At 40.2% G+C, this 107,306-nt stretch overlaps 3 protein-coding genes and 1 long non-coding RNA gene across 8 annotated transcripts; 2 read left to right on the top strand and 2 right to left on the bottom strand.

Moving 5' to 3' along the window:
* Positions 1 to 6,238: 6,238 nt before the first annotated feature.
* LOC108897122 (protein FAM124A) lies at positions 6,239 to 36,115 on the bottom strand. 3 transcript variants are annotated; one of them, XM_018696565.2, is made up of 4 exons: positions 35,835 to 36,115; positions 27,678 to 27,709; positions 15,263 to 16,029; positions 6,239 to 8,673 (listed from the first exon to the last, which is right to left on the bottom strand). In XM_018696565.2, exons 3-4 carry the CDS (start codon positions 16,016 to 16,018, stop codon positions 7,849 to 7,851), a joined length of 1,581 nt encoding a protein of 526 aa, XP_018552081.1. In that variant the 5' UTR covers positions 16,019 to 16,029; positions 27,678 to 27,709; positions 35,835 to 36,115; the 3' UTR covers positions 6,239 to 7,848. The 3 variants fall into 3 exon arrangements, with proteins under 3 accessions (XP_018552081.1, XP_050925786.1, XP_018552080.1); XM_051069829.1 differs by having other exon boundaries at positions 27,678 to 29,685; positions 35,861 to 36,115; XM_018696564.2 differs by having other exon boundaries at positions 35,861 to 36,115.
* A 1,047-nt stretch (positions 36,116 to 37,162) lies between these two features.
* On the top strand, positions 37,163 to 42,613 carry tsn (translin). The gene is made up of 6 exons (XM_018696553.2): positions 37,163 to 37,365; positions 38,339 to 38,432; positions 38,518 to 38,614; positions 39,053 to 39,168; positions 39,257 to 39,336; positions 41,122 to 42,613. Exons 1-6 carry the CDS (start codon positions 37,300 to 37,302, stop codon positions 41,350 to 41,352), a joined length of 684 nt encoding a protein of 227 aa, XP_018552069.1. The 5' UTR covers positions 37,163 to 37,299; the 3' UTR covers positions 41,353 to 42,613.
* On the bottom strand, positions 42,558 to 106,875 carry si:dkey-91i10.2 (uncharacterized protein LOC555224 homolog). 3 transcript variants are annotated; one of them, XM_018696548.2, is made up of 9 exons: positions 106,530 to 106,875; positions 66,668 to 66,714; positions 65,698 to 65,845; positions 58,545 to 60,265; positions 52,991 to 53,183; positions 51,454 to 51,652; positions 47,123 to 47,712; positions 45,889 to 46,034; positions 42,558 to 45,619 (listed from the first exon to the last, which is right to left on the bottom strand). In XM_018696548.2, the coding sequence occupies exons 4-9, from the start codon at positions 60,203 to 60,205 to the stop codon at positions 44,785 to 44,787; spliced, it is 3,624 nt and encodes a 1,207-aa protein (XP_018552064.1). In that variant the 5' UTR covers positions 60,206 to 60,265; positions 65,698 to 65,845; positions 66,668 to 66,714; positions 106,530 to 106,875; the 3' UTR covers positions 42,558 to 44,784. The 3 variants fall into 3 exon arrangements, with proteins under 3 accessions (XP_018552064.1, XP_018552063.1, XP_018552068.1); XM_018696547.2 differs by lacking the exon at positions 66,668 to 66,714; XM_018696552.2 differs by lacking the exons at positions 65,698 to 65,845; positions 66,668 to 66,714; positions 106,530 to 106,875 and having other exon boundaries at positions 58,545 to 60,047; positions 60,178 to 60,260.
* On the top strand, positions 73,380 to 74,754 carry LOC127142349 (uncharacterized). The gene is made up of 2 exons (XR_007812958.1): positions 73,380 to 73,629; positions 74,472 to 74,754. It is a non-coding gene; the product is annotated as an uncharacterized LOC127142349 (long non-coding RNA).
* Positions 106,876 to 107,306: the final 431 nt, after the last annotated feature.

Here is a 107,306-nt window from a genome sequence, read left to right as displayed (position 1 = left end):
CACTGTACAATAAGCAATAAAACAACAATGGATAAAATTAACAGACAATGACATAACAATGGATAAAATTAACATAAAATAAAATAAATGTAGGGTGGTGAAGTTGCAGTGAGAATGGCTAAAGTGAATAGGCAATCTTAAACAGATGAGTTTTGAGTCAGGATTTGAAAACAGGAAGAAAGTTGATGTTTCGAAGGGCTGGTGGCAGAGAGTTCCAGAGCTGAGCTAGCTGAGCAGAGCTAGTTGATTAATGTTGCATGTTGTTGATGAGGGATTGGAATGATAGTGTGCAATCGAGAATGACACCCAGATTCTTAACTTGGGGGGAAGGGGAAACTGGGGAACTGTCAATTGTGAGGGAGAAGCTGTCAACTTTGGATAGAGTGGATTTGGTGCTGATAAAAAGGATTTCACTTTATTTCAGTTTTAGTTTAATTTTAGAAAGTTGGAGGTGAACCAGGATTTTATCTCCGATAAACAGGAGGTGAGGGAGGAAGGTGGGAAAGTGGAGTTCGGGTTGCTGGAGAGGTAGAGCTGGGTGTCATCAGCAAAGCAGTGTAAATGGATATTGAATTTATAGAAGATATTGCCAATTAGGAGAAGGTAAGTGATAAAGAGAAGGGGCCCCAGGACAGAGCCCTAGGGCACACCTGTAATGACTTTGGAAGGGGTCAGATTTGAAGGATTTTAGCTGTATGAACTGTATGAATTTGTTGAATTTGAATGTTTACACCAAAATTCTTGGCAATCCATCCATTACAGTAATAATGACATTTCTCTCTAAATGACAAATGTCAACCTCATGGTGGCACTAATCAGGGGATCACCAAAGTAATTAGGATACATACATTGTCTAGGTACCCTGAATTTTATACCAATTCATCTGATAGATGTCAAGATATTTAACAGAAAAAGTGAAAACTCTGACCTGCTGATGGCACCAGAGGAAAAGTCAGAGAATCATCAAAGTCATCAGGATCAATTTTCTGGGGACCATGAATGTGTATATAAAATTTCATGACAAAGCATTCAGTAATTGTCTAATATATTTCAGTCTGCACCACACAGGTGAACCTGCCAACTGACAGACTGACATTACCTCTCCACTAGTGTGTCTAAAAATGTATAAGACAACAGCAGGTATCTTGTCTCATAAACGCAGCTTTGACAGGAAAATGTGGCATTTGCTTGACTTGACTTGGACCCACAGCTATTTCAGTCTATGATCAAAGTGGTGGACAGATGGACAGAGTTAAATTGCCTCCAGCACCATTACTGGACTTGACTAATTAGTGGGGCCATGGCTTGGCTGCATTAAATGTAATCGCCACATTTAAAACCCAACACCCCAACTCTGGACGGAGGAATTTGGAATTTTAAGGACTTTGATGGAGGAGATGAAATGTCACGGTTACTGACCAAAGACAATTGTTTGAAAAGATGCCACCATAAACTGCACCTTTTATCTTTGGTGCCTTTGGAGGAACATTATGTCATATGTGAAGTAGAAATAATAATTTGTGCTCTGTATTTCTGATCCCTGGACCAATTGCAAAGCAAGCTGCTGCTGCTCTGATGGGTCAGGAGTAGTGCTCAGGAAGCCTTAGGCTCTGCTGAAGCTGCACACTAAAGATAATAACACTTATCTGTGCAAGTAATTATGTGTATTTCATCACAGCATGCTAATATTAACAACAGCCACCTTCCCTGCTCTTTGAGCTACCAGTTTACCCCACAATTTGGTCTGCTGCCACTTGGTTACAGTCAGGCCAAGCTGAAGTAGTGACCTGGCATGCCAACCAGTTTGTACCAGTCTACAACCAATACTGCTCTACTACAGCACAGTGCTGTTCTGCACTAAAGGGGTCCAAACTGAGTAGGAATAAAGCTATTATAAGGAATATATAGGAATAAAGCTAATAAAATAAAGGCTAACATAAAATAAATAAACAAGTAGCTAAATGCAACAAATGCCACAAAGATTACAGTAACGTAGGTATATACAATATACAACAATACGAACTGTAATTTAGTAGCATAGTCATGGCAGATAACTTTGGTGTTTTTCTGACCTTCATGGTCCCCAGTCATTAAGAGGGGTTGGTGGTTCAGTGTCTGCTAAAGGACTCTTCGACATGTGGGACAAATTGAGGATCTAAACCTGCAATAAATGAACAAATTGCTATTTTCCTATATAGCCATTTTTGCTTGCTAATAATGTTCCCCAAATAATACCAGTAGATTATGTTAGTTAAAGTGGTCTAGACAACATCCTTAAGATAACATCTGCGGGATGTTCTTCTGGATGTACACCTCTGTTAAATATTTTAAATTGCAGGAGCATTTTTGAAATCATTACTATACTAAATTACTATTACAATTTTATAATGTTGTATGAACTCTACAAGTGTTTTACCCATAACAATTTCAGAACTTTCAGAGAACATTATGAGGTGTTACATGAATGCTTCCTGGTGGTGGGGGTGAATGGATCAGCAGCACTTGTAAATCTTTACCTGTGTCTGTCTTTGGTCACAAGATGTTACAATAATAGATTTAAAAACTTTCATTGGTACATTTACATTATTAATTTCAGGCACTCGTCATTATAGAAAGTGATTAATTAAGCATTAGTGGTTGGTTTTAGGTGTTAATCTAGTGATGCAAGAAATGTCCGGAACAATGATACTAATACCTTAAATGTGCACGTGCATATCAGTCTGTGTTTCCAGCAGCTTGTTATTATTGCTCCATGAGCATTTCTCCTTCCATTACCAAATATGTTCATTGATGAGTGTCTGTGTGACTCTGCGACGCCTCCGCTTTTCTCCACATGGCAGCAACTTAATCCTTAACTGGTGGAGACTGTCCCCAGTCTCTCCACTCAGGTTTCTCACCCCAGACCCCTCTCCAACCCGTGACCTTAAACCCTGCAGGGGAAAATGATAGTGAATGGAGAAGGAGGAGAAGCAGGAGTTCAAGGTGTAGAAAACTGCACCACAAACCCACGCATTGTGGTTTAATTTCTTGTGTTTTAAACACAAATGGAGAGTAACACAACAGAAGAACAACAGAGGAACAACAACAACAAAAGAATATGACAAAGACTAATCTGAGTAACCCTAAGATAAAGATCAAGCAATAAGTAAAAAGAAGGAGTAAAGAAAAGGAATACGACCAATAACAACAAAAGAACAAGAAAAGCAGACTTATGTCAAAGTCATATTGTAGTTGCAAAGCACAGACAGTTTTGCCGCCTGTATGAATGAAAGCTGTATAAATGGATAATGGTTAAGTAGTAGAGTCAAGTTTTGAGCAGAGATGCACTGAGCTCATTTCATTGTGACTGCCTGAATCTGCTTCACCTCCAGTGCCCTACTTCCCTTCAGGATCCTGGCCCTTGGGGCTGTTCAGGCAGGGATTAGGGGGTTGCTGGTGTGCGTGGCTGGGCCAGGTTGCAACAATACCGGTGTCGCCAGAGAGATCTGCCAGGTACGCCACGGCGGATTAGAGCCACTAGTCCTGGCACTGGGAGAGGGGCGACATGAGAGGGACATGTCCCATGTCGGCTTCACTCCACAGGAGCGTGAGCATGGCTCTGGAGAACCATGGGAAAAATTTTGGTGGTTGTTGTTTTGAGCACAAGCGTGTGAAAGGGTGACAACATAGCAGATGATGAAGGCATTTAAAAAACATGAGGCAAAATAAATATTTGAGAAATATTCTAAAGGTCCTGAAGCAAAGTAAAACAAAACAGCCAGAACAAGGTGTGTGAGCACCTTCTATGAACAGTAATTCAGCCAGACTGTGATGATTTTGAATGAAATGAAATGAATGAATGAAAAAAAAATACTGGAATGCAATTAATAAAATTATGGTTAATTTCCACTTATTCACTTCTAAAAAATTATCAGATAATCTACATGCAATGACAAAATCTACAATGAAATTTGGCATTTCATTTGTAAAATGTTGCTGATCACATCATGTGTGTTGTTATGTGATCTAGTGTTTTGCATCTATTGCATGGATAACCATATTAGCAAATGCATTAATCGGTAACTTGAGACATAGCTGTAGTTCAACTGAAAACAATTAAGTAAAAAATTTGGTATTTTGGCATTAGACCTACAGTAATTGGGGATTTTTGAAGCCTCATCAGATGTGCAATCAGTTATCAAACAGGACTCTATCCTTCTTTTTGAATGTAGGATTAAATGACTGGACATATGCTGTTATTATTTTTATGTGGGTTTCTCTGCAATATGCCCAGCCTATTTCTTATATCTATCAATATATGTCTATAGTTTTATGTTTTATTATTACCATTTTAAGATTATTTTGTTTGTTCATCTAACTGTATTTTTAACTCTTTAACTCTGATGACCCTGAGGAAGGCCACAAGCCAAAAAAAGGTGTCAGGTTAATGAACTGTTAAATAGTTGGAGTTGTAGTAACCTTTTCAACCTGTTTCTGTAGCTGCACTATAGCACCATCTACTGCCATTTGATAGTGAAGTGAAAGACTGCTGTGTTCAAGGTACAGTTTGGGTCAGTGATGACTGACAGACATCCAAGTCAAAGGGGTCGCAGGTCTCTCTGGAAACTTAATTACAGACATACAAGGAATAGCACAGAAGTATTAGTTGAATCAGGTTTTAAAGAATATTTTTATCATAAAAAAATGCTGGAATACAATTAATAAAATTACGGTTAATTTCCACTTATTCACTTCTAAAAATTTATCAGATAATCTACATGCAATGACAAAATCTACGATGAAATCTATCAATAAATGTCTATAGTTTTGTTTTATTACTACCATTTTAAGATTATTTTGTTTGTTCATCTAACTGTATTTTTAACTCTTTAACTCTGATGACCCTGACGAAGGCCACAAGCCAAAAAAAGGTGTGTGAACACCTTCTATGAACAGTAATTCAGCCAGATGATGGTGATGGTTTTGGTTTGTGAGACTGATGGCATCAGCACCAGACTGCTCAAGGATTGTTCAGATCAGCTCTGTGGGGTTTTTCTGCACATCTTTAACCTGAGTTGTCTGGAGAGAGTTCTGCTCCTGTGGAAAACATCCTGCATGGTCCCAGTTCCAAAGGTTGCGCATCCCAGCGAGCTGAAACACTTCAGGTCAGTAGTCCTAACCTCTCACCTGATGAGGACAATGGAGAGGATTGTCCTGAGTCACCTCTGACACCTGGTGTATGACGAGATGGACCCCCTGCAGTTCGCCTATAGACCTGGCATTGGTATGGAAGACGCTGTCATCTACCTGCTGCACAGATCCCATTCACATCTGGAGAACATTGGGAGCACTGTGAGTGTCACCTTTTTTGATTTCTCCAGTGTTTTCAATACTATTCAACCATCACTGCTCAGGGGGAAGCTGGAAGGAGCTGGAGTTGACTGTAACCTGGCTGCTTGGACCACCGACTACCTCACCAACATACAGTATGTGAAGCTTCGTGACTGTGTGTCTGATGTGATAGTCTGCAGCACAGGGCTCCGCAAGGTACAGTGCTGCCCCCCTTCCTCTTCACCCTGTACACATTGGACTTCAGACACAGCACTCACAGTTGTCATCTCCAGAAGTTCTCTGACGACACAGGCATTGTTGGGCGTGTTTTCTCAGGGTAACAATCTGGAGTACAGGGAGGTCATCACCAAGTTTGTCGACTGGTGTGTAATGAACCATCTGCACATCAACCCCAGCAAGATGAAGGAGGTGGTGATCGACTTTGGCCGGAAGTCACCTCACACTGCGCCGGTGAACATTGAGGGTTTGGACATTGAGATTGTGGAGGAGTACAAATACCTGGGTAATAAACTGGACTGGTCTCACAACACAAACGCCCTGTAAAAGAAGGGCCAGAGTCATCTCCACCTACTGAGAAGACGAGGTCCTTTGAGTGTGCAGGTCATTGCTAAGGACTTTTTATGACTCTGTGGTAGCTTCTGCCATCTTGTATGCAGTGGTCTGCTGGAGCAGTGGATGCTCAGAGAGGGACAGGAAGAGCCTGAATAAGGTGATCATATGTGCCGGCTCTGTCCTGGACTGCTCTCTGGACTCCACTGAGGAGGTGGGTGAGAGGAGGATGTTGGCCAAGCTGACATCTATCATGGACAACCCCTCCCACCCCCTGCATGAGACTGTGGGTGACCCAAGCAGCTCCTTCAGCAACAGACTGCTGCATCCACAGTGCAAGAAGGAATAGTAAAGAGAATAGTAGAATAGAATAGTCTTTATTGTCACTGTTCCAAAACAATGAAATACTATACAATGAGCGCTACCACAGGTCATTTATATCAACAGCCATCAAACTGTACAACACTAGTCTGATTCAACAATAAACCTGCACTCTGGACTCCACTTCATATATCTCACTGATTATCACCATTTTTCTGTAATCCAAATTGCACATTTATGTTTATTACAGAGTTTTTATGCTGCTTCTTGCATTTTATTTTTTATCCTCCTGTTTCTCTTTTTACATTATATTTTTTATCTTTTGTCTATTCTTCACTCTTGTTTTGTTCTCGCTGCTGTAACAAGTGAATTTCCCACAAGTGGGATAAATAAATGCACTTGGCCAGTAGTAGTTGATAGTTTATCAGTTACTGTGATGGTAAATAAAGAGCAGCCTCACCCCAATCTGTAATCATTCTGTGTTTGTGTGTTGATTTTCCTCCTCAACACAAATGTGGATATAAATTAGCTGAGCTAATCCCAAAATCCTCCCACATACTGTACCCCCTGGTGCTGTATAGCTGTAGAAGTACCCCTTAGTACTTAGTTAGGAATAACTGCTGTGACTACTAATTGCACTCTCCCTGGCTTCGTTGTGCCAAACATGTCCAACCACAAATATGTCTGTGTCAGATAATGCAGATATTGCAAACATGGCCCTACAGAGAACTTCATGTGCTCACAATGTGAGCATGTCATAAAAATGGTGGTTTGTGGGCATTACAATTGCTTAAACCTATTAAATGACATGAGGTGATTATTTTGAGTACTGGAGTTTCACTTCAATAATAGTAATTGCTAAAAACCATTAAGGCCCACAGTTGATCAGTTTGTGTTTATGCTTCTTGTAGATCTAGCATACTTTCATGTATAAGTTGTAGTGTAAATTTGCTGTATGAAATATGTAAGGATATTAACTTGCAGACTGATTTGTTTTCCAGACTTCTTCATGTGTAACCTCTGCACTGTGGAAGCAATATATTATACCACCTTTGTGGTGATTGGTTGATGATGACATCAACTCTGCAGGGCTGCTAGGAGACTTCATCATGATTTGCTATTACTGGATTTCCCTCTTCATCCTGTGTGGAATTCACATAGACATACTTACACCTGTTAAAGTGCTCAAACTGTCGAGAGAGGCAGGTTTCACAGTTTGAGCTGAAACAATATGTATAAACAACATATATGCTAAAACCATGCTAAATCAAATACTACTGTTTTGATTAAACACCTCAAAGTAAATAAAAGGAGAATCATTGTCAGTAAGTTCCCTTAAAGCACAAGTGTAGCACACTTGAAAAGGGAAAATAATTTATTGCATAGTGTAGCTGCACACAGTTATATGATTGGTCCTCAGAATGTGTAACTTCATGTACTTCTATATCTAGATATTTACAAAGCTTAAATCTACATGCAGAAAAAAGCAACCTTCACATATACTGGTAACATTAAATACAGTATGTGCTGTGCCCTAGTTTATTCGGTCACTGCCCTGTAGTTTTACTTTCAAACACTAGTGGGCAGAGAAGAGCTATTTTGACTATAGTTTGATGAGAGTGGGTTGTCTCAGCTTACAGCAGTCAATCAAATGTAGAATTCTTGGTCCTCCTCTTCTTCTGCCTTGTCTGCCTCTTCAACTGGTGCACTAATAATGCTGCAACTGTCAAACTGGTTTATGGAAACATCACTCAGGGATGGAGCAGCACTTGTGGTCACACTGGTGCTTTGAGGACGTGACCTCATATAGGTAGAGGGAGCGCTGTTGGTGGGGAAGCTGTTTGGACTCAGGCCCAGTGTGGCTGCTTTGTAGGTGTTCTCTGGGATGCCAGGAGAGAGGCAGGGTCCAATGTCTTCCGGTGGTGCAGATAATGGCCGAGAAGTCTGTGGCAGGCTGGATTTAATGTACGCAGACACCACTGTAAAGTCCACACTGCTGCCTGGATTTACTTTGTTCCCTGTATCCACGTCTGTCTCCTCTGCCCCAATCAGAGCATCCACGTTGAGCCGGAAGGGCGGGATGAGGGAGGAGCTCCTGTTAAGAGAGTGGCTTCTGTGATGGGGGCTAGAGGAGGGCCCAGGAGAGGAGCAGGTGGAGCGGGAGCTGGCTGAGCCAAGGTTGGGTAGAGAGAAGAGCGAGCCAGACCGGTGGCCCCTATACTGTGTCTTCCAGCTATCTGGGTGGTGCTGGTCAGGCCACTGCTCCTGTTCATCCTGCTGCTCATAGGCCAGAGGGAGGGAGCTGTTGGTGGTCTGGTGGACCCTGGGACGCGATGTCACTCTGTGATTATACCAGCTGTTCCAGTAAGAGGAGGTGCCATGGGTGAAGGTGGATGGAGGCAAAGCTGATTCAGTAACAATGGATGATAGGTGACAGAGATCTCGTCTGTGTTTGAGGTGTGCACCTTGGACCTGAGTGGAAAAGAAAAGGAAACTAGTGAGGATGTCTTGTGTAAGATGTGTATTTACTGATATGTGATCAATCTATTCAAGAATCAGACTAATCTTACATGCATGCAACTTCATGCATGAAACACACCAAAAACTGTACACACAGTACACCAAATCTGATTGAACATCTGTGGGATGCACCATAACAAGCCAGATGATGGAAGCCCCACCCTGCAACCCACAGGACCAAAAGGATCTGCTGCCAATATACCAAAGCCAGATACCACAGGAAACAGGTCAGAACAGTTTTAGCGAAAAAAGGGGGAGGGGGAGTAATTTTGTGGTTGATTGGTGTATACAAATAATCTGCCAAGTCATTTCAATCAGGGTGGAGCTCATCTATCCTTGCTCATGGCTCTTCAAAGACCCCCCCCCCCTGTTCCTAAAAGCAGAAATAAGAGCTTTGGGACACCCCTCAGGATGAGATACTGGAACAATTTCCAGGTCAAGCAATGAGTAATCAAATAAGGTAAATAAAATGTACCCAGGGTTTCCAGAGTCTCCCATTCAGAGTGGTTGTCAGTTGAGTTCAGAAATTCCTAAAAGCGTATGATGAGTCGTCTCACAATTTGCCAAAATCTTTTTTAGGCCATCCATCCTTCTACCCACCATAGCTCCACCAGCAGGTCTTTGGTTGCTACCATGACCAACAGCCTTCTGGCTACAGCTCTGGGCAGCTGCCTTTGCAATGGAGAAGTTTGTCCAGTTTCAAGAAACTTTGTTCAAGAAGTTTGATTACTTTTTGCTAGTTTTAAGTTCAGATGTCTGTATTTCCCCATCATTTTTTGAGAGTAGCACATTTACCAAGACAACACAATATTTTACTTGAGCTTGAGGGTTTGTTATATCGTTATAAAAGGGAGCTGTTGTAGTGTAAGAGAGCAGAACAACTCTCTTGTCTTGTTCTCTATTCTGTAGATGTAGTGAAATATGAGGTCGCAAGGGATACAAAGGAAAGAGGTGTATACTCAAGACCAATGACCTCCCTCTGTGGCCTCTCTTGCAACCAAGCGCTCCTCACATACAGCCAACAGAGCAATGGAGGAAGGAGTAAAAGGGAACCCCAGCATTTACAAAAGCCCCCCCACATGCCCCCTGTTCTCAGTCCAATCACTTTATGAATCACAGCAGCAGCTGGAGAAGTCATTATAGTCCAGAGGAGCCCCATGTGTATCACACTTTCATTTATGGACCTAAACAGAGAGGCAGTACACCACAGATCTACAGTGTGATTATTATTCACTGAGTAACAGGTCTGGAAATATATGAAACAACACCACTCTGTTATGACATAGACGTGGAAATGTTCTTGTTTTGAACATGTAAGGCAGCTGCAGCACTATTCATTTCATTGCTCTGTCAGTTCAGTTTCCTGTCTCTGTTTTCCTTCTCTGTAAGCAATGAAATGCACAAGCCCCTCCTCCTCTAGATGCTGATGGTTTCTCCATGTTTCTGTTCTAATGTCTGTCCGTCATCTGACTTTTCAACCAAATAATACAAGTAGAAGCACTAACTTTCCACATGGAAGCCTCAAGACAATTATTTCCAAGTGCACAGGGATAGAGGGGAGTTTTCAGATTTCCATATGTTCAAATTTGACAACAATAAATATCATGGAAGCAAAACTTTCAGTTTCCTGAGACTAAGAGTTGAATTGTGATTTACCATATCTTCTTGACAAACTAAAGTCAGTCTGTGTTTGCGATATGAAAATAAATATTCTTGATGATCATTGTGGCTTAAATACTTAAATAGTGCAAATAATTTCAATTGATTTATCCCAAATTCGTAATTTGAGGAATTAATAAATAAAATACTTTTCTGTGTCTAATATCAAATTTGGGTTGTAAGATGTCAACTGGGAAATTCTGATGGACATTTTCACTATTTTCTGATATTTTATAGTCCATACAATTAATTGACTACATGAGTCAGTTCCTAGTGATCCATCCAATTGTAGTAGAGATACTGACATCAATAATCAATAATTGATCTCATTGATTATTTTCCCCATAAATGGGAAAAGTCAGTAGGATAAATTATATTTCAGACTGGACCAAAGTGGTGGACAGACCACTGCCACCTCTAGAGCCAGCATGGTTAGAATACAGCATATTAACCAAACATTTTGGATAAAAGTCAACATTATTCTAAAAAAAGAAAGGAAAAAAAACATTTAAAAAAAAATGTGATACTGCTGTCTTTGTTTATAGGAGCAGTGTGCAGGTCATTGAGCAAATGGCTTTATAAGGAAACACTTGTTTGTGTGAGTGGATACTCTGTTGAGTGAGAGGCCAGCTCTCATTATCTGCTGCTTTTCTGGATAGAATCCTTTTATAACGTGTGTTTGTGAAGTTATGTATTGATATTGATGTGTTGTCCTGGAATGGGAAGAGTATGAATAATGGTAACATGGGAGCTTAAATGAGGGATTTACTTGTGTCAGTTTTTCCTGCCGAAAAACACATCTTTTGTCAGTTTTATTTAATTCCTTTTGCCTGTAGTTAGGCAGTTAGGGTTAGCTTGAGTTATTATTTTGGCCCGAGCATGACACGTGCAAAGGCCCTATTGGAATTGCTTGGATTATTAGGGCCTGCGTCAAGAGATGCCATGGCGTCAAACCATTTTGATTTTAATACACAAATTTGAACGAATTCCTTTCAGAGATTTTCTCATATTAAAAGTTATCAAAAGCTTTACCTGATGTCGATGGGCGTGGCAGCACCTCAAATTTTGATGTCTCGCCATGAAATAGAAAGTTGATTTAACTTGCTCAGCCATATTTAGTTCAATCTGCCCCAGATTTCACAGGTTTGACAAAAGACCTGTCCTGAGCACATCGACATTCCAGTATACAGGTATAGTCATCATGCCACCTATTGGCAACAGGAAATTATGTGTTTCTTCCAAGTGGGCTGATCTGATTCAACTCAAATGTTGTCAGACAAGCATTAAGATCATAATGGTGCTTTAATGTGACGACTGAGTCTTCATGGAACACCCATGTTTTGGCACCATGGTGAGTTTTGATGCTTCGCCATTGAAACAGGAAGTTATTGTAACTCTCATATGCACTGTCCAATCTGCCCTGCCTGATAAGTGTCATGGCCTGAACACATCTACATGCCAATATTCAGCTGCAGTCACAGCATAAAACAGGAAACTGGAAACAGGAAATGTCACATCAATGTACTCTTACCAGCAGCTATGTTCCATTGAAGGGCAAGTCTGTGGCGCCATGGCGAATTTCTATATTTCACCATTAACCAGGAAGTTGATGTAACTCATGCATACATTGCCTGATCTGCCAAATCTCACAGGTTTGACAAGAGACCTGCCCTGAACACATCTACATGCCAATATTCAGGTATAGTCATAGCGCCACCTATTGGCAACAGAAAATGATGTGTTTCATCCAAGTGGGTTGATCTGATTCACTTCAAATGTGGTCAGACAAGCATTAAGATCATAATGATGCTTTATTGTGACAACTGAGTGTTCATGGGACGCCCATGCTGTGGTGCCGTGGTGAGTTTCAGTGCTTCTCCATGAAACAGGAAGTTGTTGTAACTCTCAGTATGCACTGTTCAATCTGCCCCAAACTTCACGTGTGATGAGAATCCTGGGCTGAATTCCTCTCCAGTACATGCAAACATCATGCGATCTGCCTCAAACTTCACATATATTATGAGATGCCCAGCCCAGCCAATTTTTGGTCAAAGTGACACCTGACAACAGCAAATGAAATGTGTAATTCTCAGGATGTGATTTGTTATTTTTTAACAGGGAGTTGCATATGTTTGTATATGTAGGTGTGTGGGGTGGGGGGCATAATGAGAAAGTGAGCACTTGGCCGAAAGATGTTTATACGTAAGTGCAGCGTCCGATGATCGCAATGGTACACAGCCACAGTGATCTGAGTCCTGCCAGCATCCCAGACAGGTGCAGCTTTAATTTTACATTATTATTCTCAACATGAATCAGTCGCCTTTTTGAGGCCCTGAACATGCTCAAAAACTCACAAAAATTTGCACACGCATCAGGCCTGGCAAAAATGAACGCATTTTAGGGGTCTCGTGCACAGACCCTGCAAAATGGCTCCATAGCATTTTCAAAACCTCCTGGCATTGGGCTTAGTTTGTCATAGGTGGGCAAAATTCAGACCACATAACACGTCAAGATGTACAAAAAGGTCTCCTGACATCATGACCTAAAACCTACAGGAAGTCGGCCATTTTGATTTTATTTTGAAAATGTTGCTCATCAACACTGGTTTGCACCAATTGTCCATAAGTGTAGACATAACCTTGTTCTGAATTGAATTAACTACATCATTAACTGCTAAGACATTTCTTAAGTTGCAACTTGATTTAACAAATTGCCAGTTTGAAGGGAATACAAGGAATAAAAAATAAAAGTACGAGTGTGTGAGTATGTGTGTGTCTACGAACATGCGTACATGTGTATGTAACAAAGCCCCAGTGTTTTCCTCTTCCCCTCTTCAATGTCTATAGGTGGTTCTTTTCTAAATCACTTTTCCCCTCTGTTTCTGTTCTCACTCCTCTACAGTCCACTTCCTACACTGTCTTTATTCATCTGTCGCTTTCCTTTGCTCTGAGCCATGAAGCAGTTGCACGGCTGCATACTTGTCACTACCATACAGGAAAGAAGCAGGCAGTGAGTACGTCTGTCTGCTGTTAAGGCTGTGAGTTAAAACTTAATGACATTTGAGGGAGGCCAAAGCAGAAAGAGGTCACGTGTGTTGCTAACCCAGGGATGTTGCATGCACACTTCACATTTGTTATTTACTAAAACTATTTCTGTGCATCTTTGGGTGAAAACATGTGTGCTTCTGACTGCTAATACAACATGACAGGGTCTTTACAGTTTTCTGTGAGGACAACATGCTACAATGCTGGTGAGGAGGACCAGCAGAAGGTGCTGGGTCATGAGGTTTCTGGCATGGTGACGATCAGACCCTTACTCTTGTAAGCTCCAGTTATTTTGGAATAAGCCAGGTCAGCTTTGGTTCTGACCTCAGCAAGCCAGAAATAACACAACTGAACATTAATCCTCAGCTACACAATACTACAGAAGCATGAAAATGTGTGATTTAATTTAATTTAATAACAATAGTTGTTTGACATTTTTTCTCACAGTTATACAATTAAAATAGGTAATTCATTTTCTGTTGTCAAGCAACTGATTGACATATAACCATATGAATAATCAATTAATAGATCCAGTCATCTTTCAACAAAAATGGTAAACATTACCTTGTTCCAGTTACTAAAATGTGCTGTTTTTTTATGTTCTTTGTCATGTATGATAGCTAACTGAATATCTTATAGTTTTGGACTGTTGGTCAAACAAAACATGACATTTAAAGACATTTTTCACTTTGGGGTCTGGGAAATTACAATGGGCATTATTCACTATTTTCTGACATAAATCAGAGAAAATAATGGGCAGATAAATTGATACTGTAAATTGGTATTAGTTGCAGCCCTAGATTCTATAGTAGGCTACAACACATAGCAACAACAACACGCCACAAAGTAGCATGTTTTGTCCCCATTCCACAGGCCCTAAAGACAACAGGATAATTAAGTTGAAGGTGTTATTTCAGGAATGCAGCATTCTGGAAATAAATCAAATTTATTTTCTTACAGACAACATTAGGTGACCTGATAGTTGCAGCACAACTCTGGGAGGGAAAAAGTTAAGTATGGCAAAAACTATGGCACAATGTGGTTCACAGGTGCAATGAAAAAGTTTTCTGGTATAGCTTGGATTCATGCCACTGACTGGCTTCTTCTCCACTGCAGACTGAAACTCATTGGTACTGTAGTATTTAGAGCCTTAACCAGAACCCATGGCAACTCTACAGTATACACATAATAAAGGTGTTATAGACATTAAAGGCTGATCACATACTACTCTGCCTGCTGGCCATTTCAGTTATGAGAGGGTGTAATGCAAAGTATTATAATGTGTAGAGGACCACATGACTTCTGGCCAGGTGGTGGTTAAGCATCATGCATATGGTCCATTGTCATAATAGATCAGCTTATTGTTTGCCTCAGTGCTTTTCCAATCCCAGTAATGGACTACAGCTTAATCGGATTGAACTTTCAAAACTACTTATCCTACTACTTATCCCCCCACTGCCCTGGACACATATCCCCACTGAAACTGATACTCAAACAATGACCTTTTTGTGTGTGTGTGTCTTTATGTGAGCATGTATTCATTCACATGCATTTCTAGCAGTATACATTATTGTGCTATTGTAGCTACAGTAAACGCAGTGTGTTCACGCAAACTTTTATCAGTCTGGGTGATGAATGATTTTTGTCTGCTGTATGAGCTTGTTATTTTTAAGAGCTTCATTCATAAAAATTGTTATTCTAATAACAGAAAATGATACATACTGACAGATTAGTCTTGATCAAAAGAAACTAAGGAAAAAATAATTTGACCTCTACAATATATGTTTAGGGAGGTGAGCCAAAATTTAAAAACTGGCACCAAAAGAAAGCATTCTCACCTGCAAGAGGATTTTATTTCCATCGTAGTCCTCCGTCTGCCAGCGGACCTCACTGATTGGGCTGCAGGGATGTGGCAGCAGGGGCACCAGCACTCCAACATCCCGTACCCTCACCTCCATCACTGCTGACTCAAGCACCATTGGACTTTGACCCTGTGGGAGCCTCTTAAAAGACAGCTGGATTTCCATATCCAGGTTGGAGTACACTACAAAGAAGCAAAAGTCCTCCTTCTTCTGTGCTACCCTCCGCTGAAGCAGCAGCTTGTACAGCCGCACCATGTCGACATAATTTTCATGGCGGCAATAAACAGTAAATCGCACTATTTCTTTCCCATAGTGAACCTGTCGCACGGCCCAGAGTGGTGTTCCAGGAGACAGTGTGAAAAAGTCTTGACTGCATGGTTTCAGCGGTAGCATCTGCTGACCATTGCTGACTTTTTCAGTGTGGTGGTATCTCCATGGTGGCCTTTGCAGAGCTCGGTGCAGCATTAGTATCTGTTCCTCGCCACCATATCCCTCCTGGAGGAAGAGGATGACTGCTAGGGCTGGCTGGCAGGCTGCTGCCAGGCTGCCATTTTGATGGTGTTTGGGCCAGGGCCGCTGGGAGATGGAGGCCCGCTCTGAGACTCTGAAGAGCTGCAGCTCAGGGTGAACCCATGCCAGCACAGCATCGGCAGCATGCTGTAAGAACTTGCCCTGGCCGGGGTTGGCAATGAGATGGACACTAACAAGGAAGGGGTCCTGAAGCTCACCCATGGATAACTCACCTCCACATACAAGACAAGAAAAGAGACGGAGGAAAGAGCAAGAAGAGAAATCGAGTAAAGAAAACATGGGGAAGAAAAGGCAAAATTAATATATAATTAAAAATAAAAATAAATAAAATTAATTATCTTTTTTTACCTCTAGCTTAAGCTTTAGACACAACACACAGTGCTACCACACTGGGACTTAGTATAAAGTAGGGGTTGCGTTGTGTTGATGTTTACTGATGCTAGTCACACAGAAACGTCTGAGATCTTGTGTGCTCTTTTAAGTTTAGTAGTGTTTTCACTGTTAACTTAAAATAGTTATTTATTGGGTAATGGATAAAAACACTGCTATAAAATAATTAATTGTTTAATTGTTATTTCCTGGAGGGGGAGGAGCTGTGGACTATATAAAGGGGAGTCGGAGCTACTCCCAGGAGAGTTTTCCCTGTTCAGTCAAAAAGTGTGAGCAGGACACAGTGGCTGTCTACTGCTAGGGGCCCAAACTATAGATGGGGCATAGCCTGATGCAGAGTTGTTTTCTGATTGGGTTCCCCTAACCATTTTTCCAATTGTTAAGAGGCAAGTACCATTGTTTTTCTTTTTTTTTCTTTTTTCTTTAGTTTAGATTTTCTTCAGATGGACAAGCTGAATTGCACTGTATATACAGTGCACTAATTCACTGCTGTACAAAAGAAAAGGGAAAAATAGAGAACTTGGGCTGTTTAACAAATTTAAAGGCCCCTCCTTTTTGCCTTCACTGCTCGACCAACCTTACAACTTTCTTGTAGGAGCCAGTCATTTCCTTGTTCATGAGTGTTGTACACATTTGTGCAAGTAGGTGGCAGTACCTGTGCAGGCGATTGTTTTTTGAGCCTATATAGGTAGGTGGGTTAATCAGTGCAGGTGCGCACGCTGGGGAATCCATACGGTTTTTGACCGTGACATATCGTGCCATGGCGTGTATTGTGTTATTGTGACCGTAAACTTATTTATTGAGTCGGCTGTATATAGTTTAATAAATCCGCAAAAATAAGTAAAGCTTGCTGGGTTATGTATCCACACCTGCATGCGCCTACAACTACATGGGCACACGTACAAGCCCTTTAAACCACCAGCATGCGCGGATAGTGACAGGGCCACTATATTTCTTTTCCCCAAACATTTACAACTTTCTTGTTTCTTTTGTTTACCCCATTGTTCAGTTATTCTCATCCTTTCCATCCCTCCCTGCCTTTCCCCACAGATCTCTCACTCATATCCCTCTCCATTTTGTTCATCCACACTTAACTCTGTATTTCTTTCTATTTCTGTGAACTCCCCAAATACACACAGTTAATTAAATGCCTGACCAGAGAGGAGAACATTCTGGATCACTGTTACACCACGGTAAACAACACTTATCACGCCGTCCTCCGCGCTGCACTGGGTCACTCTGGCCACGTCATGGTCCACCTGATTCCTGCATACAGGCAGAAATTAAAAATCTCTAAACCTGTTGTGAGGACATCAAAGGACTGGACCAGTGGGGCTGTGGAGGATCTCCAGGCGTGCTTGGACTGTACAGACTGGGACCAACTGCAACCAACAGTCTGGATGAGTATACAGAGGCTGTGACCTCATACATCAGCTTCTGTGAGGACTGTTGTATACCAACACGCACCAAGGTGAGTTACAACAACGACAAACCCTGGTTCACAGCCAAACTCAGACAGCTGAGGCTGGAGAAGGAGGAGGCGTTCAGGAGAGGGCACAGAGACAGGTTGAGGGAGTCAAAGTATAGGTAGTGAAAGCAGGCAGTGAAAGAAGCCAAACGCCTGTACTCTGAGAAACTACAACACCAGTTCTCAGCAGGTGACTCTGCTTCTGTCTGGAGAGGGCTCAGGCAGATCATTAACTGTAAGCCCAAAGTCCCCCACTCCACAAATGACTCACGCCTGGCAAACAGCCTGAATGAGTTCTACTGCCGCTTTGAAAGACAGTGCGACAGTCCTGACACCATCCCCCATGACACCATCTCCCAGCCCCACCACACCAGCCTCTCACCCTCCCCCAGCACAGCAGGGGTCAGGGCCTCTCCAAACCTGCACACCTTAGAGGCCCCCTCCTCCCCCACCACTATCACTGTGGTAATGAAGTCATTTGAGCACCTTGTGCTGTCCCACCTCAAATCCATCACCGACCCACTCCTGGATCCCCTGCAGTTCGCCTACAGAGCCAACAGGTCTGTAGACGATGCAGTCAACATGGCCCTCCACTTCATCCTGCAGCACCTGGACCCAGGAACCTACGCCAGGATCCTGTTTGTGGATTTCAGCTCCACCTTTAACACCATGATTCCAGCACTGCCACAGGACAAGCTCTCCCAGCTGAGCTTGCCTGACGCCATCTGCAGGTGGATCACAGACTTCCTGTCGGACAGGAGGCAGCATGTGAGGCTGAGAAAACACATCTCCAACTCTCGGGCCATCAGCACCAGCTCCCCTCAAGCCTGTGTTCTCTCCCCTCTACTCTTCTCCCTGTATACCAACAGCTGCACCTCCAGCAACCAGTCTGTCAAACTCCTGAAGTTTGCTGACGACACCACCCTCGTTGGGCTCATCTCTGGTGGGGATGAGTCTGCCTACAGGAGGGAGATTGACCTGCTGGTTACGTGGTTCAGTGAAAACGTACATCTATGCGTTACATTAACGCACATCCGGACAATCACTGCCACCTTCTAACATTTTTGCACTCTACACTTTACACTTTATACTTTACACTTTACTTTTTAATTATGTATATTTATGTTCCTTGTAAATATAGTTCTTGCTCTTCGCTCTTTTCTTTTACTATAACTGTCCTTTATCACCAATACACCAAGACAAATTCCTTGTATGTGCAAACTTACTTGGCAATAAAGTCTGATTCTGATTCTAAACCCCCGACCTTGAAAAGTTTGGCACCCTCGCACAGATACTGCAAAATTACCACTGACATAGTCCCAAACCACAGTAATATGTAGCCAGTGTTTTCATTCTGGCATGTTACATGTGTGCACTCACACAGTATCTCTCCTTATCTCCATGCGCTCTCATTCTCTTTTGTGAGTACTTTTCATATCATCTGTCTTCATCTGACTTCTCAGGGGATTCGACCCATTTCATTTGTGCTTTGAGGCAGTTTGGGAAAGGACACAAAGTCTTCTTGTCCCTGGCACAGCAGACTGTTTGACTGTTGCCAGAATCCCTCCATGAAACAGAGAGGCCAAACAGGGACAGGTTCTGTCTCATGAGTCCTCCTGGCCTTTCCAAAAAGGACAGTTTCTACTTGACCATAGAGGTGACATTTTCTAAATGTTAAGATTAGGTTACAACTCAACATTGCTAAAAGGTGGCCATTAGAGGTGTAACAACAGTCAGCTCAGGGTGCAGAATGACACACAAAAAGAGTTTACAGATTGACACATTAAATTTAATGACAGCAAAGTGCAAGTATAAAATGTGCAAAGACCAAGCATTCAATTCTGACTGTTTCATTGCATAATAATGCTATATAAATATACACTTATAAACTTGGATGTAAATTGAAAACTGGATAACCTCTCAAAAGTTGTTCTACAGTAAATTGAGTTTCATTCTTCAACTTGGTTTAAACAAGGTTTAGGAATGAAAACATAGGATGTTCTCACAATGTCCTTGAATGTCTTAATAGATTGAACTGATGACAGATTTTGTATTTCTGTTCTATTTTTTTTTTTTTTTTAAAGAAAATCAACAATTGAGAGTGTACAGTGTTTATGTAATTTCATTGCCTTCTCTGGCTTTATTAACTACAACCTTATGGGAGTGGAACCTTTGAACTAAATAGAACCTTGATTGAGGTAAGTAAACTCCCCCTAAAAGCACTTTAACAGGGAAAATAAGAGGAAAGAAAGAAAGAAAGAAAGAAAGAAGAAACCTCATGAGGAGCAATAGAGGAGGATTTGCTTTTCTACAATATGGAAAATTGAGATGACAGAATGAGAATCATTCTGTTGGTCAGATAAACTGCTGATCTTATTCTGCTATAGAAAATGGGGAAGAGAGCTGACAGCTTTGATGGTACATGAATTCAGGCAGTAGCATGCCTAAAATCTGAAATTATAATTATTTCCACAGTCAGTTGAAATGACTTATTTGCGAAACCTTACTGATGATGGACAATATCCCTGTAAAAAGTTAAGTGTCAGTCATTGACTTTATTTACAACCTACAGTAAGCAGTTTTGGTAAGGTGATTTGAAAGGAATCAGATTCAATAAGCAGATTTAACATTGGATTCAGATTTGATCAAGTGCCATCAAATCTTAACCCTAACACAGTGTCCTCATGTGGCTCAGTTTGTCTGATGACATAAAGACAGCAGTATCAACAAAGATTTTTTGCAGGTTTAAGCTGTATGCCAGAGCACAGATGACCTGCCACACACACACACACACACACACACACACACACACACACACACACAAAAGCACCATGTTCATTAACGTCTTCTTGATCCCATTAGAATCAATGTCTGTCTCCCAGACCTGTAGCTGGCATCAAGACACCAAAGGGATGATAGGTATCTTAAGGGTATTTACAGTACAGCACATTGTACTGTCACACAGACAGCTTGATTTCTTGATACTAACTTTAAATACTCACAACTCTCACAGTCTTTCAGGAGTCAGAACCACAAATGAGCCAAAAAGGAACATAGACCTTTGTTTAAACTGTCCAGTTTCTGCCTCATTAGAGATGATGATTAATAATAAAGCAAACAGAGCAGCAAATTAGGGAGATATAATCAATTACTCTTGCACTAGGTTTCTTGCTCTTACATTTTCATTTACATTCCACTCTTTTTATTTGTGTATTTTTTTTCCATGTGTTTACCTGTTTTGTCTCTATGATAGCACAGACGTAACTGCAGTCATTTCAGCTCTATCACTTTTCTTTTCCCATCTCTCCCCAGCACCACTTCTCATCTCATGTCTCTGAACTAAAATGACACATGTATCAAATAAGAATCTAAGTTTGGATCTGGATCAAGACCACAAACAGACTTCCAAACACACTGAGGGCCACACACCTGTTTATTTTTGCCTGATCGCATTAGAATCAGTACGTAGATCTTCAGCACTTGACATCCAAACCCAAGCTACTGTTTGATACACGTGGATGACTGAGATCCAATTAGATATTTAAAATCCTAGACAGACAAAATAAATAAACTACATAAAATATTTTGTGTATTAGCTGACTAGTACACAGCCGCAGCACAAAATATCACAGTTGGTGGGCAATAAGATGATGTCCCAACATCCTACATCAACTGGTAATGCACAACACTGGCTGACCAAAATACATGTTAGCATCCATGGGAACATGTCTTGCCAAGTCAAAAAGATGAGTAATAATTAATATACTTTATGGGCTATTTGTTTTGTAATTACTGCACCATGAACTGACTGCTGTGTTTCTGCTGCATTTTTCCTTATCACTCCCTGTCACTCTGGGAACAACTGTAAAGAAGGAGGATCATCATTCTTATTGGTCAGCATGTCCTGGGTACCTATTACGTTTGCAAATATAGCTTAACATGTAAAAAACAAAAGCTAATAGTGCATGAGCATTTCTTTCAGAGGAGGTAGGGGAAATAAAAGGCCTAACACAAGTGTTATATAATCAATATAATATAATCAAATTTATTTTTGGTTTGAAGTCTTTAGCAGTTTTGGTGTTGTTTATGGATGCAACCTCCAGCCTCTTCTGAACTGTATGTTTCATATCACAGTAAATACATGCATAAAACAATAACAATACAATACATATGTCAAAATGTATTGTATTTCACTTTATTTCTTTGATTTGTTTTTATTTAGTCTTTTAAAATCATGCATACCATGATACTGATTCTATTAACTGGACTCTTCTTGATATATACACTCAGTTGTCACTTTATTAGGAGCACCTAACTAACACTAATGCAGTCTAATACAACAGTCCTGCAAGAACTCTGACCTTCATTGAGGTTATAATATTCAGTTTTTAAAACACCTGCCATGATAATTCACCTTTATTTTTAAATCTTTGCAAGAACCTTTTGGGAAAATTTTTTGGGTGGTTAACTTACTTCAGTGAATGAAGGTTAAAGTACTTAATAAATACATACATGGGTGAAAGGGTGAAGAAATCAACATGTTAACAGATGTCATGTAGTATTGAATAGCAGAAGCAGAGTGATTTACTGTAACTTATCTGTTGTTAGGATAAGTTAAAAAAAAAAAAATCTAAATTCAGATACATAAGCTACTAAGTTGTATTTTTGGGATACAAAAAGTACAGTCAGTACGTTGTATATTCAATCTGAGGCTTTCCTTTAGTAATGAGATTTAATGGGAAGCTGGCCGAGAAGAATAAATTAGAGATTAAGTCACCCCAGTCCTGTGAAGGGAATGAAGGGGGTTTGTGTGTAAAGCTCTGGAGGAGTGTGTCTCTAAGCTCTTAATCCACTCGAGTCTTCAAGCTGAGGCTGATGTTCTGACTTGACTGACTGCATGCTGTACACACTCATGTATGCGCACAACCATCCTCAACACGCAGAAAATCAATTAGCTCCTTTATAAACAGGCTTGTGTTTTCTAATTCTCAAAGAGTTTTACCTTCACTCTGTGTTTAAGTGTTAACTGGCAACACATGCTTTCAGCCATATGCTTAGACGATGACGTGAGATAAAACAACATGCCTTCCAGTGGCCCCTGCACATATGAGAGTGATTAGCAGCAAGAACTAAGGCCTTTGTGTGCATGTGTGTATGTGTGTGTGCACAAGCACAGCAGTCACAGTTTTAGCTAGCTTGGCCCTCAGTGTAAGTCAAAACAACTGGAAGATAAAATTTTGTCCTAAAAAGAAAGAAAAAGAAAAAAAGAAAGTCCTTTACTCATAAGTCAGTTTGACTGGTGCCAAAGAAATTAAATTGTAATGTTCTGACTACAATATAAAGTTCTGTAAGTTCACTAAAACCTTAACTACTTAATCATTTCAAAGCACCAAACACAAAAAACTTTTACTTTTACTAATTCAGACTGTCAGCCTTATCCCGCAAGCATTTCTCATATGATAGAGACTAAGACATTTCTGTGATGACTGTTATATTGCTTTCTTGTCAGATGAGAGCTAAAATTGAAAGCTTCTGCCAGGGTCTCTGCTTGCCTGCTGCATCTCACTTGATAGTCAAATACACATAAACAAAACTGCAAGTCTGCATTGTTGCACATATATAAAATCTGGTAAATTACACTGCGTATACTGACACAATGAAAATGAACAAGCTTTTTTACTCTATCTTCTTGAAGACACAAAAGGACATGGCTTGGTATGTTTTACTTGATATTACATATTACGATATTAAGTGCAGCATAAGCAGGACCTGAAAGTAAAGAGAATTGCTGACTTCCCTTCCAAGAGCAAAATGTACTCTGCAAAGGCCTCTGTATGTGAGCACCACCAAGTTTCCAAGTTTCTCAGATGATGAAAGCAATCAGACCACAATGTGGAGCCACTATCCTTAGCTTAAAACTGCAGTTAGTACTCAAGAATTAGATTAAATGAGTTACGACAGACTGTTGTTGGAAGAAGATTAAAAGGGGAGGCTTAGGAAGGAGCCAGTCAACAGAGCTAGTCCAAGTTCATGCCTTGTAACCTTCACCATCCAGACAGACCTGGGACTAGGAAGCTTGGATTAATAGACTGATGAAGTGATGAAGTGGTGATAATGCTGTGACCCTATCTAAATCTACCTCATGCGAATACAGACATACAGTACACAGAGAGTAAATATCTGAATACTGATATATTTGTTGTAGTGTTTTCTCCTCACTGCAGCATACTAGACTTGATTTTTTTTTTTTTTTTTTACCAGAGTTCTCTCTCCAGCTGTAATACAATGGAACCCTACTTATACCTCATTAGACTGAATATAGATTGAACCTAGCCCAACTACGGCCCTGGTCAGTCCCAGGTTGAGTCTTCATTACATGGAACCAAGAGGACCTGTGAATATTTCAAATGTCTGCCTCTTAGACATTGTTTCATTTCAAACCCAGTGGGCTGTGGTGCAGAGCCAAAACAATAAGACATGTTTCACTGTGCAACTATTCACAGACTGCTCTGAATATGCACTCAGTGAGCACACACTCATTAACTTATTATCATAAAAGGCACACAACAAGGCTTCTTCAATTAAAGCATTAACAAACAGCTGACTGCAGCATATTCAGCTGGGATCTTATCGCCTCGTGGTCCGAACCTCATTTTGGAGGACACACATTTGGTAACACTTAATCTAAGCTGCCTTATCGCAGAGCCTGGATTTATATGCCATATTCAACTAGGCAGAAAGCACTCAGAGTGTTTGTGTGTGCGTGTTGAGGTGTTGTGGGTGGTCCTTGATCCATCAGGTGCTATTTAAATTGACTGTGCCGAAAGCACCTTGGGTGGCATCACTGTAAGTGGTTTGGCATTTAAAAGGATACTCAGCACTGTCCTTCTGACACAGACTAGTGCATCATCACCCCCAGTGTCTGAGTGTGAATACAAGTATGCGCTGACGAGGGGCAAAGAGGTAGTGAAAGCTCAGATATCCCTTTAACCATTTAAGGAGTAATATACACCCCTTTCTTTGTTACACACAAAGAAATGCAGAAATAAAGTGAGAGGCAGAACGCATATGTGATGCAACATAGACCGACCAGCCATAACATTATGACCACCAGTGGATGAAATGAATAACATTGATCATCTCGTTATAACACAATGTTCTGCTGAGGAACCTTTGGTCCTGACATTCATTCACTTTGTCACGTTCCACCCACCTAAATATTGTCACAAACCAAGCACACACCTGTCTAATGGCAAAAACACTCCCCAGTGTCAGGGGCCTCCCCCAGCAGGATATTGTTCCCACCACACCATAAAAACTGCTCAGAAATGTCTCAAGGAACACAACAAAAAGCCAGAGCTGTTGACCTGGGCTCCAAACTCCCCAGATCTCAATATGATTCACTACCTGTGGGACCTGCCTAATATTGCATAGGTCCCCCTCATACTGGCAAAACAGCTCTGACCTGTTTGGGTTTGGACATGGGATCTCTGAAGATCTCCTGTAGTATCTAGCACTGGGACATTGGCAGCAGATCCTTTGGGTCCTGTGGGTTGCGGGATGGGGCCTCCATGGACCTGACTTGTTCTGGATCATCCCACAGATGCTGGGTCACACTGGGATCTGAGGTGTCTGGAGGCCAGGTCAACATCTTGGGGTCTTTGTTGTGTTCCTGGAGACATTTCTGAGCAGTTGTGGTGTGGTGGGAGCATTATCCTGCTGGGGGAGGCCCCTGTATTGGGATTGCTGTTGCCATTGGGGCTGTGTGCTTGGTCTGCAACAATGTTTAAGTGGGTGGTACCTGTCAAAGTATCATCCAGATTAATGAAGGACCCATGGTTCCTCTGCAGAACTTTGTATTGTAACAAGATGATGAATGTTATTTACTTCGGCTGTCAGTGGTTTTAATGTTATGGCTGATTGGTGTATAATACATCAGTGTCTTCATTGATGCTTTGTGGAGCTCATGGTGAAGACATTTTGTTGAAAGGACAACAGAAAAAAAAATCTTTTTGCATACATATCCTGGAGAGATGTATATTTAAGCTCATTTTCAGTAATGTCAGCAGCACAACGTTTAGCTCAGCAGGTAGCGCGGCTGCCTTCCAATCAGAGGATTGGCAGGTTGATCCCAGGCTCTACCAGTATGTGAATCTATGACTTTTCTGCTATTTATCTATTTAACTTTTTGTATCCTGGATACACACCAAGCAGCAGGCACATTCAAAATTTCAGTAGGATATTTTCTAGTTTGTTTATTTTGTCAAGGTCACTTATGCAAGACATGTTCCCTGACAGGTATTAAAGACTTGAGATACAGTAATTCACTCAGCATCTCAGTAATTTAGAGTCTCATATTTTTTTAGGGAAAAAAATTACAGATGCTGCAGCAGAAAGTCATTAATGTTAAATTCTGAAGGCATTACAGTTACAGATTCAGGCAGCTTTTGCAGCTACTCAGCATTGAGACACAGTCAGGATTTGGGTAAAGTCCTAAATCACATGAACTCCCCAAGTATAGTAGTTCTGTGTTTTCTGTGTCAGCGCACATTTTGTTCCAACCCTGACCTCCAGCAGTGACAGAGACAATAGTGGGCAGAAGCTCATCTGATACACCAATGACACAGGAAACATGAGGGGGAAGACTAAACCAGACATTGCTGAATATCTCAATGTGTGTGTATGTTGTCCCATACTTCCTGACTTCTGGGTGTGGTGCGGGTGGGATAATGCTGCAGATTAATGGGCTAATATTGGATATAATCCTCCCATTGTGAAAGGGCTAGAGACCTGGCAACCAGTCTGGGGGGAGGTCACAACTGCTGTAAACACAGATCTTCAAAATCACACACATTCACACAAAACTAAACAAACACTTAGACAGTCACAGCAATATGCCATAGCTGATCTGTAATTCTCCAACTTAATGTGTTTAGGAAGCTGATTTCCAATTGCTTAGTGGTAAATAGTAAATATTAGATAAACTTCAAACACATTTGAACAATAAAAATCATTGTTCACAGTAGCCTATGACATCAGTATCATAATGATATCCATATCAGCATCACAAAAGTGTCACAACAACTATTACAACTAGGCTAAAAGTCACGGCCACCACAGATAATTTTGTCCATATTTTTTAATTTTGATTATTACCCATCTCTTAAGGGATAATTCTACACTGTTTTATTTTTGTTGTTGTGACCATCAGTTCCATTTGATTGATTATATTTGTTTAATTTATCATCTAACTTATTAGATACAACGAGTAAGAAACAGGGGCAGTCAGATGATCAAATTGGTTTTACAGAAGTTCATCCACATTATTTTAATTATTTGGAGGGAAAACAGCAAGTGAGAGCTTCCTAAATGTCAGTAATAATTTTTCATTGCACAGGAAAATAGTGCGCATGCAAACAACTATGTGGGGTCAGTAAGTAGGAAGCTGCTCTATAAACATCTGATTAATGTTTACAATTAACAGTTTGGGTAATAATTCCACTGTTCGCCTTTCTTTTCTATCCAGATATCCAGTTTACGATGATGTATAACAGCGAAAAAGCAGAAAATGCATTGAGAGGCCAAAAACAATGCCTTTTTTGCATTTTTGCTTGAAACATACTTGATTGATTGATGGATTATAAATTGTCATTTTTTTCTTATGATTGGCTGTCAGAAAAATACAATTAATTGTGAAATGTAATCTCTAATCCCGCACTGTACTATTGTGGTAAATGTAAGTGCAAGCGGAAGAAGGAACAAAAAAATCAGTCAAGTAGCTTCTTATTGCCAAACAAAGAATACTCCCTAAAATCTGTTGTAAGCCTTAAGGACCACTAAACACACACACACACACACACACACACACACACACATACACACACACAAACACAAGCCTCTCCTGTTAGTGGATTTATTTTGTCAGTATGTATTAAGGAGATAAAGTCCTGGACCTGAGCTGTGTCTGTGTGTGTGTGTGTGTGTTGCCACGGGTTTACTTACTGCTCGTTGATGACAGGGGACTGTAATCAGACCTGCAGTAGACAACAGAAAAGAGAGAGAGAGAGAGAAAAAAGAGGCAATGTGGACACAGAGAGAGAAGGAGAGAGACAGAGAGGACAAGAAACAGAGAGGACACAGGAGTTTATATTACAGCATGAAGTGCAATCAACATGACTTACAGAATGACACATTCCTATTTAAAATAAAGTGCTGACATCGTAAACATTAGGAGAGGTCCAACTGGAAAGGTCAGCAATACGAAGGGATAAAACACAGGGACATTCATTCAAGCGCTGTTTGTAATGCTGCTGCTGCTACTACAGTTATTCTGTGTTCAAGTACAATTTTCAGGTGCTTGTATTATACTTTTCAGTTTTTTCTGTTTTGTACTTTTACTACATCCCACTACATTTCAGAGAGAGATCTGTCTGTTTATATCTTTTAACAGTTATTTGACAGCTATGATTATTGATCCATTTGCAGATTAAGTTTTTCCATACCTCTTATAAAATATGGCGCATCCTTACACAATAAACTCCCCAGTAGTATCTTAGAATTGGCCCTATCTTAACCAGCTGTGACATTACACTGCTGCTAAAACATTCAAACATCAGTAATAATGATCCAACAATGCAAAGATATGAACGCTGATGAGGGTCATTCTGTAATACTCAGCACTTTTCCTTTGTAGACACGAGTCCATAGGCATTATCAGAAAATATACAAAAATAAACATGGGAATGCAAAACATTTACTTGTAAATGATGAGAAGATTGGCATCAATCACATTTGGCAATACTGAATTTAAGTCATACAACTGCAACCCGATTACAGGCAACTGAGTTGGAAAAACTGTTCACTATCCTACTATCCTACTTCGTGATAAGAACTACAGAGGAGCTGACAAAGTGCTGGAAATATGGCTCCGAAGCCACCATCTCTGGAGGTTATAGCTAAATAAATCCAATATAACAAACAAGACACAGAGGGCCACAGTGGCCAGTCCGCATCTCTGCCTTGCTTTTAATCTTTATGTAAAATAAGGCTAATCATATCCTGGATTCAGCATATTTAACTTACAGACATGACAGAAATATTATTCTTTTTATCTAACTGGTAACTATTCCTTTAAGTAAAGGCTCTTACTTCTCAAACCACTAGCCATGCATACACATATGCATACATCAATTCTCATTTAGACAGGTCTAATCTAAAACTTCAATCTTTGACCAGGGAGAGAAGCAGAATTAATTTTCTGCTAATCTGTTCTCAATAGATTAAAGAAAAGTCAGACAATTTACACAAATATTTGTGCCTGAAACATACAAGAGGTATGATGCGCACATTCAATGAGACCGATTGAGGAGCTAGCCTCCATCATACATGTTATAATTCCCTGAGCTGTCTGTGAGACCTCAACTCACATATACACTACACAACCTGAGAATACAAACAGGAATCAGCTGACAACCAGAGAAGACTGCTACTCTGCACACACACCCTCCTTGTGACTCTGTCTTTAAACTAATAAGGCCTCTGGATCTGCAGGACAGCAGGAAACAGAGAGATGAGTCTGTTTCCTGCAGCGGGAGGTTATCAATCTAACTTAAGGGCATTAGCAGTGTAGAGAAAGGAATAGATGGGAATGTGGGAAGAAGCAAAGGTGAGCAGAGAAAGGTTTTTTTTTTTAAAGGGCTACAGTGGGGAAAATGTTGGCATAGGTAGCAAATCAAAAGACAAATACACAGAGCCAATTCTAAACAACTGGAAGGTTCCAGTAAAATGACACATTAGCTTGTCCCTTCATGCAAGAAAAATGACAAAATGTGGAAAGAGATCTTTAAAAGAAGATGACTCTTTGGAGTAGGATTGGAGGTAGTAGTGTGTGCAGTTGCAGGTCTGTTTTGATGGCTCCCTTGGGTGTCTGTGTTTGTCACGGCTCTCCTAGCAGTGCCGGTTAGTATCTCACTTGGCCTTCCCAGTCTGGTCACGCTGCCTTGCTTCATCTCTGCCCAAAAACAATAAAGGCAAAGTGAAGTAAGGACATCCAGCAGACCACTCATGCACACAAGGTTTGGCTGCAGAATGACCTGAAGTAAGACTAAAGTGCTTGTTTGGCATCTGAAGAGCTGAACAGATTCAGGCTGTCTCTTATTTGCTAACAGTAAGGATGCAGGAAGGGAGAGGTGGGATGGGTGAAGAAAACAGGAGGATGAAGAGCACAGATGAAGACAGACAGAAAGAAACTAAAAATAAAGCTACACGTGACTGTTCCAAAAAATAACTCATATGAGCATTTTATGGCTTGCCTCTACCTCTACATTAGCTCTGGTTATATACGGGAAAGATCACTGTCATAGTTTAAAGAAACCGCTGTTGATCAATGGTAGGAGATGGTGCATGAACCAAGTTTCCCATGTTGAAATCACAGTCTTTGTATTCTTCCACTCCTCCTCCTCCACTCTCCATAAGATTATTCACTGTCATGCTACCTCCACCAGGACAGTCATTACTCACAAGACTATAAGAGGTTTATTGTCAAGAAAACTTAATGCTGCTTTACTCCATTTTTTGGACAAATGGGGACAGGAATCTATGAACTCAACACTAACAGACACCTTCATTTGTTAAGGTGAACGTGTAACACAAACAATTGCCTGTGTACAGATCCAGGAGATACAGGGCACATAAGCCTTTATACTGTATATTCAGTCTTTTTAGCTCTGTTTTGGTCTCTACCAAGTCCTGAGAAAAATATCAGGCATTGTTGAGTGGGTTAATTAGAGTGTGTTTCCTGCTGCTGCTGGAAACAAGGTTGATGAGAGCAGTGTGACTGAATCCAGGGCTGGTTTTTGCTATGGGCAATGTGGGCGACCGCCCAGGGCGCAATCTATGTGAGGGTGCACAAGGCGCACCTCAAAAAACAAACAAACAAAACAAAATAAAACTAAACTCAAAACAAAACTTGCCAGTTTTCTAGACTACCACTCATTTCCATGTCAAGTTAGTGGAGTGGGCACTCGGGTGCCCTCATTGTCACGTCAACTTGCTGCTGAGAGTCATACAGGTTGTGTTGTGTGTCCGAAGAGACAAGGGGGAGGGGGGCGAGGGATAGACTGATAAATAAATTGTATTTCATAATTAACATAGACCCATATGCCTACACGTAATTGATTGGGTTATGTGAAAAATGTAAGTTACAAATTTCATCACGATACAATATTATATTGATTGAATGGATAATGAGACAATTTCATATGCTGATTTAACATAATCATTTCCATTCATATCAAATCACAAAAAGCAACTAAAATATCATTTGACATTTTTATTCCTGAACTCAACCAGACATTTAAATGAAAATCTTCTCTTTTAATAAAAACAAATGTCCTGTTCACTATAAAGTGCTACATTCTGATATATTGAGCTTTTTCAAAGAACGTGAAATTCCTTTTGTATACATTAGAGCAGAATATTGTGTAAATCTTACTCCTATTTAGAGTCTCAAACTAACTATTTTTTAGAACTTAGCAATGATAACCAAGGTCTACAGTCTTATAGCTACACACTACACCTTTGGTTATAGGCTACATTTTTCCTCATCAAATCATTACTTGCATTTGGTTTGGAGGTGTGCACGCTCAGGCTGAGGAAGATGTGCCAGGGGAATTTCAAAATAAAGGAGCATCTTACAAATGATTATATTATGATGGACTGTGATGTTATATGTTATGTTAGTGTTGGGTTAAGAAACGCTAGTCAGACTGTTTAAAGTTGAAATACTGTTATTCCAGGGTTAGTGAACATGTTGCCAACATAGCCTGTCTGTCGTGTCAGCTACCTGTAATTGGCTGGGAACCAGGTATGGAGACCGGCTTTGGTTCATTCCACAGAAAAAGGAGCTGAAAGTGAGTCAATGTAAGTATTGGCTAGCACAGAGAAAAAGTTTGGGGCTTTTGTTATTTTTGTCAGCTTTGACTATGGCTCACAGTAGCCTCTGTTATTGTGCTTAGTAAAAGTTGTGATGAAACCAGCTTGGCGAGGGATGTTACAATAGATTCTGATGTCTGATCAGTGTTTTCATTTTGAATTGATGCTATGGGATAGTTGATCATTGAATCGATGTATCGATGATCAGGGGTGTCAAATCAATTCATCCTGGCCACATCAGCATTGTGGCTCAAAGGCCAGTTGTAACTGTAGACTATATAATGTATCTACTCTCTCATATCACTGACATAACTGCTCTGCGATCATTATTATTTGATTTAATAATTATTAATTAAACTAGCTTTGAAGTAAGTTATCAGGGGTGTGGCTGTTGCTTTTATGCATTTCTCTTCACCAGTACAACCAAGCCAGTTCTCTCACCACACATGGCAGGCACGCCATCGGTAATAAGGCCCACCAACTTCTCCCAGGATAATTAGGGCCCAAGCATGAAAGCATGCGAAGGCCCTATTGGAATTGCTCTGATTATTTTTACTATTCTCGTAGCAAATAAATCGCTTTTTTGAGGACCTTAACATGCTAAAAAAGTCACAAAACTTTGCACCTGCGTCAGGCCTGGTGAAGATTTACGTATTTTAAGGGTCTCATGCACGGGCACTGCAAAATCGCTATATAGCTAGCTATTAGTTTGTCCTAGGTGGACGAAATTCTGATTGCATATGTAATATGCCAAGATGTACAAAAAAGTTTCTTGACATGGGGCTATTTCCTTTTTAGCCCAATCCCATCACTGACTAAAAAGGAAATGGCTGATATTGAGACACTGCCATGGCTAAATGCTTTCATTGCACAGGTAACAGAATCGAGATGTATACACTGTACTTCTGTAAAGGGGCATAGGATTGTATTTTATGATAATCATGGTCTTTGAAAGCTCTCGCCACATAAAATGAAGTGGCAAGTCAGATTTGGCCCATGGGCCTTGAGTTTGACATGTCAACGTAGATGGATGTAGTGCTATATCCTTAGTTTTAACTAGCCACAAATTAGGCTATATTGTCTCCATAAAGGCATTTAGGAAACGCCAATACTGACAACAGTTAAATATTGCAATATGTCTAACCATACTTCACAAATTCCTCTTCATGTTTGTCCAAATAGCAGTCCAAGATAAACAATTTATAATGATACGGAGCCAATAACCGATTTAACTGATTAACCAAAACTTGGTCACGTTTCAGTGTTATAGGAGCAACCTTTGTTGTTTTAAGATATTTATTTGCAATGACTTTTAAGTCACTAGTAAGGGTTAGGATTAAGGTGGACTTTATACCTGTATAATGCAGAGTACAATATTATCATTTAGGAACAGGCCACCATGAACTCAGTGATTTGTGATTGAAGGAGAGATGATTGTCTCAAATGGGGAGAATAACTAAAAACAGTGTATGTGGGAGCTGAGCAGGAAGTGAGGCAGAGGAGGTGGACAATATGACCTGATGGAGCTGCTGCTCCATCAGGTCTCAAATCAGCACTTGCTTTCTTTCTTTCTTTTCTTTTTTGGTTTTCATATGAAACATGCTCTCTCACACACATTATGTTGTTAAGTTCCAGTTCACAGCTTATGAAATGAAATAGCATGATCCTGGGTTACTCTGACAACAAGGGCACTGATGCACTAACCTCAGATCACTTGACTTGTATCATGAACAAAACTGATCTGAAAGCTGTGTTGACTTGTGTAGTCTGTTTTAGTAAAGTTATGATGAGTTTTTTTTTTTTTTTTTTTAAAAACCTCATTTCTATCTAACTTTAAAAAAAAACACAACTTTTAACTCTCTTTTCAGAAATACATACTGTATGTGCTCTGAATGTTGTTTATCTGCCTTTTTTCTTTCATCTGAAAATAGGTGACTTGGCTGAATATGGCTCATTACTGATGTCAATAGTGAGCATTGTCCTTGATAAATAAGTATATAAACAAGTATATCAATAAGTATAATAATTAGAGAGCCCTAAACCTACAATTAGAGAGCCTTAAATCTACACAGGTTTAAATAAGTTTAAACAGAATAAGATCCTATAATTAAAACAAACAAACAAACAAAAAAATTACATTATTCTCTTGTATTTAAGATTGCATGCTTGAACAGCTCTGGGTCAGTTAGACTTTTCTTTATTCCACAATGACCCCTTGAGGGGGTCTGTGAACAGGGATGCACCGATACTGATACCAGCATCAGGTGTCCGATACCCTGTTCCTATACTCGTACTCGTATTCATAAAAGTGTCCCGATACCATAGCACCCGATACCACTTTACTGCAGCGAGACGTTTAGCTCAGTGTCCCACATTCTAGGTGAAAATCGAAACAGGCTGATAATGCAGAGAAGCTGCTTTTCATTAAAAAAAAACAAAAAAAAACTGCCCCTCACTTTTTCAAAATAGACCTAGTTCTTACAGATAGACCTTGCTTATTACATGATAATGCCTTAGTTGCTCTGCCACTGTTTTATGTTGGTACAGTTATATTTCAGGGCTATATTTACGTGAAATATGTGGCAAGGCTGTTTGTTAACAAAAAAAAAGATGCAGATGAATGCTAAAATGTCAATAACAGTACTTCTATTTGAGTAAAATGTGTGGCAATGCCATATATAATGGAATGTTCAAATGTCAGTCAGCAATTTCTTACAGACAGAGAATGAAACAATATTTGATGAAAATAAAACACATTTTCAAGTAAATGTATGAAGTGTAATGGCATTAATAAGTACTCATATTGGTACTCGGTATCAGCAAGTACTCAAATGTAAGTACTTGTACTTGTAATTGGATTGAAATAAATGTGGTGACAAAACAAACATGCAAAAGAAAAGAGAGAGAAACTGGTGAAATTGTGCTCGTATACAACTATCTAAGAGTGACATCTAGGTATTTTAGCGCATTTGGAGACACTGATGATGATGTCTTTAAAGGGGTTATTTATGAGTAATGTATCTGTCACTAAAACACACACAAACACAAGCCCTACACTACAACAAGAAAACCACATCTAGCAGTGACATACCACAGGAGAAATTGAGGCACATCTTTCTAATGGCTGAAAACAGAGTGAAACAACACAACACACTGACTCATTTAACACTCTATTGTCAAAGCATAGTTAGATTAAGCTCCATCTACAGCAGCATTGTTGTACTCTCATTAACAGAATAGGTGGTGATTAAGGCTGAACTTTTCAGTAAAGAATTAGGATTTAACCTCCACCCCTCACCAAACAAGAATATGACTTTGGTCTAATATTTTATGATTTGGGTCTAAATATAGGTAATTTCTATGGTAATTCAGCAAAATGTTAAACAATAGATTTTTAATAAAGATTAGGTCATCCAACGATTGGCTACATGGCAAAACAGCCAGTGTTAAATTAGTGTCTAAGTGTCTATATGTGTCTATGTGTGTTAATTTAACACAAAGTGTTCCTTTTTTTACACTCACCCAGAGTTATTTCAACACTGTAAGAGTTAGCACTGGCAGTTTTGCTGTGTACGAGCAATTTAGAGACACCAATTAACCTAACGTGCATGTCTTTGTATTGTGGGAGGAAGCCGAAATTTACTCTAGATCAAGTGTTAACATAACACTGACTTGTTAATGTCAATTAATACTGAAAAATGAACACTTTACAGTTTTGCTGTGCGCCATAAATTACTGTCCAACGTAATTTTATCCAGTGATAAGACCGGCAGATGATAATGATAATGCATAGTGATAAGAATGCATAATGTTTGTTTACCTAAATTATAAGTCTATATTATAAATACGATCTCCCTGTTCTGTTTTATGCGCGTTCAGTTACAGTTATGTAATTTAAGACCAAACCTCATGTAGAAGTTGTCGGTTTAATACTGCCTTGCTTATCTTATAAGTTTGCACCTAAATCTAAAAACGAAATTCAGACTCACTTTAATTCGGTACACCTTTACATAAAAACACTTATTAAAGACATGTTTTAAGACATGTAAAAATACACTGCTTGAAATGATAATTTGTGCCTGATTTTGTTTCCAGAAAAAGTCAAATCTTACATCAAAGCCATATGAATATGCAAATACAGTTAATTCCAAAAGGTTTTCCATTTTGAGAAGCTATTAGACAGTCGAAGACAAAAACGTTTAGCGCGATATTCATGATCTGTCTCACCTCAGTATGATTTCTGCTTCACTCACCCTCCAGTTTCGGCTCCTGAATCCACGCAGTCATCTTCTGTTGAGATGGTTTTCTCCATCTCAGAGGATCGACCGAAACGCAGTTATCTGCATTCTTTTAAAGTCCCGATGTAATGAATAAAACAGGGCACTCAAACACACTGTAACGTTTGGATGAGAGAGTTATATGAGCAAACAAAGAGTCTGAACCGGCCGGTGTGTAAAACCTGACCTGCAATGGGCTGTTGCTGGTTGACTACTTCGAGCAAAAGGCGACCGACCACTGCACTCAGTGATGGTGCCTTCTAGAGCTGTCGGAAATCTTAAAATTACAAATGTAGTACACACGAGCCAAAGGGGTAAATTTAGAGTAATGCAAATGAGTTGACAGTACTGTAAAGTAAAAGGATATTTTTACTCGAGTAAATTCGTAAATACAATTTAGAGAAAGGTGCCACCTTATACTTCGGATGCATCATTTGTAAAGTGTTTATAAGCAAGGGATTTATTACATAATTTACTAATACTTTGTGGATCAGTCACGGGCCATTAATAGGCACAAGGAGTTTTGCTTATTACCTTCTAATTTTGGTTTGAGATAAGTATTTTAACTTGATATTTTAAAATTTCATCTAACATGAGCAAGAGTGCTGCTTTGGCTCCGTCAACAGGTGAGCGAGTAATGGCAAATGTCTGTCACCAAAATAAACCAGCGGTCCAATAAAGAGATATCACATTCCTGCCTGAAAACAATGATGTTCTGTTCGTGAATTAAACTATATACCTGCTAAAAGACTGTAAAAGAGCAGTTGTTCCAATCATTGGCCTATAGTGCATTAGATCTTATTATTGAGAGAATTCGTCTAAATGTATAATGTAGATACTATAATTACTTCAATTATCTGTGCTGTAGGTGTACACTGATCGAGGCTGAAAAAGTTTTTTCAAAAAAAAAAGAAAAAAAAAAAGAATCATGCATTAAATTATGTTGTTGGTATAGAGAAAATAGACTAAATATAGTATAGCATAAAGCCAATGTCTTTTAAACGGCCCTTTACTGAAGCGAGGGGACAAATACAGTATGAGCACACTTAAGTAGAAATGCATTGTTATCATCAGAATGTTCTTAAAAGTCGGCTTTGTGTAGAAAAGTAAACTCTTTGACCGACAGATGATAATATTACATTATTATTATATAGTGAGTTAGTTGTCTATTTTTAACAGTAATAGTCATACCGGTTTAAGATGAATACATATGTACTTCATTTTATTTTATTTCATTTATTTTTTGCAGAAGCGGAGCGTCAACGAGATGGCGCTAAAGTAGTGACATCATCTCCACGCGCCTGTCGAAGCGGCGGTCGCTCTCGTGCACGTTGATGTTTTTATAAATTAGCAGCAAACGGCTCATCTTTATTATCATCGTCATCTTCGTCTGGACAGTTTGACTCTGATCTGAAATGTCTGTCACCGAAATGTTCAGTTATATCCAGGGCTTCCTGAGCGCTGACCAGGACATCAGAGAGGTATGAATGGATTAGAACATTAGCTCTCAGTTAGCTAGCTGCTTAACAGAGTCGAAATCTTGTCAACACACAGTAAACGTTTTCACCCCATAAACTGTTTTTAAAAATGACAGAGGTCCCGTTTATTGGCAGAAACGCCTCCATTGATTGACTACAATAAATGTAGGCATGACGTCATTTTAGTTAAGTCGATAACGATGCATAATGGCATGTCTCTTTTACTATAAAATAAATAACCATGTACAGTCTATGGTTAACACCAAACTTTTAAGAATTGTAAATTTAACGCTGTCTTGCTTATTTGACAGGGAATAGGTTGTAGTTGTTGTTTACTGTGTACGTTCTTTAATTCGGCACATCTTTATACGAACACACTTACTTTGTGTTTGATATTGTTTTACATTTCAGTTAACCAATCTGTAACATATATTCAAACCGTAACATCCAGAATGTGTGAATATGCAAATATTGTTTTTACACAAGTTGAATTTCTAATAACCGAAGAGTCAGTTCCAAGTGGAGGTTTCAAGTTTTTGCATCACACTTGGGTAAATTACATACTGGACCACAACAGACTTCCAAATTAGTTGTGATGGTACACACGTCTTAAACTCAGATTTAAGGTGAGCACAGTGAAAATTTCCTCCTTTAGCAGATTAATGCGGAAACAGCTTTCAGATGTCAAGCTCTGCATATATATGATTCTACACAGTGAAGGTCAAATTATTTTTTTTTCCCCCATAAAAATACACCATGATATACTTTGCTTGTAAGTGTATCTGCAGGTTGAAGCATTTTAAAAGAATTGCATTGCCTTGACTTGATTTAGACTTTATGGGAAGGTGTCAGAAATCCATTGAATGAAGTGTACAGTATATACGTTATGTTTGACTGAACATATTAGGAGAGTTGGGTATATCTTTCTGTTAATAGAAAAAAATGCATAAACACTTATACTTTGTACTTTTTGTAGGATATCCGTAAGGTGGTTCAGATATTGGAGCAGACTGCCAGAGAAATATTAACAGTACTCCAAAGTGTCCACCAACCATCTGGATTCAAAGAAAGTGAGTATTTGAGTGTGAACTATTTTGACTTGTACTTCAAATTTGACCCTGCAGTTTTTAAAGTCTTCTTCCTTTCTCCCATTAGTTCCCACTAAATGTGCAAAGGCACGTGAGTTGTTCTGCACAGTCAGGACAGAAATTGCAGACCTCAAAACAAAATTTCCTGTGGAGCAGTATTACAGGTATGAGCCAGATAATGCTTTTGTGTGCTACGCTTACAAATCAAATTAACCTTTGTCTGGTTGTGCCTGTGTCATTATTTAATTCTTTTCATTTCTGTGGCTCTTATTGTGGTATGACCAAAGGTGGTATCTTAAGTCTTCAGCATATAACTAAAGGCTGAACACTAATATCCCCCGATTCCAAAATGTGTCTGTGTGAGACGTGATGTACTCTAAAATAATTGTGATTTTGTTCAAGAAAGTACTTAAGTAATTAGAACATCTTTGATAAGTCACTTGATCAGCAGTCTGGACGAACTGTTATAAATATCTTGTTAACTGTCTTGTTGTTTTATTGCTTTATGATTGATGTGTGTTTGCAGGACTCTCTGGAAAACAGAATTGATACTGGCTGGATTATGTTGGTGAAATAAAGTGTTGTGTTTGATCTTGCTTTAGATTTCATGAACACTGGAGGTTTGTCCTGCAACGCTTGGCTTTCTTAGCAGCTTTTGTAGTCTACCTGGAGAGTGAAACTCTTGTGACTCGGGAGGAGGTGGCTCAGATACTTGGCAGTAGGTATCAGTTCATGTGTTAGTGTGTAACTGTTGCTGAGGAACGTGGCCTTACACCATTTTTTCCTCTGCCCTCTTCACCCCTCAGTTGAGGTGGTGCGAGAGAAAGGCTTTCACCTGGATGTAGAGGACTACCTGGCAGGTGTGCTGATCATGGCTAGTGAACTGGTGAGTTAATTGCTCCTGAAATTTTGAGCGGTAGCAGATGAAAAATGACAATCATGAGAGATAAACAAATGGGGATTTGTTTTCACAGTCAGTACCACACTTTCAAAGTTCCACACTTTCTTCAGTTTGTTTAGGACTGCTGTGACAGAGGGCACAATACTATTACTAAAGCAAGCTCTTCTTCATTGTTAAGTCCTGTAGAGAGAGAGAGAAACGTGAAATATTTGGTTGCCTTTTGAAATCGTTGGTCCTAGATTGTACTGAGACACATACACTGGTGGCAGTTGACTGCTGTTGTCACGCAATGGACCAATGAGAACATGGTATGACTATACTGACCAACCTGAACCTGCCAAATACAAAATGGCACTATGTAATGAAATATACAGCTCTGTAGTCATGGCAAAATACTAGAAAATGGCAAATAGCCCAGTATGTCCTGATCACAATGCAGTATAAATTTACATGTATACTCAGTTGTCCAGTTTACGTGGTACACCAAGCTAAAACTAATGCAGTCAGCTAGCCTTATCTAGGTGTACCTCAGGCATGGGCAACTGGTGGCCCGCGGGCCGCATGTGGCCCCTTCTTCAATCCTTGTGGCCCGCAAGTTGATTTCCAAATATCAATAAACTGCGATTATTTTTACAACAGAGAGTCATTACACTTTTTTTTTAGCTCACAGTTCACACACAGAGCACTGCAAGAGCAACAGAGGGACAAGTTGTAAACTCTACAACCAGATCTTGTCTTAAAATGACCAAACCACAAAACTAACTGTGGCGTTAGATACTGTATGCTGAGAACGTGTTATAACAAGTTAAAACCATACAGTCTATATATTGCCACTGTTTGTTACTGTTCTGTGAGAATTGTTCTATGGATCATTATGTGTTTGTTTTGTTAGAATAAATACATTTTGGATTCATATATTTTCATTCTCATCCTTGGATTAGTACATAGAGCAGTTACTATTTCAATGATCTGTTAAATGGTAATGCTCCATCACGTTTTACATGTATATAGTGAATCCTGGACTGAAGCTTGACTAAAAATTATATTGCAAATTAAATCGCAATATTTATCAGAAAAATCACAATTAGATATTTTCTCAAAATTGTTCAGCCCTAGGTGAAACAACAGCTCATGTAGATTGGATGTACAAACCCCGACCCACAGGCATCTCAGTAAGGCAGAACTTCACACTGATCCACCTCTGGTCAATCAACTCACTGCTGATTTAAAACTATTATGGTGGGCAGAGAAGAAAAGCACTACAAACATGTATATTAGTTGTTTCACTTAATGTCAGTGTTAACTTTTTTATCATTACAGACATATTGTGTCTGTGTCAAGTTCATTACTCAATCACACACGGTGAGGCCCTCTGGCAGTGAGGATAAAATTTTTGCGTCCCTTTCTATCATCAACGTTGCCCATCCCTGGTTTACCTAAACTGGCAATTGAACAAAGTGTATGCTGTATAAGTATACATTTTGTTGTTGGAAATTAGTCTAACAGTTGGTCAGGTAGTCAATAAACACAGCTCAAGCTGAATTGGTAATGAAAAGACCCAGTGACAGATGTGTTATTTTCAACTTCCCATTTGAGCTCTGAAAGGTGTAAAATGCTTTTAAACAATCTAGAGAGCAAGTAAGTTTGAAAAATTTAAGTTACGGTGAATGATGAATGATGCTTTGACAAAATGATTTCTTGAAGAGCCAAAGAACCTTTTACATGTAAGCAAATAACATTGTGTTTGAGTCATGCTTTTTGTACCTCCAGTCACGGCTGGCGGTAAACAGTGTCACAGCAGGAGACTACAACCGGCCGCTACGCATCTCCAACTTCATCAACGAACTGGACTCAGGCTTCCGTTTGCTCAACCTGAAAAATGACCCACTGCGAAAGCGCTACGATGGTCTCAAGTATGATGTGAAGAAAATCGAGGAGGTGGTGTATGACCTGTCCATCCGCGGTCTGGCCAAGGAGTCCGAGTCTGCCGGGGACAAGTAGAGGTTGGAGGTGATGATTTGCTGTGGGAGATGGAGGAGGACGCAGAAGCTACCCCGGGCTGGGACCTCTGCACGGCTGCTGCAGATCAGAGACCTTACCCCACCTGGAAAGCAAGACCCAGGGATCTTCTTGAAGCCCCAGCAGCCCAGGACAGACTGTGTGTATGAGTGTGTGTTTGTGTGAATGCATGCCTGACAAATGGTTTAGATGGATGACAGTCTGTCAGAGGGGTGGTGGAGATGGTGATGTAGTTTGACACCCTTGTTCAGAGGCTTAAGATCGAAGGTTTGGTTTGTTGCTGGTTTTTGGAAATATGTGTTCTCAGCTTCATCTGATGCATCTGTTACTGTTTCCCTGAGTTGGTTTTGTTGGTTCTGTTCCATCTAGTTTGCAACAGTCAACTTATCAAATTATAGTAAATTGATGTTTAATACATTCAAGAAGATAGGCGGAGATCGCCTAGAATGCTCTTACCATGCAGAGCTTACTTTTTGTGGTTGTTTGTGTTTATTTGCAAAAAGAAAAAAGAAAACGTGACATGCATTTGTGTTGTTAACCAGATAAGTCGACGCCTGCTGGTATTTCTTAGGGCTCTGAATTATTGTCAAAAAAGGGTGCATCCAATCAGAAATCCAGGAGCCTCATTTATGAATGAAATATGTGATGCATTAAATCTAGAATCTAATAATCCAAAAAACAGTAACAACCACTGAATACATTTTACAGCATTCTTACCAGATTTTGATCATTTCTGATGTTCATTTCTGATGTCTTGGTTTGGATTTTGATCATTAGCACCCCACCTGGATACATTGAATTTTCATAAATGAGGCTCCAGGTGAGGTAGAGCCAAAGAAATGACAACAATGCACTTAACATGATATAAAGCTATTCTGCTATTTTTATTTTTCAATTTTTTTCAACAGCAAGGAACACTTGCAGTACAGTGCCAATACACTATGTCTGTTGAGCCATTTACTTAGATTGGTGGGTGATGGGACTCTGGAAATCCATGAGTATACAAATACATAAATGCAAAATGCAAATACAGTATGGTCAGAATGTCATGTACTGCATGTTATATGATTACAAGTTTTTTTTCCACTCAAGAAAATGTCTAGATGTTATGTTTTTATACTGTTAGCATACAAGCGTCCGTTTGCCTCTATATTGTAGTGGAATTGAATTGTATCTCATAGTTCACGTTCACACTCATTTTTGAGTGATTTTGTTACCTGGAATAATAAGTGCATTCCACTCATACTTTGTGTATTCCTGTCTTTGAATCACTCATCCTAAAGATGCTTAAAATGTCTTAAATATATTTCTGTATTCTACATTTCAAGCCTCATTGGATTTTGCAAATGAGCACTGACAAATAGGAGCAAGGTTGTTTAAATTCTTTTAATAGAATTCATTGGGGAAATAACACATCAGGCCTTAGAAATGCAAATGAGGAAAAGGAAAGTAATGGTATGCAACATAGCAGGCTTTTTTTTTTTTTTTTTTTAACATTTTGAAACGGTTAATTGGAAACAATGCAGCAGCCCTGCACTCCAAAGCACAGTGTTTTGCTACCTTTTCTAGTGCTACCTCATTGCAGATATAAAACAGCATCAGTCTTAAATAGTGGTTTTGGTTTGATGACTTGATCTTTACTATAGTATTGTCTCAATGTGCTGAAATCAGCTTCGGTTGACAAGGCTCCCTCTAATTTAAAAAATTGTGAATAAAAAAGACTGTGTAACATATACAGTATTTTACCAGAAGTTATACTGGAGAGTGTTCTATTACTGAATAAAGTGCATCAAACAAAATAAAGCCTTCATAAATAATGTAAAACCACACTAAAATAATAAAAGATAAGGTGATCGCATATTATCAGCTGCCAGGGACTGACTCAGAGGAGGAATTACATTGCTTGTGAATTGATCTCCATCAAGTACCAACAGAGGGCAGTCTAGTCCACATCTCAGAGATAAAAGCTACTGTTACAGGTTGGAAATATTTCAGTCAGATTTAGCTTAACAGTAATCCAGTACCAAGGCACAACAGCTCATTGCTAGGCCACATAATAACACAAAGTTAAAGCCATGTCATGATGGTTTGATGGTTGTTTTTTGTTTTACTTGAGAAGAGTTTGTCAAGATACCAGGGTTTTTCAACCTTTTCACCAGAAGTGTTGTGACACCACCAGAGATTTAATGTTATCATGGCAATTTAAAAATCCAATTTTTGTTTTCTACTTTCAAGGTCATGGGAACAGGATGGTTTTGGCTGTTGGTTAGACAGAGAAAACAAATTTAAGATTGTCCTTTGGATCTGGGAATTTAAGATGGCCATGTTACACTATCCTTGGATATAGTGTATATAACAAATATCAATATATCTGTCAAAAACCCAAGGTTGAAAAACTCTGCACTTAACACACAGTGAGGAAAACTGTTGTATTTGACTTTACCTTTTTTCTGTGATGTTAACACTAAGGAGATTGACTGAACGTCTGACAAACTGCTTTCATGGCACTAAGGTTACCTTAATTCCAATGAAACTTCCTTAGTGTTAGGATGATGGGGGCAAGCTTTAACAATGACAACAAACTTGAACAGATTTGAGACTTCAGTTGAATCTGCCACATGAAGTGCGAGAGAAGACACCGTGCATGGATAACCTGAGGACACCTGAGTGCCAAAGAAAATCTTAGGAAAACAAATGCATATACGGTGGCTACTTATTTTGAAACTGGCAGAGCTTATTGCTGTTATGTGAGTTCTCATTTAGACACAGTGATACAGGAAGTCCTCAGCCTGTTGGAGAGGCTCCACTCAACTGCATCTCTGGCAGTGAAAGTTGCTCTACCGCTGATGTACAGTAGAGGGCGGCACACAGAAGGAGAGGGCAGTGACAACAAACATAAACCACTGAGCAATGCTCATGACCACATCTCCACCTCCAAATACCAAAACAAACGTTTTCCCCCACTGTCTTATATAAAAAAATAATTGTTTTCTTTTAGCAGTCAGTCATGTTCAGTCATGCTATTCAACAGACACACCTTATTTACTGAAAACACAGCTCTCTGTGCAAGAGCAAACAGTCTTTACAATCAAGGCTGCCAAACACAACCCAAACTTTTTGGTTGTCCACAAATCAGATTTATTTATTTTTTTGTAACGGCTATGTAAATTGTTATGTAAATTAAATCTTCATACATAATGTCATGACAGTATGGTGCACTTATAGCTTAGTAAGAAAAAAGTGCTGTATCTGTCTCTCACCCTCATGAGACTTTGAGAAAGATTTTTTGTTTATGCTGAAATCTTACAAGTTATAACAGTGGTGTCACTCAAAAATGTTCCTTGTTGTCAGCTGATTTAGTAGTATAAGGATTCAGGTTATTTACAGTGTAACAAGGATGGGGGGTGGTCAGTCTCAAGAGCGGGTCTGGTTTGTGTTGATCATGATGTTGGGCAAAGCATTGCGTCTTTTCCTCCAGGTGCCCAAGTCTCTAGCATATCTCTTAATCTGATGAAACCACTGCTGGGTGCGAGATTTGTCCGAGGCGCGGAAGACAAAAGACTCCCGTCGAATATCGAGCACCTCGAATGTGTCCTCACAATCTGGATCTGTCGATACCACACAGTTCCCTAGACGGATGGGCTCTCTCAGCACTGCGAACTTCCCGCTGCTTTTGTCCTTGATTAGAACCAACACTCCATCTCGAATGCTCTCTCCACCACCTTCCCCCTGATCTCCCTGTGCCCCCAGGTCGGTGACCTGTCCTGGGGCTTCACCCACCTGCTGTGTCCTCACCATCAGCAGACTCTGAACATTTTGGAACTTGAGGGCCTTACTACCCTTCTTCACCCAATGACCGTCTGCTGGCTGGGACAACTGCAGTGGTCCCTCCATGACAAAGCGTGTGTTTTCTCTTGCCCAGCCGACTGTTTTCATTGACACCTCTCGCATCTCAATGTTGATCACCTCCCGGTTCTTGCGGCTGTCGCGGCGGAATGAGCGAAGGGACCAGGTGACACCATTGCCCTCTTGCTTGGTCTTCATGTTGATGTGCTCCAAGTGGGATTCCACCCGACTCTTGGCCTCACGGAGACGTGCATGGTCGGGGTGACACTCGGGAGTGACTTTAATGATGCGGCTTAACAGTAGCGGGTACTTGGTCACACGCTGTAGGGGTGCCATGAGGAAGGAGCGCAAGTTCATACGACGCAGTGCTGTGTTGTCATTTTGGGAAACATCCAGAAAGATTCTAAGAAGAGAAACAGAAAATTAAGTTGAAGTTGATTAATGGGAATCACAGGACAGCCTGACTCATGGGTGAACTGTGGTTCTGTCTAAAAATATGAATCATTGCAGTTCTACTCTCAAAATAGAACTTCTTCTGAATTAGTGATAACCCCCTGTCTTTTCCATTAAGAATTACACAAAATAGCCGTGGCATGAACTTGAGAAAGCTCCTAGAGTAACTTTTCCATCACATGGCCCCACAGAAGATAAATCCTTGTGCTTGGTGTATACCTCAGCAGTTCTTTCTCCTTCTCTAATGTGTTGAGCATGTTGACCGAGGTGGACTGCTGCAGGCAGTAGGTCTGGAAGGCAGGCAGCATGTTGACAAACTCCAGAAAGATCTCTCCTATGTACACTGTCAACAGATCTTCATCTCCCTAAGGGCAAACCACATGAGAGAAAATGAGAGAAAAGTCAGTTGCTCCACTCACTCCTGTGTCTTGCACAAGGAAACAATTTATCTTTGCAAGTCATTGTATCATTGTGTCTAAAAGATCTGCTGGTACAGTAACAAAAAACAAATTTGGTTCTGAGCTCATCATTTCCCAGAAAGAGCAATCTTAGCAATTTATTGTCCACATTGGTATTAAACTTAATTGTTCATTGAAATGGGGAAAGAGAGTAGGGGAGTGACATGCAGTAAAGGTCCGAATGGATTAGGAGTCAAACCAGAGACTCACTGCTTAGAGCACCAGGCCCATGTGGTACGCGCCCTAACCATTCAGCTATCAGGTCACTCCCTTGGAAACAGTATTCGACCAAACAATTTCACCACAAGGTCCATTTAGTAACTGTTCTTGGTTCAAATAGATAGGCTCCAGCCCCCTCCACGACCCTTTATGGATAAATGGTATAGATAATGAATGAATGAAACTCTCGAACCTTTGACCTACATATCAGGAAAGTCTTTTTCATTTATGCAAAATAGTCAGGATCAGTCCCATTTTAGCTATTATGCTGAAATATATGCTAGTTATTTAACTGCTCTTGAATTTAACAAAAATCTTTTGTTCTTGAGTCAGGCCCTGTTCTGAGATATAGGCTTAAAACCAATCCTCTCTTTACTTTAGTCAGTCCAGTTGTCACTGGTTGGGTACACATTACTCCTACTTGATAAGCAGTACCTTTAATTTTGTTGCTATAGGCTATCAACATTTTAAACCTGGATTTAGTCTCTCAGTATGAACTTGTGGGTTGGAAGAAGACTAAATAATCTTATATATTTTTCATGTTTCATGAAAATGAGACTTGTCAAAGTTAATAACAAACTGTTGTTTTATTAATATGACAATTTTTGCAGTGTACTGTGGACGCTTGCACTCAGAAGAGAGCGTGGCTTTATAAATGTGACCCTGAAGGCGAATTATGTAACAGGAGTGAATGCTGAAAGCTTAATAACATCAAAAATCTGCAAAATATGACCCCCCCCCGTCTGTGTATGGGAGGGTGACAGAGAATGGGTTACCTGGTCAAAGGCCTGGTCGATGCTGTCCTGCAGGTGCTCAGTGAACCGGTCGTTGACGTCTATCAGCTCCTGAACATTACCAAACACCACGGTGAGCTGCTCAGCTGTCAGCAAACCAGCACTCTGCATGGGGCAATAAAATTCCTCTTTGATGATCCGTAGGTCCTCGCCGTAGCTCGACTCCGTGTTCAGGAACTCTAGGATGGCTTCTTTGCGCTCGGTGCGCAGCTTTGAGCAACGTTCACACATGCGCTCTCCTCGCTCTTTGGAGGCCCCGTCCCTCAGTCCACAGTCTGGACAGGGTCTCTGGGCCTCCCAGGCCCTGAGGGAGGCAGATGGCCTCTTCCAGGTGCGGGACAGCCCTGGGCCAATGCCGCTGTCTACCCGTTCCACCTCAGCCCCCCGGCTCCTGCGGTAACGGCGAGGCTCGCTGTCCTCCTCCTCCCGCTCATCACTGAGACCCACCACACCGCTGTCAGCACTCAAACTGCTGATGGTACTCCAGCGATGCTGCCCGGACCGAGTCACACCCAGACCTGCCTGACGCTCCTCACCAGGGGGTTCTGAGCGACCACGAATTGCTGCAGGAGCTGGGTAGGTGCAGATTCATTAGTGCTTATGGATTTAGTATCTACAGTCTTTGCACACACTACATAGAGACAGAAACACACCACGAATAACGGCTAATGAGTGCCAATTTAATCTAGCCTAGTCATTACTGGCCATGTCAAAATGAGGAAACTATTATGGATATCATCTTTCTCCAATAATTGGATCCCTAACCCTCCACTCAAGGACTTAATCTTTGTTGTCAATACAGTTGTCAATACTAGTGTGTGTGTGTGTTTGCTGAGCTGCTAATGTTTCATTCAATCACCTGGTTCATTACACAGATGCACATATGTTAATTACGTATTAATATGCAACCACTAGATGATCATAATTTTTTGCTACTGAGGAAAAGGCAGTTTCTTGTCCATATGTGAATTTCCCTTGTGGATTAATAAAGTATCTATCTATCTATCTATCTATCTATCTATCTATCTATCTATCTATCTATCTATCTATCTATCATATCCCTTTAGCTGGTTAAAAGAGCAACAAAGTCAACATTAGCATATGCCATATTGACTGACATTCTGTGGCCAGCATCCAGTGTCAAAGGGCTTCTCTTGACAGGGACAGGCACAGTATGAGCAGGGGAATTCTGTGTGTGTGTGTGTGTGTGTGTTTGGTGGGGAAGGTGAGGACTGGGTGCAAAGGCATACTATTTTGCGACAAGCATGGCACTAAGTTTCAAAAGAGATCTTAAAAGAACAAAATAAAATAAATGTAGCCTCAGGCCATTAAGACATTGATCTTTTCAAAATGTGAGCTGGAGCTTCATTCACCTTCCCTTATGAGGCAAGGGAGATTTAATGAGTGGATTTATGAACACAGAGGGCTGGATGTAGTTCTCTACAGGAAGTATCAAGTCATAACTACTGATACAAAGCTGGGATCACCTGCTTTTTTGACAAACTTGTTTTATTATTACTCTGATGGGGTCCATAAGATTAGTGGTGTGTTAAGTGTTTATGTGCTAAGATGTATTGACTTTATGGTCAGAGTCTGAGTGTAATCATACTGCCCAGGACCCTGAATGGTAGTCACTGCACTAGGGATGAGCATGAGTTATTCTAATAACTATGACAAATCAAAATTGGTCAGTGAGACAACTTTTAACCTCATGGATAGACAGTCAGTTATCACCTGTGCCACGAAAGTTATGTTTTTGGATCTGTGTTTGTTTTCTGTTAGGTAGCAGCATATCTACAATAGCTACTGTTCAGGTTCTGGTGACAGTTGTGTGGCTCTGAACCAGCTTTTTAAAGTTTGAAAAAAAATCCTGATAATGTCATCAGGATTATACATATTTTTAATGAAATAAACATATTTTCTAATGAAAAGGCTGCGTTACAAACTGGAGGTATGGAGTTTCAAAGATGTGGGTGTCAGGTAGGGAGGATGTATTAAGAGTTGCAAATTGGGAAATGTAGGATCCACTGTTTTCAGGGCTTGACCCATACTGGGGACTTCAAGTCTTATTTCTGCTGCTTTAATTTGTTTTATTTCAATATTTGGTGTCACTGAGAACTGGAACCCTTTTTATGTCCAAACAGTGATATCTTTTAGCCTCCTTATCTTTATTAGCAATATATTATGAGTCTAGACAGCGGGGAAGTTGGGGACTGTAGGCATATTGAAAAATAAATCAAAGAGGTTGAAAGTTAGGTTCAAGGATCAAGGAATGATTGATGGCCTAATTAATCATGGATCAAGCGATAAGCATGGTACCATTTATAAGCCATTTTGGTGTATAGTTCATGTGTCATTAGATGTAGAGAGTGGAACTCTTTTTTGTCAAGATAAATATTTAGTACAGGCCTTGCTCATTTCCACATAAACAGCTTGTCAACCAGAATTTTTTTCATTACTCCTTCTTTGGATAAGCCAGAGAAATTTGTGTTTTTCACATACTCTTTTTCTTTGTATGGTTTCCACATTCTTTTTGGGTGTCTATTACATATAGACTGGCAAGCAAAAACATATACAGTGGTTTAGTTTTCAGACACCCCATGCATTTGTGAAATATTGCATTAAGAATCACTCTTCAAGTGCAATTTCATTTAATACAGTCACGGCCAAAATACTAAACAAATCCTAAAAAAGCCATTAAAATTGTCCATAAAAATACATAAGAAATTTTGAGTATTGGGTCATTTTGGTACCAGTGATCCACTAATGAAGGTCATGCTTTTTATTAAACAACACAATTTTTGTTGCCGTGCTTTGTGTCTATATAAAGCTAGCACATTTGAAAGTTCTTCTTAGACATAAATGGCTAAAACAAGGAACCTAATGCAGGAAACACGCCTGAAGATACAGATTCTCCAAGATCTGGGTGTCCAAGAGTTTCTTCAGCAAGAAATGGCTGCATCCTGATCCGCATGTGCAGGGAAAACCGCCGAATGACATCACAGGAGCTTCAGCAGCAGTGATCAAACCAAACTGGTGCCCAGTGTTCCACCTGTACTGTACATGGCCGACTTTTAGATCATGGCTTAAGGTCCTACAAGGCTGTCAAGAAGCCCCTGATCAATGAGAGACAGAGGTTAGCCCGGCGTTGTTGGGCCCAAGCACACAAGAACTGGACAGCCAGGAATTGGAAGAAGATTCTGTGGTCAGATTAGTCCAGTTTCCAGCTTTATCCTCCTCCAGGTAATGTGATGGTATGCAGAAGGCCAGGTGAAGCATTATCTCCAGCATGAACAGTAACTACTGTCAAGCATGGTGGAGGCAGTATCATGGTTTGGGGATGCATGAGTGCTGCTGGTGTTGGTCATCTCACTGTCTGTGGCTCATTGAACTCAAGGTCAAAGGGCCAGTAGAACTTGGCTGCAGGAGCACTGTATCCAGGAGTGGCCAGCTCAATCCCCAGACATGAGCCCCATTGAAAATCTGTGGTGGATTATTAAAAGGTCTGTTTCAAAGTGTAAACCAAAGAATTTAGAAGAATTAAAAACAATAATTCAAGAGGAATGGGACAAGATTACCCCTCAACAGTGTGAAAGGTTCCTGGGGAACATGCCAGCTAGGATTAGAGCTCTACTGTGTGCTAATGGCAGGACTACTAAATATTAATTTGATGATGTGATGGTTTATTTATTTTTTGTTCAGTTTTGAACATTCTCTGTTATTTGTTGACTTTGATACCAACAATGTTGAGAACTGACATATTGAAATGATCAAGAATTTAGTTTTGTCCGTTTTTCAATAAACAAAAAAATATTATTTGTATTTGTTTGTGTCTGTCTAATGCAGCCACACCTTTTGAAACACAAAAAAGATTTTTCCCCAAATATTTCATGATAATATTTGAGATAGTGTAAAATTTTAAGGGTGTCTGAAAACTTTTTTCCACCACTGTACACGTACCAACCAACGAAAGCAATCCTGTAAAATTTTATGACATCTCACCAGTATGTCATGCTTCAGTTATAATGACTCTGACTCACTTAAAATTTTGTAAAAAATCATCCTTGTACCTGGAGAGGATTTCTGGATTTTTAACCATCAGCCAGATGCAGATTAAAAAACTTCTATTTCAAATTACACATTTGACGGATTGTGGGGTCTTGAATTATGTCCCTTGGATAATTTCCATACTGCATGCTTTCTAGTTTTATAATATTTAACTGTATCTGTATTTAGAAATGCAGTAGATTACATACAGAAAACAAGTCAATCACTTTGACAAGAACAAAGTGACACAGACATCATGTACCCACCACTGTCTCTGTCTCTGCGATGACCATGGAGTCGGGCAGCAGCAGCGATCTTCATCTCCAGCTGTATGCGCTTGGAAGCGTCAGCTGGCATGGGGTCGCTGTAGTGGGGCCGGAGACGGCACTCACGCTGTGCCCTCACCGTCTCAGCCAGCTCATAGGCTGCGTCCAAGCTGGAGCGCCTGCAGCCCAGACCGGTATGCTGCCAGGTGGAAGGACATGTGTGTCAATAAAACTCTCATGTTTCTATAGCAATAAATGAAAAAGGGCAAGGCTCTTTGAGGAGATACAATGAGTATCTTGATAAGAGAGAAATTGTGCTTGTGTATCGGGTATCAGGTTTCATGTACAATGTCACCCTATTTACTGTCATGACATCATTATATAACAAGTCTTGGTTATCTCTCTGATCCCAGCTTGTAGAAATGACAAGAATCCAAATTTCATACTGAGATGCAGTACTAATCGTCTGCCAAGTCTTGTAATAGACTCTAGGCACAACAAGGCCAAACATCCAAAAATCTGCTCTAATCACAATTTGAAACCACCCAGCCTTGAAGATGAGAGATGTCCCCCAAGTGACAATTCAAAGCATCTCCTATCTTTTTTTGAGTTAAAACAAGGAATTCCCCAGCACACTGCAGCAGTCTCCATGGACAAACAGTCCTCATGCGTACTTTAAAATCATTTTAGGGTCTATCAGTTCCCTGAGAGTTGGCCAGAGGTTGAAAGTTCAAAGGTCACTGCTATGACGCGTAGCTCCTCATCTCTAAAGCATCTCCCACATCTACTGCATTCGATGATATTGGCTTTACAATGAATACGTCTGTCGACTAACAGCTACATATGTCTGACAGGCACAGGAAGCTTTTTTATCTCTCTAAACCAGAAGGAAACATGATATAAAGCTTGCAGCAATCACATAAAACCAAGGAGAATAATTCATGTCCTTACTTTAGAAATGCAGAGGCAGGATCCATTGTGAATTCAAAGCCAAAAATTAAGAAAGGCAAGAATCCAATACATTTCGACATCTGTTCTCTAAACTACCTACAGCCTTTTGGCATTGAAGCAAGATGCGACTCCATGTCATCCCAACCCCTCTTTTCTGCAGATGCAAAGAGAGGAGCACAATGCTAGCTGCAGCTGCGGCTGGTGTCAAGCTGCAGCCAGCCAGCAGAGAGGAGCCATGCAGAGAGCAAGAATGAAGTGCTGAGTTACCAGCAGCCTGCTGCTGGAGGGGGGCTTAATCTTCTTTTTATTGCATCCTCAGAGGTCGAGCTGTTGCTGGAAGACAGAGTGCTGCATGATTGTCTCAACAAATACCTCTGCATCAGTATGTGTAAGTGATGTGCATGTGTGTGTGTCGCAGTCCCCTTGCTTGTCCCTGTCATTCTTGAATACCAATAGATCTATGTGTTTCTGCACATTACAAAACAACAACGAGCAAAAAAACAAAACAAAAACGGCAAGCAAAGACACATATAGACAACACATTTAAACATTAAAAAGAAGAAACAAAATGAAAAAGCGTCCTTACGCATTCTCCTGCTTCCTCTCCTCCTCCTCCTGCAGGTGTCTTGTCGTCAGCCTCAGCTCTGCAGGCCGTTGCCGACGTTGCCATGGCAACGGTGATGGGCTGACAGTCAGTCGAGGGGGTGGTGATGTTACAGCCTCCGTCCCGGTCACCTGACAGCCTGACGGGGGCCTTGGTGGAGATCTCTGCACTGCAGCTGGTAGAGAGAGGAGACAGAGGTACGGAGGGGGAGAGAGATGGATGGAGAGAAGGGAGGGAGTGCAAGGGAAGGACAAGGGGAACAAGGGAAGGCAAGGAAAATGAGAGCGAAGGGATGGGAAGAAGAGAAAGGGAGAGGAGGGAGGAGGGCAGAAGCAGAATGTGGGAGACAGGGAGTAAATGAAGAAAGAGGGAAAATCAAAGGAGAGAGAAAGGGGGGACAGGAGGGAGAGAAAAGAGAAATTATAATTCTGTCAGAGTGTACTTCTCCTTACAGCACCTTTGTCATTCATTCCACCTAATTCTTCCCTCTCCAGCTCACATGCCCCTCTGCTCCCTGCTGTGTGTTCTTTTATCCCTACCACCCACCCTCCCCCTTTTCCATTATTGCTCTACCCCCCTAAACATCCTTATCAGTGCTTCTTCTCTACACTCCCAGCCCACCCTCAACTCCTCTTCAGAAGGACAGTAATTAGACACATTAGTGGACATTAACACCTAAACCCCTGGACCACAGGGACACCGCCTACACACAACCACACATTCATACACACAAACATATAGAGGCATCATACTTTTTCTTCATTCCTTTGTCTGATAACTGGGGATCTGTTCTTGTAGCACACAGCTTACATGTGATCTGAGACACCATACACAAAAACACACAGGCAGTGGCACATACACTGTACCACCACACTGAAATTACACCACACTGAAATACACATATAAACCACAAATCCATGAGGATCCTATGAGTACTTATGTATGCATTTGTGAGAACGCATAAGGGGTGTAATAGTGGCGGGGGGGTTGGCTCCAACCATTAACCAGAGTATGTCTTGACTTATGTCTGGCTGAGGACCTTTGCTGCATTTCATCTGTAATCTCTCTCTACCCTCCTTTTCTTTTTTAAAAAAGTTATTTTTTCTGACTTTTTATCGTTTATTAGATGCAGTGGAGAGAGACAGGAAATGGGCAGAGAGAAAAGGGGAATGACATGCAGCAAAGGTCCAGCCGGATCAGGAGTCGAACCAGGTTCTGCCTGCTCAAGAGAAGACAGGAGAGAAGAGGGACAAACAGAGCACCAGGCTAAGACTAGCCCCCTGCATATGTGCCCTAACCATTTGGCTATGGGGTTGCCCCCTCTACCCTTCTTTTCTGTCATTGCCCTAAAGTCATCTGTCTAATAAAGGCATATAAATGCTCCAAAATCATTTTTAAAAAGGTTAGGAGAACCAATCTCTTTTTTACTTAAAGCTACATTGTTTTTTTGGCCACTTGGGGGCAAATGAACACATGTTGTATCTGAAAACATTAAGGCTAAACAACTGTGAGCGACCCCCTTTACATTACATGTAGCCATACTGATTAGCTGAACTTTAAAATATCCATCCATCCATTAGCTATACTGCTTATCCTATTGGCTCCTGAACTTCAATATGCATATTTGCTTGCTAAATGACTTGAACAATTAACTAATATATGTCAGTCCACTAATAAATGAATGGCACCAGCACTAGTTTCAACCTCTGCTGAGATACTGTATGCAGTTCACTTTGGCCTGTTATATATGCTCACATGATCCTGTGGTGACCTAACTTGAGGTTTCATTATTCTAATAGTTCTTACATAACTCAGTGTTTCCTGAGCACTGTCCATCCCAAACTAGTTAAAACACTGAGCTCTTTCTGGACATGTCATAAAAATAATTTCACAGCATCCCTGTGATGCTCTTTGTGACCATATGTCTCATACTAAACTACAGCAAACCCTTGTAACCTGTAAGGTTTTGCACAGTTTTTGCAGTTTTACACGTATAATTAACTAAAGCTGACATAGCAGGTCAAAGGTGTTCAACTGTCCAAATAAAACTGGTGTCAGAATTGGAGAGAAGGCAGATAATTAATACAGTTTGAGGATTGAGCTCTAAAGTGTCCAATCGGTTTTCACTCTTCACAGTATCAGCTGTCACCCCTCAGATGATGCATGGAAAGTAATATCCTACAGCTTAATTCACCAGGAAATTATATAGGATAGATCCCTACTCAAAACAGTGCAATTTGACCAGGGCTGGAATGGGACTCATTTTCAGTCCAGGAGTTTCATGGCTCAGAGCAGCCCACTTTAGTTTACAACCATTTACTGGAGATATGTACTTTTAGCTTCCTTGTATGTACATTGGAAATAATGCACTATTCATTACAATTTTGTTATTCATAGTGTATTTTATCAAAAATCTAATTTCCAATTTGACACACATAAGTATAAGTTCATAACAATGATTTAATTTCACTAAAATTAAATTTATTTCTTTTTTTAATATCAGCCTTTCTAAGTTTTAATGTGTTTTGACTGAAACAATTAATTTTTTTTTCTTTAAAAAGAATATTATATCCTTTTTATCCTATAATGAACTTAGTATTTTATATATACTATATTGTATATTATACTATAAATACTGGTGATACTGGGAGAATGATCACGTACAATTTTTCACACACTGTAACAGCTCTTGTGTGTCACTGACATCAATAACTGCCTGGCACTGTTTCTGACACAAAAATCAAGTTTAAAAATTGCTATAATTATTTTCTCATGTATATAACAGCCCATTTCCACCGCATATATCAAAATTTACTTTATTTAGTTTTGAGATAGTATGTCAAAATATTGAGATAAAAGCCTAAATTTTATCTCATATCTATGACTTATCATCTCATAATTTCAACTTTTTTATTTCATAGGTATCATAACTATGAATAGCTATGATAACTATTAAGTGTTCTGGCTAATATTCCTATAGAACAGGTCTAGACTGTACTCTTTATAATATGAACACTGATTAAATCCTACCGGTCCACCCTGGAGTTCTCTGCTCATTGCTCGTGTTTGGTGGTTTCTCCTTACTTTCACTGGTAAACTGGTTGAGGGGCTGCTGCTGAGGGGCTACAAGGTTAAGTTTCACACTTAGTTCTTGTAACAACTTTGTATCTTATAAGTTAGGCTATATAACACCAAACAGTACATTGGCTTGATTCATAAACTTGAACTGTGGTTTTCATGTTATATATATATATTGTATTTTGTTATGCACATCTGGCATCTTGAACTTATACTGCTAACTTACCCATGTCATCATCTCAACCCCGAGTATTTACTGTGTGCTCTAGGCTTGTGCTGATAAAAAAAACAAAGCATAACATATTCTGTTTGGCACATTTGCCGCATCAGCTTCTGAAAGCTTTCCTTTTTTAAAGTCTGACTTTTTCAGCGCCACCTTTGCTCTTTTTATTGTCCATCTATTAGTCCTTTTCTGTCATGTATCGCATCTTCTCTGTCTAATGGCGGAGGGAACAACTCAAGGTTCAAATGTGATTGAGGAATCCATGCTTGTGTTTCCAGTCGGACACGGGCCTCCCAGACCAAGCCTACTGTTTAAATGCTGGAGAACATTACTGTCTATAGAGAAACGCTACTCAAATATTGAAGACTAATGCCCATTCCTAGCAAGTGCAGCCTGTATGATCTATTTACTATCACTGTACACTGGCAGTGTACAATTAACTCAGTGGTTCTGCTTTAGTGCTTCACTCTATTTGTGCTCTATAAAGCCCCTCCCAGGTATAATAATATGAATATTACAGTAATAATTCAGCACATTGTGTATTATGCTCTGTATGCAAGTGAGGCTACATAATACACTTAAACAAAGAGGCTTCTAAGTCAAAATACCTAAGGGTGCAGAGATCACCCAGAATATTGTCATGTTGAATTTAAGTTGAATTAAGTTGAATTTAAATCACAGGGGGGCACACATGTGTTGCAATATGGGTGCTTCTTGAACATAAAAGATGAATCCACTTGGGATAAGCAGTTGCTTGAGCTGTTAGTGGGTTCTATGTGAGGACTGCAGTAGTACCGAACTGATTGGGAGACAGTTAATCAACAACTTTGATAACCAATTTAGTGTTATGTAATATTAAATTTAGAGCATCTTAATGTAGTGTGTTAGCATGACTACAGTAAGTAGCTAGTATCAGTAGTAGTAAGTAGTAGTATCAACATGTTAGCATTTTAATTGTGAGCATGTTAGCATGCTGACATTAGCATTTAGCTCAAAGCTTAACCTAAGAACAGCCTTACAGAGCTGGTAGCATGGTTGGAAACTCTGTCTTGTTTTAGTGTTTATCATATAACAACTTATTTGAAGATATCACCTTAGGCATTTTTCACTATTTGATAAATTGTATAGATCCATTGTAAACCCAACCTTTACATGCAACCCAAGACTGCAGCTCTGCTTTTTGCTTTATTGAACATGTACTGAATATACACAAAGTAACATACAACAGGTATTTTTCTGCTGCCTTCATGCAGCAGAGCTTCAGACATCTATCATCCCTTTGCAAGCAGTGCAAACAAAGGAGCAACAGCCAGTTGAGAGCCCTGACAGGCAGGGTAAAATACTTTTGGCTAAAATGGGAGTTAATATACTTCAACAAGCTTTATCAACTAGGTCCTCTGTGTTCAGGGTCTAATATTTACATCACATAGAAGCCTGGACCCAAATGACACCACAGTGGTGTAAAAACACACCCTCCTCTTGTTTGCCCTTGATCAGACTGAACCACAGTAGAGTGCAGCCTGCATTTATTTAGGCAACAGCTGACACTGACAGAGAGAAAAGAGACAGGGAAACAGCAAGTCTGTAGGGACAGTGCTAGTCTTCCACTCTGATTCATATCAGCCTCCCGCCCACTGTCTTGTCTGTAGAGTCAACCCTGTTAGCTCCGACAGCTGTTATCACAATAACTGAGATAAATTGATAACACAACAGTGCACACAGGCTTAAACAGATGGACTTGCACACACTAATACAAAGCTCTGGCACTGCAAAGCACACACATGGAATAGTACTTGCATACGCTTCTCTGATAAACACACCTTTATAATATGAACACCGTTGCTGCTACAGGGCTCAGATTATGTGTACTATGAGATCTAATTTCACCATCAAAAAAGATTGACTGGATTTAAAAACAATATGCTAATTGGTAAAATAATCAGGTCTCACTGTAAGTACAATACAGCACAAACAGAGAGATAAATTAGAAATAAATCACATACTTTTCAATGTCATTTATCTATTTGGGGCTAGTTTGTATTTTAAGGTGGAGTCATACTAAAACTCCATTTTGTTCTTGGAGGTGGTGTGTGAAGAAATCTGATTCTTTGCATAAGTAATAGCAACATGACTACAGTATAGAAGTAATTACTTAGAAGTATCTGAGTACTTCTGACATTAATAAACACATGCACCCCACTCCACATTCTCCTCCTACCCTAATCCCAAACTAACCTCTTCTTGATGAGGTCCAGTGCAGAGCCAATGAGGCCATCCTTCATCTTATAGATCTTGGCTCCATAGCTGGACAGGTCCGTCCCCTCCGGAAGGAGTGCTGGGCAGCAACTGGATGGTCGTTCCCAGTTCTCCCTGCTGGGCAGGAAAGGAACCGACCCAGCTGGTTCCAGATTGCTCCTCCTACGCCTGCAGCTCACATCATCTACCCCTGCACCTGGGGACTTCTCCTTGGCTGTGCTGGCCAGGGGCTGCAGGGGTGAACGTGGAGAGGGGCCTGTGCGAATGGGAGAGTAGGTGCTGCTATTGGAGGTGGAGGACGAGGTTGGATCTGCAGTGCTGCTACTGTTCATAGTGTTAGAAGGAAGCCTCTCTGAGGAGGTGATGGTCTGCAGGCCTTCATCACTGCTGGGTGTCCTTTCATCTGTGCTCTTGTCTCCCTCCACCTCCTCACAATCTCCTCTCTGCTCTCTGTTTCCACTACAGCAACCTGACTGAGAGACAGTCTGGTCAGAAGAAGCTATCTCACCATCTGATGCTCCTGCACCCTGCAAGTTGTCCTCAAGTTTTCCAGAACCTGCTGTGGACTTTTTGCTCTGCTCCCCCTCCTTCTGCTTCATCCTCTTAAACTCTTCAAATGTAGGGATATGTAGGCGTCCCACAGGAGGTCTGCGGCACCCAGATGCAGGATCTGATCCGTTTTTGTTACCTGCAATGTTATCTGTTGTGTAGGATGTTTTAACCACTTTTGGGGTTGATGGGGAGCTGTAGAGAGCAAGGTTTGGGCTGCTGTTCTGCCGCCGGAGCTGTAAGCGCCTCAAGACCTCCTGCTTGAGCTCCTCAGGGCTGGTGACGCGCATTGTGCACAGCGGATTAGAACCAGGAACTGTTGAATTCATGTGATACACACCCTCCCTTTCAATGTGTGCAGCACTTGAGGTCACCTGAGGCCGCAATGGGAGGGGCTTCAGAGACTCAACTGCTGACCTCGCACTCTGGAGGCGGAGTTTTTCCCTAAGGCCTTTCCTCGCATCCCATTCATTGACGCCACCTGGAAACAGCAACTGAGGGAAAAGCCGTAGGTCCTTCCTGGGTAGCCCATGTTGAGGGTGAAATGCAAGGCTCTCTGAGGTGGGTACCAGTCCATGGGCCCCCACCACAGATCCATCAGGGGACCCATCATACCAGTGGCTAGTGGATGTATAGCGTAAAATAAACTCACTGTCTACACTCCTGTAGGGGGCAGCACTGAATGCACACAGGCCAGAATCTGCCACAACGTTCCAGTTCAGGTTCTCCATACTCCTGTAAGGCCTGCTGCCATTGCATCCTGTGTGGATGCAGGAGCCTGGGGCCATCCCCTGACCTGTTCCCATCTCCAGAGGGCCCTGCCTGCTAGAGCAGTACCTCAGCCCTAGGTTAGTGAGCAGGGTGCTGCTGTTGCACCTGGCCATTAGAGGGAAGGGAGGCCCCTGGAGGCCCGGGCACTGAGGAACACTGGGTCTGTGTTGGGGGAAGGAGGACAGGGGGTCAGGGGACAGGGGGAGGTTGGTGATGCAGGGCTCCATGCCTATGACAAAGTCGAGAGGAGAGCTGGCAGAAGCTGTGGTAGAGGAGGTGGAGGGGTACTCACATGGTGGTGGAGATTTTACATCTGGCATGGCTGTGCGCTGAGTGAGTGGAAATCAGACACACAGTCAGCAGGTATGAAGATCTGCAACCTGCAGGGACAAAGCCAAATGTGTGAAGATAAGTTCAGAGATAAAAAGGTGACAGAGACATTTATGAGATAACAACTGAGACTGTTTTAGGTCCTTTCACACTGTGATGGTTCTTGTGAAAACAATGAAAGCTGTAATTATGTCTGCAGCAATATCACTAGGAAATATTCACTTTTTCACAACTCAAACTCTTGATTTTACTCTCAATGGTCTCAAAGTTTTAGCCAATTTGCTATTAAACACTTTATACTTCAGCTAAGTAGCAGCCTGTTTAAACTTGCTTGTTAAGCCGCGAAATGCATCATCAACACAGAACAATTCTGCATTAATTATAGTCAGTGTTTGACTACTGTGGCATGGTGTTGATTGTCACGGAAGTGGTTTACATGACTCCAACAGTTTTACAAACTAAATGAATGGTTCAGAGCAAAGTGTAATTAAAAACTAACAAAATTACTTGCCACCAAATAACATTCTCTCAAAATTCACTGCATTAGACATCAATTTGATTTGTATGGAATTTTGTGTACATTTTACCCATTGGGTAATATCAGTCCAAATTTTCTTGGTAATATTGTGATTTTGATTTCAGCAATACCACCTACTCTTTCTGTTATCAGCATTTTATATATCTTTAATGGTCAGTGTTAAACTTCTGAAGCACAGTTCCTTTACCAGAATAATCACATTCCTTGTCTATTCCCTCAGGCTTTTTCTTTTTACTTTCTCTTCAGCTAGAATAATAATAGAGGAATTATGGCCTGCTTGTCAGGCTATTAAAACAGAGGCGAAGATGAAACAGAAAGAGGAAATGAATGTGTCAGTAAGAGAAAGCAGTAAGCTGAGGAAACAGTAATGAAGATAACGGCCCGGCTGTCCACTCTGCTCCTTCCCTCTGACTAATCAGACAGCAGTTGTAGATTAGCCAGGAGCCGAGAGAGCAGGCAAGACGGTACTAGGAACACTGTTGCTCTTCCTCTCTCTCCCTCTCTGTAATAAGTACAAATAGCATGTCATCCACCTATCATCCGTATCTCGTATTCGTCCACATCACAGTCAGCAGTGTAGGGCTATGGCTGTGATAATGACTATGATTATGAAACAGGAACTCAGAGGGCTCATCCCCGATGCATTAGGTGAATAATAAAACTGCTCCCTAATGCCAAAGCATGAACGGGCTGCTGTGCTTTTCTGCAGCTTTGCAGTAATGGATGACTCTCCATTCCTAGGTAAACAAGGGTGCAATCATAATGAGAAACCTCAAAAATAACAAGCACAGGCAGTTTCCCTCAAATCTAATTTTTTGGTTGTTAATTAAATGAACCCACCACCAACAAAAAACTAAGGACATTAATCTGTCACTCTCAAATAAATCCTTTCAGCATTCAGGACTGAAGCTCTGAGGATGTCAGTGGAAATGAATTCATAAATTCATAAATTTCTTTATTTGTAACCATTTGTGACATCTAGACCATTTGCTTGTTTACATTCTCAACGGGATGTGGATTCTGTGGGGTGCCCCAGGTGTGAAAGATCACCCCAGGTTGTATAATTTTTATAAACAACAATCTTCAAGGACAAAGCTGGAGATAATTTATATTTTCCTCAAAAAACGAAACGAACCATAAACTGATCCCACTAACTAATACTAAGTACTGTCCTTGTAGCCAAAGACTGATATATCTTAATTCTTCTGTGCTATTTACCTCAATTGTTGTCCAAATACTATTAACTATGAATCAATAAGTTATATCACCATACCATTAGATGACTGGCCCTTCATTACCATGAACACACACATTGTAGTTTATTTTGACAGAGTCCAGATGTTTTAGGTTATTACTGTTTAGTTTTTATTTTGAATGAAGCCATATATATGTGACCTGTTTTTCAAGATTTACATCTTTGAAACAGACTTGAGGCAGAGTGATATAGATAGTGTAGAGATGACAGGATGGAGTGCTTTGTTATTTTTGTTTTTATTTTTTTTGACCTGATGATGGTACTCGATGGTACTGAAGTCTGTGGATCACCAAAGTTATTACAATTCATCGTTTGTGAGTACCACATTTCATGGCAATCCATTCAATAACTGATGAAACATCTCACTAAAAAATACAACTGTGAGTGTTATTGTGGTGCTAGATGAAAAGTCAAAGGACCACCAAGGTCCACTCTGGGATAGAGTCAGCACAAAATGTTGCTCTCTCATCCAGAGAGTAACATTGCTATAGCATGACTACAAATCCAATACTGTAATAGTGCTGTAAAGGTTTCTTGCTATTTTGCAACATCCCCTACACATATCTTCTACAACTTGAGATTTTATGAGAATGACTACTATGGTAGAAATGGTGAGGAAAAGTATATGATGGTTGACAAATTAACATCAGTTCATGGGATGCTTTCTTATCACCAATCAGTATTTTTCTATTATAATCTCTGTGCTGATGAAGACCCTGTAAGGTCAAAGCCAGTCAGTGCACAACCATTATTATGTCAGACTAAATAATGGTTTTGTGAAAGATTGCCTGGAGAATGTTTTCATTTCTATGATCAGTGTTTTCATCTTTCAGACCATCTTAAGGATCTGTGTTTGCTGCATGTGAAACTGACAACTGACCATACACCTAGCCTCTGCATCATTTTAATGGTTTTCTTGCTATTCTGTCTAGGAGATACAAATATGTGTGTACATGTAGTTTAGATGGGCAAAAAATTGCTGATATGTGGAATTTGGGTTTAATTAGCATGAGCATGTGTGTGAATAGCATGCAGTGTGCTGCTCAGCATGCCTGCCTCTCTCTCTCTTTCCCCACCTTTCTCTGGTTTGAATTACTACTAGTATGAAGGCTTGCTGGAGGTCCGCACTCTCTCTGCTCTCTGTGTCACTGAAGCTAACTCAGCAATAACTCACCCCTACAAACACAACAGTAAATCAGCCACCATGAACAAGCATATACAGCGACTGGTTTCTCCAACTATGATGGCTGAGTGCATGAAGAGGGCAGTATCAAAATGAGGAAATAAATCATTTATGTGATAGGATTCACTGTCAGAGTGCCTGCATTATTTAACACACTTACATCTCCACCTTAACAAGTCATTCTGTGTATCATTAAGGCCTTAAATTTTAAATAATGTAGCCAAAAGTGTGTGGACACCCCTGTTTTGTGTACTTCTGGTCTGCATCTGCTTTTCCTGGTTTGAACTAGGACCTTAATTTCCACTGATGGGAAATCTTAATGCTATGGCATACAATAAGACCTTAGATGGTGATGTACCTCTAATATCCTCATGCACAATGCCAGATACAGCAATGGTTTTCAAATTTTGGTATGGAGGAACTTAACTGGCCTTCACAGGGCCCTAGCCTCAACACTATTCAACACATATGGGATTAACAGGAATGCTGACTGGGAGCCATTGCTTATCAGCCAACATTAGTGTTGGACTTTGCTAATGTTCTTGAGAATAAATGGTTCAAAAATCTAGTGGAAAGTCTAAAACCAGTTCCAACCTGTTACAGCAGCAGATTTATGCCCATAGTTTTGGAAAAAAGTCTGGGTGTCACACAGATTTTGCTCAGGTATACTTTTGACTGTTTTTAAAAAAACAACTAAAAAGGTAGCAGTGGTATAAGATACATAGGGATAGACTGATTATTGGCTGGGCCGATTATCGGTGCTGATATTCAGCATTTTGACGTATGTCGGCATCTGACTTTTTTTAAAAATCCGGCAGCCGATAAGAGATAAATTTAAAACTGAGTTATTTTGGCTCTGATGCAGCCGTGCCTCTCTGTCTGCAGTCACTACTCTGTCTCCAGCATTGGCCTGCCCACAGCACCATCGGATTGGTTACATGCAGAACCACAGCATGGGTAACAACCAATCAGCAGTGAAAGCTGTGCATGCACAGTGCTCACACACGCTGAACAACTGTGCTTTTTGCACCACAATCTGGTGCTGCTCATTTGGAACTACTAATTGATTTGAGACTCACATTTCTGTGGCAATTTTATTTAACTTTGTTTTATTTACTTTATAAAACTTGAGGAAGCTATTTATTTATTTATTTAAGATTTCAGTTAACTTAATATAAGAGATGCTGCTGACCCTGGGAATTCCCTGCACTTTTTGTTGTTGTTTGAACTAAAAATATAGATAAGTGAAAGATAAAATAACATTTCAGTTATATTGAAATTTTGGAAAACTTTATTTACTGTAGAAAACTTGAGGGAGCCATTTTAAGTTTTCATTTAACTTTATAAGACATGCTGCTGAGCCTGGGAGCTCCCTGCACTTTTTGTTAGAATTTTAAAACAAAGATGTCTATTGTCTAAGATAAAAAAAACCTTTAACATGTTGCAAATCTGAAAAGCTGTTTAATAAACATATGCTTAAAGGCATTTAAATGAAGTTAAGTGTTGGAGTTTGTATTATTCAAAATTTTGACACCAATATTTTCACTTTTACTGCAAATGAATATCGGCTCCAAATATCGGTTATCGGCCTCCTTGACTACTAATAATCGGTATTGGCCCTGAAAAAAACATATGAGGATGATCTATCTCTAATACATACCTCACAGTCCATATCAATGTCAACTTTAATTTGTCTGTTTCTGTGCAGGTTACTCCTTAAAGAGTAAGGTTACTCCTTAAAGAGTAACCTGACATAAATCAGTTTAGAGTTAGACACATGTTTCAGTCACGTTAAAACTGCATCGGTTGACCTCAGCCCCTTTCTACTGTGCTCATCACATGAGATGTTGTTTTCTCCTTTTCCAGTCAAAGTTAAGAGTGCTTTACTGAACTAATTAAATCTTTGTACTTCCTTTTGGGACCAACATGATGAAATGTTGCCATTGGTAATCAATACAGATGAGACTGTCACTACTTAAACAAACAATAGGAGAAGGAAAAATCTCTCTATTTCATTTTAGGGGGCCACAAGCCAAAAAGGTCTGGAATCAGTGGGAGACACTACAAGGTTTTTGTTCAATTTGAAGGTCAACAGGAAGAGAAGGAAAACCAGTGACATTGAAGATGCTGCATGGTTCAATATGAAGCATCTTAACTGTTTCACATTATGCTCTTCTGACTGAACTTCATTTACACAGTGTAGTTTCCCATTCTCTTAGCACTTTGAATGAAGTTTAAGTTTGTGACCGTTGTTGGAAGGGGATGACTGTACCTGTCTGTCTGTGCATCCTGTTACTGTTTATTTCAGCCTGTGTGGAGACATGTCAGTGTGTTATATATGCGTCAGTATCTGTATTTTGCTATTGGCACAGCTCACCTCCTGTCTGATTGGGCACCTAACAGCAAGCATCATGTTGCAGGGATCAGGTTTGGAATCAAATTCTCCTGTTGCAGCCAGCAGTTCCTGCAGCTGCTGGCAACATGCTGTCCGATCTTCTAAACTTACCCCATTTTAATCAAGCCTTTACTCTGCTTCTCTCTTCCTACAGGTCACTGGCTCAGATCCCAAAGTGCCCGGTTTCCTCTTCTCAGTCTCCCCTTAGTGTGGTGATGTGTCTGGAGCTACCACCAAACCAGACAGACATGGCCCTGAGCTAAGAATAAAGACAGAGAAAAAGAAATAAAAGCATATCAATCAATGAGCTACATTTTCTAACATAATAACAAACTAGCGCAATGGAGAGGAAATCTTTGTCAAGTGCTACTGCTGTTAACTCTGCTAGACAGACTGCAACAGACACTTGAGGCTGGATAGCAGATGTATTCTGGTACTGTAAAACAAACCATGTCCTTTCACAAATTGAATTAGATGTTGAGATAATTACATAATTTGTGTTTCTGTGTTGGAGAGAGTAAAAGATTACATGCATCAAAGCCAAGAGTTTGTATACAGTATGTGTGCATGTTGAATCAATCACAAGGTTCTTGAGCAGCCTCAGGATTATTAAAGAATGTTATATTTCCAAGCAACAACAAGGATTTCCATTAACAGTCCAATCATTATGTTTTATCAACAGTTCTGGGTAACAGACAAAACAAATACTGGTGGTATCCCAGGGACCACAGAGGAAAATGAGTTTAAAACTATACAAATTAAATTAAATTAAATTAAATTAAATTAAATTAAATTAAATTAAATATTTGTCTTTGTCAAATAACAAAATAAAACACATAAAATTAAGCTAAATTAAACATTTATCATTTTGAAATAAGTAGTAAATTGAATAACATTTTAAAAAATGTCCCTATCAAATAACCAATAAAATAACAAAACTAGAGTTCATTTAAATTAAATCAAACCAAATTAAAAGATTGTTCTTATCAAAAACCAAAAACAAATGAGTAAACATTTGATTGATTTATGAGATTAATGTGTACATTTACCATAAATTGCAAGTATTTTCTTTAAAACTTACAGCTGTAGCACAGATCAAATACACAGCTCACACAGGGAAACACCATTCTGCAGGAATGACAAACAACCAGTTAACAAAATAAAGAAAAAGAACCACCCCCACCTCATCTGCATCCACCAGCTCAATGTCTTCAGCCACACGATGAGAAAAGCAACCAAATGTTCTCATTCTCTCAAGCTCAGGTCACATGCTTTCTGACGTTAAGACCCCCATCTTGCCTCCCCTCCCCTCCCATAGCCCCATGGGATGCAGGGATGGAGAGTTGCTGTGACTGCATCATCCAAAGCTTTGACAAGTGGCTGTCACTGAGATATGAACCCCACCACCATCCACCTCTGTCCCAGAAGTGCTAGGTGATTGACAGCCCCCCCCCCCCCCCATCAGGCTCCTACTCTTCCTCTGCACATTTTGTTTATGTTTGTCACCAGATCTGTTGATTTAAAACAGATTTTATTTAGACTTTGATTTAGCCCAGTACTGCATTTCCAGCTCAACTTTGCACACTGGGGGAAACTGTCCCTCTTGAAGCCATCTCACTCACTGAGTAACCTTATTCTGACAATCCCACTGAAACTAACTTTTCAGAGAGGGAATGAGAAATTGGTTATCAGCACTATCTAGCAAGCGTTTAAATCACTGAGTCAATTCCCTGCCGTTCTGGCCCGTTTCATTCATCCTCTTCTCATGGGTACTTCAGAACCTCCTAAACTATGCAGAAATGTTCATGAGCAGACTGTGTAGGCATGTCTTTTTACTGTGCATGTGTGTGTGTGTGTGTGTGTGTGTGTGTGCTGCTGACTGCTGACTTTTAGACTTTATCTTATAGTAGAAGAGGTCATAATAATGTGCTCCTTGGTTTTTGATACCAACAGTATTCTGTCAGGGTTTGAATGTTTCCTGTTTTATTTTGGTATTTTTGTCTTGTCTTCCTGTTTCCTGTCCCTTGGTTACTCCAGTTCTCTTTACTTCCTTGTCTTGATTACTGTCCCCGCCCTTATGTGTTTCACCTGTGTCTCGTTATCTCCTTGTCTAGGTGTATTTAGTCAGCGTCTCTTCTTCTTGGCAGTTGCCAGATTGTCTTGTCCCTCGTGTCAGCTTTCCAGCGTTGTTTCCTGTTTTTGACTTCTTGTGTTCCTGACCGTTGCCTGTTTACCTGATTTTGGATTTTCGCCTATTCCCTTTGGACACTGTTGCCTTATCGGACTGCCTACTCGTGTACTGGACCTTTGCTTGTAATAAAGAACCTGAACTTTGATTGTGTTTGAGTTCTGCATTTGGAGTCCTGTCCTGCCGTGTGCTTGATAGTACAATCTGGCCACATTATGGACTCCGCAGACTCAGATCACCTCCGGTCTGCCCTCAGAGCCCAGGGGCAGCGGATCCTCCATCAAGAGGAACAACTTAATGCTCTCCGTCAAGAGATGAGGGAGATGACAGAGCACCAGGGGCAGATGCTCTCGGCCTTGGGGTCTCAGCTAAATTTCCTGGTCGACCATGTTCAGCGTGGGCCTCAGTCATCTGATTCTCCTAGTTCTGCTTCGCCCCCAGCTACTCAGGATGCAGAACCCCAGCCATCTTCACCGCCTCCAGGGTTGGGATTGAATCCCCACGTTCATCTCTCCAGCCCGGAGAAATTCTCTGGGGATACGGGAGATTGTCGCTCGTTTCTTGCTCAATGTGAACTTCACTTTGAGTTTCAGGCGGCCTCCTTTTCTACAGACAGAGCCAAGGTTGCCTATATGATCTCCCACATGTCAGGGCGAGCCGAGGCTTGGGCTACTGCTGAGTGGAGTCGTCGCTCAGCAATCTGTGAGTCTCTTCCCTTGTTCATCCGGACTCTTACACAAGTTTTTCAGACTGTTTCTCCGGGCCGTGAGGCTGCCAGGTCCTTAGCTGCATTACGGCAAGGGAGGCGCACAGTTTTAGATTATGCCGTTGAGTTTCGCACTCTAGCGTCTGACAGTGGGTGGAACCAAGCTGCTCTGTGTGATGCCTTTTTTAATGGACTGTCTGAAACACTCAAGGACTATCTCACACCACTGGATTTACCCTCAGAACTCGAGGCTCTCATTGCCTTGGCCTCCAAGATGGACAAACGACTGAGGGAACGGCAGAGATCTCGCCTCTCTTCCCATTCATTTCCTCACTTCCCTCAAGTTCCTAGTCGTCCTCAGATGAACTTTGAGTCCTCCAGGACACCACCTGGGTCGACGGAGGCACCTATTGTTCCCCCGGCAGAGCCCATGCAGGTGGGTCGCACCCGGCTTTCCTTGGAGGAACGTCAGCGTCGTATGGATGAGGGTTGTTGCATCTACTGTGCACAGATGGGTCACTTCCTCGCCAATTGTCCCATCCGTCGTGGTGGGGCCTCTAGAAGTCGTGAGAGCCTGGTGAGTAGCACACTCACTTCTACTAAGACAATGCGGCTGTTCCCCACAGCCACTCTACAGGCTGCCTCTGTTTCCCTTTTGCAACCTGTATTAATTGATTCTGGGGCTGACGCTAATTTTATGGACTATGAACTGGCTAAGAGACTGAGGATATCTCCTGTGTCTCTAGATGAACCCCTCGAGGCAAGTGCCCTAGATGGACGCCATCTTTTCCAAGTAACTCACCACACTCCTGAGATCTCGCTCTCCTTCGGCAATGTACACTCGGAGAAGCTCTCCTTCCACCTGGTTAATGCACCCCACCATCCACTTCTTTTAGGACTTCCTTGGCTCAAGACTCACAACCCCCATATTGACTGGTCCTCTGGTCAGATCCTCTCCTGGGGTGATGCCTGTCAACATTACTGTCTTTCTGAGAAACAGGCTTTGCCCGTTCCTGTCACAGTTACTGAGGAAACTGGTAGTCTTCCTGTGGACCTGGCTGGTGTTCCCTCCTGTTATGCGGATCTACAAGAGGTTTTCAGCAAGACCAAGGCGGCTTCATTACCGCCACATCGCCCCTATGACTGCGCCATTGATCTGCTACCTGGTACTATGCCACCTAGAGGACGTCTTTTCTCCCTCTCCACACCTGAAATGAAGGCTATGAAGGAGTACATCGATTCCGCACTGGCAGCCGGAATCATTAAACCTTCCTCTTCACCAGCAGGGGCTGGATTCTTCTTTGTGGAGAAGAAGGATAAGTCTCTTCGGCCTTGCATAGACTATCGGGGGTTGAATGAAATCACTGTTAAGAACAGGTATCCCCTTCCCTTGATTTCCACTGCTTTTGAGTTGCTGCAGGGCTCAAAAGTTTTTACTAAACTGGACTTGCGTAATGCATATCACCTGGTTAGAATCAGGGAAGGGGATGAGTGGAAAACAGCATTTAACACTCCTACAGGACACTATGAATACCTTGTGATGCCTTTTGGTTTAACCAATGCCCCTGCCGTGTTCCAGGCTCTTGTGAACGATGTCCTTCGAGATATGCTAAATGTTTTTGTGTTTGTGTACTTGGATGATATCCTCATCTTCTCTCCTGATGAGGAGACCCATGTCCAACATGTTAGGCAGGTTCTTCAGAGACTCCTAGACAACAACCTTTTTGTGAAAGCTGGAAAATGTGAGTTTCATGTGCCTACTGTGTCATTTTTGGGGTTTGTTATTTCTGAGGGTGTGATGCAGATGGATCCTGAGAAGGTGAAGGCAGTGGTCAACTGGGTCACACCTACCTCACGGAGAGAGGTTCAAAGATTCCTGGGTTTCGCCAATTTCTACAGGAAATTCATTAGGAACTTCAGCTCCCTGGCCGCTCCTTTGCACCAACTGACCTCTTCCAAGAACAAGTTCTCCTGGTCCCTTCAGGCTGAGCAAGCCTTCCAGATGCTTAAGCAAAGGTTTGCCACTGCTCCAGTCCTCACCCAGCCAGACGCCCAACGGCAGTTTGTGGTTGAAGTGGATGCCTCCGATGTGGGTATAGGAGCCATTCTCTCCCAGAGGTCAGTAACAGACAACAAGTTGCATCCCTGTGCCTATCTTTCTAGAAAACTGTCTTCAGCTGAACACAACTACAGTGTGGGTGATAGAGAGCTCTTGGCCATTAAAGCTGCACTGGAGGAATGGAGGCACTGGTTGGAGGGTGCTGAACAACCATTCATCGTCTGGACGGATCATAAGAACTTGGAGTACCTTCGAGCTGCCAAAAGACTCAACTCCCGACAAGCTAGGTGGGCTCTCTTCTTTTCCCGTTTCAACTTCACTGTTTCATATCGTCCGGGCTCCAAGAATGTTAAGCCTGATGCCCTTTCGAGAGCCTTTCCCTGTTCTTTAGAACCCAAGTCGGAGGTGCCAGTTCTGCCCCGTTCCTGTGTGGTGGGAGCCATAACTTGGGACATTGAAAGGAAGGTGCTGGCAGCCAACCAGGGTGGTGCTCCTCCCAGAGGTTTGCCACCCAATCGCCTGTTTGTTCCTCCGGACCTACGCTCCAACGTTCTCCAATGGGGACATGCTTCGCTTCTCACCTGCCACCCTGGGGCTCGTCGCACTCAGTTTTTTATCGCCCAACGCTTTTGGTGGCCAGGTATGAAGGGCGATATTGTGGAGTTTGTTGCAGCATGCCCTGTTTGCTCCAGCAACAAGACTTCACGGCAACCTCCACACGGTCTCCTTCACCCCTTGCCAGTGCCCAAGCGTCCCTGGTCAGACATCTCCATGGATTTTGTCACAGGCCTGCCCCCCTCTGAAGGTAATACCACCATCTTAACCATTGTGGACAGGTTCTCAAAGATGGTTCATTTTGTGCCCATGTCCAAGCTTCCCTCAGCTAAGGAGACAGCCGAGGCCGTTCTATACAATGTTGTCCGTCTCCACGGTTTTCCTAAGGACATTGTGTCGGATCGAGGGCCACAGTTCGTTGCCCGATTCTGGAGGGACTTCTGCAAATTGGTGGGGGCCTCTGCCAGCCTATCCTCTGGGTACCACCCTGAGTCCAACGGCCAGACAGAGAGGTTAAACCAGGAGTTGGAGACAGTCCTCCGTTGTGTGACCTCCCAGAGCCCATCTTCCTGGTGCCGGTTCCTTCCCTGGGTGGAGTACGCCCACAACTCTTTGCCCTGCTCCTCTACTGGTATGTCTCCATTTTTTTGCGTGTATGGTTACCAGCCTCCTGTCTTTCCGTCCCTTGAGCAGGAAGTCTCTGTTCCATCCGCCCACACTTTGGTCCGCCGTTGCCGGGCTGCATGGGTTCGAGCTCGTCGGGCCTTGTTGAAAAGTTCCCTGACCTATAAGAAGGCAGCAGATCAGCGCAGAATTCCTGCTCCCACTTACAGAACTGGGCAAAGGGTCTGGCTCTCCACAAGGGATCTTCCTCTCCGAGTTGAGTGCCGTAAGTTGGCTCCTCGCTTTGTGGGTCCTTTCCCAGTGTCTAAAGTTATTAATCCTCTTGCTGTGAGACTAAAGCTCCCCAGGACCATGAGGGTACACCCAACCTTCCATGTTAGTCGTGTGAAACCTGTTAAGGTGAGTGGGCTGGTCCCTGCCACCAGACCCCCTCCACCCCCCCGGCTCATCGACGGTGGCCCTGTATATTCTGTGAGGAGACTCCTCGCATCCCGTCGCCGTGGACGCCAGCTTCAATACTTGGTGGACTGGGAGGGTTATGGTCCGGAGGAGAGGTCGTGGGTTGCAGCCAAGGACATCCTGGACCCCACTCTTATTAGAGACTTTCTCCGCCAGCACCCTCAGGATCCTGGGCCGTCAGGTGCCGGCCGTAGAGGGGGGGGTACTGTCAGGGTTTGAATGTTTCCTGTTTTATTTTGGTATTTTTGTCTTGTCTTCCTGTTTCCTGTCCCTTGGTTACTCCAGTTCTCTTTACTTCCTTGTCTTGATTACTGTCCCCGCCCTTATGTGTTTCACCTGTGTCTCGTTATCTCCTTGTCTAGGTGTATTTAGTCAGCGTCTCTTCTTCTTGGCAGTTGCCAGATTGTCTTGTCCCTCGTGTCAGCTTTCCAGCGTTGTTTCCTGTTTTTGACTTCTTGTGTTCCTGACCGTTGCCTGTTTACCTGATTTTGGATTTTCGCCTATTCCCTTTGGACACTGTTGCCTTATCGGACTGCCTACTCGTGTACTGGACCTTTGCTTGTAATAAAGAACCTGAACTTTGATTGTGTTTGAGTTCTGCATTTGGAGTCCTGTCCTGCCGTGTGCTTGATATATTCCTTACAGACATGCAGACTTACACCTCTGTGTGTTTGGTCCAGCTGTGTGTATGTGTGTAAGCCTATCTGGCAAATCTCTCAGCCTCACATACCTATGTATGTAGCTGGTGAGGAGACATAGAATTCAAGGAACTAAAATAACACTTATATTAGCTGCTCTATTGTTTTCCTTGGTGTGGTTTCTTGTAAGCTGCAGGCACACTAGTTGAATAAAGTTCAAAAGCTCAAAAAAGATACTATAGAATTTATTGCAAGGCTGTACTATGTAACCTCGTACCTCCATGTATATGACATATGCTTACATGTAATTCAGAACTTACAGAAAATGTACAACAAGAAATTTGGTGTCTGCAGTCTGCAAAAGGTGTAAGCATTAGTCAGAGTTCTCTCAAATACTCAGGTGGATTACCCCCGGAGTTGTAGAGCTAAACTCTCTTAACTTCTCCCATTCATTCTCTATGGTAGTCCTCAATAAGGACTCCTTATCACTACGGATGTAATATATTTTTGGCCACAAGTGGGTTTTTGGGGGGCGTTGTTTCCCCCCTTCTGGTAGCGGTAAGACGACCCCGCTTCCTTTTACAGTAGCGGATAGTCGAGTATCGGTGGATAAACAGCAACACAATATACAGTCGAAGTGTTTTCTTTACCGGTTGTTGAACGACGTTTCACCGTTTCTCGTCTGTCAAAAAGTCAAACAGAAGTGTTTCTGATCTTTACTATTTTTCACATTACGGTTAGGTTAATAAGCTATTTATCCGTGTTTACAGCAGGGACGTGCGAGCAGGGGAGGCCTCACCTGTCATCATGTAAGGTAAAAAACAAATAATGATGAAATAAAATAAATATTAATATTTGTCTGTTGATCTGTGTTATGAATGTAATTTCTGTATGATTCCAGTCAGTGTTTACAGTCAGTAACGCTAAATTCGCATAGTTCCTGTTCAAATACAAGGGAGAGACGCAATGTGAGGCAGCGACGAGTTGAGCCTCACCTCAGATTGCGCAATCCCTTACAAACTGGGTTAAGCGCGTGCAATTAGCGCGTGCCTGTTGCATCTCTCTGTATGTCACCAATGTATTTTGTTATGTGTCCTCACTTTCCATGGTCTGGGTAATGTATTTCACGTATGTGTATAACATATTTAGTCCTGCTGATCTGACATGAAACGGCACTGAAAAAGCAGGCAGTGAGGCAGCCAGTACTTCTGCCTCACTGAGGGGGGCGAGCATGAGCCCACATTTTGCTCTTCTACACAGACATGACAAGTAACATAGACTGTATATGGTGCTAACTTATGGTCTATGGTGCTAACACGCTAGCTAAAATTCAGTCAAGTGCTGCAGTCCGTTTATTTACTTTTTACTTATTTACTATTTTTTTTGCTGTTACTGCAAAAGTTGAAGATTGTCTATTTACTTTAAAATTTCTCAAAACTGGACTTTCAGTCAAATCAGGAAGTTCTAAATAATGGAAGACCAGTGCTGGAGCTAAAAGGTTTGCTTCAAACAATGGGACAGAAGATTACTTGCTCTTTTCAAACTGAGTGGTACACAATACTGTTACCAAGTTATTAAAATGCAGATTAATGTTATGTATGATTACATCTGTAAACAATAGTAATAATGATATGGATGGTGTTTTGCTGTGCCCAGGAAATAATGAAGAAGACTGCCTGCTTCTTCCAGGAAGGATGAAGGTGACATTCAGGAAGAGTCAATCACGCCATCTACAGCAGGACCCTTTTGATGAAACCAAAATCCTCACATTTAAGGAGCTGGAACCAGAGAATGTTTGCTTGTTTATGACTTGTTTATGAATACACTGTACTGTATATTCACTGTAAATTCAATTTACTGTTCATTTGTTTAATATATTATTTATTTAGGTATGTTCAGAATTCAGCTTGTTTTTCTATAATATATCTTGAAAGTATTACTGTGACTCATTATTTCATGTAGGTAGTAATAGAAATAGAAAATAAAATAATCAGACCAATATTCTTATACCCAGCTGTACACTTACACTGTACTGTACTGTGTACATTTTGACTCTTTATGTTCTAAATGGTTAAATGTAGTATTTTATTATGTCTTGTATATTATGAACACATCCTGCAGCAAAGTGCTGTGAGGAAACCACAGGACATTTCTTTGGGTAGACTGGTACTCAAACCCTGTTTTCTCTGAAAGCAGCAGATTGTCTTCTACACCTATTCACGGCTGGGTTCCGGATTGGGTCAACAATATTTAAACAACCTTAAAACTGACATAGCATGAAAATGTTCACCTCTTTCCAAAGTGTGCTGTAGCTCAGCAGGTGTCTGAGTCTGAAGCACAGTGCTGTGCAAATGAATGGCATGCTAACGTTAGCACAGCTGGAAGGCATGGCAGGACTGTCACACTATAGACTTGCCAAAGCTCACTATGAAGCCAAGCCTGGAGAGGACACACAAACAAACAAACAAACTGAGACCACATCCACACACTAAGCCAAATAAATTGAAATGTGTCCTTTTCCCCTCCCTCCATCCATATTGGCCCGTGGTTCTCAAATTCAGAAATGGAGCTTTTTTAAATTAGTCTCCTGAGAGGCTAAATCTGAAAATGCCAACTTTGTACTTAGATGTGGGTGAGTAGCCATTGGGAAACAATGACCTAAGCCTCCTCAATCATGCCCTGTGTGGCAGTAAACTTAAAAAGACAACTTTTACAAGCTATTTGATCTGTATGTTTTTGTTGTTGTTCTCCTTTTCTACACTGTATTTTAAATCAGGCGAGCCACTGAGTGCTGTCAAAATTGTTGTAGAGTGGAAGCAAAATGGAAAAGTAAATTGTTACAAATTTAGAAAACCTTTGCCCAAAAGGCAATAAAGCATATTAAGTTTATGTTAAAATATTCTAAATCGAGTCAAAGCAAAGCTCCATGACAGTACTACAAATGTGTGTGCATGTACTTGAGTACACAGACATGGTGTGTTTCACTTGTGGCAGAATATGGCAGACCAACTGCTGAAGAAGTAATGAAGTCATAGTCAACTTCAAATGCAAATTGTACACTATCACTGCCTGTATTTAAATATCATACAGTTCCATTTGCATAATATTTAGATAATACTGTCACACATTCAAGCTTGTCAACAGACTTACCCATCCCTCAGCAGTTCCCTCCTGGTTTAAGGAATACTCCATCCAAATATATTTTGGGTATTTTTTGCTGTATATCTGTATGCTGTATATACAATATTTTGCTACACATAGTAGTTTTGGCAGAAATATGCCTGAAAACACCAATATCAGCTGAGCTTCGGAGCTTGGAGTCAGCAACAGTATGGTACAGAAACAGTGTGTTTAGACATATTTTGGCATATCAGTGACTGACACATCCTGATCAAGCTTATGGACAGTGAATTGGATTGGATTGTGACTTAGCAAGCAAGAGAGTGTATGAACTAAATTTTCAGAACTAGTGATAAAGTGCTTAAGCAGAGACATAGAGACCTCACACAAAAACCACACCTTTCTGATCCAGTAGTGATTATTCAGAGATCAGATGAATGACAAGTCAGCTATCAAGTTGTATTTGGTTCTGAAATACAAACAAATAATAAAAGTGTGCATTGTAGGCAGCAGTTCAATCAAACAAGTACATAGGCCATAGTCTATCTATGTACATTACTCTATATTCAGTGATATATCATGTATATATAAAAAAGGACACAAAGTGTGTAAACCACATAACATTGCGTTTTAAGATCAAAACCAAAATAAACAAGAAAATATAAAAATATGCAGTTTGCAGTCTCTAATTTAAAGGAGCAATAACTGAGTCATTCTTGCAATAAATATCTTGCATTGTGAAGATATTTTTTCTACTGCTGCAAAAATTTGTCATCACTATCTAAAATGTGAATTCAGCTGACCACAGCCATAAAAAGAACACAACTACAAACTTTTTACAGGAGACTTTTTTTTAAGAGAGGGTGGGGATGGGGGAGTAGGGTGCTTATTACTCAAAATGGAGATTTTTGGTGGAGTATGAATTTAATTGTCTTCTAGATATGTGATGTGTGACTCTAGTGCCAAAATAAATTCACATTCAGGGAGGAAATTCCTTTTATGGCTTCTCCCCTGACTTTCTACATGTCAGATTTGGATTTTTTTTTTTTAATGCATCAAAATCTTTCAAGGAGTGCTTGACAAAGCATAAAGGCTAGGGCAGCCTCATAACAGAAAACATCACTTACAATGCAGATTAAGATCAAACCAAACACACCTCATAAATATCTCAAATATTTGACATATGTCTCCTGCAGTTTTGCATGGGTAATCTGTCTGTCTGCTGGTTTACCTTCTGCCTCTCTTTGTGTCAGTCAGTCATCTATTAATCCAGTAGTTTGCATCTCTATGCCTGTGAAAGTCTATCCACATGGAGCCGCAACCCTCAATGCTCGATCTGGGCCCAGGGTTTGTCTATTGATCAATATGCTTATCTGCAGCGTCTTACATAAGAAGGCTAGACTGCCATTATCATTGTAGATTTCCAAATACAAGCAGGATTTCTTATAGGAAGGAATTTCTTCTGGGCAAATAACATTATTGTTGTTCTGCAAATGATATTTCAGATATGATCAAAATACTGTACTTTAGGCTTAAGCTTATAGTCAAGTATTTATAAGGTGTATAAACACAAATAATTTGTCAAGATTTGTTTTCTTTTTACAATGTATAAGTTAAACATGAAGTAACAAATAAAAAATGTTCCATAATGAAAATAAGTTGCACCGTCAGTTGCACTGTCAGTTTAAATCATCTGGTTAAATCACTCTACATCTGAAACTTGTGAGACTAACAGGACAAACAGATAATAGGAAATGAGTGTCCTAATGAAGTGAAGTGCCTCTCCATCTCCTATCAGGAGGATGGACGTAGGAGAGGGGAGAGGTTAGAATACTGGAATAGTAGAGGATACACAGTTACTTCTACTAGAGGGATTATCTTATCTTAAATGGCTGAGGTAGGATGCAAATTAAGAAGGTGAGGAGGGATGAAGAGGAAATCAGAGGGAGCTAAGCAGAGAAAGTGGGAAGAGGGTGAGGACTGAAAATACAGCAATATGGAAGTAGAATATCAAGTGTGTGGGGCAGCTACTAGATCTGACAATTGTTGCATGTAACATAGGCTCACAGAAAAGGGTGAAACTTTGTTGCTTTAAATGTCCTCCATCACAACAATCAAAATTATTATAATCAATGGCAGTGGACAAAAACCAAGATTTTTTTTTTTTTTTTACCACAGAAACCTCAAATCAAGTAAGTAGATGTAAAGACACAAGAAACCTACAACTTTAACTTCAAAGAGGAACTATTTTTACTCAATCAAATCTTTTTATAGGCCTTGGGGAGTACTACTGCATACGTGAAAAAGCTGTACACATTTTGTGGCACAAGATGGAGCTGTGTGAAGTCTGATAAATTGTCTCAAATCAGGGTTTGGGGCTAAAGACTACAATTTTGAAAATGAAAAAAATAAAAATCTGGAAGTGAGCTTAAATGAGCTTAAAAGTAGCAGCTACATACTAGCATGATAGTTATGCTAGCAGCAGCAAATGTAGCCTCTATCTCTACACACATATCTCCAACTGAAGTGCTGGTTGACAAGCTGCATCATGGGTATTGAATATGTGGGGTTGGCAATGACCCCTTTCCTATTTTAATTTCCAACCATAAATGGATACAACATTAGCATTGACAATGACTGTCAGTGGCAACACATGGGGAGCTGGGTGATTGAACTTAGAAAATAAGAAAAAAAACAGCTTCCAGCTTTTGCCATCACTGCAAACAGATGAAGAGTTTCTTCAAAGGCTAGATTCAACATCTCCATTTTTCCCACATTCCCAGATGCACACACACAACCTCCCACCCACCATTCCCACCCACCAGCCACTGAAATGTGGGTTAATGAGGCACCACCCGGGGACACTGGCAGCAACACCTTCATAACCAGTCTCATCCAAGGGAGGGGAGGTGAGAGAGTGAGTGGGGACCTGCGAGACATGCAGCCTGGGCAACATCAAAGGTACAAGTGTGGAAGAATGCAGTTAATTAGGCTGAATGACTGTATGTATGTGTATGAACTACAAGTCTCAGGGGAGATGAATCGAGTTGTACAGTAGGGATGGTTTAATACAGCTGCTGAGGGCTCTGCTCTGCAGGGATCTGAAACTGGTTATTTTGGTTATTTTGAGATGAAGAATGAAAAATTACTTATTGTTGAAGCAGTCTTAAGTCAAGAACAAGAGCTCTGGTTAAAATAAATAAATAAATAAATAAAATCCTCCAATTGGCACAGTGAGGGTACTGACTCAAAAGGCTCCAACAAAAAGTTGAAACCAGCTCAACTTTTTTTTGCAAATCAATTGTACTCAGTTGTTTACTTGACAATTATTTTTGATTAAAATGATTACTGTCATCATAGCCAGTTGTAAAATCATGCCTTATACTGTAAATCTCATAGTAAACCTCATGATTCATGGATGTACAAGTAAGACCTGATCTTCCTGGATCATATTTCAGTTCACATGTAGCTGAAACAGCATATCCCTGGCAACACAGCCCCTAATGTCTTGACAAACAGAAACACCTGACTACTCAGAGATATAGTTTGGCTGGCCTAAAATGTCTGTTGCATTGGTCTTTAAATTTTAAAAGCAGTATTCTGGGCTGTTTATTTGTCTATTTATTTTCTCATTAATGAATAGGAGGCTGTTGGGTTTGATTTTGTTTATGACAGAGAATGACACCTCTGGTCAGCAGAGAGTTTGGTATGAAGACTGCTTTACTTGATGTATACTACAGAGAAGATATCTGAGCCACTCTTCAACTTCTTTAAAGGTACAATGTGTTTTTTTGACCATTGGTAGCAGCACAGAGCAATAAAGGGTAGGTCTCAGTTTTCTTTATATTGTACATGTACATGAGGACACATATGCAAGTGCTGACCATGTAGGAGATGCAAGTCACATCCTGCTGTTGATTTCAATGACACTTAGTGGCAGTAATGCACCATAGTGATACAATTGTTTAGTATAATTCAGTCCATTTACCATTAATGTATGTCTGAGTATATGTAGGTAGAAATATGTTTGTGTATATGATTATGCATAGTTACATTTTTGAGGAGGTAAAACCACCAGTGTAGGTTAGACACACAGTCTTACCATTGCAATGTTAAATGCATTACAAAAAGTTAAAAACAACAGTCACTTGTGGCACTAACTAGCATTTACTGATCAACCTGTGGTTCCAGGTCATCTCCATCTCATTCATATTTCATGTGTTGGGAGGTAGAGATGTTGCAGATAAATTATATAGCAGCAGATGACCTGTGAGCAAACACGTTACTTCTTTTGCATGTGGTTTTCCATTAGCCACACAGCAGCTCTGCACATATTCAAAGAGGACAAAAGGGGCGTCTACTCCGCTGAGGAAAGACAGTTCAAAGGAGCCAATTCATGCAAATGGTGACCGGAGCTATCATGTGATATGAGGCCTTGTAATAAAGTGCTCTGGTAGGACTGATGTTTTGAAGTGATACAAGGAGGGTCTGACACTCCTCTGAGAAACATGGGTTATTGTGCTTGATCAGGTCCTTAACTTAAATGGAGTGGTCCTCGGATTTATTGTATATTCATTTATATTTTATTTCCTGTATGTTGTTTGGTCTTCAACTCCTTTTTCCAATTACGAGTACCTTTTGCTATTGTGATTAAGAATATGCTTTTATGGCATATAAACCACATGATTTTTAATTTAATTAAGAAACTTAAAAAAATGATTGAGCAGATTAATCAGTTGCATCCCTGCTTTTTCATACTCATGTTGACGTCAGTACTAAATCACTTCAAATGATACCCAGGTCTGGTCACACTAGAGTCAAGTTAAGAGAGTTCTTCAAAATAGATAATTTAACAAAAATATAGGTTTGTGTTAAAGTTGCCAATTTTAATTCTTTCAATTACCACAATATCCATAAGCATCAACCAATATTGCAATGGAGAACAAACTGTATGTGAGCTGTAGCAAATTCAAAATACAATGTCCCTCACACTGGGACAAAACATGGCACTCTAGTTAATCCAAAACTGACCTTAAATTAGTTTAAACTGCTAAATATATTATTGTGTAATCTTAATCTGCAGTTTCCCATCAGCATGTACCCACAGACGTTTATGTTCTGTAATTGGATGTTTTTAAAAGAGTTGCAATTTGGGAGTCATAGTTGGCTTCTCTCCTCCTCAGTTTTTCATGCAAACAGTCTGCCTTTGACTTTTTATCAAAGGAACCAGTTGTTCATCTTTTGTAATGATGATTCATCCAGGGGAGTTTCATGTAGGTTGAGCAATGGTTAGCACTGTTGCCTCACAGCAAAAAGGTTCTGGGTTTGAGTCCCAGTTCAAGCCCACAGCTTTTCTCATGTTCTCCCTGTGCCTGCGTGAGTTCTCTCTGGGTATTCTGGCTTCCTCCAACAGTCCAAAGACATGCAGGTTAGGTTAATTGGTGACTCTAAAATTGCTAAAAAGGTGTGAATGGTTGTTTGTCTATATGTGTTGGCCCTGCAATGGACTGGTGATCCGTACAGGGTGAACCCTAACTCTTGTCAGCTGGGATGGGACCCAGCCCCCTGCCGACCCTTAACGGATAAGCAGTATAGATAATGAATGAATGAGTTTCATGTGCACCCAAGCCAACTGCTAGTGCTCCAACTGTCAGTCAATACCACTGTAGACTTTTACCTCTGGAACTCTTGATGCCCAAAACAACACATCCCACTTCCCCCTCCCTCTATTTTGGTACCTTGTACTTGTTGAAACACATCAGCCAGAATAGCCCATTCATGCCCCTGTATATCTGGCTCTAATTATTTCCCAAGGCCAGTGTTTGTGCTACAGTCTAAAGCAAAAACCCACAACACCAACAACTATCAAAGCAGATCTTGTGTCTCCTTCAGTTTGTCTGTAACCTACACACACATGCACCCCCAGGGTGTTTTCCTGTGTCTGTTTTCATTTCTGCAGGGGATCATAATGACATCAGCAACAGCCACACCTACATCAACAAAACATCAACAGTCTGCTTACATTCATATCCATATTCTCTCTCTCTCTCTCTCTCTCACACACACACACACACACATGGTGTCTGACCTCATTCCTACAATTTTCTCCCTGGGAGAAAAAGGAAGAAGTACATGAGGAAAGGAAAAAATGGTATCAGGGAAGAGCTGGAGGAATGCAATGAGCAGCATGAGTAGCATGAAGGAGGACAAAGAAAAGGGAATGTGGCAGGGAGGAGAGGGGATGGGTAGGCGCTGGGATTGGCAATGAAGAGGGATGAGAGCCATTGATTGACTGTCACTGCAGTTTACAGGGACCTGACTGACAAGCATCAACACTTGAAGGATGGATGAAGTCTGTAATGTGTGTGTGCTCTGTAATAATTGTAGCAGGGTGAAAATCTTTCATTAACTGTTCATATCTTATACTGTTGCCAGATTGTTGTACATATTTTGTAGATTGTTAAAATGTTGGCAAAGGATTATGATGAATGGACTGTACTTATATAGCGCTTTTCTAGTCTTTTTTTTCAACCACTCAAAGCGCTTTACACTACAGATCACATTCACCCCATTCACACCATTCATACAGCACATATTCTATATATTTAATGTGCTTTCTAAACACATTCACACACCGATGTGAAACACACACATCGGAGGCAATTTGGGGTTCAGTATCTTGCCCACGGATACTTCGGCATGCAGACTGGAGGAGCCGGGAATCGAACCACCGACCTTCTGATTGGTGGACGACTGCTCTACCTCCTAAGCCACAGCCACCCCAAGATTATCTTTTCCTGTTTTCTTTCAACAACTGAAGGTACATGTGTAAAGGTAAACAGTATAGTCTACTAACTTAGATTTAAATCAGAAACTGTTATAAAAAAAATGAGCAAAGAACAAGCAAATCTGACCAGTTTTCAGCAATATACAGCTTTTGATACTCGGTTTCAAACAACATGTGTTCGTACCACTAACAGTATTGAGGTCTTGGATCTTTTTCAGCAGCATTTTGCACGTCTCCATCTGTGACAAATTTGAAATCACAAGTAGAAACCTGTCTGTTGCTACTCTCCAAGATTTAGCCACCAGAGAGGAGAAAGGAGAGTAAAGCAAATATGTTGAAAAAGAATAAAACAAAAAAACATTAAGAGGGAGTGTAACATTACTCACACATTGTCTGTCTGCTCTGCAGCCATCAAAACACTAAGCTCTGAAAAGCAAACCTGACGTCCCACACTAGGTGCCACTTTATATTCGGCCCAATACAAAATAGAGGAGATTCCCACAGGATGCTCCAGTTTCAGCTGAAATTTTTCTGCAGGTGGACTGTTTGCTAGAAGAAGTACGATTCCAGTTCCTGATTTGACTAAAATATTCCATAGGACAAACTAAAGATGTAATTAGACACTGAGGGGTCAGCAGACCACAATGAACTGTATCTTTTTTATCAATGGCAGATGGAATTCCTAATTACTAACCTCAGGAAGCCGTTTGGTCATTCTAACTGGTGGGTACAGAGATGATTAGCCTTGCGTGAACCCCCTAAGCCCTGAATCCAAACCTCTCCTCTCCCACTACTCAGCATCAATATCACTATGCAAACCAGCCTGTGTCAACTCAATTTATTTTCCAATTTCCTGTAGGGTGAAAGAGTGCCTCTCACTCTCTCTCCCTGTCTGCCATCCATCACTCCACAACTCTCTATTTTCTGTCCCTCCTCTCTCTTCTCTCCATCCCTCCATGTGTCCCCTCCTCTCATCTCTTATTTGTCTGCTCTCCCCCTGGCTGACATTTCAGTACAAATGTAGTATGTTGTCTTCATCCTCCATGTACTGATCCACATGGAGCAGACAGGAGCAAACTACTGGTTGATATAAGAGCTGAAACAATTAGTCAAATAATTTAATAGTGGATTAGCAGAAAATTAAGCAAACAACAATTCAAACAAAAAATATAAAGCATTAAAAAGTGCCACCAATTCTTATTTTCATTCTTATAGGCTATTAACAATTAATCAAATCACACTTATGATGGGCCCATAGTTCAAATATAACCAACTCTGGTGTACTACACAGCTTTTTAGCCATGTTTAGCTCATCGGTTTGGTTTAGTATATCACCTAATTTTTATTAGTGGGTGTAAGCTCTGATAAACCCATTGTACACTACTTGCTCAAACCATAAAGTAAACAGACAATGTAAGCAAAACTGCAAGTGAATATTTTAAAACATGTAACAGCAAAACCTTGGTTGCACAGCAGAATCTTTTTTTCACCAACAGAACTGTATGGTGCCAATATTTTGATGACACTTATGATATTGAATAAGTATATAAAAACATTTGTAACACATTACATTATAGTTGTAGGCAGCTTATTGTTTATTTGTCAATAACTGTAACTTCCCCTGTGGGGGATCCATAAGTACAGGTTACTGTATAAAATATATTAAAACACAGGTGTACTAATATCAGTCTCTGTTTTGAAGAAACAATGATTGTTGATATATACTGTTCAGTTAAAACAGTTAAACAGTTAAAATGTTCTTATGGCTTAAAACTCATTACATTGTATTTTAATGTATAAATGTGCATATAAATATGAGTGGGGAAAGTTCATATTGATTCCAACATTACGACCCATTCCTGGTTGCACCTCTAGTATTCATATTAGGCCACAGACTTGGCCTGTTGATATTGATGTTGCTCAATGCAGCACAAACACAAGGGGCTGGCGGGCTACAAAGGAACATACTATTGACCAACCACAAATTTATCAGCCTCAACAATTAATCTTGTGGGAGGTGGGTAGTAACTCTGTTTGAATCTCTAAGTGAGCCTCTGAGAGTGAAACTGGGGGAGACTACAAGATAATATTGAAGATATCATTTGTGCTGAACCCTCCTGATCCACACTCAGGCAGATGGACTACATACACATACAGACACATGAGATAACAGAGGGTCAGCCATGCGTGAGGAGAAGCTCCTCGCATTCCCCCTATCAGCAGATCATATAACATTTCCAGATATGCCTAAGTATCTAGACCTGGCTGGATCTATTTATTGTCCTTTTTCACCTTTTGAGTTTTGACTGAGGGTAAAGTCAGCTGACAAAGAGCAGGTTTTAAAATGCTTGATATGTAGTCTGAGGATCTGATTAAGCAAAGAGAAGGTTGTAAAACTGAGCTACATGGTCAAAAGAGTGTAAAAGAACTATCTGTGTCCATGCAAAGCATCACATTACACCTGCTGTCATCCCCTGACTTTCCACCATACAAGGCTACATGAATTATTGAGTGATCCCTGCTTTGTCAACTACTACATCTCTGATTGAGCAGAATAAATATTCAACCTGCTTTAACCATTCATAAAATGACAATATCTATGCATGCAAAAGGTGTTTCCTAAACTGGAAGAGGGAGTAATCTGAGTGTAATGATGCTGTTATATAAATATATATATATGAAAGAGAAAACATGCTGTCCTGTCACTTACAAAGCAGAGCACATGCTTCCCCTAGTTTTTCTACTATCAGCTGTCTCCACCTTGCCGGTCTTTCCATCAGAGAGCCAAAGCTAGTGATGATACAAACTCCTACCAACAAGAAAACAAATGGTTGGAAAATCAGAGGAATATTTTCAGGTTTGTGTACTCACCTTTGTTACAAACGAGTGTGCGTTTGTTGGTTGGTGTGTGTTATAAGCTCGCAGCAGGCAGCCTCTCCTCTCCGTCTCACTCCCACTGTGAGCTGGAGTAGTGTGTGTGAAAGAGAGAATGTGTATGTGTCTGTGTGTATGTGTGAGCCCTCTCACTGGCTATTGTTACAGGGAAGGGAGCCTAACTGAGCATGCTCCAACATGAACAGTCCTTGTGGTTGGCATGGAAACCGGGAAGCGGCTGTTGTGTTTCATACATGAGGTGCTTTCTGTTCTACACACACACAAACACAGCAAAGTGCAGGCAGGTGCTGCTGCTGCTGTATCATTGTCCTGGCCACATTTTGACAATTGATTAATCCTTAATTCTCCCTCGTTTCATTCTCTTCAGTCAGACTTAAGTGACAGCTGCTCTCTGAGCTGATAACCTTGATAACATACAGAAGTTCACAGTGTCCTGTGTAAAAGTAACCCACAATCCAGGGCTCTCAGTAAAAGACCTGACTTTAAACCTGGAATAACCCTAACAACAACAACAGAGTCACTGGAGCTGTCCTGCCATACTTTAATAATGCATCTCTCCAGAAACTTACCCTGACAAAACCCTAATGGAGACATCATGTCTAAATAAATGATACATTGATACTAAATAAAAGATACATTTTACAGAAATCAATCATGGTGAGAGACCTTGCAGCTCTTTCCTGATGAGGAAAACCTTCTGGCATTTTAGGCCTTCAATATTAAGTCAACAGCAGAGTGATGACAGGAAATAAGGGAGACACTGCCTTATTTTTGGCCACCAGAGAGCCCCAGTTAGAATTTTTTTTCAAGGAAGAATACTCACTTTTGATTTGCACCACTGTTGTAGTCAAGTCCAACTGGATCTACTGAAGAATTTATCATGACTTTTAATCTTTCAGAATACCCTAGTCCATTGTTTCTTTCCCATTTCCCACCATCCATGCTGGGTTTTTTGAACCATGACTACAGTCATTCCTAACCTTGACTATGTGGTTATTATTGTAACAATGACAACAAAGGGCCCTTAACCTCAACAAAGTACTTAATTTAACCCAAATCATGATCTTTCTCTAACCTAACCAAATTTATTTTGTGCCTAAATCTGTAACAGTCATGTAATAACTCATCTACCTCTGGTCGCGAGAGGACAGTGGAGACAGTGTCCTGAGGCCATAATGTCACTCATCACTTTATTTAGTTAGTACTTGTATTTTTCCACATGTAATTTATGCTGCTATTTATTTATTTAATATTAGTTTATTTTATTTTATGTTAGCCTTTATTTATTTATTTAATTTTTTTGGAGGGTTTTCACCTTTATTTAGATAGGACGGTGGAGATGAGACAGGAAATAGGAGAATGACATGCGAACCAGCTGCTTAGGGCACTTAAGCCCATGTGATACGCGCCCCAACCATTCGGCTACAGGGGTGCCCCATGTTAGCCTTTATTTTACTTATTTTATGATAGCTTTATTTCTACTCTCTGTCACACTGTATTACTTTTCCACCTTGTATGCAACTGTTGCACAGCAATTTCCCTCGGGATAAATAAAGCTTCTTGACTCTTGAATCTTGAACAGTTCTATGCTCAACTAGTGAACAGTTGAGAGAGCATGTGGAAAGCATGGGCAATGTATTATGTTATTATGTTTAATTTGGATGACTATTTGTCAATCATGATCATCACATCAGTATTGAAATAATATAACAACTACGCCTGTTAAAAATCAATCCAGCCTTTATTTATATCAAAGATGTGTTATTGACTGTGAAGGGGAAGCATTATCCATCATGACTCCTAGTAGTGCTCCTCATTAATATGCACATTTATTTACACAACAGGCTGTTCAAAATCTAATCAGATCACCTGCTCTATCAAAGAAGCATGTATCATAAGAATAAACAATTTTAACACACCATTCATTGAATACCATGCATGAATGCATGAAACTCTGCTATCAGGGTATGTGTCCCATGCTTTAGTTTATTGCAATAACAGTGTGGTGGTGTATGCATTTACTGTTTGCTTGCCATATGTAGAGAGAATCCAGGGATATCCCAAAACCCCAACTTCCTGTGAGAATAATGGTAACAAAAGGCACCATGCAGGCACCAGCCAGACAACTCTTGGTGTATTTGTGTGTATGAAACAGAGTAAACAGAGCTACAGATCTTCTATTGCCAAAATTAGACTAATACCTTTTTTAAATTTCCCACATCCATACACACCAAAACACTACTTCCTCACTTAGCTTATTTGAGTCAGACTCTATTATCCACAGTGACAGCAAGAGCAAGTGACAGAGTGAGAGAACAGAGAAATGTTAGGCTGTGGTGAAGCCATTATCAGCGGTCAATGCAAGGCAATGCATGTAGGGGGTGTGTTCACTAGGCACCTGCTGCTCTGCATCACCAGGCCAAAACAGTAACAGGATTCATGACTACACATGGTGGCTAAATGACTGCAGGTGAGGCTGAGGAGTGAGGAAAACATCTGAAAAACATGACAGGCCTTTCACATCAAAAACCCAAAGATGGGAACAGTAAGCACTTCATTAACAGCCAGAAACAGCCAAAAACCCAAACATCTCATAACCAATCAATCCTTTTGATGATTCCAGCATTTAAGATGTTACGCTTATATGACGCTTATATGATTGTGAGCAAGACATCTGAAAATGTTCTGGAAATGAATTGTTTTCATTATTTTCTGACAGTGATTGGACTAAATGATTGATCAGTTAATTAAGAGGGCTCCACATGTTAATCGGTAGTTAAAATGTTTGTTATTTGCAGCTCTAGCACAGGGGAAGGCCATTGTTTTCAAGAGATAGCTTTGCTAACACTTAGATTTCATCCTAATTAAAATTGTATGTGGTTTTGTAATTGTGAGAGACACATTTCACATTACTCACAGTCACTGGATCCATTGTTAATAATGGAAGAAATTAGTGGAGTTTAAAGACCTAAAAGCGGTAAACTGGTACATTATTCATGTTAATAGTAGGTAAACTGTACTGTATGTAGACATTACTAGTTGGATCTCTTGATGTAATGTGATTTGGCTTTGCTCTACCTTGCAGAGATTATATACTGTCATTTCTGGTTTGAAAGCCCAGGCATGTTTCTGTGGAAGTGAAAAAGAAGAGGTCTTTACTGCAAAATGTATAATATGTGAGTGTGTGTGTGTCTGTTGATGTCCAGATTGGCTCTGCCTTGTTATCAGACCCATACAGAGGTGTAGGTGGTACAGACACAGAGGGTCAAGATGAGATGTATCCACTGAACTGCCCTGCTCCGCCTGGTGACACGCAGTTAGATAATTTATGAGGGCTCCACCATTGGTTCAATAATTCATAGGGCCCTTGCTCTGCTGTGGGTGAGTCATGGACAAGCTTTTTATTGAGAAAGGAAGGCAAGGAAACAAGACACAACAACACAACATGAGGGAGAGAGAGAAGGAGAGAAAGAGAGAGAGAGAGAGAGAGAGAGAGAGAGAGAGAGAGACATCTGTGGGGTGTAAACTTAATAAGAACTTGCCACACCATTACTTTTTGAGGCCTGCTAAATTTAGCACAGCCGCCATGACTCAGGGGAGGGGTTGCACAAAGAGATGAAGGAGCATGAGCCAGCTTCTACTGATGAGTAAATAACTGTGGGAGCCTGAAAGCATGAGTCAGGCTACTGAAGCAGTGGGTTTTTCTGAATAAGCAAGCACACAGCAGGAAGCAAAGACAAGACAGGCTTCACTCATGTCATTTGTCCACATGATTACACACACACACACACACACACACCACACACACACACACACACCACACACACACACACACACACCACACACAAAGAGGAAGCCTAATAGTGTGCACAGACAGTGTGTTCACACAATGTAGACCTCAGTGCTGCACAATAGCTGTTACTGTTAGCTTTTTTAGAGAGGAACAATGCATTGTTGTTGACCCCCTTGGCTTGATGAAAATGTTTATATATTGAAGGGGGAGGAGCGTGTTAAATACAGGACATGGTAAAAAATGTTCTTTGCCAGTGTGTTTATTTGGCAATTGATCGTTTGGCAACCACAAGGGCATTGTGGGGCAGTCTGTGGTCCTTTGAAGCCTGACAATCGATAGAGTGATGGATGACTGGGTGGAGGTTCATGGAGGGTAGTACAAAGCACAAAGGAACACAGTGACACACATTCAGGAAAGTAGCCATAGGCTTGACACACTGGACTATATTTAAACCATTAACTGGGTCTTTGTCCACTAACATAAAGGTAAACTGGGGTAAACTCAGATCAGAAAATTCAGTCAGAATGAACTCTATAAAAGGTACGGAGAAGAAAGGGAGAATTTATGGAGGAATTTTAAAAATCCAGTGCAGTTCTGCCAAATATTATGGCTGCGTGTTCCTGGTGCTCTGTTTGTCCCTCTCCTCTCCTGTCTTCTCTTGAGCTCTGCCCAAGTACTACATGATCAGTAATCAGTGAGGTGCACCTGGCTGTGAATGAAGTGCTTAAAAGCTCCTGTACCAGCATCAGAAGAGGGAGGCTTTGTGCTGGTCTTGCTGCCTTTCAGCCTGGGGTTTTATTTTAGTTTGTGTTGCTGTTGTGTTTTGTGTTTGTGTCTTTCGTAGTCTTGATTTAGTATCTTGGTTGTTTTGGTATGTCTTTATTTTTATAAATCACATTGATTTGGTTGTTTTTCCAGGTGTTGTGTGCCCTGTAGAGCCACCCAAGGGTGGGACATAACATAAGATCCATGAAGTCAGGTAAATGTGTGTGGGACTGTGTGTATCAAATGGCCTTTGTTTGAGTCTCCGGGTCATCTCCTATGTTCAGTCATTGGTTGTTTGTGCTTTTGACTGGATAGTTACTGAAGCAACTTGGTGGTATACCTGGGTGTGGGTATGAGTTTAACATTTAAAGAAGCCTCCTGGAATGTTGCTGAAAACTAACTAGGGTAGTTAGCTATTAGGGATGGGCATTTTGATTAGTTTTTGAAGTCAATTAATAAAACCAATTTAGGTCGATTAGCCATGATGTCATCATTAACACGTGCCCCCCACCCAAACCAAAACAATAATATGTTGTCATGTCATGTTTTTTGCAGTGTAGCCCCACTCATCAACAATGTACCTCAGACTAGCAGTGATGTTCTCAGCAGTATGTCTCTCCCCTGTGCTGCGAGTCTGGAGCACAGAACCGGAAATGTTCTGGTCACCATCCATGTAACCAGATGAAGGATTTTTGTCATCAGACGTCTGGATCTTCAGTTATCAGAGAAACAAGCTGAGCAAACAGCCCCTCTCAACGTCCTGTGTCCTTGTGTGGAGAAACATTAATTTTTTATAAACTGGCAGGCAGAAAACAAAAATCACTAATGGAATTAATTTAAATATAAACAGATGATAGAAAGGCCTAAAGAATAACTAGACAAAGTGAAACACTGTATAGATTTTATATTTACAAATAGGCTAGAGAGATTAATTAAAAATATAATTTGATCACGGGGCTGTCAGATCATAACATGATTCTTATTGCCAGTTAACTAAAGCCAGCCAAGTTAACTAAACTACGCCTAAAACATCATAATAAAACAGAAATGAAAGTTTTAACCACAGGAATTCTAAAATCAAAATTAGATGACTTTGAGCAGGATCTATGACAAATAAATTGGGAACTAAAAGGTTCTAAACCACTGTGCCAATAAATTTACTACCACATTTTGTGACTTAATAAACAAGTACACAAAATCCTGGGAAAGTAAACCTAAGAAATACTCCCTCCCATGGTTCAATAGTGACATTTGGCAAATAATGAAAAAATGCAATCTTGCTCATAAAATATCTCTAATTTCAAAAAATAATACTGATGACCTTCTTTACACTACTCTCAGGAATCAAGTGATATGTGAAATGCGAAAGGCTAAAACTAACTATTTCACCAGAATGATAGAAGAGGCTAATAGTAATAGTTCTAAATTATGGAAATGTATAAACAAGCTAACTAACTCCAGCAAGAAAACGCATCCAACAATCAGCTCTCTCAAAGTTCATGGAAATCTCATTCAGAGTAACCAGATGCTTGCAAATGCTTTTAATAGTTTTTTCACTGAATCTGTACATGATCTAGCAAACAACTTTAAGGGAATTCACCTATCTCACAATGAAGACTGTTTTGATGATAATGATTTGTTTAAAATTAAGGAGGTCTGCCAGGATAAAATCAAAAAAGTCATTGCAAACATGAGCAATTCCATGTCAAAGGATGTCCTTAGCCTCAATGCTGCACTAATAAAAAAAATATCAAAATCATCTATTACCACCAATTACACATCTGCTTAATCTTTCAATACAGTCAAATATATTCCCACAGAGTTGGAAGATTGCTGTAGTAACACCGATACATAAATCAGGGGATAAGGAAATAGCCAGTAACTACAGGACTGTTGCCATTCTTCCAGTTGTCTCTAAAGTTTTGGAGAAGATTGTTGCAGAGGAACTAACTGAATATCTACAATCGAACCAATTGCTGCATCCTCAGCAGTTTAGTTTCAGACAAAAGTACTCCACAGAGACAGCTAACTGCTGCCTATTAGAAACAATAAAAAAACACTGGACAAAGGCCATGTTGTTGGAGCTGTGTTCTTAGACCCAAAAAAGACCTTTGACACAGTTGATTACTGCATATTCATAAAATGCAGCATTTTAAAATGTCATCTACAGCTCTGCTGTGGTTAAGGCCAATCTCTGTCCCAATGACATGGGAGTGCCGCAGGGATCTGTCTTAGGTCCATTGATGTTCGCAGTGTACATAAATGACATTCCAAACTGTTGTCAGGGCGTTACCTGCTTGATTTATGCAGATGACACTGTTATCTATGCATCTGCTAAAACACCAAGCCTGGCAGGACAGCAGTTGACACAGGCCTTATCCAACATCTATAACTGGCTTGAGTTGTCTCATTTAACACTAAACACTAAGAAAACAGTCTCCATGTGCTTCTCTATTAACAAAAAGCCCTCTGGTACATTTAAGGTGTACATAAATAATCATATAATTGAAGAGGTAAATGAAACAAGGTACTTGGGTATTATTCTAGACAATAATTTAAAATTTCATAGCCAAGTTAAAAATCTATGTAAACAGGTCAAAACAAACCTGAACTGCTTTTGCTTCATCAGAAGGGACTTATCTCATCATGGTGCTTTTATATATATGCATGCAATTATTTTTTCCCATCTTTCTTACTGTATCACATCATGGTCACAAACATCACCTCCTACAATGAAATGTGTCATCTCATTATATAAGCAGGCAATTAAGGTCTTTGATAAGAAACCAATAAGATGGCATCACTGTGAAATCATACAAATAATTCTGTGTCATCACTATTCTCTGCTCTGGTCACTAGACGTCAAAACTCTAACAGACCGATCACTCGAGGCTCTACCAGTGGGGACTGTATAGTTCCAATGTATAAGATTTCTTTTGGACAGTCCAGCTTCTCTCTTAAAGGAGCGAGACGAACTCTCTTCCCAATGAACTGAAACTGGAGACTGATATGAACATCTTTAACAGAAGCCTCAAAAAGTGGCCAAAGTCTGGACAGAGGTGTTCACATGAGAATATTAACTTGAATGAGTGAATGAGTGAAACTGTCTATGTTAAGGTCCCTAATTTTTTAACAGATTATTTCTATAGGATGATTTTTTTTAAACATGTACTTTCTTACATCTTTCTCAAAAACCTCCTATGGACAAGTGTTGAGAATTAGTTCTTGTGCTAAAACACTCAAGCAATGCATCTGGTTTGTCCAATATTATTGTGATGTCCACAATAAATGAATAAATAAATGAATAATAAATTTGATATGAAACTGTTGGAATTGTTTCCCTTGTAATTTTATACTTCACTGCAACTTCTTGTAGTTAAGTTGACAACATTTGTGTGTAGTAGTTGACTACATTGTAGCCATTTTCTGTGGTGACTGTTGCACTTTTGGTCACTTGTGCTTTACAGTTGTGTTTAATTGTAGCAATTCCACTTTGTTGTGAGCCTTTTGTGTGTGGGATGTAGTCACTCCACTGATCTGGATGATTAGTTCTATTAACTTGTGTACAGGTGCCTAATGAATATCTGTTACTTATTCTATTCTGTTTTGTCTTTTGACTTTGGTTTAGACATATCTTACCAACTACTGAATGTAATTTTGTACTGACATTCATCATTCCCATACACTGAATTCTAATGACTTTGGTGATTCCATAAGTATACATTTAACATCTACAGTTGCAACTGCAACTTTTTGTTATCAATTAATCTACCAATTATTTTTCATATTACTGATTTCATTTATAAAAGACAGGTACAATAAAATCTAATTGTCCTTTACATTTTCCAAGATGCCAGAGTGTTGTCTTTGTTCTTTTAAACCCTTTACCACGACTTTAATTAAAGAGAAAACCAGTAAATTCTCACATTTAAGAAGGTGGTAGGATGTTTGAATGACTTGAACAACTAATCAATTACCAAAACTGTTTTAGGTTTTATGTTTATTAACAAACTGATTGACTGATGGCACTGCTGACAAAAATACCAACACCCATACCAAGATGAGGGCTTCTTACTATAGGTCTATCAAGTGATGCTAAAACATGGCATTCTCTTGTATTGGAGTGATGTGTGCAAGCTAATATGTTGTGATGATCTGCTCTGCTCAGCAACAGCCAAATATTCTGGTAGTGTATGTGTGTGTTCTTATTGATTGTACCATGCTGGGAATGGGTGACCTGCCTACAAAAGGTGAAATAAATGGAAAACAGGGCCACATGTAACCATCATGACCCAGTAATCTCATTTATTATGTAATTTTCCATCTGTTCTTAGAAGGTCTGCTAGGAAAAAGTGGCTACTGCAGAACTCCATTAAACTGGCATATATAAGTTGGATGTTATATAAAGAAAACTTGATGACCTGTATTCTCAGATGAGTTTGTGAATGAACATGTCAGCATACAGTGTGTGTACACATGCTCCCTCCTGAGCTGTGTATTGGCTGATTTAAATCTCCATGTGCAGAAGGGAGATTGCTATCATAATCAGCATGCCTACAGCCACACAGTACACTCAATGAACCCAGCCCTCCTGTTTGGAAGGCTTGAAATCCAATTTTCCTGTCAATCTATCTGTCTCTACAGTGTCCTATATAGTCCAAAAGCTGAATCTCTTGGTACACAGTTTCAATTCAATTCAATTTTATTTATATAACGCCAAATCACAACAAAAGTCATCTCAACCATGAGCAAGCACTAGGTGACAGTGGCAAGGAAAAACTTCCTTTTAAGAGGCAGAAACCTCAAGCAGAACCGGACTCAGGGTGGGCGGCCATCTGCCTCAACCGGTTGTGTCTCTCATCAGCCTGCCTTTATTGAACTCCTCCAGATGATAAAACAGATTTGGTTAGCACGGCTGATGTAATGCAAGATTATGCTGTTGGTGGTTCATATCCTTTTCATCATCATTTCCAACAAAAATATACACTGGCTTCCTGGCTGAAATATCACCACAGGGAAATAAGAAATGGGCACTTTCTTCAAAATGTTAAACAGCTCCACTTCATCAAACAGTGCCTTTTTTCTGCCGAGAGGCATCAGCATGCATCTGACTCTGAGGTATTAGCCAAACAGGAAACTGGCAAGTAGATCTGCACCACTACAGAAACATGACTGAGTTTCTTTATCAGATGGACACCTCTCTTAATATTCAACCTAAATTAAGTACCTCAGTAGAAACAGTGAACATAGTGTGGTTAACTCTTTGGTGTATCTGTGCAGCATATCTGCAGATGGTCCTATGGACTGAATGTATTAAATCTCCTGAAGTGAAAATAAACCAGAATTGATGTTGGCTGGATCATCTTCAATAAAGTGAAGATTAGCCTCTGAAACACAGAGATCAATGTTATTCCTCTTTTCCCAAGAGGTGACTGCTCATAAAGACTACTGCGTGGGCGGCAGAAATTAAAACACATTACCCATCAAAATTCAACCACGGCAATCTTCATAGTAATAGCAGGAAGCTTGGGAATACTGCAGAAAATTCAGCATTTACACATCAATAGAGGAGGCTGGCTGATACATATTATAATGCAGAATATATTCAGACAGTGGGCAAGGCTTTTTGAATCTCAATGACACTGTACTTAGGCAGAATGAGGGCAACAGGCGATGGCTGTGAACTGTTGGAGTCAGTTATTCTGCATGAGGATGAGGTCCGTGTCTGCACCAAACACAGCTGTGCTGAAGAGTGCAACATTATACAATGACAGTGACATAACCAAGGGTCCAAGGAAAGAGCAGGGAGCCACACAAGGTTGCCTGCCTTTGAATAAAGGCACATGGAAAAGCCATCAGAAGAGACCTTGGGCTATCTCTGGATCAAAAGGCACACCCACCAGTGAAGCAGTTGTCATAAAAAAAGGAGTTTCTAATGTTAAACATAGAAAGACAGAAGTGAAGATACAGTGAAAAAAGCTAAGTAAGTATTAAAAAAGTGCAGATATCAAAAAAGAACATTTGGTGCTGGCTGCATTGAGTGTGTCCAAGAAATGTAAATCATGTTTAAAAATATTAAAAAACACTTTGCATTGTTTCGGTGTCAGATAACCCTTCAAACTTACAGATCTAGTACTTAAAATTATCTTCCGGGATTGAATTTCACATCTTTATGCAGATTTTTAATACAGTGCTATTTTCAGTCGGAATGCTAGTGCTGAAGGTTTTATTGTTACTATGCCTTGGTATAACCAGACCCAGGTATATCCAGACTTGAAATGTCAATATATGAGAGTCAGAGCAGGGTCTTCACCCCTTGAACCAGACAGTCTCCTTCAAGACCCTGCTGATCAACTAACCAACCGCTTTACTGAAAACAGGCATGCCGACTGAACTGCTTTCAGGATAATCCTTCCTTCTGCTAAAAATGTGCTCTGACTAGAATCCTAATAGTCCAGTGGAAGGTTGTGGACGTAAACACACACAGAATGCACACACAAATAGAAGCTGTCTTCAAACTGTCAGGTAGAGCAACACAGAGGCTTTCACTCTCATTAACATTTTGCATCTGGCATCACATGCACAAACATGCACAGACATACACACATGATTACACACTGGGAGCAATCTCCTCTGAGAGAAATATATTTTGCCAGTAAAATGCCACTGCCTTCACTAATCGGATGAAAATCTGATAGAACAATGCCTAACTGTGTAGTGTGTTCATTTCTTGCTCTTTATGAAAAATTCTCATTGGCAAAAATCCACTCAGTCAGAATGCTATTTTTGCTTTTTTTGTAGAGCAGACATGAATGGCTAATTACCTCAAGGGTAGCCATTGGGAGAGATCTGGTGAGCGATTCTTACGTGTCAGATGAGATTAAAAAATAGTTATACTCTGAATCTGTGGTGCTTTCATGAAGAGCAGTGAGATAGAAATAAGATCAGGTGATAATATAGAATTGTACTAAAAGTACAATTTACTAAAACTAAACTTTTACGGAGCCTGTCACAAGAGCTTAAATGTTTTATTAAATGTATTCTTTAATGGATTTTATTGTAATAAAATCACTGTATTATTATATTTTTCAGTTCCGCATCCATCTATGCACAGCCAGAAGTGGTCTTCACTGCAGTAACAATGACATGATCCCTCTCTGGATTCCCACCATATGTTTATTGCAATATATAATTAAGCTGGAGACGCCCTGAATCCTTGTCTCTACAGTTATTGGTAAAGATTTTTTTGCCCCTGCACCACTTGTATAGGAATTGTGTGTGTTAACGGGGAGTCGGTGCATTTTATCCAGCTGAGCCTAGATTTTTTTTCCTCTCCAGTAGGCAAAAAGACAGACACAATGAATAGAACTCAGATAAATGAAGGTTTGGACAGACAAGAACAGACAGGAACATTAGAGAAAGAAAAGGGGAAAAGAGGTCCAGAAAATGGGAGCAAGGTTACAAATATGGAGTGAGTGCAGCTTGAGCCCCGCAGCCTTATTCACGGTTACACTAGATGATGGGTGGAGAGGTCATGCAATGAGTGAGCTTTTTACTCTGCCACAGGCTGTCAGTGGGGTTATGCTTTTAAAAAATGACTGCACTGACAGGAAGCTGCTGCTGCATAAGGTTACTTTAAAGTCATAACATACTATACTCTTTAGTCTGACTTATTAGAAATGCCTAATAGTTATTTTACATGCAGGAGATACAAGAGTTGTGAATGATGTAGGAAGTGGTAAACATGTCAGGTCCAATTAAAAGTACTTACTTTACCTATATTTTTAGACTAATGGTTTTTCAGTTTTAGTTTTTGAATTGTTTTGTTCAGCTGGTTTGCTAAAAATATTTAACACTGGAGGTTACACTGTACTTTAAACCATACTCTCTATTTACCACTACATCATTGATTATATACCACAATTACAGGTTCTGTACTATAGTATGCTAATGCTACAACACTAATGAACCTGGATGGATTATGCAGGCTAATCAAGATAATATTATTATGGGATGAAGGCAGCATTAGAGAAGGAACAACTCTAACACAGATACTAGAAATGAATGCTGTAAGAAGGTTAAACACCAAAACTGACACATTTCCTATGAAAACATATTGAGTTTTGGACAATCAACTGCCACACAACACACAGCAAACAACTTCTGCAGGAGAACTGAAAAGATCAATGTGTACAGTTCCAGAGCTTCAATCAGATTTCTCAGCAATTTCATACCCTGCGATGTCTATTTCAAGTATGTATATTTCACCATAGCTCTGAAATAAATGGAGTAAAAAGTACAATATTTGCCTCTGAAATGTAGTGGAGTAGAGGTATAAAGTAATAGATAACTGGAGTACTGGAATAATATGTACAGTCTGAAGAAGAGACGAGATCTCGTAGGTAGCTGGTCCAGCAAGCATCGACAGACTGACAGAGCATGGTTCCTAAACTCTTGTATTAGCATTTTATCGAGTGATCTTCCTGCTCCCCAGGCTGCCTCTTAAAAAAAGTTTTTGTTCTCACTCTAGCTTTCGCTTTCCCTCAGTAGACAAGGTAAGTAGCTCTGCATGACCCAAACTACACTAGATCAGTCAAGACTGTTCGACCCCCACTTTGATTTAACTGTCTCCAAGAGTCTAAAGCCATATTTTGAAGATGTGTACATGCAGCGTAAAAGGGCATAATTAACTGTTTCATCTCCAGCAGCAGCATTTCTCAATGGTCTCTGAAGCAGTTTATTGTTGCTGCAGCTTACTCCATTGGTAATTAGTCGCTGTTCATAATAGGGATAGGACTCTGGACTGTCATCCCCCCAGGTTGGGTAACACACACACACACACACACACACACACACACAGTCAGTCATGCTGCCTTCATGTGGCTGTGCATGCAGCTGTGACTGACTGTTCAGGACACAAGGGGTTGAGTTACAGGCAGGACATGAGAACAAAGGAGGTTCTCTGGGGACAACAGGGTTCAGTGTATGAGGTTCAAAAATATTTGGCTGCCTAAAACACACTCCCATTGCCATTTTTATTTGGCATATTTGGCAATTTTTGCCAAAAATTCCAAAATGTAAATCTCCAAAGAGATACCATCAACAAACTCAACATCAGGGACTTTCTACTGCAGTGTATCATTTGGGCCAGATTTCCTTTGTTGCTTTTCTTTCTGAAGGTGTAATCACTGTGCTCTTAAAAAACATCTGCAGCTTGAAATGTAAAACACATTTGAAAAACAACACAAGTCTGTGATGAGGTTTGCCCCCTCAGACGTTTCAAGTCAACAAAAACTGACAGAACTCTTTTGTGCATGATAGGCCTGAGTGATATGGTTGAACCTGTCCATCCATTATCTGCAGTGCACTTGCTTATCTTATGGAAGATCATGGGATCTGAGGCCCAAGGGGGCTGATGCAGACAACCGCTCACATTCATTCAGAAGTAATCACTGTACCACCATTGTGGGACCCTGGTTGAAAACAATATCAAAATATAAAATGTAAGTTCATTCCTGATTTTGGACAAAGTGTGACAAAAATCTCTCCAGATAGAGCTAACTCAGTTATCATTATGTGATCAAAGTTCCATACTTACAGTTAGTCATATAGTGACAACAAATCTTATCTATTTTGTCAAATAAATAAGAATATTTCTCTGATATTGCTATATATTGCAATATGGCAAATGTATTCAAAATCATGTGAAATTAACAAACTAGTGTTTAACACAATGACCTATGACCACTGCTAAAAACAAAAAATAACCTTGTTAATTGCATGCAATTACTCATTTGGACATGTCATCATCACAATATGATACTACACTTGCTGTGATTTATCAGCTTAAGAGACTCAGCTCAAAATGCAATACATCATTATTATCTGTGAGTTTTATGAGAAGTTTATTTTGACTTTGCTAAAATCCTGACATGTTACATTATTTATAAGCATTTGAAGAAGTCCATACAACAGTAATCATACTTAAATCTACACTGTAATCATATAAAGCAGTGTCCGTTTCTAATCAACTGTATACTGTGCAGAAAGTGCCTCATACCATATAACCTTAATCCTTTAACGACCACAGTAATGACTGTTACTTAGGATGCAAGTAACTAGAAGTCAATGGACTAAAAAAACACCTGAACTCTGCCAATATGTTAATGGTAATTTTACTCTGTCCAGCCAAGCTGATCTTGCTCTAAGATAAAACCAGTATTACTCTGCCTGTTACAAGTGTACACATTAGCACTGGAGGGCCCTTAGTATTCCTGCCATGCATTTTGGCTGCCTTAGCTTGACAGATCGACCTGGACCTTGATTGTCTCATTTAATCTAGTCTTATTGACTCCTGTTTAGCTGTGTGTGTGTGTGTCTGTGTGTGTGTGGCTAGCAGGAAGCTATAAGAATCTGAAAATCCACTGCTTGACCTTTTATCACATCACCTCACCATTAGTGGGTGTCACGTTCACTTACAAAGTGAAAGAAAAATGCCCTGCAAGCAAGTTCATTTAAAATTTGCTGAAATATTTCTACTAGACTTACACTAACACAAAAAGTAATTCAGATGACCTGTTACAACCACTTAATTAAATGCATGGTTGCAACATAAAAATTAGAATTTATTATAATAAACAATAAAAGTTGCAAACATTATTTTGATATGTTGTGTTTCAACAATATTATTGGTGATTATATTAAATTCAAATTGCTGCATTAATTTACTTGAAACAAATTTTAAGTTGTGGTAACTTGAAATCCTGAACCAAGGTAGAGAAAAGTTAAGTTGACAAGCCAATTTTTTAAAGTCCCCTCCTCCACTTACTTCACATGCCTGGAAAAACAGAGAGTTAAGACTGTGTGCTTGAGGATCTGTAAGCTGAGCATATATTTTCAACATGAGTATCATTTCATTTATAAATGAATTGCACTAAAGAAATGAACTTGGTCATATTCTCATTTGTGATATGACCAATAGTGGACTCATATACAAAGCTAGAGCAACTAATACAGTTGATGGAATATGTTGTTCTACTACACATTGCTAGCACTAGCAATACTTAGCAGAATAATGTCTGGCCATCATACCCTTTAGCACAGTGAAGGGTAAGAATGATAAAGTTACATTTGACGAATCAGTTCAGCCTATTAGGTCTTTTCATTTGTGCTGTGGAGAGTAAAATCATGATCAAATTTTTGCATATGTGATTCTGTCAGTATCACCCAGACCTACATGTACCTGACATAAAAACTACAGCGCTAAAAGGACAATAGTTGATTCAATGATACTGTGTCTTTCTATGATGATTCATGTTTTGTTACGTTGGCCCATATCTAATTTTCTTTAGATATCTAAAATTTCTTTAGATATCTAAATTTCTTTAGATATGGGACAACATATTGGGCTGGGGAAGCAAAATGTGTACATTTGAAAGCTTTACAACGTTGCTAAAACATTACACACTACACCATGGTCATGGTGGGCAACCTCTGCCATGTCTTTAGCAAGATTGTTTTTGTTCCTTCGAAACATGGGGTATTCTTAGATCAGAATTATCAAGAAATTTGCTGAAAGTCTATGTGATACCAGCCCCTTGACCTCTGAGTAGTGGTGGCCTATTTTCTTCTGCCTACAAGAGGTGGTTTCCTCAGTTTGAAGTTTGCTGTGGTGGAGAATGTACTCAGTAGGGAAGAAGATAGAAGCTTCCAGCATGTCCCTGTTCTGCAGTCATTGCTTCAGGTTTTGAGCCAGAGAATGGGTCCGGGATTTGATCTTGTGAGAGAGGAGCTCAAGGTAATGGTGAAAGTCAGTATGTGGCATTTACTGATGGCATTTAAATACAATGAGTTGTTTTCTGGAGTTGATACTACATGTATATTGTTATCATTCTCTATGTTGTTAACTTTAAGATTATGCAATAATTAGAGTTCATGATAATTATTGTTGAGTGCACAAAAAAAATCATTTTCATTCAAGCAGAAAAAGTAGTTGGAACAACTTATTTTAATCATAGACTGTACATAAAGATGGACGTACCCACCGTGACGTCACCCATTGGTTTGTAAACTGCCGTTTTGAAAACCAAAAAAACCTAAGTAACCATATTTAATTCATTCAAGTTAACTTCCATAATTTGAGGTAAATTTTATAAGTGTTAAAAATGTTGTTGTAATTACGTTGTTTAAGTGTACATTACCTAACTTTGTGATTGCTAAGTTACAGTGGATTGTCAATGATGTTAATTAATGTTAGCTAGCTGCTATAAACATAGACTACATTTAAAGGCTGTAAGGGATATTTCCTGGAATAATGTGGTTCCAGATAATAGTATGGAGCTCATCTAATGAAAGTGGTGTTTCTTTTGTTTTTGTCTGCCCACAATATGACACATTTGTTTTTTTGTTGTTGTTGTTGTTTTTTTTTTGTAACACCAGCCATGGTTTGGATCATTGGGACAGCTGCACCCTTTTGCAACAACAGAGGACCTGCACCACCTCCACCTGCAGTATCCAGAAGGGTGGTGACGATCCAGCAAACAGACCTGCAGGTTTGTGAACAGTGTTATGGCCACACACATTTATAGTCATTGTTTAAGTGGTAGTGTTGTACATCACGCTGCAAGCTATGTATTATTATGTCATTTCCTCTGTAAATTGTATTTGTTACTGGGATTCACCTTTATCTTGATCCACAGCTGTATTTTATTTTTATTTTTTAATGGTAAATTGTGCACTACATTGTTTAGTTCGTCCATTTATTACATTCATTATACATCTGTCTGGTGTTGCTGAGTTAATGTACTTCTCAACTTGCAATAAAGGTATTAAGATCAAATGACAGATATTAAGAGTTTGTTCTGTCCCATAATTGTCTTATGTACTTATCCATTTTAATGACACTGAAAACACAGATTCACCTAAGTGTCCTGTAAGATTCCTGCTGAAGAAAGAGGTAACAGTTAAATGTACGTAATGAAAAATGCACTCAGTACCATTATCACAGTAAGTTTATTTAAAATTCAATATAACAAACGGATCACAAATTACAAAGGTGGATCCTGATTGCACTTCTAGCTGACTTCTGACCGTGCTGCAGTGGACCCATCATTTAATTCTAGTTTTATGTTTTCTAAATTCTGTTTTTAAAAATGTTGCTTTATCACCTAAGAAACAAAGTCAAAGGCAAGAAATTCAACCTGTGATGACAGACAGAATATAACAAACTTCTAAAAGGTTGGTCAGAGGAAGCTGAACTGGATGTGGTTTTCTGGCATCATCATAACAACCCATTTGAGAATAAGAATGTTGTTGATGCAGTGTCCTGCATCTGAGGCCAGATGAATTACATCAAATATACTGCTCAATGAGGTTGCTCCTTCTGTTGGTACCAGTCATTCAGCTTTCACAGTGTGGATACCTTTGAATTACAATAAAAGACAAACACTAGTTAAGACATGGTGGATCACAATGAATCACATACATGAGCCAGCTGTCAGAGGTCTAAATGTCTGCTTCATTTGAGGACTATCATGTACTTTCAGCATTAACTAACCAAACTCCTACAGAACAAATGTTTTCCTACACATTGTGTAAAAAATTACACTTCAACACTATAACTTTGTTATATGATCATTTTGTGTGTGAACAGCATTTCTAAATGGAGATTTAAACGTGTTTATGACTCATGACTCTACTCGTCATATCGTGAAAAGTTGGTGACACCGTTTTAACCACATGTAAATTATCCAATTAGCCACGTACTGATAGAATACTAAGTTATCAGCTAACGCTAGCATGAGCTAGTTAGCTTGGTTAGCAAGATGCATCCATAATTCCCGTAACTGTGAGAGTGGAATGCCAATTTTGGCTAGCGAAACACAGGCTTAAAACAAAATGTACTTACCAAGAAATTAATAGCCGTCTCCTTGGAGTGTCTATTGGTACAACCGAACGCGAAACAAAATATTTTAGGGCAAACAAAATGTTAAAATGAACTGAATCAGTTCACCAGATAACAGCTCTGAGACGAACCGCTCGGTCCTCTATCATGATTGACAGCTGTCAATCATACAGTAGCCACGCCCTAAAGCATACCCTGCTTTATCGTCTGTTGTCCTCTAAATTCGACCGTAACTTACAAAATCAACATCATGTTGTATTGAAAAAGAATTTCATCTAGCGATTGAGACCATAAACTCACCAAGACAATGTTTACTGAGGTATTAAATCAAGTGAAAAAGAGGGACATTTTCTCATAGACTTCCATACAAACGGACTTCTTTTTGCAACCACACGTGTCGCCCCCAGCAGGGGGCATGACAATGCGGGGCACTTCCGCATTGGCTTAATTTTTCAGACCCGGAAAAGACGTCCATCTTTATATACAGTCTATGATTTTAATGATGATCAACTTAAAAGTAAGTCGTAATAAAAATCCAAACTAATCATAACTCAAGAAGCTGATTCTCTTAATGACATCTTTCCTGCTTATAACCACACAAGTCAAACATTATGCAAGCAAAGCAGTTACATGTTCAATGGTGCACTAGTACATGCCCTGTGCTTTTGTCAGAGCACCCATGACAATTCAAATGGTTTTCCAGTCCCAGTCATGTGACTAGTCAGTAATCTTAGAAAGAAAAAAAGAACAGCACTCCAACTAAGTCAGTTTTCATCAACTATTTATGTGTAGCAAGTCTGAGGTCCATTACACAGAATTTTCCATTCCTAGAAAACAAAGAAAGTGCTGCTAGTGCAAATAACACAACTTTACTGTATTCATTAACATTATCTGACTGCAGTCTGGACATCAGCCAGCTTTCTCATCAGCTTTAGAGGCATTTTCAGTCATGGCTTGGATGCACCTGCTTTCTACAGTACAGTCACCCCCACAATGTTGCGCTAAAGGACTCCCAGGAGCATCTGAGAGACTCCAGGGACTCCCCTAGGGTAATAAGGAATAACTGCCAACTGCCAACACTGCCATACTATTTTATTTACTAAATGACATCACACAGAGGGAACAGAAAATGAAGATAAATACAGTCATCTGTCTAATGTGGCATGGTTTTACGCTCCCCCATCTTGAGCATAAATTATATCAGAAATCCCCTCAGCTTAGTTTTGCTTAAAAAATCTTATGGCTATTTGTAATTGCAGAACACTGAAAAACCTGCACACACCACAGATATAGTACTCCATGTCTATAGGGCTGTTTGACACAGAGGACAGTGTTCAGGCTGTCGGGACAACTCTCAAAGGTGACGAGAGTTCAGCCTGGCAGCAGTTTCCCTCCTTTGACTCAGGTAATGACATTCTGACGTTCTTTAGCGCATGGAGCCAGAGCATCATTTGTGGTGCAGCCTGAGTTTTGCAGCATAGATGCGAAGCAATTTAGACAATTACAACTGTATTAGTCAATCATTTGTTTAACTAATCAAAAAGAATTGAATCAAGTGATTTTGATAAGTTAAGTCTTTTGTAAAAAAACAAAAAAACAAAAAACAAATATTTACTGATCGAAGTTTCTCCAATGCAATTTGCCATATCCTTTTTTTTTTTTAAATCACTGTAAATTTAGTTATTTATTTATTTTCAGGCTGACAGAATAATATCACCACAAGTTCCACTTAGTAGCTGTTTTAGAGCTTTCAGTTGTATCAGATGATCTCTAAGTAGACAGAGAAGAATTGTAAATGTTCAAAGATTGATTTTTCCCAGCACATTAATGGATGTCTTGTCACTGTTGGCTTAAAAGTTGAGACTGAAAGTTCAGTCTTGAGCTTCAAAATACAATATTATTATTGATTTATTACATATCATATGGAGAAAATTTTTTGGAATATTTTATCCTCTAATGACAATGTACCTTAATAACAGACAAAATAAAAACTCTGTAGACTCCATATTCGGTTGCCTTAAGATGAGGGCGCATTTTTGTCTACAATCTAAAAAAACAAACAAAACATATTTGCACCTGTAACTAAGACCACACAAATTCCCAGCTTCTTTTCAGTTATTCAAACATCAGGATCAAAGACATAAAGTAAAACCATGACATGCTGCAGAATGATAACACAAATATCGTCAGAAACCCTGTAGATATGTTAAAGGATAGTAGCCTAACATTGTATAGAATTTAATGGCGTAAAAAGACTGCAATACACATTAAGCACGTAAACGTAAGTGTAAAATCACAGTGTAGGGCCACAAATACACACAAATCCCCAAAGAAATACTTAAGTGATTTGCAACATTGATTGGTGAAGCAAAAAAATTAGGTTATCATCAATCACTTATCTGCTCTTTGATTTAATTTGTCATTCGTTCTTGTTTATGCTAGGCTACTTACTCAGGGTTAGCCTGTTTTCAGGGCGCTTACACCTCCATCATATCACAGAGAAGAAGTCTGGTGTCTGGCTGAATCTGAATCCAGGCAGGTTGAACCTTCGCAGCTCTTCAGACCGAAGGATCTGAATTGAGTTACAGACCGGGATTCGTGCTCTGACGGCAACGGCACTGCCATAAAATCACGCACTAGTCGGTCATTTATTTACGGTCCATCTTTCCCTCGTGCTGTTCAGGGGATTTTACTGGAGGATCCCGGATACACGACCTCTTTCCTTCGCGAGTTTTTCCTTGGGAACTGTGCTGCTTTCATGTTCTTCTCGAAAAAACAATACTCACAGTTTTAAATTTTGATTAGTGTTATCCTACGTATTGTTTCTTCAACCTTGGTGTAATTTTATGTTTTCTGTAATTCAATGTTTATTAGTCTATTTCGTCTGGCAAAACAGTGGATCAGTAAACAAGAAAAACACACGTCTTATCCAGGGTATCAAATAGTCTCATTTCCATGGCACAAACATGAATGAATATACATTTACATTTATACATTTTTAGCCCTTGGTGGGTTGTTCATATAATCATGTCAGCCCTGTTATAGACTAGCGATAGATGGATGGATGGATGGAATATTCATATATTCATGTTGCAACTTTGATATTTCCGACAGCTAGTGAAGACAGCGCTAGCCATCTGGCTGTGGTCACGCTCAGCCCATATGTCCCCTTCCTCAGCCACGGCAAGACTCAATGAGCAGGGAGACAAGATCGTGGTGGTGTTCACT

Source organism: Lates calcarifer, linkage group LG1 (assembly GCF_001640805.2).
Source record: "Lates calcarifer isolate ASB-BC8 linkage group LG1, TLL_Latcal_v3, whole genome shotgun sequence".
In the NCBI taxonomy this organism is placed as follows: domain Eukaryota; kingdom Metazoa; phylum Chordata; class Actinopteri; family Centropomidae; genus Lates; species Lates calcarifer.
Note: the sequence above shows the minus strand (reverse complement) of the source record. Positions and strands in the feature narration are given on the sequence as shown.

What these genes read in the sequence shown, in the direction of transcription:
- LOC108897122 (XM_018696564.2), bottom strand. Translation starts at nt 35,919, where the DNA reads ATGGAGAAAACCATCTCAACAGAAGATGACTGCGTGGATTCAGGAGCC. An exon ending in TCCCCTGTCATCAACGAGCA is followed by an intron (nt 16,030 to 27,677) that starts GTAAGTAAACCC and finishes TTGTATGTGGAG; the next exon opens with GTGAGTTATCCATGGGTGAG. An exon ending in GAAATAAAATCCTCTTGCAG is followed by an intron (nt 8,674 to 15,262) that starts GTGAGAATGCTT and finishes TTTTCCACTCAG; the next exon opens with GTCCAAGGTGCACACCTCAA.
- tsn (XM_018696553.2), top strand. Translation starts at nt 37,300, where the DNA reads ATGTCTGTCACCGAAATGTTCAGTTATATCCAGGGCTTCCTGAGCGCT. An exon ending in CTGACCAGGACATCAGAGAG is followed by an intron (nt 37,366 to 38,338) that starts GTATGAATGGAT and finishes TACTTTTTGTAG; the next exon opens with GATATCCGTAAGGTGGTTCA. An exon ending in ACCATCTGGATTCAAAGAAA is followed by an intron (nt 38,433 to 38,517) that starts GTGAGTATTTGA and finishes TTCTCCCATTAG; the next exon opens with TTCCCACTAAATGTGCAAAG.
- si:dkey-91i10.2 (XM_018696548.2), bottom strand. Translation starts at nt 60,205, where the DNA reads ATGCCAGATGTAAAATCTCCACCACCATGTGAGTACCCCTCCACCTCC. An exon ending in TCGACCAGGCCTTTGACCAG is followed by an intron (nt 46,035 to 47,122) that starts GTAACCCATTCT and finishes GTTTGCCCTTAG; the next exon opens with GGAGATGAAGATCTGTTGAC. An exon ending in AAGGAGAAAGAACTGCTGAG is followed by an intron (nt 45,620 to 45,888) that starts GTATACACCAAG and finishes TTCTCTTCTTAG; the next exon opens with AATCTTTCTGGATGTTTCCC.